We start from the raw sequence: 103,050 nt of genomic DNA, 5'->3' as shown, positions 1-103,050 counted from the left end.
TTTTTCATCTCTTGGCTTTTTCAACAAAAAAAGAAAACATTTGCAAAAAGGGCGGTATTCCGTCTGAAAGTTGTGGTGGCACCGCCCCCCACTGGTGGATTCAGGGAGGGGGCCACCGGGGCCATGGCCCCCCAAAAGCCTGAAAGGGGGGCCAACATATCTATTGGCCCCCCTCCCAAAACGCTTGAAGAAAAATTAATGTGAGAAGGTTGCGTAGTAGATACCTAAAAGTTAGAATCACCGGCGTGATTCAATAGCGTAGAGAAACTCAGGGGTGCGGGAACTACTTTCAGACTGGGGGGGGGGCACACCATAACAGAGATCAACCTAGGGTCCCCCCGAATCTAGTTTTCTCACCGGTTTTGGGCCACTTATTTTTCATCCCTTGGCTTTTTTCAACAAAAAAAGAAAACATTTGCAAAAAATGGGGTATTCCGTCTGAAAGTTGTGGGGGCACCGCCCCCACGGCCCCATAGTTGGGGGGTGGGCAAGCTGTCCCCACTGCCCCGGTTCCCGCGCCTATGGAGAAACTACCGGGTTTACTAGCTTCCTTCATAAAGTGTCGTCATGTCTCGTCGTCACCCGAGAAGGTCTTATTGCATACATATCGATTGAACTGTCAAGTTAACAAACTTGCTCTGGCAGCCTGACCTGACATGACCCGGCAATTTTTCATTCACGGAATATGCGCAATAATTTTTTTAGGAACACTCACTGAGTTGGCGTTGAAAAGCTTGTTTTGTTTGGTAATTGTACAAGAAGCATATCAGGGACCTTTTTGTCCCTTCCCGTGAAACGGTAAAAGACTTATTTCGGTCAGAGCTCAGGCCAATCTCTAAGGGGTCAGTCGGGTCACTTATTTCTTAAAAGGGTCCTTACGGCATCCAAGGACCAATTCCGGCTTTTGAGTGCACCACATCAGCATTTGATGCTGCGACAGATGGTGAAATATGAATATATGTTACAGGCCGTATGAAAATTGTCCGTTTGCAAACGGCCTGGCCCAGTCAGGGCATATGAAACAGCCTGAAAACACCGGCCGTTTGCAAACCATGACCTGAAATATCAGACCGTTTGAAAACGGCCTAGTTAGTTTCGGCCTAGCGGATCCAGGAGGGCCACGGGGTCATGCCCCCAAGCCTGAAAGGGGGCAACATGTATTTTGGCCCCCAAAAACACTTAAGAAATATGAATGTGAGAAAGTAGCGTAGTAGGTAGAAACTACCGTATCATTAAAAATATGTGAGCTTGAGTGTTGGTCTCGTCTTCACCCAAGAAGTTCTTATTGCATACTTTACCTCTCGATCGACGCGTGAAGTTATCGTGTAAGTTATCATGAATCCGATCGCGACGAAACTTTAGCACCCTCATGTTGACAAAGTGAAAATTTCATGACCCTGACCCAAGTGACCTTTGACCTGTGGCCTATTTCTCGAGACTATCCGTGCGTTCGGAGAGCATGGAATATTCACCGTCCCCTGGAATATTCCCCGTGCCGCGTTCGGAGGCGTATCTCTCTGAACGGCCAATCTCCGGGAATGTTCCGCGCGCATGGAGTATTCCACGGATTCCACGTGGAATGTGCCTCTCCGAACGCACCATATGTTTGGCCATGTTTGAGGCCATGTTTGGCCGGAATCGCGATTCCGCGTATGTCGGCTCACATTATCCGCTCGTTTACAGTCTTTTCGTGGTTTAAAACGCTCAAACATGTGAAATGATGTTGGTCCCAACCATTGTGGTAGGTGTCAATGTCACCTTAGGTTCAAGTCAGGTCATTGACCTTTGATGACCTCGGTGCACTTTTCCGAGTTTAACATGTATCTAGGATAGTTTCGTTTAGCTGATTTTGAATTTAGCATTTAGCAACCATTTGAACATTTACGAAGTAGTTTTGATGCCTTCGTATCATGTTACGTAGCTGCCAGTGGTAGTCGGACACCTGCTACACGGACGCCCATAAGTACTGGTTGACCTGGTTGACCTGACCTGGCCTGCCCCGACATGGCCTAAAGGCATGAAGACATCATCTATGATCCAAACTAACATGAAATTCGTGATCAGCACAAAAAAATCTATTACAGCCTTACTTTAGGAGGTTCTGACAGGCCCTGATTTTCCCGTCTTTTGGGTCTGTGACCTGACCTGGGTGGTGTTTCACGGCACGCTGCCAGCGCTGTTGGCACTTTTGGTTTCCATGGAGACATCAACTAGCCTATACCTACAACACTACCGAAGGTTGACCTTAGGTCGCGGAATGCGCTGGCAGCGGCTGGCAGCGCGACCGTGAAACACCGCCCTGGAAGGTCAACCAATGACCAAGGACCTTAAAATCGGGTATCATCGGCTTCCTCTCGTCACTCACAGGCAACACACTCGTTTTTACCGCGAGCTCTAGCTTGATCAGGGGCCGAACGGCAGAGAGGTTCAACCGACACCTCCCAGCCCGCGAAGGCTGCGCCAAGCACCGACCCGGAGCGGTGGTCGACAAAAGCAATTTGAAGTGTTTTCAAAGTAATATTAACCCGCGCGGGGCTGGGGGGGTAAATTTTACCCCCCCTCGCGAATTTTTGCGATATCTCAAAAACGGCGGCGCGCAGCGCCGCCAAATTTTCAGTACCTTTTTTTACATCAAAGTTTGACACGTTCCCTGAAAATTTGAGCGAAATCCGTCGGAAAATTTTTGAGAAATTGACGTTTTAGTGACGTCATGTTCGCCATTTTCGCCTAAAAAACGGCGAAAGTTCAAACGCCGCTAACATCTTCATTTGTAAAGGAATCAAGACGTAACAAAAAAGGTTATACGTAATTTTACTTTGTCTATCAAATGTCTATCTCGGTTTTTGAAAATTTTGGATTTTGGCCTAAATTTTTTCAAAAAACTGATTTTTTGGGGAAAATCATTATAAAATCCAAAATTTTGAGTCTATCGTAAAAACCGGAATATATGTCAGAGAAGTGGTCTATGTGCACCTACATACCAAATTTTAGAAGAATCGGTTCAAAAATGTGGGAGTTATTCAAAATTTTATGACGTCACGACACACAAAATTTTTGAAAAATGACTTTTTTGGAAGTTCTAGACCTCGTACGGAAACAAAAATAGCACCATTCGATTCGTCGTGAAAAACTGCATCAGATAGACACCTTTTTAGGCCTTAACAACCAACTTCAAAATTTGACCTCACTTGACCTGACCTTGACCTGACCTCGACCTGAAATTCATCCAGAGGTGGTCCATATCACTTATTGAGTGTGCCTATTGAATTCTATGAGTAAAATGACCCATAAAACATGTGTCGCACATGCCCTTTTCTATATTTTGTTTTTTGGTGACCTGACCTGACCTGACCTGACCTTGACCTTGACCTCTGAATGATATTGTATGCAACGAATATTGTCTTGGTAGCCTAAGAACACGTTTTGGGCGATCAGTCTCAGTCCATGACTCCATTCTTCGGCAACTACGGTGCAAGGCCGATACTGTAGAAACTTGCAATTTGTACCCTTGACCTGACCTTGACATTGACCTCAAACTTTAAATTAAGTACATGTTTTTAGTAGTTCGTGATGAGAGCTTTCGATTGGCGTTTGAATTTTCCAAATCGGACCATTAGTTCGGGAGATAACAGGGGGGTAAAATTTACCCCCCCCCCCCAGCCCCGCGCGTTCGGCTGGAGACCCCAGCCCCGCGCGGGTTAAGGCACGGGTTGAGTGGGCTACCATTTCTCTCTCTATTTTTTTTTTAGTTTAAAAAAAATTATCGTTTCAGGGCTGTGACGAAAAATAAGTGGCCTAAATCCGATGAGAAAACAGGATTTGGGGGTACCCTAGGTTTGGCTCCTTGCACGAGTTGGCCCCCCCCAAAACGCAAGTCTGGATCCGCCAGTGCCTATATCGGTGCGTGTATTTCAGCAACCATCTACCGATTCATGTGCTTCACCAGGAACATTCATACAGAAACATAATTAGATGTTGATTTTTTCAAGCAAACTTTGGACAATCATAAGAATTTACCAGAGAAATGGTGGGTATTTCGTAAACGATTCCTCCTCCTAACATGCCCATCATTGCTGGGACCCACATTTTATGCCTCTTATTTGCGGTTAAATTCCAGGATTTTGTAATCAGAGTCGGAGTCGTTCGGAGTCAACAGTTCTGACCCCAGTCAGAGTCGGAATCGGAATCGATTTTGGAATCCGGACCAAGACTCGTAGTCTGAGTCACCGAAAATCCATCGACTGCGTGGACTTGCCATGGCTGCGGAGTCAGAGTCCGAGTCGATCGTATAAGTCGACAGTTTTGCCCGGAGTCAGAGTTGAAATTGACTTTTGAAAGCCGTAGTCGGAGTTGGAGTAACTCCATCGACTTCACAGCCCTGGCCTGGTAAGCACATCACCTGTCGTAAGGTAGTTAGGTATCCTTACTTTTAGAGGCGGAACTATGCCATTATATGTCAGCAAGCATTTATAATGCATCGTAAAAGGTCTCACATAGGTTTAAGTGTCAATTTTGAAACCAGGGAACCATTTTCAACGGATCCGAGCAGCGCTGGGATTTAATTCGCGCTAAACTGGTGTTTGGCCACACTGTGCGTCGGTGCGAAGTTGGCGCAGACCCCCGTCGGTGCGCGGGTTAATCGGCACCTCAAGCGATCAGACGAACTCTTGAGGCACTTTTGACGCGCCCCTTCCTTTAAGGGCCGATTAAGGGGTAAGGGGTTAGTTGCACACATCTGGAACCCGGGGCTGCGGCTAGATATTGACCCGGGGAATCGATTGCGACCCTTATTTTAGCGATCAGACGAACTCTTGAGGCACTTTTGACGCGCCCCTTCCTTTAAGGGCCGATTAAGGGGTAAGGGGTAAGTTGCACACATCTGGAACCCGAGGCTGCGGCTAGATATTGACCCGGGGAATCGATTGCGACCCTTATTTTGGCGATCAGACGAACCCTTGTGGCACTTTTGATGCGCCCCTTCCTTTAAGGGCCGATTAAGGGGTAAGGGGTAAGTTGCACACATCTGGAACCCGAGACTGCGGCTAGATATTGACCCAAGGAATCAATTGCGACCTTTATTTTGGCGATCAGACGAACCCTTTAGGCACTTTTGACGCTCCCCTTCCTTTAAGGGCCGATTAAGGGGTAAGGGGTAAGTTGCACACATCTGGAACCCGAGGCTGCGGCTAGATATTGACCCGGGGAATCGATTGCGACCCTTATTTTCGCGATCAGACGAACCCTTGAGGCACTTTTGACACGCCCCTTTCTTTAAGGGCCGATTAAGGGGTAAGGGGTAAGTTGCACACATCTGGAACCCGAGGCTGCGGCTAGGTATTGACCCGGGGAATCGATTGCGACCCTTATTTTGGCGATCAGACGAACCCTTGAGGCACTTTTGACGCGCCCCTTCCTTTAAGGGACGATTAAGGGTAAGGGGTAAGTTGCACACATCTGGAACCCAAGGCTGCGGCTAGATATTGACCCGGGGAATCGATTGCAACCCTTATTTTGGCGATCAGACGAACCCTTGAGGCACTTTTGACGCGCCCCTTCCTTTAAGGGCCGATTAAGGGGTAAGGGGTAAGTTGCACACATCTGGAACCTGAGGCTGCGGCTAGATATTGACCCGAGGAATCGATTGCGACCCTTATTTTGGCGATCAGACGAACCCTTGAGGCACTTTTGACATGCCCCGTCCTTTAGGGGCCGATTAAGGGGTAAGGGGTAAGAGCTAGGGCCAAGTAAAGGTCATATTCTTGCTCCCCGTCCCCCAATTGACCTAATATGAGTTTTTTAAGCGATTCTGAATCCGACGCTGTATTCGTTGCTGTTGCTGACGGACATGCAGATACCTACAATTAACCCCGCTGTCAATTCAGCAGCAACGAATATCAGCCTCATAGCAGCATATTTCGGGATGTTTCAATTTGGCTCATTCTTAAAATTTATACATAGGGCCTCCTTGATGCGCTGATTGCGAAAATGTGCCTCTTTTGGGTGGTATTTGGCACCGTTAACGAGTTAACGACCAATTAACAATTTAACGGGAAACGGCGGGGTCTTTCGATTTGGCTGAAAATCGAAATACCGGAATACCAGAATGCGAAAATCGGGCCTCCTCGATGCGCTGATTCTGAAAATGTGCCTCTTTGTGGTGCTATTTTGCACCGTTAACGAATTAACGGCTAGTTAACATTTAATCGGAAACGGCGGGGTCGTTCGATTTGGCTGATAATCGGTTACAGGGCCTTATCGATACGCTGATTCCGAAAATGTGCCTCTTTGGGGTAATATTTTGCACCTTTAAAGGGACTATCCCACCTTTAACATGGGGTTGGAGTTGAGATAGCCAAGTTTGCGGCGAGGTTCAGAAACCACTATCTATCTAGGTTGCAACCCCCGCGGCCTCTTGGTGTTGAAGAAATTCGTTCCCTTCATTTGAAAATGGGCCTTGTACAAGGCCCTATCTTCAACATGGAGCGACCGTTAGTGTGACGTCACCTCGTTTAGTCATTCTGATTTAAATGGGTTTGTTCGTTGAAAAATCGCTTAAAACTTGGTCTGAACTTTGTTGTGGTGCCTACAGAGTAAAAAGAATCAGCTTTATGACAGTAATGTGGCCTGGGGAAGGAGGTAATTTTGGGCTGTGACGTCACATATTTGAAAGTTTGTGTTTGGAATATGGGAAGCCTAAGATGTTTAAAGAAAAATAAATGCCAGAACCGTGTTCCTGATCATCCAATCTATAAAGTCGGGCACAATTTAACTGGTTTTAACAACATTTTAGAAGGTGGGATAGTCCCTTTAACAAGTTAACGACCAATTAACATTTTAACGGGAAACCGCGGGGTCTTTGGATTTGGCTGAAAATCGGTGTACCTACCTACAGGGCCTCCTCGATAAGCTGATTATGAAAATGTACCTCTTTGGGGTGGTATTTTGCACCGTTAAAGGGACCCTCCCACCTTCAAAAAAGTTAATGAATTGGCATGAAAGTGATGTCCCTTGGTTCAGAAAGAGCGAAAACGAATATCTACCAAATTTCACCGAAAAATATTCACTGGTTTTCAAGATATTAGGCTTTTACTTTTGTTTACTTTTTGGGATCTCCCCTGTTACTAGCGACTTTATTTGGAAGCAATAATTTGGCAGCCTTAAAGTGCGGCAGACGTTGCGCGCAAAGCAGCGTATACCACCACGTGTTAACGATGGTTTTAGTCTAAGATTTAAAAATCGTTAGATCTCCGCTGACGTCACAAATTCTAAGGGGGCATTCCAATGCATTAGCCCCTTAGAATCCGAAAACTGCAAGTTTGAAATTCCATATCTTCGAATTAAAACATTTTTCGATGTTGTGAGTGCCCAAACCGGTATTTGCAGGCCATGGCCACCAATTTGGCTATCTCAACTCAAAACTAATGTTAAGGTGGGAGTGTCCCTTTAACGAATTAACGGCTAGTTAACATTTAACGGGAAACGGCGGGGTCGTTCGATTTGGCTGATAATCGGTATACAGGGCCTCCTCGATGCGCTGATTCCGAAAATGTAGGGGAAGCGGGGGTAACACCGCCACTGTGGGAAACACCGCCACCCCATCTGGCGGCGAAAGTATGAAATGTGAAGTGTAAAAATCCGTTATTTCCTATTGACCGCACGAAGGTAAGCGTCTTCTGATTTGTGTTCCGGTGTTTCAGTGTAATCGAAGCTCAATGTGGGCATTTAAAGAAAAATGCACATTCTCTTATACAAATTCAATGAGTTGGGAGAACTTTTGAATGTCTTTAAGTAGAGACTCATTTTGATTTACTTGATTACATCGAAAAATAACTGATCGGCTTTGTCCAGTAAGATAAGTTTGCTTGAACCGTGTAGTACATTCTTACCGCTGGCGATTTTTGCTTGTGATCACTTATTGGGGAACACCGCCACCCCGTGGCGGTGTTACCCCAATTGAGGTTGCGGTGTTTCCTGTTTGTAGCGTGATAAGTGATGAAACTCCAAAGACACGCTTTAATTATGTTCGTAGATGTTCCTAAGTCGGGAATAAGCAGCTTATTTGATTTTTTACTTTATATTTTTCATGCATCCCGACCAAGCACTTGCCAGCTGTATAAAACTGGCAAACAGCTGATGAACCTATACCTATTTAGGTGTCCATTACCTATTATTTGCGAAAATTACCACTTACCGACAGGAAACTCATCGCACACGATCTCTGAACAATTAAAAGCTTTCGTAGGAATGGGTTGGGTTAAAAGGGACCCTCCCACCTTCAAAAAAGTTTATGAATTGGCATGAAAGTGATGTCGTTCGGTTCAGAAAGAGCGAAAACGAATATCTACCAAATTTCACCGAAAAATATTCACCGGTTTTCAAGATATTAGGCTTTTACTTTTGTTTACTTTTTTGGGATCTCCGCTGTTTCTAGCGACTTTATTTTAGAAGTGCGGCGTTTGCGGCAGATGTTGCGCGCAAATAGCATATACCACCGCGTGCTACAAAACGTTTTAGTCAAACATTTAAAAATCGTTAGATATCTGCGCTGACGTCACACATTCAGAGGGGTAGGTATTCCTAAGCATTAGCCCCTCTGAATCAAAATGCTGCAATTTTGAAATTCAATATTTCCGATTTAAGGCATTTCTCGATGTTGTGAGTGCCGAAACCGGTAATTGTGAGCCAGGGACCCCATTTTGGCTATCTCAACTCAAATCTAATGTTAAGGTGGGAGGGTCCCTTTAACATCAACACCGGTGGCGGGGTTACCCACACAATTTGTAGGCAGCAAATATGCAAGGTATTTTTAAAAGTCGTGATACATGAAAACCTTTTAGGAGCATGCAAAATAAGTACCTAAAACAGGTGAGAAAATGTTTAAATATTGTAACCAAAACAATAGGTAACTACCAAGAGACTTCACACATATTCTCTCATTTTGGCGAAAAGCTTAGGGGGGCGGTGTTACCCCCGCTTCCCCTACCTCATTGGGGTGCTATTTTGCACCGTGAACGAGTTAACGACCCGTTAACATTTCAGCAGCATATATCGATTTCAGCGGCATATTTCGGCATAGGCGGCGGAACGGGGAGGGCACCGGGGCACCGTGCCCCCCTTTGATTTTGGCATTTCAGCATTAGCCCTATGGGCGTTGCATGGAAAGAATGGGACCAAAAGTCGGCAGTGCCCCCCAATAATTGAAGGTGTTCCGCCGCTACTGTATTTCGGGGTGTCTCAATTTAGTTGAAAGTTCGTATACAGGGCCTCCTCGATGCGCTGATTCCGAAAATGTGCCTCTTTGGGGTGGTATTTTGCACCGTTAACGAGTTGAAGGGACCCTCCCACCTTCAAAAAAGTTAATAAATTGGCATGAAAGTGATGTCGCTCGGTTCAGAAAGAGCAAAAACAAATATCTACCAAATTTCATCGAAAAATATTCACCGGTTTTCAAGATATTAGACTTTTACTTTTGCTTACTTTTTGGGATCTCCGCTGTTCCCAGCGACTTTATTTGAAAGTGCGGCATTTGTTGCGCGCAAAGCAGCATATACCAACGCGTGCTACAAAACGTTTTAGTCAAACATTTAAAAATCGTTAGATATCTGCGCTGACGTCACACATTCAGAGGGGTATTCCTATGCATTAGCCCCTCTGAATCAAAATGCTGCAATTTTGAAATTCAATATTTCCGATTTAAGGCATTTCTCGATGTTGTGAGTGCCGAAACCGGTAATTGTGAGCCAGGGGCCCCATTTTGGCTATCTCAACTCAAATCTAATGTTAAGGTGGGAGGGTCCCTTTAACGGCCAAATAACATTTAAACGGAAAACGGCGGGGACTTTCGATTTGGCTAAAAATCGATGTACGGGGCTAAAAATCGATGTACTCTTCGATGCACTGATTCCGAAAATGTACCTCTTTGGGGTCGTACTTTGCACCGTTCACGAGTTAACGGCTAATTAACATTTTAACGGGAAACGGCGGAGTCTTTCGATTTGGCTGAAAATCATTGTACAGGGCCTCCTCGATTCGCTGATTCCGAAAATGTACCTCTTGGCTCTTTGTTGTGATATTTTGCAAGGTTAACGAGTTAACGACAAATTAACATTTTTATGGGAAACGGCGGGGTCTTTCGATTTTGCTGATAATCGGTATACAGGGCCTCCTCGATGCGCTGATTCCGAAAGTGTACCTCTTTGGTGTGATATTTTGCAAGGTTAACCCTCGCCCTGGCAAGTGGCAGGGGGGTTGATGCAACCCGCCCCCCCCCCCCCTAAGGTTTTTTGAAGATAGCGTAAAAACGGCGGGCGGCGCCGCCAAATTTGGCACAGCCTATATGGGGCAACCCTTTTACATAATACCTGAAAATTTCAAGTCCGGGTGACCTTGGGTCAGGTCACCAGGTCAGAAAAACTGGTACAAGGTCATGGTCAAATTTCAATTTTCTTTAGTTTTGGACTGATTTCCTTCAAACTTTCAGGATATGCTAAGTTCACCGAGTTGTATAACATATTTCGGGTTTTTTGAGGTCACTGACCTGAGCTCAGTTAGAGGTCATTACGTCGTAATGTTAAGCCTATGGGAAAATACTAAATTCGGAGATGTCCGCTTCGTTTCATCATTTTTTGTGCTTTGAAACCATAGTACCGGGTGATTCAAAAAGTGTCCCACGTTTCATTTTCAAATTCAAAGCGCATGGTACGACAAAAACACGTTTTTTTTTTGCTGTGAAAGTAAGCACGTGCAATGTAAATTTAATTGAAGTAGGTGAGAACCGTGAGAACACTGTAAATCATGTCGCCTTTGAGTAAGGAACAAAAAGCAAAGGTCGTGCAGTTTTACTGGGAGACCAAATCAATCGTCTTAACGCAACGGAAATTTCGGGCCCATTTTCAAACAAGGAAAACTCCAGATAGAAAGACAATACTTCGACTCTGTGAACAGCTCCTGAGAGAGGGATCCGTCAGAAACCTAAACAAGGGTCGGAGTGGAAGAAAGTCTTCTGCTAGAACTTCAGAATTCATCGCAAAAGTCAAGGCGGCTATCAACGACGACCCCTCAAAATCACTGCGAAAGCTCGCACAAGAGGTCAACGGTAGCTACAGCTCTGTGTGGCGAATCGCTAGAAAGGACCTTGGACTTACGCCCTATGAAGTTACTATTCATCACAAGTTGACATCAAGCAATCAAGAGCAGCGGTCTAGCTTTGCCAGATGGTTTTCTGAAAAGTGCACATCCGATCCAGCCTTTCTGGAGAACATTTGGTTCAGTGATGAAGCGCACTTTCACCTTGATGGCTACGTGAACACCCAGAACTGCAGGATTTGGGCCGCTGAACGACCTGATATCGTGATGGAAAAGCCACTCCACAGCCAGAAGGTCACGGCGTGGTGCGCTTTCAGCGCCAAAGGCATCATCGGACCCATTTGGTTCCAGAACCAAGACGGATCGACAGCCACCATCACCAAAGAGCGGTACACAACAACGCTCAATCGCTTCTGGAAACGCTTACAAGCTCAACACCAGACACAGCTAAACTTCTTCTGGTTCCAGCAGGACGGTGCGACGCCTCACACCTTCAACATCGCCCTCGAGTGGCTGGAGACGCACTTCTGTGCCCGCGTGATCAGCCGGAAAACGGCGCACCCCTGGCCGGCGCACTCCCCGGATCTAACGCCGCTCGACTTCTACCTCTGGGGGTATCTGAAGAGCCGCGTCTACCAAGGCAGCCCCCAAACACTCTCAGATCTAAAGGCTGCCATCGGGCGTGAAGTCCGCAGGATTCCTCTTGCCACCTGCGCCCGAGTGGTAGCAGAAGTCAAGCACAGGGCTGATCTGTGCCTGTCGCGAAATGGACGCCATCTGGAGCACGTGCTCCACTGACTGCACCTGTCACGTTATGCCATGCTGGCTGCCTCCAAACAAATCTCCATGAAATGCTGCTTCTTTTGATGCAATAAACATGTGTCTGCGTTACCAAGTTTTTAAATAACTCAGAAAACAAATGTGAGACACTTTTCTGAATCACCCTGTACTTAACAGCAGGTCACGTGGTGCTTCTTTGTTTGGTGTACTTATCCATGGGTCAGGTCAAATGAGGTCAACTGAGGTCAACTGACGTTTTTGCCAATAACTTGGCACATAATGACGCTAGAGCTTAAAAATGGTATCATTGTGTTCCTGGTGATCAGCCGAATCGAATGATATGCGATATGATGAAATTTGGTTAACTTGAACTTAATAAGTTAATTAAAGTTTGCTTAAAAATTAAGAAAAAAAACTTTAAGTACACTTAAGCAAACAACAAAGTATATCATTCGACGCGCCTTGACGTGCTGCGTTCACTGGTGCTTTCATCTTTTCTCTATGGTAATTGGATCAAACGTTATAAGCGAAAAACTTTTGGCCTGTTTTTAGCAAAAGTTTTACATTTATGCCCCCCAAAACCCCCCTATATATTGACCTAGAGCAACCAAATTTGCACAGGGGCGAGAACTCCAGGGGGCCCACCTACCTACCAAATTTGGTGTTTCTAGGTGCCATAGGAGCCAATCGCGAGGGGGGGGTCGCATCAACCCCCCCCCCCCTGCCAGGCCGTGTTATGAAAAATACCCTGCCAGGGCGAGGGTTAAAGGGACCCTCCCACCTTCAAAAAAGTTTATGAATTTGCATGAAAGTGATGTTGCTCGGTTCAGAAAGAGCGAAAACGAATATCTACCAAATTTCACCGAAAAATATTCACCGGTTTTCAAGATATTAGACTTTTACTTTTGTTTACTTTTTGGGATCGCCGCTGTTCCTAGCGACTTTATTTGGAAGCAATAGTTTGGCAGCTGAAAGTGCGGCACTTGTTGCGCGCAAAGCAGCATATACCACCGGGTGCTACAAAACGTTTTAGTCAAACGCCGCCCCCCCCCCCCATAGGGGTTTTTCGGACACTGGCGATAGAGAGCTGAAACTTGGCATTGCTGACCTTTGGTTCAAGCCGGATCTTTTGACAGCAACCGCATTTTTGGGTCAGGTCAGGTCACTGACCTATGACGTCATAAGTGAACCTCTGCACGGTCTTCAGATGTCGCAACTTCGCAACGCCCTCACTGCCAGAGGAGATGTCACAGGGAAATGAAACTTGCAGGATCTAGTATCCATTATGAGTCTACCAACTTGTATATCTCGGATTTTTCCTAAAGGTCATATGAGGTCAGGTCATTTTCGTGACCTCACCATTATAAGTCAATGGGGAAAAATGAAAACTGCTATTCTGGCGCCGGGAACGATCTCCAACTATCTCAAGCACACAGAATCGTGATTTGATGCACTCCTTGCAAGGTTAGATGCGTCACTTTGAACCTGCTACCTTTCAAGGTCAGGTCACCAGGTCACTTTGAATGACCCAACCTCAAGTCACTTTTTTGCAACTTTGTCACCGTGCCAGAGCTACAGTAGATGTCGGAGGCCTTTGAAAGTCGCAGGATGTTATTAGGTCATTAGTAGCTACAATTTGTATATCTCGGAATTTTGATATCGGTGACCTAAGGTCAGGTCAATTTCGCGACCTCCCCATTATAAGTCAATGGGGGAAAAATCAACTCCCTGTTTTTACCACTAAAACGGGTCGGAATGGCCCCATATACCATACATGACTTCATATACGGTCAACCTTCACTACCTTGAGGTCTGTTTTGCTGTTGGGCAGCTGTGAGGTCATGTGACGTCATCAAATGTCACCAAAGGTTTTTGGCCAATAACTCCGTACAGGAACAAGATACAGACGCGTGGATGGTCTCATTGTGTTCAGCTCGTCAAGACGCATCGAATGATATACATGATGACCTCGAGGTCACGTGACCTGAGGTCAACCTTTGACCTTGACCTTTCGAGGTCAACATATATATCATTCGATGCGGATTGACGAGAGGATCACGATGATGCCCTTAGTTTGTTCCTATCTTGACTAATTCGAAAGTTATTCGAGAAAAACTCTCTCCATATTTAGCGCCGCCATTTTGACTTTTTCGACCCCTGTGACGTCATCTTTGACCTGACCTGAAAATGACCTTTGTAAAAATTGTAGATCTTGACCGTGCGTATCCGATGCCGTTTACCGCTTGTCGCTATCTTGCTTCGTTCTCGAGATCTCAGGGGGGGGCGGTCATCCGCCCCCCCCCCCCCCCGTCGGTACTAAGTTGGCGCAGACCCCCGTCGGTGCGCGGGTTAAAATTTGACATTTTTTACCTAAAAGTGGCCTGACCGGTTCACGGCTCCGGGGGCGGCGAAGCTGACCTGTCACGGCTCCGGGGGCGGCGGAGTCACTGTCCGGGCCCTGGAGTCCCGTCGAGTCGCTGCCCTGGCGCTGGAGTCCCGTCGAGTCGCTGCCCCGGCGCTGGAGCTCCGCCGAGTCGCCAACCGTCCGGCTGATACCGCGGCTCGAGACGGGGAGCAGGTGGCACCGAGCCCACGCACTCGGCACACGCGGCGATACGCGCGCGACACACACACACACACACACACACACACACACACACACACACACACACACACACACACACACACACACGCGCACGCACGCACGCACGATCTCTCTCTCTCTCTCTCTCTCTCTCTCTCTCTCTCTCCTCTCTCTCTCTCTCTCTCTCTCTCTCTCTCTCTCTCTCTCTCTCTCTCCTCTCTCTCTCTCTCTCTCTCTCTCTCTCTCTCTCTCTCTCTCTCTCTCTCTCTCTCTCTCTCTCTCTCTCTCTCTCAGTTTGTACTAGATAGGTACGCACCAGCCACGTGCACGGGCGGCTTCCACATCGGAACTGCACGGCTGCGGCCGGCGCGGATCCCACGTCAGCATGGTACTTACATACGTGCACCGTTGGGGAGAGGATTTATTTTCTACACGACGGTACCTCAATCGGCTGTGCCGTTCCAGTCGGAGGCCGGGCGACCGAGCAATACGCCGAGCAAGCGGCCCACACCGTCGGCGAGCTCTTCTTAACGCTCTTAGTCACAGAAATAGGTCTGTCGCTGAAACGAATTATTAACCCGCGAGTTGCTGGGGGGGGGGGGCGTTAAACGCCCCCACTTTTTTCGCCGGACCATAAATTTTGGGTACCTGTAGGGAATCGATTTAAGTTTATTGTGACAAAGTTTCAAAAAAATCGGTCGGAAAATTTTTGAGATATCGAGGTTTTAGTGACGTCATGATTTCCGAGCTTTCGACCAAAAACGGCATATGTTCAAAAAATCATATAAAATCACAGAATAGACATACAGACATGCCGTAAACGCCATTAGACTGTCAGTACCATGAGCAATCAAATGGCTATCTTCGATTATTGATTATCGTTCCGCATTTTCCATAATCTTGAACTGAATCTTGGCAATTTCTCGTGACTACTTCACGACCATGATACATGCATTTCTTAAATTGAACTTTTTGAGCCAAAGACGTACACATATGATAAAATGAATGTCACCATCGTGTTCCACGCCCCAAATTACCTATAAAACATGTGTCACAGGCTGCGAATATCAGTTTTGATTTTCGGGGATATGTGCCTACCCGCTTGACCTGACCTTGACCCTGACCTATGCTTGACTGACCCCTACATGGAGCTGACACTCTTGTAGGCCTTATATGATGAATTGTGAACCGTTTTGACAGAGTTTATGACGAGAGGCGCCCATTGCGAAGTCCTGAAGTCCATGCTACTGAAAGCCCGATTTCAGGTGTTTGACCTGAGCCTGACCTTGACCCGACCTGTGACCTCAAAATTCAATTTTAAAGTACTCATCTGAAGTGTCTCGTCGCGCTCTTTCGTTTGCCGCCTCGTGCGTTTCGCTGCGCCTATTGGTTCTCGAGTTATCGGCTGGGGGCGTTTAACGCCCCCCCCCCCCCCCCCAGCAAACGGTGGGTGGCGAAATACCCCAGCAACTGCCGGGTTAACTTCTCCCAATTGATGAAAAAGATTTACAGCTGCGGTGGCAGGTTTGCATGCGCCTGCGGCGCTGCAACTCCGACGGCACAGTGGCACAAGTGTACCTTTAGCAGTCTGATGCCGGCAATTTGTCAGCCGAGCCACTCGGAGCTGGCTGTCAGGGCGCTGATTGCCCCCTGGCTGCGGTCACGACACCTCGGCAGGGGACATGGGCTATAAAGTGGGCGGCCGGGCGTCCCTCCTCACCGCTCGGCCATGGCTGGTCTGCGCCGCGTGCTGCTGCTGTCGGTGCTCGCGGTAGCTGTCGAGGCTCGTCCCGGCCGGGCCGGGCAGCCCGAGCCGCCGCCCGTGCCGCCGTTCCGCCTGCTGCCGCCATTGAATGTCACTCTGCCCGACGGCACAGTTCGGGAGCTGTTCGAAGGAGACATCCTACTCTCCAAAGAGCAGCGCCTCAGCCGCAAGGGTCTCCTCAGCCAGACCTGGACGAACGGCGTCGTGCCGTTTGTTATCACATCGTCTTCGTCCAGCGAGAGCTCCGTCATCCTGGCGGCCATCGCCCACTGGGAGGCGGTGACGTGCATCACTTTCCAGCAGAAGTCGGAGAGCTACAGCGGCGGACCACACGTGCGCTTTATCAAGAGCGATGGGTGCTGGTCGGCCATGGGTATGACGAACTCGAGCAGCGGCCAGCTACTCAGCGTCGGCGACGGGTGCCAGTATCTGGGCGTGGTGGCGCACGAGATCGGCCACGCCATCGGCTTCTTCCACGAACAGTCCCGCGGTGACCGGGGCAACCACGTGACCGTGGTCTGGGACAACATCAAGAGCGAGATGGCCTTCAACTTCCGTATCGAGACGGCCGCGCAGTGGCTCGGCGTGCCGTACGACCTGGGATCGCTGATGCACTACGGTGGGTTCGGCTTCACAAGTAACGGGTTCCCAACCATCGTCACCAATGACATCCTGCAGTCGGGACTGATTGGGAATCTCGAGGGTCTCTCGCACCGCGACAAGCACCTGGCCAGCCTGATGTACCTCTGCGACGACAGCTGCTCGTCCCCGCCCACCTGCGCCAACGGCGGCTACGTGGACAGCAGCTGCACGTGCGTGTGTCCTCCGGGAACCAGCGGCACCACGTGCCAAACCGTCACGGGCACCTACTACGAGGCGCCGTGCGGCGACCAGGACATCACCACGGCCGGCACCATCACCTCGCCCGACTACCCCAACCTGTACCCTCCCGGACAGCACTGTGTCTGGATCGTCACCGCGCCCGCAGGCCAGCGGGTCCGCATTCAGTTCGGCACCTTCAAGATCCTCTACCGCTACGATGTCAAGTGTCCCTGGGACTGGGTGACCGTGCACACCGACAGTGACTCGATTCCAGACTACGTCAACTGCGGCACGGAGCTGCAGAATCAGGTGATCACGTCGTCCGGCGGTCGGCTGGCCCTGGAGTTTCACAGCTATGGTGGCGGCTCCTACCCAACTCTTCAGTCGGGCTTCACGGCGAGCGTCACGTTCGTCTGATAGACAGACCACGGCGAGCGTCACGTTCGTCTGATAGACAGACGACGCCGGCCAACAGCCTCCCAGTGGTAGACAGACGACGCCGGCCAACAGCCTCCCAGTGGCAGCCCCCGCCTGCGCTGCCAGCTGCCGTCTGCTCCACTTCTCTCTCACCTGGTAGTACCTATAGGAAAAAATTTAAATAGCAGTTGCCGGTCTATTTTCCGATTGTTTGGAACACGTTCATCGACGTATTCATTTTTGCTTGCAATTTCTGTTAATGTAAAAGAACATCGTTTTTGCTACCTGCGTTTTTTCACGTAACAATAAATTGTCCGTTTATTTCATGTGCACTTGTTTGCTAAGGTCTAGGGATATGAACATGTTAAGATAGGGGAAGGTGGGGGAACACCGCCCTTTGGGGAACACCGCCCACCCCGATATCAGAAATATAAAAAGGTCTAGGGCGACAGCTGACTGTCTTTTGGCAGCGTGACGACAACAGAAGTGCAGGTATGGGCAGTGCACCGCATTGGTTTTGGTGATTTGCGAGAAATTCCGAATTTTACGTTTCGACTTTCGTGAATACGTTTATACTTTTTTATATCATAATAAGCAGAAGAAAACTTATCTTATTTGACAGACATTAGTCCTGAAGTACCTAGTATTTTTTGCCATAATTAGGACTCATCCAAGCATTACGTGCTCCTGCTCGAGTAAAATTGTTGTGCTGCCATATTGAAGGATTTTTTGCACCGACGGGGGGGGCGGATATCCGCCCCCCTGAGGTTTTTCGCGAATAGCGGGAAAACCGCAGGGCGTAGCGCCGCGAAATTTGGTACGACTATTCTCTCATCAATTTTACACATGGTGTGCAAGTTTGAACCTCCTATCTTTTAAGGTCAGGTGACCAGGTCACTTTGAATGACCCAACCTCAAGTCACTTTTTTGCAACTTTGTCACCGTGCCAGAGCTACAGTAGATGTCGGAGGCCTTTGAAAGTCTCAGGATGTTATAAGGTCATTAGTAGCTACAATTTGTATATCTCAGAATTTGGATATCGGTGACCTAAGGTCAGGTCAATTTCTCGACCTCCCCATTATAAGTCAATGGGGGGAAAATCAACTCCCTGTTTTTACCACTAAAACGGGTCGGAATGGCCCCATAAACCATACATGACCTCATATACGATCAACCTTCACTACCTTGAGGTCTGTTTTGCTGTTGGGCAGCTGCAAGGTCGCGTGACGTCATCAAAGGTCACCAGCGGTTTTTTGACAATAACTCCGTACAGGAACAAGATACAGCCGCGCGGATGGTCTCATTGTGTTCAGCTCGTCAAGGCGCATCGAATGATATACATGATGACCTCGAGGTCACGTGACCTGAGGTCAACCTTTGACCTTGACCTTTCGAGGTCAACATATATATATATATATATATATATATATATATATATATATATATATATATATATATCATTCGATGTGGATTGACGAGAGGATCACGATGATACACTTAGTTTGTTCCTATATTGACTAGTTCGAAAGTTATTGGAGAAAAACTCTCCCTATACCTAGCGCCGCCATTTTGACTTTTTTGACCCCTGTGACGTCATCTTTGACCTGACCTGAAAATGACCTTTGTAAAAATGGTAGACCTTGTCCGTGCGTATCCCTTGCCGTTTACCGCTTGTCGCTATCTTGCTTCGTTCTCGAGATCTCAGGGGGGCGGTCATCCGTCCCCCCCCCCCGTCGGTACGAAGTTGGCGCAGACCCCCGTCGGTGCGCGGGTTAAGAAAAACACAGACAAATGGGTATTGGTAACACCGACCGCTTGGGACATTTGACATTTAATCTCACATTGTGACACCTAACCCAGGAGTGTCGCATTTCAAATAAAGAAAGAACGTTGTTGCTATGTTTTCTTTTTAGAGGATAATGAAAAAGTTCGAAAAAATGAAATTTTGGGAAGGTCGTCTATAGTTATATAAATGAGTAGGTACCTACTACTTACTACATTGTACCAGGGAAATCATAAAATCGTTTCCATTGTATTTTATAAATATAGGTACTAAAACGCTTCGAAATTTACGATCAGAAGAACAACTTACTCCAGAGTTGCTGGGGGGCGGGGCGTTAAACGCCCTCACTTTTTTCGCCGCGCTATAGCATAAAAATGGCGCACCTGCGGTGCACCAAAATTTGGGTACCTGTTGGGAATTGATTGATGTTTATTGCGACAAATTTTCAAAAAAAATCGGTCGGAAATTTTTTGAGATCTCGAGGTTTTAGTGACGTCATGATTTCTGAGCTTTCGACCAAAAACGGCATATGTTCAAAAAATCATATAAAATCACAAAATAGACATACAGAGATGCAGTAAACGCCATTAGACTGCCAATACCATAAACAATCAAATGGCTATCTTTGATTTTTGATTATCGTTCTGCATTTTCCAAAATCTTGAACTGAATCTTGGCAATTTCTCGTGACAACTTCACGACCATGATACATGCAGCATTTATTTCATTGAATTTTGTTAACCAAACACGTGGGGGAAAGTGGGGTAAGACGGTCAGGGCAGGTAAGACGGGCACCTCTTCTGCAGACCAAGCCAATAGCGCTACGAGCGAGAAAAATTAGGACCAGAATTGCCTTTCCCACTACACACCACCATTGAAGTCTGGGGAATTTATGTTCAGTCGATAATCTTTTATTTTGATTTCTTTAACCCGATTAGTGGCAGGCTCCTGGCTACCCCTATTAGTGGCAGGGGGGCTGTTTACGACCCCCCCTTGATATCTCGAGATCTAACGGGCCGATTTTCAAAATTCAAACGGCATTCGATTTCGCTCAACGTGATCTACATTAAAAAAAAAATTAAAAAATGTCAATAGGGGGGTTAGAGGGGGGTAAAAACGGGCAAATTGCAGATACATTTTAGACTGTTTATCACGGCCAGGTTTCTGAACCAATCTTAACGCAACTTTTGCCGATCGATAGAGAATGAACCAGGAATTCACATGGATCCTAAAAATATGCATTTTCAAAAATCATAGGCGGATACAGATCATTGAGATTGGGGGTACACAAAAAGTATAGTAAATAAGGTTTTTGTTGGTACTGTTTCTAAAGAGGGCTGGTAATGGTCTTGTTATGTTACAATTTCCTTATGAGAGAACGACTACAATTGTATTGGTCATGCATAGGCGGTGTCAGGGCACCTATGTTGGGAGGTAAAACATAACCCCCCTTTTTGGACGCCTGGATCCGCCTATTATAGCAAAAACGTGTCAAAAGAGGATGCACAATAACTGTATACCTATGTTATCACATGATACCTCCCATTCACTGTTCGTAGAACTGGTGCAGCATCGTGATCTTCGCCCAAATGACTCGCTTCACGAATAGGACCCCCCAATTGCCAGTGCTCTGGAGCCGCCCCTGGTAAAGTTATGAACTTGAAATTTGCAGGGAATGTGCCCAATTTAGTTTTAGGAAAAGTCAGAAAATTTCAGCATCGTAGCTTCAGCGGTTTCGGAGATATTCCCGAAAAACCTGAGGGGTGGATAAAAACAACCCCCCTGCCACTAATAGGGTTAACCCGCGCCCTGCTGGGGGTCCTGGATTTCCACGCTCTGCTGGGGGGTGTTTGAACACCCCCCCCCCCCTTGTAACTCGGCTCCTGGGCCACGTAGCGATACGCGGAAGGCGGCGTTCGAAAGAGCGTCAAAAATAATGACGAAATCACTTCGGTCAATTTTTTGGTCAGGTCAAAGGTCAGGTCACCAGAGGTCATTGAAGGCAAAATTTCGCCAATTTCCAGGTCGAATGTCGAAAATTTCCAAGAAGCCAACGCATAACTCGGGAACCAATAGAGCTACAGAGCCGCGGAAAAGCGCATTCGATAGCCCTATTAACGCCCTTTCTGAGTAATTCTCTCAGATTTGACCTAACGTCAACGGTTTTGCCTGCAGGGGGCAAAAACTACAAAAATAGCCGATTTTTTCGAAAACAGTTTTTCTGCAATAACTTTTGACCCAAGCCTTGTACAAGCTTACTTTTACCGGCATCGTGTTCCTCTCGTCAAGACGCATCGAATGAATTATAACTTGACCTTGAAAGGTCAACTTGAAAATTTGACCTTAGGTCAAGGTCATGACCTGACCGGAAAGGGTCATGTTGCATATCAGTCGATCCGTATCGTCGAGCTGAACACATCTAAGGCGTTTTCATCGCTCTAGCATGCCTCTATCAAAAGTTATTTGCGAAAAACTGTTAGATACCATTCGTGACCTAAGATGACCTCAGGGCATAAACAAGGGTCACGGACACCATTTTCAAGTTCAGTGTGTCTAAACCACTTGTAATTCGGTGTTTGGGAGTGTTTATAATGTCTTTCATCCAAAAGAGGCGCATTTCAATTTTCTCCCATTGACTTATAATGGGGAGGTCGCAAAATTGACCTGACCTTAGGTCATCGATATCAAAATTCTGAGATATACATTTTGTACATGCTATTGCCCTTAGCAATCGCTGAAAGTTTCAAAGCGATCGGTCACTCGGTGTAGCTATGACAGACATTGAAAGTTTTTATGAGGTGAGGTCACTTCAAGTGACCTGGTGACCTGACCTTGAATGACCTTGGTCTGAAATTTTCACAACATGTGTAGAACTGATGTATGATAAGGTGTACCAAAAATTGGTATACGGACATATTACATCCTCCTCATTACAAATATCATAAAAGTTAAGCTCGGCCCGCCATATTTTTCAAGTAACGGAGTCACAAAGTTACGGAATTTCAAGGTCATTCGGAGAGCCCCTCCGATTTTTGTCAAAATTTGTATGCGGACACATTACATGCTCCTCATTACGAATATCGTAAAAGCTAAGCTCGGCCCGCAATATTTCAAAAGTTACTGACGTTTGAAACTCACTGAAATTCAAACAGCTCTAACTTTTGATTTTATGATATTTGTAATGAGGAGGATGTAGGAATATGTCCGTATACCAATTTTGACGGAAATCGCAGGGGCTCACCCAAATCACCTTGAAATTCAAACCTCCGTAACTTCGTAAATATGGCGGGCCGAGCTTAAATTTTGTGATATTCGTAATGAGGAGCATCTAGAGTGTCCGTACACAAATTTTGACGGAAATCGCAGGGGCTCTCCCGAATGATCTTGAAATTCAAACATCCGTAACTTCGTAAATATGGCGGGCCGAGCTTAGATTTTGGGTGCATCGTAATCAGGACGTTACGTACTATCCACTGACCAAGTTTGGTCCAAATCGTAGGGGCTCACCTGATTCCGAATCTTAGATTATAGATTAGGATTCACTTACATCTAACTTGACGACCGTTAAAACCTGGTAGTGGCCGAGAGGCCGAGAAGAGGGGGGCGGGGAGAGGGGTGCCGCCTCCACATGTCTATTTGCTGCGAGAGCTGAAATTTTGCACACCTGACCTTTGATTCCATCCGAAATTGTATGACAGCAGCTGTATTTTAACCCTCGCTCATATTGGTGTTTTGCCAGCGTCTAGCGTAAAGGGGAGGGGGTCCGTTGGACCCCCTTGCCGTTCAGCCCCTGATCGAGCTAGAGCTTCACGGAAAAAGAGCGTGTTGCCCGTGACGAGAGGAGGCCGTTGATACCCAATTTTAAGGTCCTAGTGCAGGTGTGTAAGAGTGGCTATATGAATCCATTGTGGGGTCGCCCTTTCCAATAAGTGTCACGTAACAGCAATGGGACCAGGGGCTCTATATGAACTGGACCCAGGGTGCTCGCCAAGAAGACCAATGTCTCCATCCTATCATCCTTCCGGCTCTGAAATGGTCTTGTCAGACCGAAAGGGCATAACCCAACAAAACATACTAAATGCGATAACAGCTGGCTGCGTGGTGTAGTGGTTAGCGCACCAACCTCGCGCTCAGATGACACGGGGTTCGAATTCCATCGCCGGCTGATGCTTTTGGCGTGTTGTCCCAGTAATCATGCCGACGTCGGCGACTGGGGGGCTCGAATCCCGCCGCCGGTTGATATTTTTGGCGCGTTGTCCCAATAAACATGCCGACGTCGGCCCCGTCGGTCCAACGACAAATGATCGCGTCAACCTCGGCAAACGACCTCGGCCCGACGTCGGCTCGACGTCGGCTGGACTTCGGCTGGACGTCGGAACATGCGGGCATATCCGACGTCCAGCCGATGTCGGGCCGAGGTTGAACTGTCGTTGGGCCGACGTCGGGCCGAGACTCGGCCGTCGGCATGTTTACTGGGAGCTTATCGGTGTCGGGCGGCGTGTGGGGCGCCGCTTAGCCTATGGGGGTGCACTTTGTGATGGGGGTGCACTTTTAGGGGATGGGGGTGCACCTTCACCCCCATAATATAGAAAGTTACACCGCTGGGTATATGCCTATGCTGCTTTGAGCGCAACAAAGCCGCACTTTCAAGCAAAGTCGTAGGAACAGCGGGGATCCCAAAGAGTAAACAAAAGAAATTAGAAAAAAGTATAACATCTTTAAAACCGATGAATATTTTTCGATGAAATTTGGTAGACAATCGTTTTCACTCGTTCTGAACCGAGCGACATCACTTTCAAGTTTCATGCCAATATATTAACTTTTTTTGAAGGTGGGAGGGTCCTTGCATTATTTGTCATTTCTTAGTGTAATTAAAAAACATGTGCTGACAATGGCGCAGCTACTCGCCCACTGAACTCTATAATGTGGAATGCGCATCGGCCGCCAGATGGTGTCCAACGGTGCCGCCATGTTGCGCAGACCAGGAAGCGGCCGCCGCCTGTGTTGGGGAATGGGGATGTTCGCGCTAAGAGTTCCGAAAAGTCTCGCCAGGTGGCAGCACGGTATGCTTTGGACACAACGCGCCGGCCGGCAGGCCGGGCCGGGGATAACACTGCGGGCGGCGACGGCGGCCGACGCGCCGCGAACGGAAACTGCGTTTCATGCCTTTTTCAGGTTCATCATTTTGCTAAAATGAGTAGCTACAGTTGATTTCGATATTAGGAAGACAATGACGCGTGTGAAAGGCAAACTACTACATTGTCATTGAGCGGAAGGAAAGGGAGCTGGTCGAATGGTCACCAAAAGCTACAGAGTACGAAAGATACGATGTTATCACATATTTTAACTTACACAGTTGAAATTAAAAACCTTGTTACATTCAGACATATATTCACACGCATGAAACAATCGATTTACAACACACATTCCATGACAAGAACGCATACCTACGGTCTTAAGTTGACCTCTAGCGCTCGTCACTGTCAGATAAGTCAATCACATCCCTGTAGTTTGTACAGACTATTGACTTAACCCTTCATCCGGCATGCGTTCATTCTGTAATGATGGGCAACGAATGACATCAAAAAGTCATCTCCTCTTCCCAACAACATCGGCGTCTTCCAAGGTTCTGCTCTCGGCCCTCTGCTCTACTGCGTCTTCGCGAACGACTTATCCTTGTTCACCGGAGATGCAGTGGTAGCACAGTACGCCGATGACACACAAATTCTGGTCTCTGGCAAAAAATCTGACATGCAAAGCGTGGTCAGGAAGATGGAAGCAGTGCTGACTTCCATCGACCTTTGGTTCCAGGCCAACGGCCTCAAAGTTAACGCAGGAAAAACTCAGCTGATGTTGTTGGGAAGCTCTCAAAATCTGCGCAACGTTCCCGGCCTCTCTGTCAAATTCCGCGATCATGATTTACTCCCTGTCTCGGAAGTTAGAAATCTCGGTTTAACATTCGATAGCACGCTCAGCTGGACTAGTCACATTTCTTCTCTCACAAACCGCTGTTTCGGAACCCTTCATGGTCTATCACATCTAAGGAACCACCTCCCACCATCGTCTGTCACCGTCATCGTCCAAGCCCTCGTTCTCTCGCAGGTCCGATACTGCATCTCAGTATACGGCAACTGCACGCAGACAAACCTCTCTCGGCTCCAAAAAATAATTAACTATGCTGCAAAGGTGATTTTCGGCCGCAAAAAGTACGACCATGTATCGGACCTGCTGGATAACTTGGGCTGGCTCAGCGCTGAGCAGCTTGCTCAGTATCACTCTCTGTGCCTGCTGCACAAGGTGCGGCGATCAGGCGAGCCAGAAACCCTGGCTGCCCAGCTGGTGCAGGTATCGCAGACGCGGCAGCGATCCACCAGACAGGACCGCAATCTGTCAGTCCCACGATCGCGGACAGCGATGGGGCAGCGCCGGTTCTGCTGCCGGGCGCCCCTCGCCTACAACCAGCTCCCGTCAGAACTGACGCGTCTCCCGGCCCACCTATTTGGTCGGCACCTCCAATCCCACCTACGGGGAGGCGAGGTGACTTAGACAGCGGCCATGAGTCTGTATGAGTGCATGTGTATGTTTGTTTGTGTGTACGGGCTTTGAGCGTATTTATCACGTTATTTTATGTTATGTCTCCCATGCAGAGTTTTAGCCCTGTACGAGCGGCCGTAATAGCCACGAGTGTATCGTGGATGGCTTCAATACACGTCTATGTCTATGTCTATGACCGGCGATTTCTGCGTGGCTCTATATGACATCCTCGTCCGTTCCCCAGGTCAATTGGTTCGGTGACTTTCAAATTATAGCAGGCCCTTCCTCAATCTTCGGTCAGGCTTGATGGATCCACCGTCACTTTGCGCGGTACTTTTAAGACAGACTGTACCTTCTACCAACACCACTGACTGGTTACAATCTGATGCGAAAGGGACAATATCTCGTCGGTCTATCAGTTAAAGTTTAATATTCAGCGACACAAGTGTGAAGGCTGCCTGGAAAACTTGCAACAAACTAAGTAAAATAAGCTTGGCTTGTAATGGGCACAAACTTGTAATAAAGAGGTACTTAATTAACAAATCCACAATGTTCCGTTCAGGCAAGTAGCCTTCACATATGAAGCATTGCTATGACTACTCTTCTAGAGCTGATTGATAACTTTTGAAGGAAGGAGCCGAGTGGCTGAGCCCTACCATTCACCACTTATCACCTTCAACAATTGCTTAAGGCATGCAGTTCTCTATCACTAGAAAATGTCTGACAATTTGCTGGCTCTCATTTGTGTATGATGCAACACGCTTTGCATCAGTGATACTATGACACGAAATGTTGAACACTAGCATAGGTTGCAATGTAGATCCAAGGTGTCCCAGAAGCCAGAGCAAAAATTGACACCTTAATCAACTTCATGATTGTGGCAAAACTCCACTGCTTGACTACACAGAGCACCAACTGTTTGCTCCTCTAAACTTTCACCAAAGAAAGTGCTGCTGATGTCATTTGTAGCAGCAGTGACACTGGTAACTTCAAATCACAGGATCTGGTAGCATCCATGCTCTTGAATCTGGATCTTATCAATGCAGCATTGCACCTGTGAATAAATGAAAAATGGCATAAGACAGTAGGGAAAGATCTTGGCAAGTCATAATGAGATACATATGTTTAACATGCATGGATAAAAGGACATTATATACTGAAGCAATTAGCAAAACATTACAGTTTAAGCACAGTTGAAATCTGATATGATGAACTGGATACAGTGACATCATCAAGACCCATGAACTTTACACAAAGTATTTGCAATTTTGAAATGCACTTTTATTGCAGTTGCCTATACAAATATTCTAGGTGAAAATTTATTTTAAAAAACAACAAAAAACTTGCCCGTATTTAGTTGCTAAAAAGGCTGAGTGAATATTCTAAAATAGTGTTCACTTCAGTGTGAATCAAAACTTAGAGTAAACAATTATTTACCTGATGAAATGAAGATATTATATCAATAATGAGTAGCTTTGGGTGATGAGTTAAAAAAAAACATTTTGCAAGAAAGGCCATCAGTGCAGTGCACAAGCTGTTCACCAACTCCTACCTGGTCTTTCAGTGGGATCCCTCTGTATGCACCTCAGAACTTCATCCGCAGGGCTGGTTCCTTCATACGCAGGTCCTCTGCCTTCCTTGATTCCTCGGACTCCATCCTGACAACTCCGCACCAGAAGCATGATTGCACTGGGCACCTGTAACACCATGTAGGATGATCAATACTTGTAACAATTCATAAATAGTAGGTAGCTTAGTGTTCTATTACATATACCTCCTGGTTGCTGGTGTCAAAATAGATCCTATTTGTCTTTTTCTATCATAACCTTTATCTGCATGCAATATCTTTGGTACCAGACAAAGTAGAACACTGCTAAAATGCTTGCAATGAATCTGATAAAAATGCATTGAATTTATATATCATTCTCAGCAGCATGTATCATCTTTTAATGCCTTTCTCAAAGGGCAGGTCAATTTCCTATAGTGATATGCCCATAAACTTATACAGGTAAATTACCTCATATGGACAATACAAGATCCAGCTATGAGTTAAGTTAGACTATTTTGTACTCTTAGTTATGCTCGCCATAAAAAAAATGTCTGGAAACGTGCTACATCGATGGAATTACCGTTTGGGGTCGGTCTATCTTCGGCTACGTCAATTGAAGCCTTTCCAAGTCTCCTGTCCTTTGTAAACTTGCCTTTCCATGTTTGTGACACATGCTGAATATAAATTCACAACCCATCTGAGCAAAATTCAAATCAATTGCTATCAAATTCACCGAAATTCAGCCCCTCGGACCAACACTGCTGTCAATTTAGCAGCACTTTGATTATCCAACTACAGTTTGATATTCAGGTTGCGTCGATTTCGCCCAAACTTGCCCCAGGGACCAAGTCTGACACGTTGAGCACGAATCTGGTGTCAGAAATCCGCTATTCTCAACCGATCACCCAAATTTACCGTTGTTGAGTTCGTCCATCTACAGATTGACAAACTCCAGGGGCCATCGATTTCGCCCAAAAATGGGTCTAGGGGACCAAGTGTGACACGCTGAGCACGAATCTGGTGTCAGAAATCCGCTATTCTCAACCGATCACCCAAATTTACCGTTTTTGAGTTCGTCCATCTACAGATTGACAAACTCCAGGGGCCATCGATTTCGCCCAAAAATGGGTCTAGGGGACCAAGTGTGACACGCTTAGCACGAATCTGGTGTCAGAAATCCGCTATTCTCGACCGATCACCCAAAGTTACCGTTTTTGAGTTCGTCCATCTACAGATTGACAAACTCCAGGGGCCATCGATTTCGCCCAAAAATGGGTCTAGGGGACTAAGTGTGACACGCTGAGCACGAATCTGGTGTCAGAAATCCGCTATTCTCAACCGATCACCCAAAATTACCGTTTTTGAGTTCGTCCATCTACAGATTTACAAACTCCAGGGGCCATCGATTTCGCCCAAAAATGGGTCTAGGGGACGAAGTGTGACACGCTGAGCACGAATCTGGTGTCAGAAATCCGCTATTCTCAACCGATCACCCAAATTTACCGTTTTTGAGTTCGTCCATCTACAGATTGACAAACTCCAGGGGCCATCGATTTGGCCCAAAAATGGGTCTAGGGGACCAAGTGTGACACGCTGAGCACGAATCTGGTGTCAGAAATCCGCTATTCTCGACCGATCACCCAAATTTACCGTTTTTGAGTTCGTCCATCTACAGATTGACAAACTCCATGGGCCATCGATTTGGCCCAAAAATGGGTCTAGGGGACCAAGTGTGACACGCTGAGCACGAATCTGGTGTCAAAAATCCGCTATTCTCAACCGATCACCCAAATTTACCGTTTTTGAGTTCGTCCATCTACAGATTGACAAACTCCAGGGGCCATCGATTTGGCCCAAAAATGGGTCTAGGGGACCAAGTCTGACACGCTGAGCACGAATCTGGTGTCAGAAATCCGCTATTCTCAACCGATCACCCAAATTTACCGTTTTGGAGTTCGTCCATCTACAGCTATTGACAAACTCCAGGGGCCATCGATTTGGCCCAAAAATGGGTCTAGGGGACCAAGTCTGACACGCTAAGCACGAATCTGGTGTCAGAAATCCGCTATTCACAACTGATCACCCAAATTTACCGTTTTTGAGTTCGTCCATCTACAGATTGACAAACTCCAGGGGTCATCGATTTGGCCCAAAAATAGGTCTAGGGGACCAAGTGTGACACGCTGAGCACGAGTCTGGTGTCAGAAATCCGCTATTCTCAACCGATCACCCAAATTTACCGTTTTTGAGTTCGTCCATCTACAGATGACAAACTCCGGCCAGGGGCCATCGATCCAGGGGCCATCCAGGGGCCATAAATTTGGGTGATCGGTCGACAATAGCGGATTTCTGACACCAGATTCGTGCTCAGCGTGTCAGACTTGGTCCCCTAGACCCATTTTTGGGCCAAATCGATGGCCCCTGGAGTTTGTCAATCTGTAGATGGACGAACTCAAAAACGGTAAATTTGGGTGATCGGTTGAGAATAGCGGATTTCTGACACCAGATTCGTGCTCAGCGTGTCAGACTTGGTCCCCTAGACCCATTTTTGGGCCAAATCGATGGCCCCTGGAGTTTGTCAATCTGTAGATGGACGAACTCAAAAACGGTTAATTTTGGTGATCGGTTGAGAATAGCGGATTTCTGACACCAGATTCGTGCTCAGAGTGTCACACTTGGTCCCCTAGACCCATTTTTGGGCCAAATCGATGGCCCCTGGAGTTTGTCAATCTGTAGATGGACGAACTCAAAAACGGTAAATTTTGGTGATCGGTTGAGAATAGCGGATTTCTGACACCAGATTCGTGCTCAGAGTGTCACACTTGGTCCCCTAGACCCATTTTTGGGCCAAATCGATGGCCCCTGGAGTTTGTCAATCTGTAGATGGACGAACTCAAAAACGGTAAATTTGGGTGATCGGTTGAGAATAGCGGATTCCTGACACCAGATTCGTGCTCAGCGTGTCAGACTTGGTCCCCTAGACCCATTTTTGGGCCAAATCGATGGCCCCTGGAGTTTGTCAATCTGTAGATGGACGAACTCAAAAACGGTAAATTTGGGTGATCGGTTGAGAATAGCGGATTTCTGACACCAGATTCGTGCTCAGCGTGTCACACTTGGTCCCTTAGACCCATTTTTGGACGAAATCGATGGCCCCTGGAGTTTGTCAATCTGTAGATGGACGAACTCAAAAACGGTAAATTTGGGTGATCGGTTGAGAATAGCGGATTCCTGACACCAGATTCGTGCTCAGCGTGTCAGACTTGGTCCCCTAGACCCATTTTTGGGCCAAATCGATGGCCCCTGGAGTTTGTCAATCTGTAGATGGACGAACTCAAAAACGGTAAATTTGGGTGATCGGTTGAGAATAGCGGATTTCTGACACCAGATTCGTGCTCAGCGTGTCACACTTGGTCCCTTAGACCCATTTTTGGGCGAAATCGATGGCCCCTGGAGTTTGTCAATCTGTAGATGGACGAACTCAAAAAACGGTAAATTTGGGTGATCGGTTGAGAATAGCGGATTTCTGACACCAGATTCGTGCTCAGCGTGTCACACTTGGTCCCCTAGACCCATTTTTGGGCCAAATCGATGGCCCCTGGAGTTTGTCAATCTGTAGATGGACGAACCCAAAAACGATAAATTTGGGTGATCGGTTGAGAATAGCGGATTCCTGACACCAGATTCGTGCTCAGCGTGTCAGACTTGGTCCCCTAGACCCATTTTTGGGCCAAATCGATGGCCCCTGGAGTTTGTCAATCTGTAGATGGACGAACTCAAAAACGGTAAATTTGGGTGATCGGTTGAGAATAGCGGATTTCTGACACCAGATTCGTGCTAAGCGTGTCACACTTGATCCCTTAGACCCATTTTTGGGCGAAATCGATGGCCCCTGGAGTTTGTCAATCTGTAGATAGACGAACTAAAAAAAAACGGTAAATTTGGGCGATCGGTTGGGAATAGCGGATTTCTGACACCAGATTCGTGCTCAGCGTGTCACACTTGGTCCCCTAGACCCATTTTTGGGCCAAATCGATGGCCCCTGGAGTTTGTCAATCTGTAGATGGACGAACTCAAAAACGATAAATTTGGGTGATCGGTTGAGAAAAGCGGATTTCTGACACCAGATTCGTGCTCAGCGTGTCAGACTTGGTCCCCTGGACCCATTTTTGGGCCAAATCGATGGCCCCTGGAGTTTGTCAATCTGTAGATGGACGAACTCAAAAACGGTAAATTTGGGTGATCGGTTGAGAATAGCGGATTTCTGACACCAGATTCGTGCTCAGCGTGTCAGACTTGGTCCCTGGGGCAAGTTTGGGCGAAATCGACGCACCCTGAATATCAAACTGTAGTTGGATAATCAAATATCGGGGTTACATGAGCACAGTAAATACGTATTTAGCCGCTAATTCGAATTAGGAACGCATTACCGACTCATGTAGCCACCTGCTAGTACGAATCGGCGATCCGATCCGCGGTTACATGAGCAAAGCAAATACGTATCACGATCGGATTCACCGCTAATGCGAATCAGGAGCGTACTACCGACTCATGTATCCACCTGCTAATACGAATCGGTGGTCCAAACAAAATCCGCTGAGAAAGAGGCTTAGAAGCGAATAGGACCAAGATACGTATTACAGGAACTATTTCTTTCCAAAAAGAAACATTAAAATGCAGAATAATAGGTATTTTTTCATTTGCTTCTTTTGTAATAATAATTAAAAAAATATGTCGGTATTTTGTCAATAAATATAGTGAAAACCAAGAAGAAAATATCAAAGTACTTTCAGTTGAAACATTTTTCTGACAGCACTACAGACGAATCAAGAGAGGCAATTGCCCAATGAGTCAAAGCAAGACAACTTTATGTTCAACTTTTTTTTGTTAAGTTAATTGAGAATGTTTTGAGCAGATTAAATGCAAAAAAGACATAAGATATAAAGTTTTTAATTCAGTCACCTCTATTGCTACGGAAGTGCGCCACATTTGTATGCTATTCCGTTTGTAATGCGCATCGGGCCGAGAGCCAAACTAGATCCGTTTGACGTCACTGATACGAATTTGCTCATGTAGTCGGTGCACTGAATGCGTTCTTGGGGAGCTGATGCGGATTAGCGTAGTGCGTATTTGGAACGGATCGCTCATGTAACCGAAACGTCCGAGGCACACGATTCGGGCCGTATTTCACAAGGACTATTCTTTGCTGACTGGAAGCGTCAAAATGCAAAATACTAAGCATTTTTTTATTGGCTGCCTCGTAGAAAATAGCAAAAAAAAAATGTTGGTATTTTGGTTTAGTCTTTGCATGTGAAATAAAATGAATGAAATATTTTTATAGATGATTTTTTCTGACCACCCTGCTGTCGCTGCATGGCGAATCAGTGCCCACTGACTTAAAACAAGAAAACTTTGTTTTCATTTTTTGATTTCATGTTAATTTTAAATGTTTTTGAGCCTATCAAATGATATAAGTATTTAAAATTTAGCTCAGTCGTCCCGGTAAATGCCGCAACTGCGCCATGACTGTACGCTAATCCTATTCCGTTTGTGATACGAATTACCGGCCGTCGAGGAGTCAGCCCGGGTGAGCCAAACAAGATCCGTTTGACGTAGATAAAACGAATTAGTCTCATGTAACCGGTGCCGTAGATCCGTTTGTGGGGAGCTGATGCGCATTAGCGTAGTGCGTATTTGGAACGGATCGCTCATGTAACCCCGGTAAAAGTGCTGCTAAATTGACAGCAGTCGGACCAACACCGCACGGACTCCACACAGTGCAAAACATAGTGGCGCATTCGCCGCCACAGTTTCTGTGTCCAAAGAAGGCAGTGCTGCCACCTGGTGAGGAAATAAGCCGAACATCCCCATTGGGAATTCGGGACCTCGATTTACGTTTGCGGTCGCTGCATCCGTTACAATCAAGCTATGTGGACACGGAACCCGGCATCTTACGCAGAATTGAGTGGAGAATAAGATGAAATCCTAAAAACTTCTCAGATACAAGGAACTAATACGTTAAGCCCTTATAAGTCAATGGGGAAATATGAAAATTGCTATTTTGGCGCCGAGAATGATCTGAAACTATCTCAAGCATATAAAATCATGATTTCATGCACTCCTTGCAAGGTTCTATGCTTCATATATGCATTGTTGCCCTTGCGTGACGTCATTATCATCCGTCATATGTGACGTCACAAGGGTCACAGTTTTTCTTCAATAACTCCCGATCAAATTGAGCTAGCGAGTCGGGAAAGCCACCAATGGACTCAGGAAGACCTGCCGAATCGAATGATATGCGACATGACCTCTTTCGACCAACTTCGTGACCTGGGGGTGCTGACCTGACCTTGACCTGAGGTTAACACCCTAAGTTGACCTGACCCGAACAAAAAGTATATCACTCGATGCGCCTGAGCTAGCTGAACACGATGATGCCAAAATCGCGGCTCTACGGCCATTTTTGGCGAAGTTATTTACCAAAAACCGAACCCGTGCCTGAGATCACTTGACCTGACCTCAGAGGTCACCGGTTGACCCGGGACCTTTTCTAGTGGGTTCCTACCAGTCACTCTGCATTATCCTTTGTCGCAAACGACATATTTACCGCTTAATTCTAGTTTAATTAGCGGCGCATTAGCGAGGTGGGTTCAATCAACCCCCTCGGCCGGGGCAAATCTAGGTCCGGCGAGTGAATTTGAGGAATTCCGAAGATACGATCGTGTTCCCCACTCAATTCTGCGTAAGATGCCGGGTTTCGTATCTACGTAACTTGAACGTAACGGATGCGGCGGCCGCAAACGTAAATCGAGGTCCCGAATTCCCTATTCCTCAACACAGGCGGCAGCTGTTTCTTGGTCTGCGCAATATGGCCGCCACCGTTAGACACTACGGCCAATAGGGTTCAAGCGGCATTGCTCCCCTGTGTACTCGCCGCTTTGGCCTTGCTTTGTGCGCTTTTTGTGCGGCAAGTGGTGCGGCACGAGTGGTTACGAAGGGGGTTTAGATTTACCCTTCTCGAAATCTATATAATTTTGTGAGGTAAGTTGTTTTTAACCTAATTAAATCAGTTCATGTTGGTAACAATTACATTCGTATTTCAGTGCAATTTTTAAATGCCAATATGAAACCATTGGGACTTGGGCTGAGTCGCCGGCTGAAATCAAAATCAAAATTGAATTAATGCCAGGCAATGGCTTTTATTGATTTTAGCTAGTTTAAACTGGCATCAATTAATAAAAGCCGGTCTCTAACCAACATTGACAGTAAATTAAAGTTACGAGCCTAGGCAATTCCTGCCAAGCATCGTGGCGTTTCTTTTCAGACCAGACTGGAAAACATCTGGGCATTATGCCGAACGCCAGTTAGACCCACTTGCTCTAGAATTCAGTACAAGCGATTTCACGCTGAAATTTCTGCATGATTTGCACCAGCTATTTTTGGAGTTTTTGCCCTCTGCAGGCTCAACCCAGTAGGCGGAACTATGGTCATGAGTACCCAAATATAGGAACGTTCCCATTTTTGGGAACGGAGTTCCCAAATATGGGAACGGGCGTTCCCATTTATGAGAACGGAAGGCAATTTTTCGGCCGTTCGCCCACTAAAACTCAAAAGTGCATCACGTCTCAAAAAAGTGCACGCTGATTTAAGTATCTACTAAATATCCATAAAGTTATCTTTAATCTGACCGTGGAGCAAGGAAATTGACCGTGGAATGATATTTTTAATGATTTTTTTAAAATGACAGAATGGTGGAAATATGGGTTATATGACATTTAACATGCAATTTTAAGGAAAATGAAGCATTTTTTACATTTTGAGGTCAAGTATAATAATTTTCGCCTGGTTATGAAGTTTCATTCTAGCGACACCAGATGCTGACATATGCAAGCGAACACGCGGACAGTCCCGAGGTAATATTGTTGACTTTTGGTGTCGGGGCGATCGACCGCGTGGAACGTCAGTGATTTTACCGAACTACTGTTGTAAACTCAGTTTCAGTGGTTTGAAATCATTCAGCTGTATTTTATCAGCCCTGAAAGACATATTTTATTTGGATGCTAGCTGTTTAGCGTTGTTTTATAAGCAGAGTCATGAGCGTGGTTTTTGTCTTCGGCGTTTCTAAGCATGATCGTTTTGGGGGAATTTCTCTGATAGGTATAGGTTGCTCTGTGTGGCTTATTTATAATTTTTATGCTGATTTCGATCATTCCTCGTGCCCATCCTACCAGGCCTTTTGCCACTTACACTCATTAAGAAAGGAAAAAACTAGATTTTCATTGGTACTAGGTGTTTTGAGGGTGTAACATATTCAGCGTTCCCATTTTTGGATACTTCTTGTGCTCGTCAACTCTCGGTGATTAGCAGACAGGTGCTTGACATGTCTCCACCCTCGGCGCGGACGGTGGATATAGGTATGGAAGACCTTGTTGAACATCGCTGAGCGTTGTGGATTACGTAATCCTGCAGAGGGGGGGCGTGCCCGCTGCGAGATCGACGGGAATAAAAGCGCAGAAGACCGGGCGAAACATGCAACGGTCTTGCCGGAAAGGTCATCTGATGATTGTTGCGTTAACAATAATTTGCGGCGTTGGACGTGATGCTTGTTAATGAAAAGAGCCCCTGAAAGGCGTCGGTGAAATCGTTCCCAATTTTGGGTACGCCGTTCCCATAATAAGGAACGCTTGCAGCGCCAGTGTACGAGAGCGTTCCCAAATTTGGGCTCGCGGCCCGGGTGATGGACTGCTTTAGAAATAGGGGAACGATTTGAAACTACGATGGGCCTTACAATATCAAACTCTTTCCCAACAATATTGAGACAACTATCAGGCGGTTCACGATCGTTTTATATTTTTTGGACGTCATTTAACGGTTCTTTTTCTTGTTTTAAATAATGCCTACATGGCGTTCCCATATTTGGGTTTATCGTTCCCAAACATGGGAACGAAAATGCGTTCCCGAAAATGGGTACGCTTGACCATAGTTCCGCCTACTGAACCATTGACCTGAGGTCAATTTTGATGATGGCCTTATCAAAAGAAGAGTTCAAAAATCAAAAGCTATCTATTGCTTTTCCATGCCTTTTTCTAGCTATCATAGTTGCTGGGATAACAGCATGTTTTCTGAAAAATTTAATGACAATTGGCAAATTTTGACCTTAGCTGAGCTCTGGTGATCCCAATATTGCTCTAAGATGAAAAATGACTGAAATACTTTCAATCATACGCATTGAGTGCTATCAACTGCTTTTTACCGCGTCTTTCTAGCCCTCTTAGTTTTTGAGTTAGAGGTGGGTGGTAATGGTGGTAACACATGCCCCCCCCCCCCCCCACAGAAGTTGGCTGAGACTGCCACTGGGGCGCGGTTTAAACCAGCAAATGACAAGCTAGCTTTTGCCAGCAAAAATGCCATTACCGGGCTGTCACATGTCTGTCTCACCCGTCACCGGGTTGCTGTCACATGTCTGTCCCTTCCCAGAATGTCGGGCGACAGCAATGATGAGGGACACGTGATCCGACTGCGCGGCCTGCCCTGGGCAGCCACTGAGGAGGACATCATCCATTTCTTCGGAGGTACGACAATGACACAGCGCGCCACAAATCGGACACACGTACTGGGGAGCCCCCCACGTCCTCCGCCCTAATTGGCAGAGCCCACACGCTGCATCCATCTGACTTTTTCAAATGAACAGAAAAAGACTGGCCCGAGCCCTGGCTGGCCGCCATTCTCCGTCCCCCTGACTGACACTGACCGCCCTTCCCCTGACTGACACCGCCGTCCCCCTGACTGACACTGAGCACCGTCCCCCTGACTGACACTGACCTCCGTCCCCCTGACTGACACTGACCGCCCTCCCCGTCCCCTGCCTGACACTGACCGCCCTCCCCCTGACTGACACTTACCGCCGTCCCTGTCCCCTGACTGACACTGACCGCTGTCCCTCTGACTGACACCGACCGCCGTCCCCCTGACTGACACCGACCGCCGTCCCCCTGACTGACACTGACCTCCGTCCCCTCTGTCTGACCGCCCTCCCCGTCCCCCTGACTGACACTGGCCGCCCTCCTCCGTCCCCTCTATCTGACACTGAGCCCCGTCTTCCGTCCCCCTGACTGACACTGAGCACCGTCCCCCTGACTGACACTGACCGCCGTCCCCCTGACTGACACTGACCGCCGTCCCCGTCCCCCTGTCTGACACTGACCGCCCTCCCCCATCCCCCTGTCTGACACTGACCGCCGTCCCCCTGACTGACACTGACCTCCGTCCCCCTGACTGACACTGACCGCCGTCCCCCTGACTGACACTGACCGCCCTCCCCGTCCCTCTGTCTGACACTGACCGCCCTCCCCCGTCCCCCTGTCTGACACTGACCGCCGTCCCCCTGACTGACACTGACCGCCGTCCCCCTGACTGACACTGACCGCCGTCCCCCTGACTGACACTGACCGCCGTCCCCCTGACTGACACTGACCGTCATCCCCCTGACTGACACTGATCGCCCTCCCCGTCCCCCTGACTGACACTGACCGCCCTCCCCGTCCCTCTGTCTGATACTGACCGACCGCTGTTCCCGGCGCGGCGCAGATGGGGTGAACGTGAAGGGCGGCAAGGCGGGTGTGTTCTTGACGCTGTCACGCGAGGGACGGCCCAGCGGCGAGGCCTACGTCGAGCTCTGCTCCGAGGCAGACTTCGAGGCGGCCAAAAAGAAACACAACTGCACCATGGGACACCGCTACGTGGAGGGTGAGCTGGCGGCGCTGAGCCTGCTGTGAGCAGTCGATAGGGTGTATACTGTGAGCTGTGGACGGGGTGTTCTGTGAACAGTCGATAGGGTGTGTTCTGTGAGCTGTGGATGGGGTGTATATTGTGAGCTGTGGATGGGGTGTATATTGTGAGCTGTGGATGGGGTGTTCTGTGAGCTGTGGATGGAGTATATTGTGAGCAGTCGATGGGGTGTATACTGTGAGCTGTGGATGGGTTGTTCTGTGAGTTATCGATGGGTGTTCTGTGAGCTGTGGATGGGGTGTTCTGTGAGTTACCGATGTGTGTTCTGTGAGCTGTGGATGGGGTGTTCTGTGAGCTGTTGATGGGTTGTTTGGTGAGCTGTGGATGGGGTGTTCTGTGAGTTATCGATGGGGTGTTCTGTGAGCTGTGGATGGGGTGTATATTGTGAGCTGTGGATGGGACGTTCTGTGAGTTATCGACAGGGTGTTCTGTGAGCTGTGGATGGGGTGTTCTGTGACTCCCTCACCCCGGCCAGCTGTGATTAGACTCCCACTCGGTCAGCTGTGATTAGACTCTCCCACCCCGGTCAGTGTGATTAGACTCTCCAACTCGTTCAGCTGTGATTAGACTCCCTCACCACGGCCAGCTGTGATTAGACTCTCTCCCCGGCCAGCTGTGATTAGACTCTCTCACCCCGGCCAGCTGTGATTAGACTCCCACTCGGCCAGCTGTGGTTAGTCTCTCCCACTCGGTCAGCTGTGATTAGACTCTCTCTCGGTCAGCTGTGATTACTCCCACTCGGCCAGCTGTGATTAGACTCTCACTCGGCCAGCTGTGATTAGACTCTCACCCCGGCCAGCTGTGATTAGACTCCCACTCGTTCAGCTGTGATTAGACTCTCTCCCCGGCCAGCTGTGATTAGACTCTCTCCCCGGCCAGCTGTGATTACTCCCACTCGGCCAGCTGTGATTAGACTCTCTCACGCCGGACCCGGTCGAGGCGCGGCGGCGGCGGCGCGCTGCGATTGTCGCCGCGCTGCGATGGTCGCCGCGCCGCCGCCGCCGCCTCTCCCGCCTGACGGACGGATAATCTTCTCTCTGAGCGGCTCGCGGCTGCCGGCGGCGCTGGGCGGTACGCGGCGGGCTCTGACACCCCTCCCCCCGGCCCGGCTCCGGCGCAGTGTTCCGCTCCAAACGGTCCGAGATGGAGTGGGTGATGAAGCGCTCCGGGGTGGCGGCCGCCGCCGGCTCGCCGCTGGACGAGGGATGCCTGCGCCTGCGCGGCCTGCCCTACAGCTGCAGCAAGGAGGAGATCGCCAACTTCTTCTCCGGTCAGTGGCCGCCGGCCGGCGGAGGGACGGGGCGGCCGGCCGGGGGACGGGCGGGAGGCGGCTCACAGGGAAACCTTGTCTGCGCTGCTTTTTTGTAACTTAAAGGAGACTAAGTTTTGCGTAGGAACTGTGTGTCATATACTATGATTATTCATTACAGTATTGTTGACGATGCTGGGGCCATAGGCCTGGCGTGCGTCGTTACCAGCGCTGTGGTTTGTGTCTTGGCGATGTGTGCGGCTGTGTGCCGAGCTGCCGTGTCTCTCTGACCTCATACCTGTGACCGTGTGTTGTCCCTCTAACGCGGCGGACCGTCCGCCCCCCCCCCCCCAGACTGCGTGGGCCCCATCCCGGTGGTCCCCTGAGACCCCGCGGTACCCCTGAGACGGCCGGTCCCCTGAGACCCCCCTGAGACCCCGTGGTACCCCTGGTGACGCGCCCGCCGGGTTCCGCAGGGCTGGAGGTGGTCCCCAATGGCATTACCATCCCCCTGGACGGTCAGGGACGCTCCTCGGGCGAGGCCTATGTCCAGTTTGTGAACAGAGAGGTCGCCGAGCGGGCCATGGCCAAAAATAAGGAGAAAATCGGCCACAGGTGGGGCGCCCTGCTGTGGGGCCGGGGCAGAGGGCGGGGTGTGCGGGCCGGAGTCGGAGGCGGGGTAGTGTTGGGGTAGTGGGAGGGGATGGGTAGTAGCGGGGTATGGCCGAGTGGTGGGTGGAGCAGGGGTGAGTCAGGGCAGTCGGTGCGGTGATGGAGGGTAGAGACGGGTATTGGCCAGGGTAGGGTCGGCACTGGACTGGTGAGGGGTGTTGGCGGAGTCAGGGAGGGCGCGGTGGCGGGGAGTCAGGGAGGGCGGGGCCGGGAGGGCGCGGTGGCGGGGCCGGGAGGGTGTCTGGACTGCTGAAGTCATCGAGGTCGCATGAGCTCTTCGGGAGGACATGGAGGACATCGGGCGGTCACCTGCGGTCAGCCCATCCTGGGAGCTCACCTCAGGTCATCATGAGGTCACCTGAGGTCAGTGGAACGGGAGGCCATCTGAGGTCATCAGGTCACCCGAGGTCAGTGTAACGGGAGGTCACCTGGAGTCATCGGGAGGTCACCTGAGGTCAGTCTACTGGGAGCTCACCTGGAGTCATCGGGAGGTCACCTGAGGTCAGTCTACTGGGAGCTCACCGAGGGTTATTGGGAGGTCACCTGAGGTCGTCGGGAGGTCACCTCAGCCCATCGGGAGGAAATTGCTGGTTCACCGAAGGTCAGTCGTGCGGGAGGAGATACGGAGGTCACTCTGTGATCGGTGTCCGGGGTACTGCACCACTGATTTAGTGAGTTCTGATGCTGATTTGTGGCGGTTTTGCGTCCTCGTCTGTGTTCTAGGTTCTATGGAACTAACATTACTGTTACCTTCTTGTGTGTTTTGGCAGTGTCAGTCTCATTGGCAGAAACGAAGCACCGAGGGCTTGTGTTAAAGGGACTATCCCACCTTTAACATGGGGTTTGAGTTGAGATAGCCAAGTTTGCGGCGAGGTTCAGAAACCACTATCTATCTAGGTTGCAACCCCCGCGGCCTCTTGGTGTTGAAGAAATTCGTTCCCTTCATTTGAAAATGGGCCTTGTACAAGGCCCTATCTTCAACATGGAGCGACCGTTAGTGTGACGTCACCTAGCTTAGTCATTCTGATTTAAATGGGTTTGTTCGTTGAAAAATCGCTTAAAACTTGGTCTGAACTTTGTTGTGGTGCCTACAGAGTAAAAAGAATCAGCTTTATGACAGTAATGTGGCCTGGGGAAGGAGGTAATTTTGGGCTGTGACCAGGGTTGGCAGGGGTGGCAAAAACTGGTTTTTGCCAGTGGTTTTAACCGGTTTAAACCGGCTGGCAGAAACCCCGGTGGCAAAAACTGGCAAAAACTGGATAAAACTCAGGTGGCCCAAACCACAACTTTTCTAGTTAGGAATGGATCTGAAATGTATGTACAAATGCATTTCTGGATGTTATAGAGATGCACCAAACATTCTGAAGTTTGCCTCATTACTTATCCCTGCTTAAAATGTCTATGCATGTCGGTAGACATCCACCACAGAATGTATTTCCATGTAGGGGAGAGTGGGGCAAAGCTGCCACGGTAGGGTGCCGTGCGCATATCAGTGGCAGATACCCCCTCGCACTTCTGATTGTGCAGGACTCACTCTTGCACTGGCTCATTTGCCAACACCAAAAGGTGTCTTACTGGTTCCTTATGGAAAGCCCATGGATTTTTTTTTTTGAGTTATAGAACACTTCAACGGTCAATGACACTTCTGCTTGAAAGCATAAAGCTTTCACCGAATTCTCCTCAAAATGTTTCATCTTTAAATCCATGTCTATGCATATCATTGTGATGGTTTTTAGTTTTTGCCAGTTTTTGCCACTTTTTGCCGGTTAAAACCGGTTTAAACCGGCAAATGGCATAAACTAGTTTTTGCCGGCAAAAATGCCAACCCTGGCTGTGACGTCACATATTTGAAAGTTTGTGTTTGGAATATGGGAAGCCTAAGATGTTTAATGAAAAATAAATGCCAGAACCGTGTTCCTGGTCATCCAATGTATAAAGTCGGGCACAATTTAACTGGTTTTAACAACATTTTAGAAGGTGGGATAGTCCCTTTAAGTGGTGTTAATTCTTGCCTTTATTGGAGGCAACACTTGCTGTGCTAATGCTCGCCTGGTGTGCCCACCGTCGTTGGACTTGCTTCCTCCGCGTCTCAGTATTCCTCAGCAGGTCGTATGGTTGTTCTGTTCTGGCTGGCGTAGTCTGATTTTAAAGTTGTATCGTTCTGGTTTCGTTTTGCCCTTCGAAACCCTAAACACCTCCTATTCCCGCGTCCTCGGTCCAGGCCTGAAGTGTCTTGGGGCTCTTGAACATTGCTGCTACCTAAATTGTTTATCGGATCCTCTTCTCCTTTACTCATTTTCTGGTCCTCTTTTCTTTTCCTCTCCAACAGCTCCCTGGTTGGCACTTTTCTTTAATCGTTGTGTTCTTCGGACTCGTCCTTCCCTTATCCTTCTCCACTCTCAGCTGTTAGCGCATAGTGGCCTATCTGTTGATGCGCCCCTGAACCCCAGCGACTGGGTCCGCCCGACACCCGCCCACTCCGCCCGCCAGGCCGCCGCTAACCGCTGACCGCCGGCCGCTCCCCCGCAGGTACATTGAGATATTCCGCAGCAGTCTGAGCGAGGTGCGCTCGGCCCAGGGCTCGGGCAAGGTGCGGCCGCTGATGCTGGCGCGGCCCACGCCCTACGACCGCGGCGACCGCGGCGGCGCCGGTCTGGGCCCCGCGGGCGCCGGCTGGGGCGCCGCCGGGGGCGCCGGACTGGCCGGCGGCCCGGGCGCGCGCTTCGGCGGCCCGCCGGCCGGCCGCGGCGGACGCAGGGGTGAGTGGCCGGGACTGTCCGCCAGTGACTGCTAACCGGGACAGGGGACGGGGAGGTGGGCACTGGACTGTCCGCCACTGCTAACCGGGACAGGGAGGTGGGCACTGGACTGTCCGCCAGTGACTGCTAACCGGGACAGGGGACGGGGAGGTGGGCACTGGACTGTCCGCCACTGCTAACCGGGACAGGGGACAGGGAGGTGGGCACTGGACTGTCCGCCAGTGACTGCTAACCGGGACAGGGGACAGGGAGGTGGGCACTGGACTGTCTCCAGTGACTGCTAACCGGGACAGGGGACAGGGAGGTGGGCACTGGACTGTCCGCCACTGCTAACCGGGACAGGGGACGGGGAGGTGGGCACTGGACTGTCCGCCAGTGACTGCTAACCGGGACAGGGGACGGGGAGGTGGGCACTGGACTGTCCGCCACTGCTAACCGGGACAGGGAGGTGGGCACTGGACTGTCCGCCAGTGACTGCTAACCGGGACAGGGGACAGGGAGGTGGGCACTGGACTGTCCGCCAGTGACTGCTAACCGGGACAGGGGACGGGGAGGTGGGCACTAGACAGGGGTGGGCACTAGACAGGGGTGATCACTGGACTGTTCGGCACTGACAGCCCGGGTCTGGGGTTAGCGACTGGCTGACAGCAGCGCCGACGGGATCACGGGTGGGATGGCTCACGCCGCAGGGACATGTGTCTGGTACGAGCCGGCTAGTAACTGAAATGGCCGTTCCGCGCAGTGGCTGTTTCGGTCCGGATACTGCCGCGGCTCTGCGCTACTGACCGATCCCTGTTCGGCAGGCTTCCAGTCGGAGTACGACGACTTCTACGACGGAGGAGGCGGCGGCGGCGGCTGGGGCGGCAACGGAATGGGCGGCGGAATGAACAGCGGAATGGGCGGCGGAATGGGAGGCGGAATGGGTGGAGGAATGAATAGCGGGATGGGAGGTGGAATGGGCGGTGGAATGGGAGGAGGAATGGGAGGAGGAATGAACAGCGGAATGGGCGGCGGAATGAACAGCGGAATGGGCGGCGGAATGAACAGCGGAATGGGTGGTGGCGGCGGCGGAATGAAGGGAATGGGCGGCGGCGGCGGCGGCGGTGGCTGGAAATCTCTCTCCGGACACACGGTCCACATGCGAGGCCTGCCCTACAGAAGCACAGAGTCCGACATTATCGAGGTGAGCGAGCGTTAGGAAGGGGGAGGGGAGACCATCGCTCAGGAGCGAGCGGCTCCAAGTCGGAGGACTTGGAGCCGTGGAATGCGCTCGTTTTATGGTACTGATTTTTCCACTTAAAGCGTTTCTGCTATCTGGTCAGTGCTACTTATTGTGATATTCATAGATAATGTAGAAATTTATCGGGTTTTAGTTGGAAATTGGTCGGTATCGGTCGCAGTTTTAACGACGTCCGTGTTGCCGGTTCACTGTCGGTACGTTGGTACTGCAGCGCTGTAAGGTGTCGTATATCCGCTCTTTTACTCTCCACTGGTGCAGCTGTTCAGTCTTGAACCGCCTCTCTGGCCGCCCCGTTCAGCGGTCCGCGCTGGGTATTGTATTGCATTGTCGCACGAGTGTCCGTCTGACGCTGTGTGTCTGTGTTCTCCGCCCAGTTTTTCCGCCCGCTGGTGCCGCTCCCCGTTATCTGACGATGTGTGTCTGTGTTTTCCGCCCAGTTTTTCCGCCCGCTGGTGCCGCTCCCCGTTATCTGACGCTGTGTGTCTGTGTTCTCCGCTCAGTTTTTCCGCCCGCCGGTGCCGTTCCCCGTTATCTGACGCTGTGTGTCTGTATTTTCCCGCTGTTTTTCCGCCCGCTGGTGCCGCTCCCGCCTCCCCGTTATCTGACGCTGTGTGTCTGTGTTCTCCGCCCAGTTTTTCCGCCCGCTGGTGCCGCTCCCCGTTATCTGACGATGTGTGTCTGTGTTTTCCGCCCAGTTTTTCCGCCCGCTGGTGCCGCTCCCCGTTATCTGACGCTGTGTGTCTGTGTTCTCCGCTCAGTTTTTCCGCCCGCCGGTGCCGTTCCCCGTTATCTGACGCTGTGTGTCTGTGTTCTCCGCCCAGTTTTTCCGTCCGCTGGTGCCGTTCCACGTCCACATGTTGTTCGACGACCTGGGCCGTCCTTCGGGACAGGCCAACGTGGACTTCTCCAGCCACGAGGAGGCCGTCAAGGCCATGGCCAAGGTACCGTACACTGCAGCCGGCCAAGGTACCGTACACTGCCGGCCGGCCAAGGTACCGTCTGCTGTCGGCCGGCTGAGCGGCGCTGGGCAGCTGGCGCTTCTTAAATATTGTGAATATGTTAGTCTTAGTGCCTAGTGGAGCCAATTGCACCATCGCCTTGTTTTAATGAAATCTTGCAAAATGCATTATGTAGTTATACTGTTGACATATCCTGTCATCGCTATGCCCTTCTCCCTTCTGTCCCTTCTATTTCTTTCGCGCTCCCCCCCCCCCCGAACTGAAACAAGGCGATGTCAACCTTCTGCTGTCATTCGTCTTCTCCTTCCCGGCCGCGTCTCCCTCTTGCCCTGAGCACCCCTTCCCCTCCGGGGCCCCTCCCTCGCGCTCTGAGACCCCCCACCTCCGGTCCCTCCCTGTCACAGGACAAGTCTCACATGGCGCACCGCTACATCGAGCTGTTCCTGAACAGCACGCCGGCCGGCAACTACGGCAACATGGCCGGCTACGGCGGCGGCTTCGGCGGGCACGGCATGGGAGGCGGCGGACCCGGCATGGGAGGCGGCGGGCCCGGCATGGGCGGCGGCGGGCCCGGCATGGGCGGCGGCGGGCCCGGCATGGGCGGAGGCGGCCCAGGGATGGGCGGCGGCGGCGGCGGCGGCCCCGGCCCGGGCCGCGGCGGATTTGGAGGTGAGCACTCCGCGGGGGGGGGGGGGGTCCTGCGTGTGATCCGTGGTCAGTGTATTGGCAGTCCGGAGAACTTGGGAGCAGGATGATGGGCCGATTGAGTTATCGCCGGTGTTCACCCACAAACTGCCCGACGTAGCGTCCCGGGACACAGTGGCCACCTGTGGGCTGCGGCAGCGTCTGGTTTGTTTTCGTGATTCAGTACGTGGTCGCGTCAGTGCTAATGTGTATTCACGATTCGCGTGGCTGCAAAGCAAGTTGAGGATGGATAATGTTTTATAGGATGGACTCTCCAATGGAATAAAGTCGCCTTTTATGACACCTCCCGCTGCCCTCTTACCCTGAGATCTGAACGCTTCCTCCCCCCCTCTGACAGGCTTTGGCGGCGGCGGCGGGGGCGGCGGCATGGGCGGCTTCAACGGCAACAGCTCGCAGATGGGCGGCAACAGCTACAACAGCTTCATGTAGAGGGGGATTCAGCAGCTTCATATAGTCCCCGGAGCCGGGGCCGGTGACCTGACCTGACTGGTGACGTCAGGCAGTGCTGTGGCGCCGCCCTGTTCTGGGGCGTGACCGGAGTTTAAATGTGGCCGACTGGGCGGTGAGGTGCTTTGGCCACCAGGCCTGTTTCACTGCACGCAGTACGATGTAGCCCATTACGTCAGCAGCCCGGGCGGTCCCATGGTCCCATTGGCCGCCCAGCACTGGCCAGTCGGTAGCTGGGACGCGGCTGGGGCCAGTTGGTTGCCAGTGAGTTATCCGGCTCGCCGGACCCCGTGTGTCAGCGCGCCGCCGGCCGGACGGGACAGGACGGGACAGCGGATTGGGGACGGAGCTGACAATACTGTAGCGGCCGGTTTGACAGGAGTGTACGGAACGGCGGACCGGGCACGGGGATATTACAATAGTGTAGCGGCCGGCTGGAGGCTCGAAATCATGGCGCTGTGTGTCATTGACACGTGCTGAACCCAATGTTCAGGCTCTGATTTGGAGTAGGACGCATACGACGCATCATCCGTGTGATTTAGAGATCAACAAAGTAGGGTGTGGAGGGTATGTCGGTTTCGGGATCATTGGAGAGTATATACTCAGTGACGGGAACTGGGCCCTTCCCACGGAGAGCCGCGCCGCGCGCCTGTGCCCCGCAGCGTCCATTGCCGCGGTCCGGGCGGCCCGCTGCCGATTCCCGCTGTCTCACGGCCGGCGTAGTCACACGGTCTCTCAGACTGTGCAAGTGTGTGTGTGAGTGCGTGTGCTAGTTCGGTTTAGTGTGCTAGCGTCACTTTCATTGGTTTCGTTCATAATTCGCTGTGTGTGCTGGGTGGACCGTCTTCGTGGAGCTTGGAATACAGTACTGGAGACGTTTCCGCCCGCATTGTGCGATTGTGGGAAACTGAAGTCGGGGACGCGGTCAGTTCCCTAGAGACTGGAGGTGTAAACCGGCCATGAATGAAATTAGACCGCATCTCTGATAGACCATGTTCACTGCCTACGTTCAGAATTGACGTGCGTTTATTGGTGGTCTCTGGTCAAACGGCAGCTCGTATATCGATATAATTTATTGAGAAATGACAAACACGTGCTGTGGGCCCGTCTGGCGGGGCCCGTCGATCCCAGTCTGGCGGGCGGTGAGCCGGCGGCACTGGCACGGGGCGCTCAGAGACCTGGCGCGGCGCGCTGACCCGCGACCCGGTCCGGACAGCTGACCTGAGACCCGGCGCGGCGCGCTGACCCGCAGCCCGGCGCGGCGCGCTGACCCGGCTGACCCGCAGCCCGGCGCGGCGCGCTGACCCGCTGACCCGCGGCCCGGCGCGGCGCGCTGACCCGCTGACCCGCGACCCGGTCCGGACCGCTGACCCGCTGACCCGGCGCGGCGCGCTGACCCGCTGACCTGAGACCCGGCGCGGCGCGCTGACCCGCGGCCCGGCGCGGCGCGCTGACCCGCTGACCTGAGACCCGGCGCGGCGCGCTGACCCGCGGCCCGGCGCGGCGCGCTGACCCGCGACCCGGCCCGGTCCGGTACCGGTACCGCCCGGCGCCGAGTCGTACCGCCGTCCGGCCGCTGTGCGCCTGTGGCCGGTCCTCCAAACTCGGGTCTCTAGTCGGCCGGCGTGACCCGCTGGCTCGCCCCACTGTGGTTCAATCACAAATTCGATCTATCTCGGGTTATCACCGAGCAGCGGCCTTCCTGCATATACCGTGTACTATGCACGCGCGTATGTTGGTATTGTGTACGCACGGGGTACACAGACTCCAGTGACTGTGTGGCCTATCTTATCCCTGCCGGCCGCGGGTGTGTCTCCGTCCGCCCTGTACACGCAGTGCGGACGGCGCGGTCTTTGGACACGGTCCGCCGTCCCTGGCAGCCCTCCCTCACTCCTCCACAGCCTGGCCTACTGACTGTAGGTGAAGCGCCGCCGGCCGGCCGGCTACATTTTGGGCAGCTGGCAGATCTCGCAGGTGCCGTTCTCGGCCCGGTTCAGGAACGTACAATGCTGGCACGCCCAGGCGTCGGCCGCCGCCACCGGCGACATCTGCAGGCACACCCGCGCAAACACTGGTCAGGGGCGGGCGGGCGGAGGGTAGCGGGGGACACTGACACTGAGGATTGGTCTGGCCAGGGACGGGCGGGCGGCGGGTAGCGGGGGACACTGACACTGAGGATTGGGCTGGCCAGGGGCGGGCGGGCGGCGGGTAGCGGGGGACACTGACACTGAGGATTGGGCTGGCCAGGGGCGGGCGGGCGGCGGGTAGCGGGGGACACTGACACTGAGGATTGGGCTGGCCAGGGACGGCACATAGAGTTGTGACGACACTGACGAGTTGTTGTGGATGCACAACCAGGCAATTGTTTCCAAGCATCAGATAACACACAAACAACCCGTGCACCGTCTCCGGTCCCTATTCTGCCGTGCGCAAAAACTTCCATGTTGGGTCAGGTCATGTTGGGTCAAAGGCTGGGTCTTTGCCTTTGTGTGGCCATGTTGACCCCTGTGTTTGACCTGTACCCCTGTATGACTGACCTGCGCCGTGGTCCCTGTACCCGGCTCTGTAACTGACCTGGGCGCCCGGTCCGCCGGCGCCGGCCGCGCCGGCCGCGTCCATAAGCTGCAGCACCGTCTGCCACTCGGTGCTGTGGTAGAACTCGTGCGCCAGCAGCTGGTCCTGCTGCCGCACCGCCGACAGCAGCGGCGGCAGCACGTCCTACGGCAGGGCAGGGCGGGGGGGGGGGGGCAGCAGGTCAGGTCAGCAGTGGCGGTAGCACGTCCTACGGCAGGGCGTGGGGGGGAGGGGGGAGCAGGTCAGGTTAGGTCAGCACCTCCTATCGCAGATCGGGGCGAAGCAGATTAGCATTGCCTACGGCCAGACCCCGGTCGGTCCGGGACCGGTCACTGGAGCCGGACATGGGGACTTCACTCAGATACTGAACACGACCGTCCAGGACTGGTCACAGGGCCTGAACAGCGCCGTCCGGGGCCGCCGACTGGGGCGTGTGGCGGCAGCGGTACCTGACCACCCCCCATCTCCACCCGCCACCCGCCACGGACCGTTCGACGTACCTTGATGTGCACGGTATCCATGGTGGCCAGGTAGTAGAGCACGTGGAAGTCGCTGACGGCCGCCAGAAACTCGTCCTCGGTCACCCGGTGCAGGTAGGCAGACAGCGCCGAAAAGTCCTGCACCTGACCGTCCAGCAGCCTGCGGGGGGATGGGCAGGGGGTCAGAGGGAGGAAACGCCGAAAAGTCCTGCACGTGGCCGTCCAGCAGCCTGCCGGAGGGGAGGGGCAGGGGGTCAGAGGGAGGAAACGCCGAAAAGTCCTGCACGTGGCCGTCCAGTAGCCTGCGGGGGGAAATGGGCAGGGAGTTGTAATAGGTGACTAAGTGATATCGATATGCTTAAGTACAAATGTAACAACTTTGAACTCGCAACAAGGCCACACATGAAATTGAATCGCAAATGGAAAGGCAGCCATGCAAAGACAATATGATGTATCCAGTAGGGACGCTGAGTACGATTCCTCAAAAGGTACAGCCCTCTGCAAACTGCGTGGTAGGTATTCTTTTTCCGACAAAACCGAGAATAACGCGAATACTATGCTATCGGTCACCCGAAAATCGTAACAGCAAGACGCGCGAGATACCGCACCTTAGATTGGCATTATCATCTTATTCATTTTCCATCCAGTTTGGCAACAAAACTCAAAAGTTTATAGGTATTTGCCCCCAAAACAAACTTATGCATTTTGTTGCCACACAAGCCGTATACTTTGTTTAGTGATAGACCCAATCGAAGGAGCGGAGCATGGCGCATCAATTTGAAGTGAGTTCCGACCTACTGTTGACATAGCCTTTGAGTAATTATCGGTTTTGTCGAAAAAAGAATACCTACCACGCAGTCTGCTGAGGGCAGTACACAAATCGCCCATTCCGAATCGCACAAACATATTACAGCTGCACAAAGCGCATTCCAACAGCCCCGTCGCTCTCCAGCCTCACTATCCCCAACATTTCACTGTCAAGCCCTCTTGGTTCGAGGGCTGCCGAACACGGAGCGGCCAGCTGCTGCGGGGAGCCGGGGAGACGCCTCCCCTCCCCGCGGCGTGCGGGGAGCCGGGGAGACGCCTCCCGGCCTCCCGCGGCGCGGTCGCCGCTCACCTGTTCTCCACGGGAAATGGTGCGCGCGGCGGCGCCGGCACCGGGAACGTGTAGAGCGGCTCGCGCGGAGTGGAGGCCGGCACGTCTACCAGAAGGTAGGCGATGGGCAGCGGCCGCGCCAGTTTCGTCACCTCGTTACCGTACTTGTCCTTCTCCTGCGCGGGGGGGGGGGGGCAGGGGGTGAGAGCAGATCACCTACTGAGCAGTGAGACCCCGACCAGCTGGATCTGGCCAGGTAAACCGAGCAACATCCACATAGTCTGGTAATGAATCAACAACATTCGTCACAAAACTATACACGCCAATCAGCGATAGACGCCACATACCCTTACCACTCTCACACCCCTGTTCGTTGATGTTATCTGCAGCCTCGTCTATGTCCTCCCCTCCCTCCATCTCCCCTCCCTCCCTCCCTCCCTCCGGCCTCTCTCCCTCCCTTCACCTTATCCTCCCTCTCTCCCTCCATTCGTGCTGTCCACGCACCTTGTAGAAGACGTCCGGCACATACTGTTTGTTGCTCGACTCGCGGATCCAGGCCAGCTCGGGCGCGTCCTTGGTGGGTACGTAGCAGCCGTCTCTGACCAGCGCCACCGCCTGGTCGCTCACCTGGTACCCCTCCATGTGCACCTGGTTCTCCCGGTCCCCTGTACAGACAGACAGACGGTTCGTCACCCCTCCATGTGCACCTGGTTCTCCCGGTCCCCTGTACACACAGACAGACAGACAGACGGTTCGTCACCCCTCCATGTGCACCTGGTTCTCCCGGTCCCCTGTACACACAGACAGACAGACGGTTCGTCACCCCTCCATGTGCACCTGGTTCTCCCGGTCCCCTGTACACACAGACAGACGGTTCGTCACCCCTCCATGTGCACCTGGTTCTCCCGGTCCCCTGTACACACACAGACACACAGACGGTTCGTCACCCCTCCATGTGCACCTGGTTCTCCCGGTCCCCTGTACACACAGACAGACGGTCCGTCACCCCTCCATGTGCACCTGGTTCTCCCGGTTCCCTGTACACACAGACAGACAGACAGACGGCTCGTCACCCCTCCATGTGCACCTGGTTCTCCCGGTCCCCTGTACACACAGACAGACAGACGGTCCGTCACCCCTGCATGTGCACCTGGTTCTCCCGGTCCCCTGTACACACAGACACACAGACGGTTCGTCACCCCTCCATGTGCACCTGGTTCTCCCGGTCCCCTGTACAGAGACAGACAGACGGTCCGTCACCCCTCCATGTGCACCTGGTTCTCCCGGTCCCCTGTACACACACACAGACGGTTCGTCACCCCTCCATGTGCACCTGGTTCTCCCGGTCCCCTGTACACACGGACAGACAGACGGACGGTTCGTCACCCCTCCATGTGCACCTGGTTCTCCCGGTCCCCTGTACACACACACAGACGGTTCGTCACCCCTCCATGTGCACCTGGTTCTCCCGGTCCCCTGTACACACAGACAGACAGACGGACGGTTCGTCACCCCTCCATGTGCACCTGGTTCTCCCGGTCTCCTGTACACACAGACAGACAGACAGACAGACGGTTCGTCACCCCTCCATGTGCACCTGGTTCTCCCGGTCCCCTGTACACACAGACAGACGGTTCGTCACCCCTCCATGTGCACCTGGTTCTCCCGGTCCCTTCGAATATACGCGGACCGCGTTACACATATCGAAACAGACGCTGCGGCGTCCCGGACTGAACTGTGTATTCTAGGCGTGCACACCCCAGCCTGGGCTCCACCGCCCGAGCTGGCGAGGTCAGGCCACGCTGGCCCACAGTGGCGGGCGCAGGCCCACAGTGGCCGGCGCAGCGCACGGGGGCGGGGCCAGGGTCCAGTCTAACTATACAGAGCTCGGTCTGCCCCCCCCCCCCTGAGGCAGATCTGCAGCCAAGTCAGCTACAGCCCGGTCAGAGCTTGAGCAAAGGCAAAGGTTTGGCTACTTAAACATTAAGAAATTGGCGGCCGGATAATTATTTGTAGCTGAAATCAGACATCGACATTTTCAGCATACTAGTCTAACTATTAATTCGTTCTTATTGGACCGAGAGGCAAAGCCATTTTGCTTCAAATACTACTACCAGGTTCTCATACAGAGAAATTCGCGAGAGAGCATACATTACAGTTACACAGAGAATAAGGAAGTCCCAAACAGGGCGTATCGTCGGTGGCCCAGGGAGTCCGCGGCGCTCCGACTGACCGGATACCACGACGGTGGCGAACTTGGATCCGTAGTATCCGGAGGGCGCCAGCCGGCAGGGGTTGGGGTGTCGCGCCTGCAGCTGACCCGCCAGCATACACTCCTGCGCCGACAGGAACCACGTCTCCATGCCACGCAGGTGCTTCACCTGACGGAGGACCGGGCGGGCCGGGGCGCGTTAGCGCGGCGCGGGGGAGACGTACGCTGGAGCGGGGTAATGTTTACTCTTGTTGGGTTACACGGTCTCGGACCCAGCGGGACAATATCAGGGCCGCCGAATATGAGGAATTAGAGGGGGGGGGGGGAGACATTGGTCTATGCGGCCACCCTGGTGACTCGTCGCAGCAGCTGAGCCCGTCTCGATGGACAGGCCACCCAGCCCGCTGACCGTCAACCGTCACCGCACCACGGCGCAGGAGCCTGCCTCTGAGAAGCTACTCACGTCGGATGAAGGTGACCAGCCCGGATCACGGCTTTGGGTGCTGAGGGGAAGGATATGTGCACATTGAGGATTGAGGATAGGTCAGAGGAATCGGAGGGAGGAAGATGGGCTTTGGTTGTGAGCGATACAACCGGTGTGCTAAGTGATATTTTTCTTCTTTTACGCACTAATTCTGCGCTTGATAGAAAAAGCAAGAGTCATTGCATGACAGCCAAAATGACAAGTCATGACAAGTGTATTTGAGCAGTGCAGTACAAACGCTTCTTAAACTTTAACGAAGTGACTGTAAAGTGATGGCGATAGTCAGTAAACCAGTGACCAGTGATTTATGTCGTTGCCTCCTAGCCATCCCCGTCCCCACCGACTGTCCTATGTTCCCCCTGTCCCACTGACCGTCCAGCTGTCCCACTGACCGTCCCCGGCCTAACTGAGTCCCCCATCCGTCTCCACTGACCGTCCGTGACCGTCCGGCTGTCCCCACCGACTGTCCTCCGTTCCCCCTGTCCCCACTGACCGTTCCCCAGCTGTCCCCTATCTATCCCCCAGCTGTCCCCTATCTGTCCCCACTGACCGTGCCCCTGGCCACGTCGTCTGCGATCAGGTCGGTGAAGATCCAGCCGACGCGGCTGAGCCCGAGCGCGGCGGCCAGCTCGTCGACCAGTGCCGAGCGCGGGTCGTCCAGCAGCCGGATGTGGTCCTTGGAGCTCTCCTGGCAGGGGGCGGGGCGGGTCACAGGTCAGAGGTCACAGCCGGACAGACCCCGGTACTGACAGGGCAGGGCGGGTCACAGGTCAGGGAGGTCACAGCCGGACAGACCCCGGTGCTGACAGGGGCCAGGGCAGGTCACAGGTCAGGGAGGTCACAGCCGGACAGACCCCGGTGCTGACAGGGGCCAGGGCAGGTCACAGGTCAGAGAGGTCACACCCGGACAGACCCCGGTACTGACAGGGCCAGGGCAGGTCACAGGTCAGGGGTCACCGCCGGGCACACTCCGATAGTGGCAGAGGGCCAGGACGGGTCACAGGTCAGAGAGGTCACACCCGGACAGACCCCGGTACTGACAGGGCAGGGCAGGTCACAGGTCAGAGAGGTCACACCCGGACAGACCCAGATACTGGCAGGAGACAGGCCTGTCACAGGTCAGAGAGGTCACAGACTGACAGACCCCCGGTGCTGACAGGGGCCAGGACCGGTCACAGGTCAGAGAGGTCACAGCCGAACGGACTCCGATAGTGGAGCTATATGGGACCCGGGCGGGTCACAGCGGTCAGCAGCAGCGGGACAGACTCGTGCAGTGGCGCTAAACAGGACCCGGGTAGGCCACAGAGGTCAGACGCACCAAGGACTCCGATAGTGGAGTTAAATTTGGATCATGGGCAAGTCAGGTGTTTGAAATATTGCTGTTATGCATAGTGAGTGTGCCTAAATAGTCGTCTTGAAACACGTTACATCAGAGTTGTAAAGAGAAACAGACATGTAACAACATAATCGTCGCCATGTGAATTGATTTAAGAAGCGGTTTTTCAAGTTCAGATACAGATTGACCCTGGCTCCGACCAGATCGCCATGAGGCTAGGTAACCGTCCCTGTCAGCAGCTTTTGTTTGCAGCACGCTGACATTTTGGAGCTGTATAACTGTTAGCGCGTTCTTGGGATATGAATACAGTGTACCTGTACCGGCTCAGGGCGTGCCGCTGTACTGGCTCGCCCCCCCCCCCGTTCCGTACCTGCGGCGGCTCGTAGATGGCGCCCCCTCTGTACCGGTACCAGCTGCTCGCCCCCCGTTCCGTACCTGCGGCGGCTCATAGATGGCGGCCACGGTGGCCTTGACGCCCAGCGGTACGTCCTTGTGTACCTCGTGCCGGCCCAGCAGGAGGCCCAGCCGCTGGTGGCCCGTGCCGCGCCAGTAGTTCAGGAACCGCTCCACCAGCGCTGGGTTCTCAAACATCACGTTATCCACGTGACGGTACGGCTGCCAATGGGGGGGGGGGATGTACACCGTGACGGTACGGCTAGTGTAATGGGAGATTACATATTCACATAACAGACACATTACACCAGACAAGTATCAGTAACAGTATACATTTAATTCAATGTCTGATAAAAGTTTCAAGGCATGCATATTGTCAGGCGTCCCACAGTAAGCCCCATTCCCATCCATTTCCCTTGCAGCTCCCGTTCCCCTTTTTATGCCCCGCCCCACCCCTCTGTAAGCCCCGCCCCACCCCTCTGTAAGCCCCGCCCACCCCTGTGTAAGCCCCCTCTGTAAGCCCCGCCGGCGCCCACCTGTCGGTTGAGTGTGACGGCGCTGGGCTGGCACTTGGAGCAGATGCCCTTCGGCCACGGCGGGTGGTCCGTGCAGCCGGGCTTTATCTTACAGCTGAGGTCCTCCAGCGCGGCGAACTTGCCCCTGCAGGCGGGCACAGGTCACGGGTCAGAAGTCAGAGGTCACGGGTCACCAGTCAGGTGTCACAGGTCGTCATGGGTCGGAGGTCCCAGCTCACCAGTCAACAGTCAGGTGACACAGGTCATGGGTCGGAGGTCAGACAGTACAGTACACGGGATCACATACTGTCTGGGGCGACCGTTCCGCATCAATCAGTACAACACTGCAGCTGTACGAGCGCCACGCGCCCTAGGACATTCAGCGAACCGGCCTCAGCGGGGAGCGGGCGGCACTGGCTGCCACGGCCAGTGTCCGTCTGGCGAGGCTCAGACTGACACTGGACATCAGCCATTAGTTTGCACCCTGGCTTTAAGTTTTGTAATCTTACAGTGAAAACGTAGGCCAGCTAACAAACAAGCAGGCATTCCGCCCTGTATTAGGAAGAGTGTGAGCTAGACCTCAGCAAAAGACCCGACCGTCCTGTTTTTGTTTCTAACGAGGTAGCAAAGTTCGGGATCCCCCCGTCCAGTCACCGCGCTCTGCCGGCGCCGCTCTCTCCGCTCTCTCCGCTCTCCCTCTCTGCGCTCTCTCTGCTCTGTCCTCACTTGTCGACGCCGTGCGTGAGTTTGCGCAGGTAGCTCTGGAAGCTCATGTGTTTGATGTTGTTCTCCTTGAGGTAGGTGGGGTCGTACGGCTCCAGCGGGCTGCAGTGGATGCACCGGCCGTTGGCGCCGTGGCGACACCTGGCGGACGGAGAGGGTCACGTCAGCGCACCGTCCCAGACGGGCCGGCGGGGAACCTCCCCGGACGGAGCGGGGCACGTCAGCGCACCGTCCCAGACGGGCCAGCGCCGGAGCGGGGGGCACGTCAGCGCACCGTCCCAGACGGGCCGGCGCCGGACGGAGAGGGACACGTCAGCGCCGTCCGAGACGGGCCAGCGCCGGGCGGAGCGGGACACGTCAGCGCACTCTCCGATACAGGCCGGCGGGGAATATCGCTGGACGGAGCGGGAAACAGCGCTGTCACTTCCGAGACATGACGGCGCGGAGTGCAGCCACACGTAAATACAAATACAAGTAGTCAATGACACTGCTTTTTATGGGTAGAATGAGCTATCAGAGCGAGCCCCAGACATTCATATTCAAAGCAGATTCTCGTACATTAATGACACAATAGTGCTACATTTGATATTCCAAACTGATCCCTCTTATTGTGTGGCATCTGACATGTAACAGTACTATATGACCGCCGACATTACAGCGATGGGCCGGTGCCGCGGCCGGCCGCCCGGACTCACAGTCGTTCGTCTCGTTTCCGGGGTATTTTGCCGTCCTCCTTCCAGAGCAGCTGGTCGACCAGGTCCTCCTCGACCCCGCTCCTGGAGACCAGCGCCGTCTGCGAGCGGCTCTCGCGCACCGACGCTGGAACGCCGCGGAGCGAGCGTCAGCAGACGGACCGGGGCCGGTGGCGGCAGCCCGAGGACCCACAGCCGCCGAGCGGTGGAGACACGGGTCCACAGCCGACAAAAGGTGGAGACACGGGTCCACAGCCGCCGAGCGGTGGAGACACGGGTCCACAGCCGCCGAGCGGTGGAGACACGGGTCCACAGCCGCCGAGCGGTGGAGACACGGGTCCACAGCCGCCGAGCGGTGGAGACACGGGTCCACAGCCGACAAAAGGTGGAGACACGGGTCCACAGCCGCCGAGCGGTGGAGACACGGGTCCACAGCCGACGAGCGGTGGAGACACGGGCCCACAGCCGCCGAGCGGTGGAGACACGGGTCCACAGCCGCCGAGCGGTGGAAACACGGGTCCACAGCCGCCGAGCGGTGGAGACACGGGTACACAGCCGCCGAACGGTGGAGACACGGGTCCACAGCCGCCGAGCGGTGGAGACACGGGTACACAGCCGCCGAGCGGTGGAGACACGGGTCCACAGCCGCCGAGCGGTGGAGACACGGGTACACAGCCGCCGAACGGTGGAGACACGGGTCCACAGCCGCCGAGCGGTGGAGACACGGGTCCACAGCCGCCGCGAGCCCCTCAGACTCAACGCCAAACACAATGAACAATAACACGGCCGAAAATCAAAACACCTACACAACAGCTTCACACGACCTGCAATTATGACACTCGCACTTCATGCGGCTAAAGAACACGCATTTTGTGTATCGCAGAGCCTTGCGGAAGGACCACCCGCAGAGTATCGCGAAGGCTCGCAGTCTCTGTGAGTCTCTGCATCTGCGAGTTTTTGTATCTGCGAGGCTCGCAATCTTTCTGCGAGTCTCTGCGGGGTTCTGCAAGTCGCACGGAGTCTCTGCAAGTCTCTCTGAGTGTGCCGTACCTGGCCCGGCCGCGGAGGACGCCCTGCTCTCAGTGTCTCTGGGTGTCTCTCAGTGTCTCAGTGTCTCTCAGTATCTCTCAGTATCTCTGAGTGTCTCTCCCAGTGTCTGAGTGTCTCTCAGTGTCTCTCCCAGTCTCCGAGAGTGCCGTACCTGTCCCGGCCGCGGAGGATGCCCGGCTCTCTGGCTCGCTCTGTGTCTCCATGGCCTCGGCGCCAGCGGCGGCCGGCGCCGCGGACGTCGAGGGGAACAGGTCGCCGGAGAGCGGCACCATGTACAGCATGTCGCCGTGCTGCAGCCTGAGCGACTCCACCTGGCGGCGGCGGACCGCGGTTCGAATCCCAGCCGGGACAGCCACTATCGCGGTACAACATAACATGGAACGGTACGCATGTAGATATACGGCTGTTAACCACTACTTCTACAAAGGCTTCGAAGATACATAGAAGTATGCAAAAATTCATTTAAACAAAGATAGAACATCAAGAAGGGCAGTATTACTACTGTTGAATGGATAAAACAAATAGAATAGTTATATAAGCGAAAGCAATGTCACCAATGCAGAACGCACACAGTTTGTAGTCTAATGAATGGGTGAATATGTCGACCGATCATACCTTTTTCGACTTGCTGGAGAGGATCTCATCCTTCTGACCGCGGGACCTGTAGATGGCGAATGCGTAGCTGTCCAGCTCGAACGCCTCCTTCACCTGTCACGCGGGGGTTCAGTAGCCGTCAGTACCCGCGCAGTGGCGGCGGGCAGGCGGCGGGAGGCCACTCCCCTCAAACACAGCACCTATCCAGTATCCAGCCAGGGCTATATGAGACAGGCGCCTGGTTTTGGGTCACACAACAGGAGGTTACCGGCTACATGCCGCCCGGCACAGACAGGGTTGGCAGGGGGTGGCAAAAACTGGTTTTTGCCAGTGGGTTTAACCGGTTTAAACCGGCTGGCAGAAACCCCGGTGGCAAAAACTGGCAAAAACTGGATAAAACTCAGGTGGGCCAAACAACAACTTTTCTAGTTAGGAATGGATCTGAAATGTACAAATGCATTTCTTGATGTTATAGAGATGCACCAAACATTCTGAAGTTTGCCTCATCCCTGCTTAAAATGTCTATGCATGTCAGTAGGCATCCACCACAGAATGTATTTCCATGTAGGGGAGTGGGGCAAGGCTGCCACGGTAGGGTGCAGTGCGCATATCAGTGGCAGATACCCCTTCGCACTTCTGATTGTGCAGGACTCACTCTTGCACTGGCTCATTTGTCACCCCCAAAAGGCGCCTTATGGAAAGTAGCACATAGGTACTAACATAGGTACCGCACATCCTGAAAGTGCGGCAGATGTAACGCACAAAACAGTATATACTAGGTACCTATACGAGTATACCTACCCGTTTTATCGATGGTTTTAGCAAAAGCTGTAAGTCGACAGTCGTCGGCAAGTCAATAGACTAAGGTTTTTTCTATTGGGACTCTCGAAGGGTTCGGACGTGCGCGCAGATGCCCCGCTTTCTAGTTTGCCGTAACGTAATTACTTATTTTCTACGCCGTGTGATGTATATAAAAATGTTCCTATTCTAACGTAGAATATTTTGGTCACATTTTCATAGTTTTTTAGTCATCGTTTTACACAGTATAAACGCCTAAATATTGTCAATTTTTGACCTAATTTCTAAAAAAAACCCATCGGGTCTGGAAAGGTTTTGCCCTTTGATTTTTCCATTTGTGTCTCGTGTCAACTATCAAAAGAAGATCCCGCTTTGGGAAAAGATAAGATGCATAAATGGATACTGATGATTCTGATTCACCAATCGAGGGCTTTGACCCCAGAGACGGAAATTGGGTCACCGCGTCGAGAAAGAAAAAGCCCAAGAGAAGAAAGGATCAAGCAACTAACGAAAATGCTCATCAACGACAAACAGCAATCGGACGCAGCCGCCCACCGGCCACCACCCAGCTAACTGCCTCGCTCAGCTGCCAGGCATGCAGAAGCCGGAGTTCAAGGAAGGCCGCAATCACCTGCAGCCTCTGCGGCCAGCGCTGGCACCAGGGGGAGGCACTCGCCTTGGCCGTATATGGGCCAGAATGTCTAACGATTTCCGCCATGTTGTGTATACCAAAGTCTTGAAAAGTTGATCACTGCAATCAAACTGCAAGCATGAAGCAGCAGCACTTTTGAGTAGTGTACCTCTCACTAAACTGCACCTCTGCTACCGTACATGCAATTTATATTTCTGGTATACACAACATGGCGGAAATCGATAGACAAAAACAAGTCACCAATGCTCCTTCCAGTATATATTAGAGTTCAGTGGCTGGCACACGTCCTGCGCTAAGCTGACCATCCAACAGGCGCGAGCTCTCTCCGTGTGGCATTGTCAGCAGTGCCTTGGCCGCCCGGCTGCCACTTTGGAACCGCCCACCCAGACGTCAGAAGCCCCACTCTGCGGGATCGCGGCAGGCTTGTCGAAACTCCGCGCCAGCACGAAGGTTATCGCCCGGATTCCGAAAGCTGCGCGGTCTTTAGTCGCCGATTCCCTGTCAGAAGTGGTGAATGAGGCAGTCAACAGTCCAACCTCATCATCATCGTGGTGGAAGTTTCTGTCGTTTGCCTTTGTTGCTCTACGCACACCCGACTCGACCAATAGCGGGGAACGGGGCCCAACACTGGCGTCACACATACGACGTCAGGTGGCCGGGCTAGACTCCGCCGCTCCGCCCTCGCGGACGGTGGAGAGGCGCGCCCCTACTCCACGGACAACGACTCCTGACTCTCTTGCTCGCCGAGTTCGTGCTAAGTGCGCCGACGGGGATATCCGGGCCGGTCTCCGTCTCCTGACCTCCAGCGACACCTTCGTCGACCCTAGTGCCGAGGTCATCGCCGCGCTCCGACTAAAACACCCGCTCGCACCACTCGACCAGAGCCTACCGCCACCTCCCGCGGCCTCCGACCCTCCCCCGCTCACTGTCACGGAGGAGCAGGTGCGGGCCGCCATCTTCAGCATGCCACCAGGATCGTCTGCTGGTCTCGACGGCATCCGGCCATTACACCTACGACAGCTGCTCTCCCGAGAGACTGCCGAGTCCGGCCGGCGCCTCCTCTCCTCCCTGACGGCCCTCACCAACCTGGTTCTGCGCGGCCTCGTGCCAGAGTGTGGTCGCGACGCTCTATTCGGAGCATCACTCTGCGCTCTGAGAAAGAAGGACGGTGGTCTGCGCCCGATAGCCGTTGGAAGCGTGTTCCGCCGCCTGCCAGGACGCATCGCCGCGAGACACATCGCTGACATTATCGGTCCGGAGCTACGCCCCACCCAGCTCGGGGTCGGCACCCCGCTGGGATGCGAGGCCGCAGTGCACGCAGTGCGGGAATTCATCAACTCCGACTCCACCAGCTCAGACACGCCGCGAGTCATGGTCAAAATCGACGTGCGTAACGCTTTTAACACCATCCGACGGGACGTCATCTTGGCCAGGATTCACGAGCGCTGCCCGGAGGTCTACCCGCTGGCCTATCAAGCCTACCACCTCCCAACACCGCTGCACATCGGGGACCAGACGGTACTGTCAGCGACCGGAGTCCAGCAGGGGGATCCTCTTGGACCTGCCGCCTTCGCACTGGGAGTCGACGCATGCGCCCGAGCCATAAGATCGCCTTTGAACGTGTGGTATTTGGACGACGCCACGATCGCCGGCCCGGCTGATGTCGTCCAGTCTGACCTCCACTCACTCGCCAAGGCTCTGACAGAACTCGGTCTGCAGCTGAACCCGGCGAAGTGCGAGGTAGCCATCATCGACGCGGCGCCCCAGCTAGCTCAAAACGCAGCGGTCGACAGCATTCGCAGTGTCCTGCCGGAGATAACAGAAATCCCTCTCCACAGCGTCACTCTGCTGGGCGCACCACTGCAGGACGCCAGCCTCACCGCAGCTGCCAATGGTGCCGCCGAACTCATCGGACGCCTATGCACCCGACTGACGCACCTGGACCGACACACTGGACTTTTCTTTCTCGTCCACTACGCGTCAGCGCCTCGCCTCCAGTACCTGCTGCGCTCAGCGCCCCTGTACAAGGTGGTGCCCGCGCTCAAGCTGGTGGACGAGCTGGTGCGAGAAACTCTGGTCGATATCACAAACGTAAATATCAATGACCAGCTGTGGGAGCAGGCAAAACTGCCATTCAGACTGGGAGGTCTCGGAGTTCGCTCTGTCGAGGACCTGGCACTGCCGTGCTACATATCTTCTCTGCACGCTGCTCTGCCACTCCTCCGCAGCATCTCTCCGGGGCTGCTTCCGGCCAGCGGTGTGCCACCAACCCTGCAGACAGCAATTCACCGGTTTTCTGAGGTGACAGGGACCGAACAACTGCCGCCCGCCTCAGCTGTCAGCAGCCAGCGGGCCTGGGACACCCTGTCAGCCACTGCGATTCGCGATAAGATGGTCAACTCCGCCAACCAGCTGCACCGGGCACGCCTGGTCGCCGCCAGTCAGCCACACACGGCCGCCTGGCTGCAGGCTGTGCCGGTGCCGAGTCTCGGCCTACACCTGGACGAGGAGTCGGTGCGGGTGGCAGTGGCTCTCCGCCTCGGAGCCACAGTCTGCGAGCAGCACCGGTGCCGTCTGTGCGGACGTCAAGTGGATCAGCTCGGCCACCACGGGCTCTCCTGCGTGAAGAGCGCCGGTCGTCTCCCACGTCACGCCCAACTGAATGACGTGGTGAGGCGCGGACTGGCAAGCGCAGGCATCCCCTCCATATTGGAGCCAGTCGGCCTCGACCGGGGTGATGGCAAGCGACCTGATGGCCTAACGCTGTTTCCGTACAGCGGAGGCATGTGTTTGACATGGGATGCCACATGCGCAGACACATTTGCCGACACTGTGCTGATTCAGACCGCCCTAGAGCCTGGTGCCGCCGCTCGGGCCGCAGAAGACAGAAAACGGCGCCACTACTCATAAATCAGCTCCCGCTTCAAGTTCGTGCCCATCGCAGTGGAGACCTCCGGGGTACTCGGCCCCGCCACCTCAAAATTCATCCGCGAGCTGGGCCAGCTCATCACCACCCGTACCGGCGAACGACGCGAGACCGAATGGCTATTACAGCGTCTCTCGATCGCTGTTGTGCGAGGCAACGCCGCCGCGGTTCTCGCCACACCCGCCACAGACCGGGCGAGGGCAGACCGCCGACAGCAGCCACCATCAGACGTGACAGGGGAGCGCACCCGGCCTTCGCCTCCTCCGTCTGTGACGACCGGCCGAGCCTCAGCTAAACAGACAGCAAGGCAGGCCTCACCCGAGTTCTTAGCTGACGAGCCGCTGGCACTCCCGTCGGAGGAGGCCTCTGCACCGCCCAACACCAGACTGTCTCACCACTCACTGCCCGGCAACCCCAGCGAAGACGGCGGCGGGACTGGCAGTGAATCTGACGGCAGACCGCTCGGTCTCACCGGCCTCAGGAACACGGGCAACACCTGCTTCCTGAACACAGTCGTCCAGTGCCTGAGCAACACACGCGCTCTCCACGATTACATCCTGCGCGATGGACGCTCCTCAGATGCCAGCATGCCTGCCGCCGCTACGAAGGGGTCCCTCATGAACACATTCAGCGCCCTGATACGCGACATGTGGACATCCTCGGACGAAACGGAGCGGGTGCTCACCACCGCACCACTCAAGTCGATGATCCAACGGCTCGCGCCACGCTTCATGGGCTCTCAGCAGCAGGACGCGCAGGAATTCCTCAGATATCTGCTGCAGGGACTTCACGAGGACGTGAACCGGGTGACGAGCCGGCCAAAGCCGATCACGACCGACATCGACGACTCACTGAGCGCCAGTCAAAAGTCAATGGAGGCCTGGAAACGTTTCTTGCGCCTGGAAAACTCCAAGTTTGTTGACCTGTTCGTGGGCCAGCTCAAGGCTACCCTGCGGTGCACGGTATGTGGCCACGCATCGGTTACCTTCGACCCGTTCTGGGATCTGAGTCTGCCAATCCCGTCACGAAGTGGCCAGGTGCGCCTACAGGCCTGTTTTGACCTGTTCACCAAAGAGGAGGTGCTCGATGGCGACGAAAAACCGACCTGCTCAAAGTGCCAGAAGCGCCAAAAGTGCACCAGGAGCCTCTCGATCCAGAAGTTCCCTCGTATCTTGGTGGTCCACCTGAAGCGGTTCTCGCCGCAGGAGAGGTTCCGCGGGAAGCTGAACACCACTGTCGACTTTTCGGTGAACGGCCTGGACCTATCGCCCTACTCGGCCGGACAGACGCCCTGCTGGTACAGCCTATACGGCGTGGCGAACCACTCTGGCACGCTGCTCTCAGGACATTACACCGCTCACTGCCGACACCCGTACACGGCAGAGTGGTACGAGTACAACGACTCGCGGGTCCACGTGATGGACCAGAGAAACGTCAACAGCGGAAAGGCTTACGTGCTGTTCTTTGAGCTGGCCGGCTCGAAACACCGCTCCGGCTCGACCCACGTCTAGTCATCCAGTCACGGGAGAGGAGCCTGCGATCGTCACCCGCTCGGGCCCTGTGTAGTCACACCGACCGGCGCACATTCTGCTCGGACAACTCTAGCCAGCGGCCTATTGTGATTTGTGATATTGCGTGTAAGGTGTTGTGAAAAACCAGAACAGCCTTTGGATCTCACTGAAAACATTGGCAATACATTGAACCCATGAAAATGTTTTTGAGTTATAGAACACTTCAACGGTCAATGTCACTTCTGGTTGAAAGCATAAAGCTTTCACCGAATTCTCCTAAAAATGTTTCATCTTTAAATCCATGTCTAGGCATATCATTGTGCTGGTTTTTAGTTTTTACCAGTTTTTGCCACTTTTTGCCGGTTAAAACCGGTTTAAACCGGCAAATGGCATAAACTAGTTTTTGCCGGCAAAAATGCCAACCCTGGGCACAGACCGTTCCCCGTCGCCGGCCGCCGGGCGGGGACGTACCTTTTCGAACAGCCGGCTGGTGGTGGCTCCACTCCTCAGCTCCACGCGCTTGGTGCCCTCCGGCGACTGGATCCGCAGCAGCTGCGGGGGAGGGGGGCGGGGGCGGGTCAGTCACGTGCTACAGCAGCTGCGGGGGAGGAGGCGGGTCAGTCACGTGCTACAGCAGGTGGGGGGGGGGGGCGGGTCAGTCACGTGCTACAGCAGCTACAACCGCTGCGTGTACACCGCATAGTGTACAAGGCTCGCCTCCCTGGGTGGTAGGCATTCCTGTTCCGACAAGACCAGCTAGACTATAGACAGGACCTACCTTGACTATAGACAAGACCTAAATAAGACCTAGACTGAAGTTGAAAAAATGCATCACATCTGCCACGCAAATTCTGCACTTAATCCCCTCTCACTTATGGGGGAGTCGGGTGGGACCCCCTCGGCTTTTTCGCAAATAATTCGCGAAAAAAGCGGCCAATTGTGATAAAACTTTCAGTGCTCTCAAGTAAATCAATTTTACACCTACCTTGGAAAATTCATGATCCTGACCCAAATCAGTGCTTTGACCTCAGACATTTTCTCGAGACCAGGTTTGGACAGAATCGCGGACCCACGTACAGTCCACAGCAGAAGTAATGTGCGGTTTCAGTCATGGGGGTACGTTCTGCTTCTGAAGCTTAGGAACGATTAGTCAGACTACAATGAAACTTTGAATGTAGCTTACATGTATCGTCACCCTTGCAGCTGCAACTTTATCTATCGACGTATTCTTTTCGATCACTCCGCATTAAAAAATCGCCAGTCAAAGCCAACCGTTGAGATTGGTGAAACCGCACATTACTTTAGCGGTGGGCTGTACCTATGCCGGCGCACATTATTCGTGCGTTTTCAAACATTTTGAGAATAAAAACGTGCAAACATGTGAAATGATGCTTGTCCCATGCATCATGGCAGGTGCAAAGGTCGTATGAAGCCATGTCAGGTGAAGGTCCATGATCTTTGGTACCTCGGGTGACATTTTCGAGTTTCACAACTTTTTTGGTTAGTTTTGGAGCTGATGTCGAATTTGGCTCTCTGTTCAACATTAAAAAAATAAGTTTTGATGCTTTTGTCACATGTGATGAAGCTGTCAGTGGCGGTTTACACCTACTATGGAGAGCTGTTGGGATTTCTTATGGTTGACCTGACCTGACTCGACCTACCCCAAATGCATTTATACATCATCTTTGATCCAAACAAATACCAAATTTGAAATCAGCTCCTCATAAAACCCCTGAAAAACCTCCCTTTCAGTTGTTCTAACGGGTCACAATTTCCCGACTTTTGGATCAGTGACCTGACCTGAGCCAGTGACCTGACTCAGAGGCCAAAAGGCTGAGGGGGCAAGGTCCAACGGACCCCTTCCTTGTACGTTAGTGGCTGGCAAACCACCAACATGGACAAGGGTTAGTTCGTGTTAATTAGAAGTTTGGTACTCTCTTAGCAGACGTTGCCCTTGCTGCCACATCTTGTACTTGTTGTTGTTGGGTTAGGGCGCATAGCCTCGTTGGGCTCAAGCGTCCGTAGTTGTTGTCATCAGTGCGCCATTCTTGTCTCGATCGAGTCTGATGTTGCAGTCGGTTGCAGCCAGATGGTTCAGAGCGTTCAGAGGGAAACTAAGCAGATGAAGGAAAATGATAGATTTAGCATGGGGATATACCTACGCGGGCTTTGGATAATGTCCAGGCAGGAAATGTCCGGTGGAGTATAATTAGTAAAAGTTAGTATCTAACATATACCTGGTTAAAAACTTAAAAATAAGAAATAAAAAGGTAGTTTCTGGTTCTTGAGTCATTCAATCAATAACGTTCTTGACACCACATCTGTCCAGCTCCAGTGAGCTATTCCAGTTCGAAAAGATCTTCCGGCAACGTCTGCTCCTGGTACCTTACTCAGTTATCGACATGCGTTGGAGGGTTCATGATCATACCGAACCGCTACTTCGGAACTATGTGACTACTTCTACAAAAAGGAGCCAGATTGAACAAAAGAGTTAAGAAGGTATACATCCAAGAGAAATCGAGAAAAAAAACTACAGTAGCAAACCAGTACAGGCTGCTCTTCATTCATCCACTGACTGCATCCATCTCTCACACCGATGTATCTCCACTCACGCATCCTTCTCATTCAACATTCAATATCCATTCACTCATCCCCAAACAATGCACGACTGTTTACACACATGAGGACGTCCATAAGACCAGCCACAGCACAGAACACAAAACACCAGAGAGACGACAATAAAGTGAACAATCACCGCAAATTACAACAGTAGGAGATCACGTCAATGTGCCAGATCGACGGCAATGCCCTCCGCATCAGTCGCGACAGGGGTTCGCCAATCGGCGGCCAAACTCAACATAAACCAATAATTACACATTTAAATAACTTAAAACACCAAAATCACAACTAGTTCAGCGCATATCATTGCAGTCACAGCTTTTTGAAGAGGTTGATAGCTCGTAGAAACCTGAAAACCTCGTCGATGATGTCCGGGTGATGATCACCCAGAAGAGTTTTAAGGGTAAGTGGAACATTCAATTGGAGGCACTTCCGTACAATCAATTGTCGATGGGTGGCATGCGTTGGGCACTCAACAAGTAAATGTTTGACTGACTGGGGACACATACATCGGTCACATTCAGGTCTGGGCTCTCTATCTATTATATGCCCGTGCGTATACCGTGTATGCCCTATTCGCATGCGACATAACAAAATTTCTTCCCTCCGACTGGTCCGTCTACAAGATGACCATGAACCGACTTCATCCTTGATCAGCTTCAAGTTGGTGTTGGGGTTATACGGCTGCCAGCACTGATTGAACAGGCGACGGACAGACAACCCTATATCGGGATAGTACTCCTTGGGACCCATTTCAGGGACTGTTATTTGTTCCATCGAGATAGCCTCCCTTGCCAGACGATCGGCTAACTCATTCCCAGTGATGCTGCAGTGACCAGGGATCCACAAGATGACAAGTTCACGAGCAGACAAAGTAAGTAATCGATGGCAGGCCTCTAAAATCATGATGATTGTAGGATGGGAAGTGACCGGGCCACGAAGAGCAGTCAGCACAGACAAGGAGTCCGTGCAAATGACGCATCTCATGACACCACTTTCCTGCACATACAGAAGTGCCCGTAGTATCGCGAATGCTTCCGCGGTGAATACAGAGCAGTTGCTTGGCAGCTTAAACCTTGCACGTCTGTCCCCAAGTACATAAGCACATCCAACTCCGTCATGATTCTTTGCTGCCACATCTACGTCTCACGTGCGCCACAATTGTCTTCCCACAGTTAAATATACGACAAAACATAATCTAACCTGACCTAACCCTACCTACAACCTACAACATACCAACCTACAACCTACCTAACTAGATATGGCAGCTCGGGCAACATCTGCTAAGAGAATACCAGAAGTTCTTCCCATTGTTGCTATACTGAATGGAGAATTAAGCCAATGCTGAACTCAATCTGAAGTGTGCTGCATCTTTGTGAAATGATTTCCAACGGGATGAAAATATAGCCTGTGAGCTGTTCTACCGCAGGTATACCGAAAAACTTCTTTTTATCATCGATCAAATAAAAACTCACCATGATGGCAAGGCACGGGATGCCTTCAAAATGCAATTTCCAATGACCCTTGAATTGATATGAGTGGTATTACCTCTTGAAATACCAATGCAGCATTCTGTTATCTGAAAAGGAGAAATCTGTCAGATGAGAACCAAACAACACCAATGATGAAAGTGATTTGCTGTTGATGCCAGAGGATGACAATCAGTAATTTGGGCAGAGGGGGGCCAGCAACAATGAGGGCCAACAACAACACATGCTATCCATGACTCATGAGTGATGATGAGTGAGTGAGCTAGGTGCTGGTAAGGCCTGTTTCTGTCTGTTTCAAGGTATATAAGCTGAATGGCTACTCAGAGATAGCAGATCCAGCTGAACCCCATTTCAACCTGAACAAAGGGAATTATCGGCACATGAATGCTCAACTGTCATCAACTAACTGGACACGTACTGCAGAACTCGAGACTGAAGCCATGTACAGTGTTATCAAGGACACTCTCCTGTCTCTGGCATCGACCTGCATACCCCTCGCCAAGCCAAGGTCAACAAACAGGAGTCTGTATATCAACCGGGAGGCCCTGCGGCTCAAGAAGCTCAAACGCTCTATGTGGTTCCAGTATGTACGCACAAGAGACCCGCTGGACTATGCGCGCTTCACTCGCGCTCGGAATAAGCTCCGTACTCTTACCCGTAATCTCAGAGCAGGTTTTGAGAAGAGGCTAGTCGCAGATATCCGAGAAAACCCCACAAGATTCTGGCGTTACGCTGGCTCACGATTGCGCACCAAAATAAGATTCGAGGACCTCAAAGACGAAGATGGGACGATGGCACGGCAAGACAGTGAGAAAGCAAGCCTGCTTAATCGTTGTTTCCGGAGGGTCTTCAATACTGAATCAGCTGTCTTGCCTTCGCTAACTTCTTCCTGCCTGGGCCCCCGTCTAGAGAACGTGGACATCAGCGCTGCAGCGGTGAAAGGGAAGCTTCTCAAGCTCAATGCGGACGGTGCACCAGGGCCGGACGGACTTCACCCCAGAGTTCTTCGCGAGACGGCAGAAGCGATGGCGGAGACATGGACACGGCTGTTCCGTTCCTCTGTGGACTCTGGCATCCTCCCAGGGGACTGGTGCGTTGATGAAATCGTACCAATCTTCAAAAAGGGCCTCAGGACGTCTCCTCTCAACTACAGACCGGTCACTCTCACAGCAGTCCCCTGTAAAGTGCTAGAATCGTTGATTCGCGACTAGCTGATGGAACATCTTACCCGGACGGGGCAGTTGAGTGACGCGCAGCACGGAATCAGGCCGAGGAAATCCTGTTGTACTCAACTACTCGAGACTGTTGAAGAGTGGACCAGGGGGCTAGAAAAGGGCGACACAATTGATGCTGTTTACCTTGATTTCAGCAAAGCATTCAACTCTGTCCCACACTAGCGCCTGCTTCTGAAGCTGCGGGCCTGCGGCGTTAATGGCAAGCTCCTGAAGTGGGTGCAGGCGTTCCTCACGGGAAGACAACAGAGGGTTCGTGCGAACGGCGCAAGGTCGGAGTGGGCCGAGGTGACCAGCGGGGTACCTAAGGAAACTGGCTTGGGTCCGCTGTTGTTTGTTATCTATGTCAACGACCTGCCCGGCGAAGTCTCATCCTCTATCAAGATGTTGGCAGATGACAAAAAATTTAAAGGAGTGTCAGCCGGGCATCAGACGTTCTCAGCCTTCAAGCCGACCTAGATACGCTTGTTGAATGGTCGGAGCGTTGGCAGCTGCCCTTCAACAGAGCAAAATACAAATCACTGCATCTGGGCCCCTGCAATGGAAGCCACATCTACTGTATGGGTGACACACAGGCCACAGCTGGACCAGACCTCGCTGGAGAAGGACCTCGGGATCTACATCGACCATCAACTCAAGTTCCGTGACCAGGCAGACACAGCGATTTGGAAGGCTTCACGCATCCTGTCTGTGATCCGCCGAAGCTTCGCCCTTCTAGATCAGAACACTCTGCCTCTGCTGTTCCGAACGATGGTGTGGCCTCACCTTGAATACGCCAACTCCATCTAGGGACCCTTCAATCGGGAGGGCCAGAGGGGCGTAGAAAAGGTCCAGGGGAGGGCCACAAAGCCGGTCGCCACCATCCAAAACCAGACATACGAGGAGATGCTCCGGATTCTCGACATGCTGTCTCTCTACCTGTACCACCGCTGTCGCATGGTGACATGATAACTGTCTACCAGGTGCTGAGAAAGGGGGTCGACCTTGAGGTGGAGAGGTTCTTTGTGGCGGCAGTGGCAGGCAACACCCGCGGACACCGATGGAGGCTGTCAATTTCAACAGTGTCGAAACCGAGGGCCGGCTCCCGAGCGCATTGAAATGTCTCCTCCGTCCGCGTCATCAACGATTTGGATTGGAATGCACTACCGCCATCAGTTGATGACGCTCCCAACCTAAACGCATTCAAAGCCAGACTGGACAAACACCGAGCACATTCGAAATGCACAACTCATCTTAACGACTGAGTCAGGGCATTGCAACTGCAAGGAGCTGGATAGGACAGGATCCTTGCGGCCAAGTGGCCTTTCAAAATTCCACACTTCATAAGTATAAGTAAGTATGAGTACCGTATAAGTATATAAAACACCGACAACATTACATTTTACATCAACAACAACCAGTCCACAGTGTTTTTGTGTACAAGCAGGCATTTTGCAGAGTCACTGAACTACGTGTTCTATATAATACCTCATTAGGAACAAGGTCAGTACCAGCAGAAAAATAATCCAATTGACGGTGTTGTTTTGTGCTCATATCACTCAAAGTGTGAACGTAAGCTACTATGACTCAATTCTGAACACTTTTGTATGCGCCACAAACGAACTATTTGTCTTCCTTTTTAGAAGCATTTTCCATTACAAAGTTGAGAATTGATGACGTCCATAATAATTTTAGCAAATGTTCATTGTGCACTGTGCAGCTCACTCAAAATTCAAACCACGTACTTGCAAAATGAATGTTTTAATGTTTTGTTGTTTAACACCCTGAATCATTCTTCGTTCAATCGTAGAGATTCTTTGTATAAGATATACGTCATTTTACTTCATTAAAAAGCTATCATATCACACATATTTACACTTCCTATTTACATCATCCTTGAAAATCGCGGAATGCAACAGTTTCCGCTTCGCGTCGGAACTGGAAGTAGGTTGACGTGGGCGACGAGGGGGATTCCATAGGAATAAATGCGGGGATGCGGATAAGTGCGTGTATGGATATGGGGCAAAAGTGGAAAACGTTCTTTGATAAGCATTGTTCAGTGGCTTAACAAGATCCTCAAACATTTGACAAGCGGATCAAGTTACGCTTGTGACTCAGACTGCGGTGACGTCGCGGCTCTCAAGGCTCAGGCTGAAGCGGCGGACGGTCACGGTACCTTACCACTGCAGTTGTGGTTGTTAGCATTTCAGACCCGTAACTCGTGATTCTAATGCGGTGCACGAATAATGATTATGACCTAACGGCTCTCACAGTGTGAAGTGAGATGTTCTCTTTGTTTTCATTTGTTTGATTGAGCAGTTGTGTGCTGGCTGGCTGCTTTATATTACATAATTACAGTGATGTCGTGATATGAGTGCTCCAGTGGTCTGTTGGAAGTGGTGATAAATTCAGCCAATTTGGCTGCTCCAGTCAGAAGTTTGTGGATCAGAGCTGATCAGAATGTGACCCGGTTTGGCAGTGCATACCTTTGAAGCGAAATGTTTCAGTGGAAGTCGGCATGCCTTGCATGCCTACTAGGTGTTGCGGCAGGCCTTCCCTTGCACTATGGTAAGTTGAAGTTGAGTCATGATGATTTCTTGGAGGAAATAAGCCTGTCTTGTGTGGATTGACTTTTGCTAATGTGATGAACCTGGCCCAGTGCTATTGGATTTAATTGTTTTACACTGTTGTATGCTCAGCTGATACCAATAAGTGACACATGATGTATGTGTTTCAGGCTCTTTGCCAGTTCAGGCAGGCACTGATGTCTGGCCGCTGCCCCTGCTGCTCGGATTGGGCCTTCTGGCAGCAGCAGTGTCAGTCATTGTTGGCTGCGTATGCTGCCATCGGTTCGGAAAGGTGGGTCAACGGTTTGACGCTTGATTCAACTTTGTACCAGATCACACCCCATGCTCTCGTCACCCCCCCCCCCCCACACACACACACACACATACTGTATGGAGTGCCATTGGGATGGTCTGTGTCTTATGAGGCCGAGTTTTTGGTGGTCGGTCTCATGTAGTGGCCGGCGTTAATTCACACACTATCACCGAGGAGCGGGCGGCAGCAGTACGATGATTGAATGGGCTGTGAATTGTGACGGCTGGCGGCCCCGGCTGGACGGGGCCACGTCCCGGGCCCTGTTTCACCGGTGATAGCAGCACGCTACTATCAAATTGCGCGAGCTGACGTAATGTGATGAGGTCACTCTAATGACGTTTCGTGTAATCCGTGAGCTGCGTTTGGAACGGAGTTGCCGTCTCGGTGAATTGCGTTTGATACATTTGTTTGATCGCACGGCCGTGAAGATGTTAGCAGCAATATTTGATGACATCACACAGATTGACGGTGTCATGGTTTGTTGATGTTTCCATGGAAACCCAATTTGACACGTGTGATAGCAGCGTGCTGCTATCACCGGTGAAATAGGGCCCCGCCGGCTGGCCCCGGCTCCCGGACCAGCCGGTTCGGGGCAGCGGTGGACCGCCGCGCCGGCGGGGCGGCCTGTGCCCGCAGACAGCCGCCGGCGGGGCAGTCTGTGCCCGCAGGCAGCCGCCGGTGGGGCGGCCTGTGCCCGCAGACAGCCCCCGGTGGGGCGATCTGTGCCCGCAGACAGCCGACGGCGTGACTCCAGCAGCGCTGGATCGAGCCATTTAAATTGAACGTCATATCGAACTGGGTTTTGCAAACTCCCGTTAACTTGACTTCCGTACCCATCACATGCTCTAGTCAGTAGTCAGCTGGTCAATGGTCAGCTATGGCGAGTGACATCAGCGACCCGAACTGCATTCAACGGTGCCTGCTCCTAGCTGATACATTTCCTCATGATATATATCGTTATCCGCGGACGGATTATGCACGAATCCGTGACCTTACGATTTTCTCAGCATCTGGCATGGGTTAATGGAAAATTTCCTGCACGAAATGTATCGGCACTGAACTTATGACCAATATTGTCTTGTCAATATTGTCTATTAAGCTGCACCTCCGCGGATTTATGAATGGTATCTCGCGTCCTGTCTTGTCGCAACTATTACCCGTCGCACTATTCTCACTTCCTCTGGCTGCCTTCACGCTGGGCCTGCACCCTGTCCTGTCGACCCCCCCGCACCCTGTCCCTGTCCCGCTGAGCAGACCCCTCCCCTGTCCCGCTGAGCAGACCCCTCCCCCTGACCCGCTGACCCTACCCTGCCCCTGTCCCGCTGACCCGCTGGCCCTCCCCTCCCCCTGTCCCGCTGAGCAGACCCCTCCCCTGTCCCGCTGAGCAGGCCCCTGCGCCCTGTCCGGCTGACCGTCCCCGTTCGCTGATCATGGTGTCCAATTGAAGTGGTGCATTCCGGCCTGCCGCGTCGCCGGGACCCGGGTAATGAACGGACGCCAGGGCCGGCAGAGAGCAGTAGCCACTTCCTGCCAGGACGGCCCGGCGACTGAGTCACGGCGTCTGAGTCTGAGTCTAAGTCACACGGCTGTGGTCCCGGCGTCTGAGTCTGAGTCTGAGTCTGAGTCATGGCTGGTCCCGGAGTCTCAGTCTGAGTCACACGGCTGGTCCCGGCGTCTGAGTCTGAGTCGGAGTCACACGTCTGTGGTCCCGGCGTCTGACGGTCTGAGTCACACGGCTGGGGTCCCGGCGTCTGAGTCACACGGCTGTGGTCCCGGCGTCTGAGTCTGAGTCACACGTCTGTGGTCCCGGCGTCTGAGTCCGAGTCACACGGCTGTGGTCCCGGCGTCTGAGTCTGAGTCACGGCTGTGGTCCCGGCGTCTGAGTCTGAGTCACACGGCTGTGGTCCCGGCGTCTGAGTCTGAGTCTGAGTCACACGGCTGTGGTCCCGGCGTCTGAGTCACGGCTGTGGTCCCGGCGTCTGAGTCTGAGTCACACGGCTGTGGTCCCGGCGACTGAGTCTGAGTCACACGGCTATGGTCCCGGCGTCTGAGTCACACGGCTGTGCCCCGGCGTCTGAGTCTGAGTCACACGGCTGTGGTCCCGGCGGCGTATTCGCCAATTGTATTACACGAATCGGCCCATCAACTAGCGACATCTCTAGTGCGACGTCATAGCCATCGGCCACGACAATGCATGCATTGAGGTTAGATTTGAGTTGAGACTTTTTTCAAATTGTATATGGCTATCAAACATGTATGTGTCGCAGTAGCCGAGTGGTTAGAGTCTCGGTGTGGTGGACGAAAGGTCGGCGGATCGATTCTTGCTTTAGCGATTCTTTTCTCTTAAAAAGAAGTCGGTCGTAGACGCGCATTTTTGGCCCCTACGTTCGCACGCCAATATCGTACGCCCAATAAATCTCTGACAAGTATTCATCTGATTAAGGAATAAGTTGCAAAAGAACTGCAGTTGCAGTCTATACCTGAACTACCAATTTTGTTACGGCACTGTCGATATTCGTCAAAGTCGGAAGAGCTATTAATTATGAAACACACTCGAATGACAACGGATTCCTGTATTATTTCATCGATCAGATAAGACATGTATAGAGATAAATTGATAACAGCCCGCCGTGAGCATGCAACTTAACAACCAGTCCCAAGTTATCTTCATAAAGGTCTAATATACCTAAATTTTTTGACTTTAACTAGATTCCAACTTCCAAGTAAGGGGACTTAGGAATCCCCCTGGCGGCTGAAATGTAAGAGTTATAGTTAGGGCATAGCTCCTATAGATGACGCTCTGACGGCTGGAAACTGATAATCTCGTCCCGTGATTACGCTAACAGCTATGCCGAACTTTTTTGTGCATGGTGATTCTTACACGAAAAGCTATGCTTACCAGCGTGCGATTTTTACTTTTCATCTTAGTTTTCGCTACTTTTAGGTACTTTACCTTGCCAAGTGCCCACCTACTTTCAAAAGGTCAGCGCCGCCCCTGTCAATGCTGCGTGCTATCACCCATTAGCAGCGAGAAATATTGATAAATGAATGGCCATTGCCCAGCACCATTTGTCTTTCCATTGGCTACGTTCGCATAGTATGCAGTATGCACTATGCATTAGTGATGTCAATCACAGAAAATCAGAACACCGCTACCAAACCAAATACAAACAAAGACCATTGGAAAATACCGAAACCGAACCAATCGGTTGGACTGCAAATATCTATCTTATGCAACATATTCATTAGAAGAATGCCTACGTCTGATTTCTTACGTGCACGCCGTTGCAAATGTATAAAAAACGCACAATGACAGATGACACGAAAATCGAAGTCGCCGAGTGGATTCGAACCACCTACCTCTGGATGACCAGTCCGATACTCTAACCACTTCGCCACGGCGTCAGTATGTTCCAAATAGCTTAAATGTCATTAAATTAAAACCTAGCTTCAATAGACGCCACCAAGGGCGAGGACCGAAAGTATGACGCCACGCTGACGTCACTCAGGAGGCACGCTATTGGTCGGCCGATTCGTGTAATACAATTGGTGAATACGCGTCCCGGCGTCTGACGGTCTGAGTCACACGGCTGTGGCTGGTCCCGGGCCCGGCGTCTGAGCCTGAGTCAGAGTCACACGGCTGTGGCCCCGGTGTCGGGGCTAGGAGCGGGTCAGACAGACACCTACCAATGGTAGGCTGCAGGGCAGCCTGTCCGACGTGCTCCTGAGCTGACGCTGGTCGGGAGGTGGCTCTGACCGGCACTGGCTCTGCCCGCGGCCGTGCCGGCGTTTTTCCTCATTGAGGCTGGCCCACGGTAATGGTCGGATCCAAACGGGCGCCGATTTTCTCAGGACTGGGGAAGTCGGAACCTGCCCGCAAGCTATTCAGCCATGGCCGGCTGGGGTGACTGTCAACATGTTTGAGGATTAGGCTTAGCTCGACTCGACGGCTTAGTCAGCTGGATGGAATTCCAATGGAATGTTTAAGTAGTGAAACATTGAAGGAGCTAGGTGTTGTTTGGAACATGCTTGACCGGGACGAAAATTCGCAGGAGGCGGAACAAGTATAGGATGTGTCTGGTGGAGCCTGCCGGGAGGAGGCGGATCATTGAGAATCCCCTGTCGTTCCCTGACCAATGACCATCTCTGGCGCCTGTCGTGGCTCGGACAGATCACTGAGAATCCCCTGCCGTTCCTAGTCCATCGCTGCTCGCTCCGGTCTCGTTTGTAGTGACTAGTGAATGTCGATAAATGCGCCATCTGTCAGAGCCGCCGCCGTCATAGACGGTAAATATACACAGGATGACGGCGTCGGCGGTCGGTGTGACGTCACTGGACAAAAACGGTGAATGACGTCAGAGCGGCGGGAAGACGTGACGCGATTTTGTGACCCGCCCGCTCATTACAAATGGTCGTGGCTAGGGAAAGGTTGAAGGCTCAAATACCTGCCGAGAGTGTGTGCCCACCCGCGCCGTGCTGGCCGGCTGAACTGCTGCATTGGCAGTCGATGGTCGATGGTCGATAGGTATCCCACTGACACTACCATGCCGTCTGCGGCGCGATAGGGCGGTCTGTGCCGCCGCCGCCGCTGGCTCACACGACTACAGGGCCCACACATACTGGGCACGAAACTGTCGCGAAACAGTCCTCACATACTGGAGTCAACTGTGTGCTAACGACACTGCCCCGTGGCAGCCCACGCATACTGCTCTGTGTGCTAACGACACTGGCACGTGGAAGCCCACACATACTCCACTGTGTGCTAGCGACACTGGCACGTGATAGCCCACGTACGGGTCGTGAGTCGGACTGTCTCCCCGCCCCGCCCCTCCCCGCAGGACGGGTGGTTACCGTCCGGCTCGCCCCCCCCCCCCCCCCCATGACGTTACCCGGGGCGCCACAGAAGCCCTCATCCCTCGGGAGTCGGGGTTCACCGATAGTCAGTAGCCAATCTCTGGCCACTCTGCTTCCGACGCGCCCCTGCACCGGGACAGGCCGGTGGTGACCAGTGCCTGTGGTTGCCGCCGGGACAGGCCGGTGGTAACCAGTGTCTGTGGTTATGGTTACCGCCGCGACAGGCCGGTGGTAACCAGTGTCTGTGTCTGTGTCTGTGTCTGTGTCTGTGTCTGTGTGTCTGTGTGTCTGATTGTGCCTGATCGGATGGTTCTGTGTCGGCAGGGCCCCCCTGCGGCCATCCAGGGCTTCAATAACGCCACGTACGACCCGACGCCGGCCGGCGAGCTCACTCTGTTCCCGCCCGTGTCGGTGGTGTCGGCGGCGCCCACACCGGGCCGGCCGCAGTTCGAGCCGCTGCCAGAGCTGACGGCAGCCGCGGCGGCGGCGGCGGCGGCAGCCCACCCACGGCCGGCCATCTACAACCTCTCCGTCTCCAGGGGGTTCTCCGCCAAAGACTGGTTCGGTGAGTACCTACCTACCCGCGCGGAGTACACACGGCGGAGCCCGCAGTGGTACCCGCAGCGAGTATGTACCTATGGAGTACACGTACACGCGGCGGAGCCCGCAGTGGTACCCGCAGCGAGTACCTACGGAGTACACGTACACGCGGCGGAGCCCGCAGTGGTACCCGCAGCGAGTACCTACTGAGTACACGTACACGCGGCGGAGCCCGCAGTGGTACCCGCAGCGAGTACCCACGGAGTACACGTACACGCGGGGCAGATCCCGCAGTGGTACCCGCAGCGAGTACCTACTGAGTACACGTACACGCGGCAGAGCCCGCAGTGGTACCGGCAGCGAGTACCCACGGAGTACACGTACACGCGGCAGATCTTGAGCAGGTGGCTGGTGGTATGGACTGCCGAGTCATGGACTGATTGTATGTGTCGTGGGAGAGACCTGGACATAGACGAACAGTGCGGAGCTCAGTGTGTAAAAGATCGATGATGTTTTACTAGCTTAATCGACCGCCGTTTGTCTGCTGACCGCTTGTCGCTGAAGCCGAGTTAGAGGAGGATTTGGGCGGGCAGGTCTGCTCTATAAGGCCGTCGGTGCTCCGGTATTGGTCCGGCCGTGGTCCGGTACTGCTCCGGTAGGTATTGGTCAGTGCTCTGATATTGGTCCGGCCGTGGTCCGGTACTGCTCCGGTATTGGTCAGTGCTCTGGTGTTGGTCCGGCCGTGGTCCGGTACTGCTCCGGTATTGGTCCGGCCGTGGTCCGGTACTGCTCCGGTATTGGTCAGTGCTCTGATATTGGTCCGGCCGTGGTCCGGTACTGCTCCTGTAGGTATTGGTCAGTGCTCTGGTATTGGTCCGGCCGTGGTCCGGTACTGCTCCGGTATTGCCTCCGTTGTGCTCTAGTGTTGGTCCGGTTGGTACTTCGCGGTGTCTATACCGAGTGCCGGGGACCCCGCGGCTCTCCGACGCCGGGCACTTTGTCCCCGTCCGGTGCTCCGTGAGCGGGTCCAATGCTCCGTGAGCGGGTCCAGTGCTCTGGGAGCGGGTCCAGTGATCTGGAAGCGGATCCAGTGCTCTGGGAGTGGGTTCCCTCGTCCAGTGCTCTGTGGGAGCGGGGCGCTGCCCGGCTCCCAGCGCCGGCCGGTCGGTCGGCTGAGGCCGCCACGGCTCTCCCGCCGACCTTGGACACGGACTGTGCGCACCGTGAGAGGGTGGACGGGGCACCGTAAGAGGGTGGACGGGACGGGACACCGTGAGAGGGTGGTCGGGCGGGGCACCGTGAGAGGATGGTCGGGGCACGGATACAGCCACTCGTCAGTGTTTGGACACTTTATACCTCGCTACACTGTAAGTGTTGGAAGGAACCACTGGTGTGTTTAGTTAGCTGTTGGTGCTGCAGTTGGTTAGAGGAAGTGTTTCCCATTTCCGGCTTGTGAGCATAGGTGGGCACGATCCGTTCCTCCGTTCCTCCGTTCCGGAACGCCGTTACAATTTTTAGGAACGGAGGAACGGACTCGTTACATATTAAAAAGGGTAACGGACCAAGTAACTTCCGTTACATTGGTTGTTCGTTCCTCCGTTACACTTTACAGTTTGGTCCGTTCATTCGTTCCTCCGTTACTTTTCGTTGTCCGAGCGGGTTGATCTTTCAGCTAACCCACAGACGTCAGACATTAATGCAGCAGCGGAATAGTGGATTATTGAGCAGCCCTGACTTGAAGAAGGAAGATGCCCTTAGTATACTGGCCTTCCGAAATGAGCCGGCGTTGCAGTATGTGTTCGTACAGTTCAACACGGGCGTCCCTTCAAGCGCCTCAGTAGAGCGCGTGTTCTCAATGGGAAAAGATGTGCGCTACATGCAAAAAGGGCTACCCTCTCAAAAAGTGGCAGCAGAACATCTTCAATTAAGGGGGGAGGCACTGCCGACTTTTGGTCCCATTCTTTCTATGCAACGCACATAGGGCTTATGTTAAAATGTCAAAATCAAAGGGGGCACGGTGCGCCGGTGCCCCTCCCCCGTTCCGCCGCCTATGCTCTCAGATGCCAAACCTGGAACGTCTAGTGTTCGTGAAGGGCAACCGGCATCTGGTCGGGGACAAGTGATGCGCACCAGTACCTACCACCAGACGTTCCAAGGTTTAGTGTCCAACCAGTGCCCGCTGTCTTGGTAGATTTGGTGGGCATTCCCCTTTCTCGGTAGATTTGGTTTGTATCAGAATAGTCTCTAAAATGTGTGAAATACACAACATTTTAACGTTTTTTTTTTATTTTGCTGTAACGGAGTAACGGACTAAAGAACTTCCGTTACATTATATGCAGAGGAACGGAGGAACGAGTAACGGAAGTCACGTTTTGAGGGAACGGAGGAACGAGTAACGAAGTTACAATTTTGGGGAACGATGCCCACCTATGCTTGTGAGTTATCAAAGTCACTGTGTGGACTCACGCAGTCGTTCCGTGAGCTCCCACAGTAGTTCTGTGGACTCGCGCAGTCGTTCCGTGAGCTCCCACAGTAGTTCTGTGGACTCACGCAGTCGTTCCGTGAGCTCCCACAGCAGTTCTGTGGACTCACGCAGTAGTTCTGTGGACTCCCACAGAAGTTCTGTGGACTCTCACACTCCCACAGTCGTTTTGTGAGTTCCAACAGTTCTGTGAATTATCACACTCGTTGTGAGTTCCCCCGCCGACCTGTGAGCTCCCACAGCCGAGCCGGCAGGGCTCTGTGCCTCGGTGTACCGATGATCGGTTGAAGGGGGGGGGGGGGTGCACAGTGGATCTGTCGTTGGAGCCGGCAGATCCGCGCACCTGCCCATGAGCCGCGACCCGGGCCCGACACTTGTGCCGATGGCCTTCTGAGTTCTAGGTCGGTGCATTCTATGTATGGAGCGTCCCAGTGCGGGGAAGGAGACTTCAATTTTCAGAAGTAGGTAATCGGCAGCTTATTAATCTGTCGTCTGTCAACATGAAGATAATAAACATCTAGGTATGTGATACTTTACAATACTATGCCACACGACGATACGATTATCGGCTCAGAATGACACTAAATGTGCGTGCACTGTGCGTACGCCACGGAATGGGAGCTGTGCGGCGATGTAGCTCCAGTGACCCACTCCACCCAAACCCCTCGGCTCCTCGCACCTCGGCGTGTGCTTGCCTTCCGACGTCGGCTCCAGCTAGCGGGCAGTTTTCTATTGCTAACGGGCCCGCAGTCGGTTGAACTGTGCCAGCAGTTGTTTCTGGACACATTTTCAGTAATTTCCAGCACTGTGCGGCAGCAAGGTGCTGTGTGTCTGCCAATATGTGGCTGGTTAGCGCCCCCCCCCCCCATCCGTGCAACCTGGCTGGCGCCGGAACCCCGGCTCTCCACCGGCGGGCTGCGCTTGACCGTCAACTATTTCATGTAACGGAAGTTGGCACAGATTCAGCACAGATTCAGCACAGCACAGATTCGGTAGGGGGAAAAAAGGCCCCGGTAGAGGGAACCCTTTATGACCCGTTTTCCCCTAGAAATGACGTCACAAAGAGGTAAAAATGGGTATCAATCGAAAGCTCTCGTTTACCCAGACACAGTCCTACAGGAAAATTTCACTTTTTCCCCATAGGAAAGTTTGTACGGGAAAATCAAAATTTTGGGTCAATGGGGGGTCCCCCCCGATTTCGTTCAAAATCGGCACACAGGTGCCCCACCACCAGCCGAGAAACTTTCCCCAAAACGGTCCCCGTTGCATTGACGTTTAAGGCCCGTAAAGCCCCCTAGACTCGTAAAATATCCGTAAAATCGCCTTTGTACGGACAAAAAAGTGGTGCTATGGTAAAAATGGGTATCAATCGAAAGCTCTCGTTTACCCAGACACAGTCCTGCAGGAAAATTCCACTTTTTCCCCATAGGAAAGTTTTTACGGGAAAATCAAAATTTTGGGTCAATGGGGGGTCCCCCCCGATTTCGTTCAAAATCGGCACACAGGTGCCCCACCACCAGCCGAGAAACTTTCCCCAAAACGGTCCCCGTTGCATTGACGTTTAAGGCCCGTAAAGCCCCCTAGACTCGTAAAATATCCGTAAAATCGCCTTTGTACGGACAAAAAAGTGGTGCTATGGTAAAAATGGGTATCAATCGAAAGCTCTCGTTTACCCAGACACAGTCCTGCAGGAAAATTCCACTTTTTCCCATAGGAAAGTTTTTACGGGAAAATCAAAATTTTGGGTCAATGGGGGGTCCCCCCCGATTTCGTTCAAAATCGGCACACAGGTGCCCCACCACCAGCGGAGAAACTTTCCCCAAAACGGTCCCCGTTGCATTGACGTTTAAGGCCCGTAAAGCCCCCTAGACTCGTAAAATATCCGTAAAATCGCCTTTGTACGGACAAAAAAGTGGTGCTATGGTAAAAATGGGTATCAATCGAAAGCTCTCGTTTACCCAGACACAGTCCTGCAGGAAAATTCCACTTTTTCCCCATAGGAAAGTTTTTACGGGAAAATCAAAATTTTGGGTCAATGGGGGGTCCCCCCCGATTTCGTTCAAAATCGGCACACAGGTGCCTCACCACCAGCCGAGAAACTTTCCCCAAAACGGTCCCCGTTGCATTGACGTTTAAGGCCCGTAAAGCCCCCTAGACTCGTAAAATATCCGTAAAATCGCCTTTGTACGGACAAAAAAGTGGTGCTATGGTAAAAATGGGTATCAATCGAAAGCTCTCGTTTACCCAGACACAGTCCTGCAGGAAAATTCCACTTTTTCCCCATAGGAAAGTTTTTACGGGAAAATCAAAATTTTGGGTCAATTGGGGGTCCCCCCCGATTTCGTTCAAAATCGGCACACAGGTGCCCCACCACCAGCCGAGAAACTTTCCCCAAAACGGTCCCCGTTGCATTGACGTTTAAGGCCCGTAAAGCCCCCTAGACTCGTAAAATATCCGTAAAATCGCCTTTGTACGGACATAAAAGTGGTGCTATGGTAAAAATGGGTATCAATCGAAAGCTCTCGTTTACCCAGACACAGTCCTGCAGGAAAATTCCACTTTTTCCCCATAGGAAAGTTTTTACGGGAAAATCAAAATTTTGGGTCAATGGGGGTCCCCCCCGATTTCGTTCAAAATCGGCACACAGGTGCCCCACCACCAGCCGAGAAACTTTCCCCAAAACGGTCCCCGTTGCATTGACGTTTAAGGCCCGTAAAGCCCCCTAGACTCGTAAAATATCCGTAAAATCGCCTTTGTACGGACAAAAAAGTGGTGCTATGGTAAAAATGGGTATCAATCGAAAGCTCTCGTTTACCCAGACACAGTCCTGCAGGAAAATTCCACTTTTTCCCCATAGGAAAGTTTTTACGGGAAAATCAAAATTTTGGGTCAAAGGGGGGTCCCCCCCGATTTCGTTCAAAATCGGCGCACAGGTGCCCCACCACCAGCCGAGAAACTTTCCCCAAAACGGTCCCCGTTGCATTGACGTTTAAGGCCCGTAAAGCCCCCTAGACTCGTAAAATATCCGTAAAATCGCCTTTGTACGGACAAAAAAGTGGTGCTATGGTAAAAATGGGTATCAATCGAAAGCTCTCGTTTACCCAGACACAGTCCTGCAGGAAAATTCCACTTTTTCCCCATAGGAAAGTTTTTACGGGAAAATCAAAATTTTGGGTCAATGGGGGGTCCCCCCCGATTTCGTTCAAAATCGTCACACAGGTGCCCCACCACCAGCCGAGAAACTTTCCCCAAAACGGTCCCCGTTGCATTGACGTTTAAGGCCCGTAAAGCCCCCTAGACTCGTAAAATATCCGTAAAATCGCCTTTGTACGGACAAAAAAGTGGTGCTATGGTAAAAATGGGTATCAATCGAAAGCTCTCGTTTACCCAGACACAGTCCTGCAGGAAAATTTCACTTTTCCCCATAGGAAAGTTTGTACGGGAAAATCAAAATTTTGGGTCAATGGGGGGTCCCCCCCCCGATTTCGTTCAAAATCGGCACACAGGTGCCCCACCACCAGCCGAGAAACTTTCCCCAAAACGGTCCCCGTTGCATTGACGTTTAAGGCCCGTAAAGCCCCCTAGACTCGTAAAATATCCGTAAAATCGCCTTTGTACGGACAAAAAAGTGGTGCTATGGTAAAAATGGGTATCAATCGAAAGCTCTCGTTTACCCAGACACAGTCCTGCAGGAAAATTTCACTTTTTCCCCATAGGAAAGTTTGTACGGGAAAATCAAAATTTTGGGTCAATGGGGGGTCCCCCCCGATTTCGTTCAAAATCGGCACACAGGTGCCCCACCACCAGCCGAGAAACTTTCCCCAAAACGGTCCCCGTTGCATTGACGTTTAAGGCCCGTAAAGCCCCCTAGACTCGTAAAATATCCGTAAAATCGCCTTTGTACGGACGAAAAAGTGGTGCTATGGTAAAAATGGGTATCAATCGAAAGCTCTCGTTTACCCAGACACAGTCCTGCAGGAAAATTCCACTTTTTCCCCATAGGAAAGTTTTTACGGGAAAATCAAAATTTTGGGTCAATGGGGGGTCCCCCCCGATTTCGTTCAAAATCGGCACACAGGTGCCCCACCACCAGCCGAGAAACTTTCCTTAAAACGGTCCCCGTTGCATTGACGTTTAAGGCCCGTAAAGCCCCCTAGACTCGTAAAATATCCGTAAAATCGCCTTTGTACGGACAAAAAAGTGGTGCTATGGTAAAAATGGGTATCAATCGAAAGCTCTCGTTTACCCAGACACAGTCCTGCAGGAAAATTCCACTTTTTCCCCATAGGAAAGTTTTTACGGGAAAATCAAAAATTTGGGTCAATGGGGGGTCCCCCCGATTTCGTTCAAAATCAGCACACAGGTGCCGATATTTTACGGATTTATTTTAAGGATTTTAGGAATATTTTACGAGTCTAGGGGGCTTTACGGTCCTTAAACGTCAATGCAACGGGGACCGTTTTGGGGAAAGTTTCTCGGCTTGTGGTGGGGCACCTGTGTGCCGATTTTGAACGAAATCGGGGGGGGGGGGACCCCCCATTGACCCAAAATTTTGATTTTCCCGTACAAACTTTCCTATGGGGGAAAAATGGAATTTTCCTGCAGGACTGTGTCTGGGTAAACGAGAGCTTTCGATTGATACCCATTTTTACCATAGCACCACTTTTTTGTCCGTACAAAGGCGATTTTACGGATATTTTACGAGTCTAGGGGGCTTTACGGGCCTTAAACGTCAATGCAACGGGGACCGTTTTGGGGAAAGTTTCTCGGCTGGTGGTGGGGCACTTCTGTGCCGATTTTGAACGAAATCGGGGGGACCCCCCATTGACCCAAAATTTTGATTTTCCCGTACAAACTTTCCTATGGGGAAAAAGTGAAATTTTCCTGCAGAACTGTGTCTGGGTAAACGAGAGCTTTCGATTGATACCCATTTTTACCATAGCACCACTTTTTTGTCCGTACAAAGGCGATTTTACGGATATTTTACGAGTCTAGGGGGCTTTACGGGCCTTAAACGTCAATGCAACGGGGACCGTTTTGGGGAAAGTTTCTCGGCTGGTGGTGGGGCACCTCTGTGCCGATTTTGAACGAAATCGGGGGGGACCCCCCATTGACCCAAAATTTTGATTTTCCCGTACAAACTTTCCTATGGGGAAAAAGTGAAATTTTCCCGCAGGACTGTGTCTGGGTAAACGAGAGCTTTCGATTGATACCCATTTTTACCATAGCACCACTTTTTTGTCCGTACAAAGGCGATTTTACGGATATTTTACGAGTCTAGGGGGCTTTACGGGCCCTAAACGTCAATGCAACGGGGACCGTTTTGGGGAAAGTTTCTCGGCTGGTGGTGGGGCACCTCTGTGCCGATTTTGAACGAAATCGGGGGGACCCCCCATTGACCCAAAATTTTGATTTTCCCGTACAAACTTTCCTATGGGGAAAAAGTGAAATTTTCCTGCAGGACTGTGTCTGAGTAAACGAGAGCTTTCGATTGATTACCATTTTTACCATAGCACCACTTTTTTGTCCGTACAAAGGCGTTTTTACGGATATTTTACGAGTCTAGGGGGCTTTACGGGCCTTAAACGTCAATGCAACGGGGACCGTTTTGGGGAAAGTTTCTCGGCTGGTGGTGGGGCACCTCTGTGCCGATTTTAAACGAAATCGGGGGGATCCCCCATTGACCCAAAATTTTGATTTTCCCGTAAAAACTTTCCTATGGGGAAAAAGTGAATTTTTCCTGCAGGACTGTGTCTGGGTAAACGAGAGCTTTCGATTGATACCCATTTTTACCATAGCACCACTTTTTTGTCCGTACAAAGGCGATTTTACGGATATTTTACGAGTCTAGGGGGCTTTACGGGCCTTAAACGTCAATGCAACGGGGACCGTTTTGGGGAAAGTTTCTCGGCTGGTGGTGGGGCACCTCTGTGCCGATTTTGAACGAAATCGGGGGGGACCCCCCATTGACCCAAAATTTTGATTTTCCCGTACAAACTTTCCTATGGGGAAAAAGTGAAATTTTCCTGCAGGACTGTGTCTGGGTAAACGAGAGCTTTCGATTGATACCCATTTTTACCATAGCACCACTTTTTTGTCCGTACAAAGGCGATTTTACGGATATTTTACGAGTCTAGGGGGCTTTACGGGCCTTAAACGTCAATGCAACGGGGACCGTTTTGGGGAAAGTTTCTCGGCTGGTGGTGGGGCACCTCTGTGCCGATTTTGAACGAAATCGGGGGGGACCCCCTCATTGACCCAAAATTTTGATTTTTCCGTACAAACTTTCCTATGGGGAAAAAGTGAAATTTTCCTGCAGGACTGTGTCTGGGTAAACGAGAGCTTTCGATTGATACCCATTTTTACCATAGCACCACTTTTTTGTCCGTACAAAGGCGATTTTACGGATATTTTACGAGTCTAGGGGGCTTTACGGGCCTTAAACGTCAATGCAACGGGGACCGTTTTGGGGAAAGTTTCTCGGCTGGTGGTGGGGCACCTCTGTGCCGATTTTAAACGAAATCGGGGGGGACCCCCCATTGACCCAAAATTTTGATTTTCCCGTACAAACTTTCCTATGGGGAAAAAGTGAATTTTTCCTGCAGGACTGTGTCTGGGTAAACGAGAGCTTTCGATTGATACCCATTTTTGCCATAGCACCACTTTTTTGTCCGTACAAAGGCGATTTTACGGATATTTTACGAGTCTAGGGGGCTTTACGGGCCTTAAACGTCAATGCAACGGGGACCGTTTTGGGGAAAGTTTCTCGGCTGGTGGTGGGGCACCTGTGTGCCGATTTTGAACGAAATCGGGGGGGACCCCCCATTGACCCAAAATTTTGATTTTCCCGTACAAACTTTCCTATGGGGAAAAAGTGAAATTTTCCTGCAGGACTGTGTCTGGGTAAACGAGAGCTTTCGATTGATACCCATTTTTACCATAGCACCACTTTTTTGTCCGTACAAAGGCGATTTTACGGATATTTTACGAGTCTAGGGGGCTTTACGGGCCTTAAACGTCAATGCAACGGGGACCGTTTTGGGGAAAGTTTCTCGGCTGGTGGTGGGGCACCTGTGTGCCGATTTTGAACGAAATCGGGGGGGGACCCCCTTTGACCCAAAATTTTGATTTTCCCGTAAAAACTTTCCTATGGGGAAAAGGGGAATTTTCCTGCAGGACTGTGTCTGGGTAAACGAGAGCTTTCGATTGATACCCATTTTTACCATAGCACCACTTTTTTGTCCGTACAAAGGCGATTTTACGGATATTTTACGAGTCTAGGGGGCTTTACGGGCCTTAAACGTCAATGCAACGGGGACCGTTTTGGGGAAAGTTTCTCGGCTGGTGGTGGGGCACCTCTGTGCCGATTTTGAACGAAATCGGGGGGGACCCCCCATTGACCCAAAATTTTGATTTTCCCGTACAAACTTTCCTATGGGGGAAAAAGTGAATTTTTCCTGCAGGACTGTGTCTGGGTAAACGAGAACTTTCCATTGATACCCATTTTTACCATAGCACCACTTTTTTGTCCGTACAAAGGCGATTTTACGGATATTTTACGAGTCTAGGGGGCTTTACGGGCCTTAAACGTCAATGCAACGGGGACCGTTTTGGGGAAAGTTTCTCGGCTGGTGGTGGGGCACCTCTGTGCCGATTTTGAACGAAATCGGGGGGGACCCCCCATTGACCCAAAATTTTGATTTTCCCGTACAAACTTTCCTATGGGGAAAAAGTGAAATTTTCCTGCAGGACTGTGTCTGGGTAAACGAGAGCTTTCGATTGATACCCATTTTTACTTCTTTGTGACGTCATTTCTAGGGGAAAACGGGTCATAAAGGTTTCCCTCTACCGGGGCCTTTTTTCCCCCTACTGAATCTGTGCTGTGCTGAATCTGTGCTGAATCTGTGCCAACTTCCGTTACATAACTATTTCATCGATTATCGACTGCGCCGCCTCCGCCGCCGTCTGCTGCCCACAGCAATAGCGATGACGTCACGTGGAAACGGTGACGTCATATGGAAACGGTGGTGTCACGTTAGATGATAGAGATGGCGGTAACACCATCCGGAATAGTGTCCCTTTAAAGCGCTGTGCAGTAAATGCGTTCTTTTTGTAGGAAGTGCGCCTATATCGCTTGTGTATTTGTGACGACCACCACCTGTGTCCGTTTCTATATCTCGCTCAGTTCGGCGTCCGGACACGACCGGCGGGCCCCATCTCTCATCCCCGGATCCACACACAGCTCATCTCTCGCTCCTGGCCTCGCGGTAACGTCTCCCGGCTCTGGCCGCGCGGTAACATCTCCCGCCCTCGGCCGCGCGGTAACCAGGAGCCGGGACGAGTTCAGAGGCCGCCGGCGGCGCCTTGATGTCGCCGCCCGTGGCCGTGCCGGTGGACGGTGCCAGAGGCGCTGCCAGGCGGTCAGCTGACTGACCTGTGCCGCCGGCTCGTTTGGACACAGAGCACCACCGAGTCGGCTGGGGTGGGCGGTGGTAGATGGTCCGTGGACAGCGGGCAGTGGGCGGCGGGCGGTGGGGCGTCGTCTGTTCCACGGTCGCCTTCCGTTCTGCAGCCGCCGTGTAATCGGTCACCACACGCGGCGCCCGTACCCGCTTATGTTGAGTGGGGAGCAGGTCAGAGTCGTGACTGGAATCGGACCTAACCTCCGAATGGCTGATGAGGGCACAGCCACACAGCGGCAGCCAAACCGCTGCGGGACCAGCGCTCTGCTGCGCTGGAGCAGCCGGTCTGCCGATCTGCCGTCCGGCTGTCCATCCGGCCGCCCGCCGCGGCCGACTCTGCTGATGAGCGGATACCAATGGTTGTCGGCGCCGTCGTGTGGTTCGACGGCGCTCAGCTCCGTCCGGGCGCTCCTCGGCGCCCCACTTAGTCTGAGGCCGCCGCTCGGTACGGCGAGCTGAGAGCTTCGGCGCTCGGCGGGCCGCCCACTGCCTCCCGGCGCTCTGCTGAGCGGGTGGCCGCCGCTCGACGCTCGTTAGGGGGTTCACCGGGGCGTGTGCCTCACTGCCCCGGGCGGCCATTGAAACGGCCGAGTGCCAGCAGGTGGAATAGTCGGCGCAACGGTTGGCATTGGTCGCCGGGTGGAAGGTCGAGGGGCTCTCCCGGCTGGGGAGGGGCTCTGCTGGCTGCTGGGGGGGGGGGGGGGTCTCTACCGTCCGCTGACATTTACTCGATTCGGGCCGTTCTCCCGGACTTTTCCGGAGCATTTCTGCTGCGTTTCTGCTGATTGGCGTGCGGCCGTCGCCGGGCGCCGGGCCGGTGTCAAGATCAGCGGCAGTTCGCTGTCCGGGCTCAGCGGCAGTTCACTGTCCGGGCAGTTCACTGTCCGGGCTCAGCGGCAGTTCCCTGTCCGGGCTCAGCGCAGAGCGGGCGCCGGATGGAATGGGACGCTGATGTGACTCAGGCGATCAAAGCTGGCGGCGCGGGTCATCCATCTGGCCCGGATCAGAGGGCTCGGGACGGGGGAGGTGTAGGGGAGGTGGGGGAGGTGGGGGTTGCCGGGCAGGGGAGGGGACGACTGATGAAGAACTGCCGGCCGGCGGCGGCTCCGGGGCCACGGACAGCTGCACGAATCCCGCTGTGAGAAAACAGAGCTCTTGCTTATTTATTTCAAAACGATCGGTATTTGAAAGGCGATACTGACCTTTGAAGCGAGGCAGCTGTGTTTTCTGCTGTCTCCGAGACCTTTGAATTGCTGAGATTTGGCGACTGAAGTTAATGAAGCCTGCATTATGCAGTATAATGCACCCTTTGTTACTTCTCTGCTGACCCTTCATACAGCTTGTCATTTTCACTCGCTGACCATTGCCTTTTTCGCAATGGTCAGCGGGGAAACGGTTTAGGGGATCCTGCTGGAGCTGGGATCCGGCCGGAGCCGGACCCTACCGACCGGAGCCGGGATCTGGCCGGAGCCGGGATCCATCCGGAGCCGGGAGCCGTCCGGAGCCGGACCCTACCGACCAGAGCCGGGATCCGGCCGGAGCCGGACCCTACCGACCAGAGCCGGGATCCGGCCGGAGCCGGACCCTACCGACCGGAGCCGGGATCCGGCCGGAGCACGCCGGCGGTATGACGGCACAAGGCGGATCGGCTGCTCCGTCACACATAAGTCTCATCCACCGGACGGTGGCGTCGGGAGGAGAATTTGTACCCTGGAGGCTGCGCCCAGCCCAGCGCTGGTGATGTCATTTGGCTGGGGCGGGATGATAGCTCGCTGCATTTGGAGAGGGAGGGAGCTGAGAGATACAGAGGGGGAGGGGAAGGAGCGCTGGTTCAGGGTGTGGTTTAATGTGTCGAGACTTTAAAACCGAAGGGGGGCACGATTTATGTCCCGCTCATGACAGGTGAAGTCAAAAGAACAAAATGACATCTGGAAAATAATATAGACTACGTTTCTAGCCCCCGCTCAGCGCACCGTCCACGTACATACGAGATATTTTGACAGCACACGCCGCCCTGCTGGTCCGGGAGCCTCAGCCAGGTGCTCTGCCGCTATCAGCACGGTTCCGAACTGGTGATCGCTGAGCGCCCGTCACAAACTCCTGAGCGGCACGGAGCGATGCCCGGATCTGATCTCTTTCTCCGGTGCTTAACTGGGATGGACCTCAGTCGGATGGACTAACTAGTTTGGGAACCGGACGTCCCATCGACAACGGCTCGGCGATCGTCCCCCGGGCCCGGACCCGGACCCGGGAGCAGTCCGGATCCGGAGCTGCAGTCAATTTAGTCAGTCAGCTCCGCCGGTCCATAGCGACCTGGGTGATTCAATCGTGGCAGTCCATTCAGTGTAACTGCACTGCCCGGTGCTCCATGGCCATTCAGTGAAGATGGGTGGCCGGTGCCCCATGTCCATTTGATGGTGATTGAAGTGCCGTCTCTGGGGTGAAATGTGTCATTAGGAGTCCCATGGACCTTTTCTGAATGTAGAAGGCTGCTCGATTGCCTGATATAAATGGGACCTGTTGGCATATTGTAGGTGACTATTATAGCATCCGGTTCAGCTTGTATAGCATGCGTGATAGGCCGTTAGTGTTTGCGGATTTGTTATGTCGGGCCGGTGGCTGGCGCTCACTCTGTCGGCAGTCCGTGGTCCCGGTCCGGTCGGCAGTCCATGGTCCCGGTCCGGTCGGCGGTCCCGGTCCGGTCGGCAGTTCATGGTCCCGGTCTGTTCGGAGGTCCGTGGTCCCGGTCTGTTCGGAGGTCCGTGGTCCTGGTCCGGTCGGCAGTCCATGGTCCCGGTCTGGTCGGCGGTCCATGGCCCCGGTCTGGTCGGAGGTCCATGGTCCCGGTCTGGTCGGCAGTCCATGGTCCCGGTCTGGTCGGAGGTCCATGGTCCTGGTCTGGTCGGCCGTCCATGGTCCCGGTCCGGTCGGCAGTCCATGGTCCCGGTCTGGTCGGAGGTCCATGGTCCTGGTCTGGTCGGCCGTCCATGGTCCCGGTCCGGTCGGCAGTCCATGGTCCCGGTGTGGTGGGTGGCTGGCGGTCACTCCGGGGGCGGTCTATGGTCCCGGTCTGGTCGGCAGTCCGTGGTCCTAGTCTGGTCGGCGGTCTGTGGTCACGGTGTTCCATGATGCCGGTCAGGGCACTGGTTAGCGGTCACTCCGCGGTGCGGCCCGCCGCCGACGCTCGGATGTTGGCGTGTTTTCGTTGGCGCGCCGACACAGTCTGTGTTCGAGACCCCTGAGTCATGAGGCGACCCCCGCGCGCAGGGAACCGCGCGTCCGGGCCGACCGCGCCCGCTGTCTTTGGACGCTGCGAGCGCTGGATGCTGTGATGTTTGGATGTTATGAGTCATGGTCGGTATGAGTCGCGGCTAATTGTGCAGATCGTGGAGACGCGCTCGGAAGGGCTACATTGAGTTGAGGTGGAGTGTTTGATAAGATTACGGAAACGGGGCTGAAGGGGAAGAAACCAGCCGTGACTGAAGTTGGCGATGGACGTTGAAGCCTGCTCCGAGTGGTTAGGAAAGCAGCTGAGTGGGTCCAGTTTTCCTGCCACTGTCTTTGGAGTTTATTTCCAACAGGGAGCAGCGTCATGTGTTTCGGTCCTCTCCATCAGCGCCGCTGGGATACGGCTCAGGTCTCGGAGCTCGAGCACTGCTCCGTGAGAGGTGATGGGATTGGGTACTCACTAGTCACTACTCGGCATTGCTCCGTGAGAAGTGATGGGCACTCACTACTCGGCGTTGCTCCGTGAGAAGTGATGGGTACTCACTACTCGGCATTGCTCCTTGAGAGGTGATGGGCACTCACTACTCGGCATTGCTCCGTGAGAGGTGATGGGCACTCACTACTCGGCGTTGCTCCGTGAGAAGTGATGGGTACTCACTACTCGGCATTGCTCCGTGAGAGGTGATGGGCACTCACTACTCGGCATTGCTCCGTGGGAGGTGATGGGTACTCACTACTCGGCATTGCTCCGTGAGAAGTGATGGGTACTCACTACTCGGCATTGCTCCGTGGGAGGTGATGGGTACTCACTACTCGGCATTGCTCCGTCCCCGGACACTCGGGCTGCTCGGGTCCTTCGGATTAGCGCGCTGTCCTGTCCACTCTCCCTTCTGTCCGTGGTGTTCGCCACTGTCCGCGACCCGTCCTGAGCCGCCGCTGTCCCTGTTCACTGTCCCTGCTGTCCGCCGCTGTCCCTGTTCACTGTCCCTGCTGTCCGCCGCTGTCCCTGTCCACTGTCCCTGCTGCCCGCCGCTGTCCGCGGTGTCCGCGATCCGTCTTGAGCCGCCGCCGTCCCTGTCCGCTGTCCGTGTGTCCGCCGCTGTCCCTGTCCACTGTCCCTGCTGTCCGCCGCTGTCCGTGTGTCCGCCGCTGTCCCTGTCCGCTGCCCCTACTGTCCGCCGCTGTCCCTGTCCACTGCCTCTGTACTGTCCGCCGCTGTCCGTGTCCGCTGCCCCTGTACTGTCCGCCGCTGTCCCTGGCCACTGCCCCTACTGTCCGCCGCTGTCCGTGTGTCCGCCGCTGTCCCTGTCAACTGCCCCTGGCCTGTACTGTCCGCCGCTGTCCGTGTGTCCGCGATCCGTCCTGAGCCGCCGCCGCGCCGATCGCTCACCGGTCTGTGGCGGGGGTGCCTGATCGGTCCCCGTCCCCCTGTCCTATAGACTGTGACTGTGTGGTAGGCGGGATCATCACTCGGATTGTAAGTTACTAGAGCGGGGACGCGCCGTACCACTGTCCGACCCAGTCCCTGCGGTGGACGGCGGACGATGGACGGTGGACGGCGGACAGTGGACGGCGAACGGCGGACGGTGAACGGCGGGCTATGGATGGCGGGCGGCGGGCGATGGATGGTGAACGGTGGGCTATGGATGGTGGTGTGTGGACGGTGGAGTGTGGACGATGGACGATGGACGGCGTATGGCGGACGATGGGCGGTGGACGGCGGACGGCGGGCGATGGGCGGCGGACGGCGGACGGCGTATAAGGCAGCCGATAAATAGGTCAATATGTTACTTACCTACGCCGCGACGCCGGTCAATAACTTAGGGCCCACTTCGGTGATGTCTGGGACATTTTGTTGCTCAGGTCACGCTGAATAAATCACGTGGGCCGCCGATGGCATTCGCAGTCTGGACGTCCCAGCGGCACTAAACCATTAACCATCCAATCAACCATGTCTTCGAGTCTGTCCGGTCGATCCATGTCTGGATATGAATGCCAAAACAACATAGTGTCAGCGAGTCACTACCCTCGCCCGCACATGGGGGGGTGGTTGCCACCCCCCCCCCCCCCCAGGTAGTCTTTCTGCTCTGCACTCAACATTTTTAGAGCTAGAAGGCTGATTTTTCGTATAGCTGCTCCTCTATCCTTTCTTGAGGTCCACTGAAAATTTCAAGTTTCTGTGATTTTTGGTTTCGGAGATATGACCTTGTTTTTCAGGTCATGTCATGACCCAAATGGCCAATTCTCAACATCTTGCGCCTGCCATGGGCCTTGTGAGCTTTTGACACCCTGATTTCGGCCTTTTTTGCAAGTCTTACCTCCCACCTATCATGGAACATGTTGTTCGACGATGTACAGGGGTCAAGGTCAGGGTCAAGGTCAACCTAGGTCATCTAAGATAATTGCGTTTTAGGCAAGCTGAATTTACTTTTTGTGAAGTTTTTTGACTGCATTTTTGGTAAAAGCTTCTCAGATCATGATTTCATGTAATATGGACCCAAAACAATCGGTGCACACATCAGTATACACACAGACACACACAGACATACAAACACATATAATTGACCTTGACCTAACTTGACCTGAAATGACCTCAGCAGCAAAATTCTGGTCGGGTAGTGTGACAAAGAGGTTCTAGCTGGCTTGGCACCAGAAAACAGCATCGTCATCGGTATTTGATAAGCAGCGCACTTGATATCCAACGGTGACCCAAAACAGCAACATTTTTTAGTTTGACCTGACCTGGAAGGTCAATGACTGACCTGAGAAGGTAAAACTGGGTATCATTGGATTCGTCTCTTCCCAAAGAATCTTTTTGGTCTTTACCGCTAAGCTCTATCTCCAACAGGAACGAAATGGCGCGGGGGGGTGGCAACCACCCCCCCCCCCCCCCATGTGCGTTCTAGGATGGGAAAATGGCATGTGCGGGCGAGGGTTAATGTGTGCACTTTTTAGCACTGACGTGTTTTCGTTACAATTTTTCACAAGCTGAAATCGTAATCACATGACCGCATGATGATCACATATGGCTTTCGTAGCCAGAATTCGTCTTGAAACGGTATGCCATACGTGGGGTGATATTATGAAGTGATTAACTTTCGACAAAGTCCGTTAAATAATACGTGAAGAATCATTGACCTTTTCCTCGAAAATGTAAAAACAATGCCAAAAGTTATATTTATATATCGCTTCGCTATGTTCCTCGCTAGAGCACTTCACACCATTAATTTCATCGAGCCATGAAGTCTGTTAAAGTTTATTTCACCGCTGCAAGTGAAGAGGTAGGAGATTCATTCCACCCAGCTTTCACAAATATTTTTTGTCTCGAAAAGCAGTGTTGAGTGCAGGGTGCATACCTAATGACCTCATGTGACCTGCCTTTTTCGTCCTTATCTATCCTCGGCAAACACTTACAGAAGTGCCTCATTCACCAATCACAATGCTTCCAGTAGGTAGGTACCATGGCTGGCATCATTCGGAGATGGCCCGGCATACGTGTGACCGCTGGTATACCAGTTACTGAGTCATCACCATATCCACATCCTACCCGTCACTGTCCGGCCGCATACGATGTATACCTTCCGACCGGTCACTGCCCGGCCGCATACGATGTATACCGACCGCTCGCTGCCCTGCCGCATATGATGTATACTAGAGTTGCAAAGTTTCCCCCAAAGGCTGCTACCGGCACCGCCCCGCCCCACAAATTTTTTGGGGGATACCGGCATGCTACCACGCCCAAAGCAAAAACACCACCAAATTACCGGCATACTAAAAAACCTGCATTGTTGATTCCAGTTTACCCCTACAAGAGATGCCACATTTTCCTCTTAGTGTCCAAAGTTTGAATCATATGCTAATAATTTTTTTTTGTGCAAAACCAAAAATACCGGCATGCTACCGGCAAGACATGCCAGATACCACAAAAAAACCTGCGGTAGTGAAAAATTACCGGCATGCCGGTAATGCGGTAGGGAAACTTTGCAACTCTAATGTATACCTTCCGACCGGTCACTGTCCCGCCGCGACACTGGGACCCGGCTCAGTCAGTGGCCTCTGCCAGGACCGAGAAGAGCCGCGCTGCCCTGAACCGGGCCGCCGCTGCCTCATAGCTCATACTGCACAGTGCTCAGTGCATATTGCCTATTGCACGTTGCACGGTGCACTCTGTGCTCCGGGCACGTCTGACGGCGGCTGGGGCGATGGCGGCGGCGATAGCCGGGCGGGCGCCATTTGGGGAGCCGAGCGCGGCGCGCAGACGGTGTCTATGACACTGTCCGGCGGTGCCTGTGTCCGGTCTGCTGTCTACTGTCCAGCTCTGCTGTCCTGTCCAGCCTGCTGTCCGCTCTGCTGTCCTGTCGTCTCTGCTGTCCTGTCGTCTCTGCTGTCCTGTCGTCTCTGCTGTCCTGTCGTCTCTGCTGTCCTGTCGTCTCTGCTGTCCTGTCCGGTCTGCTGTTCTGTCCGCCGTCCTATCGGCTCTGCTGTCCTCTCGGCTCTGCTGTCCGGCGGCGGCGGTGGCAGCGGCCCGCTGACCAACAGAGGCCGGTGCCGGGCCGGCCGGCGGCCGTGTGTGGCTTCCCGACACGGCTCCTCCGCCGCGACCGCCACCCTGGCGGCGGCAGCTCGGCGCCTCATGTGTATTGAAATGACTGGTTCGTGGGAAACTCGAAAGGGAAGTGTTAGAGCGACGAAGGCCGAGGCTTGAATGCCGCCAGGGGCAAGAAGGAGGATGTCTTTTCAATAGTCTCGGACCGTAGTGACTAGTTGCACTGAACCAGGGGACCGAGGTGTTGGTAGCACAGGTCTCGGAGACAGTTCTTATGGCACGGAGCCCGTGGGTCCAGGCCGTTGAGCACTGGTGCGGGGCCCGGAGTCGATAGCACGCAGTCCGGAGGCCGAGGTCTGTGGAAGCGCTGCACAGTGGCCAGATCTGTTTCGAACTGTAGCCATTATTTCAGTGGTAGTTTTATCATAATGTCTATCGCGGGCTGAAGGTTCTGTGTGCTAGTTATTTGCCTGGACAGGAGCTGTCCTGTTCGCCTGCTGTGTAGTGGAATGTCGTGAGGCCGGCCGGTCACCCCGGCTCACTGTGCCGCGGTCTTCACTGCTGAAGGTCACGCTGAACCCGCCCTCACCCGTGCCCAGCGGTGCGCGTTTTCACTGCTGAAGGTCACGGTGAGCGCTGCCCCGGGCTCACTGTGGCGCGTCTTCATCGATTGGGGCTAATGGCCTCGGCAAGGCCGCCCCCCCCCCCCTCCCGCGGCCGGAGGTATGCGATGAGTCAGCTGATGGGAGGGGAGGGGGGCGGTGTGCGCAGTTTGGTGAGCGGCCCGCTGCCGCTGGTGGAGCTATCGCCATCGCCTGGCTCCGAGCGACGGAACCCGGGCTGTCGGCGCTCTGCAGTTCATTGTCCATGGTCCATGATGTCCTGCTGCTCTGCAGAGCCAGACCGCTGGACCAATCAGAGTCAACTGGGGGAGCCTAGGGAGTGATCAGCGACGCAACCCACATTGAGCAGTCCTCAGGAGTCGACCTTCGGCGACCCGTATAGGTGCCGTGCAGGCCTTGCATGGCACCTTTCTTGCCCGGTTGACCTTCATTTCGGAAGCAGTGAGCAGCGAGCAGCAGGACACACTTCGCCCACGCAACAAGCTCCTCTTAGCTTGGGCTCCGGCTCTGTCAATTCGTCCATTCAAACATTCGAGCTACTTTTTTAAATGTCGCTCTAAGCCGTCGCCCAGCGCGCGGCGAACCTCCTCTGGTCGGTCCCACACGGCGCGGCGCCCGGATTCATGGCGGGATCCTCTGCCCATTATGGGGCCACGCCGCGGCGGTCGCAGTGGAGGCCTGCGCAGCGCGGCCATTGTGAGCGGGGTGCCCAGATGTCTATCGGTGGGCCGGGGCGGCTAAACCGGAGCGGAGTGAGCTCCATCGGGACCCCTGACCTGACCCCTGACACGGGGGAGAGTGGCTGGCGGCCCGGCCACGGCTCGGCCCACCGGTACCACCGCCGAGAGGAGCATAGTTCGGTGAGAGACGATCAGGTCTGAGAGGGGTGCGCCGGGCGCTCCCGTGTACGGCTGTGGTTGAGGTGTTCCCGGTATTATGCTCCAAGCTGTCCGGTAGAGGTAAACTGTCGCCCTCCGCCGAGCAGGGTGCTCCTCAGCGCGTCAGTATCGTCTAGTAACCGGCGCCCGGTGATGGTTCGGACGGGCCGGCTAAAGCTGTGCCTCCGTCGGCATTCGTAACAGTCAGGCTACCTGGGCCTGAGACCAGTATCAGAGGCAGCAGTGAGCGGGCCGGGAGTTGGCTGTCGTGCGGCCGGGGGTTCATTGAGCCGGCGCCGGGCACGACTTCGGGCTGCCAGTCTAGCAAGCCTTGGTTTGATGAGTAGAAGAGTGTATTTACAAATTTCAGATTTTACTAATGTACAGCACACACGGACGTTAGACGGTATACTAAAACTACGCGCATGCGCTAGACGGTCTATCTAGCAACGTGAGACATGCGCAGCGTGTGTGCGCGGATATACGAGTATACATAAGCAATGTCGCACCGACACATGCGCAGCAGGTGTGCGCGGCTGTAGGGAACTCCTACACTACCCCCTCCCTAGACGGGTCGCGAACGTGACGCGTCGAGATCGCTGTGGGGATCGAACGTCGTGATCGGTGCGAGAGCGCAAGATAGATCGCGGTGGAGCTGGTCCCGGTGCTGCTGCTCTTGGAGATGGTTGTTCTGCAGGCGGCGTGTCTTGTGGCAGCATCAGCTCCAGGCCGTCCGACCGGGCAGCTGATGGTGGCAGAGTCGCAGAGGCAGGAGACTGCTGCGCAGGTAGGTGTGGCGTCTCTTCCGGAGACGCAGGCTCGCAGTGGTCGATGTTGCTGGTTGGTGCGCTGGCGGCCACCGGCTGCTTGTTGGGTGGAGCTGGCGTCGGCGTCGGTCGCTTCGGTAGGTTGCCGCGAGGAGATGCGCTGAGTGAGGCGTCAGCGTCGATCCGTTGCTGTTTGGCAGTCTTCGTGTTCCGCACGAAGAGAAGTGTTGCGGCAGATGCTTTCGACCGACTGCACGGAGGCTCGCAGCGGCGGGCCTTGTTGCCGAAACGCTGGTGGTACCAGCAGACAGAGCTGTCTGGGTACGTCGGCGTCGGAGGGCGTGATGGGCGAGGCGTATGACGGATGCGATGTCGACCTTTGTTGCGGTGGGAGAAACTGCACGGCGCTTTGCAGCGACGCGCTCTGGCACCGAAGCGCTGGTGGTACCAGCAGATCTCGTAGGTTGATGGATGCGCTGGCTTTAGAGGGCGGTTTTCATGGCGTCGTTGATGCTGGCTTCGGCCAAGTTGCGATGCTGCGCCTTTGAGTCGACGCTGGGTGGCCTCCATTTGCTGTACTCGGACGATGAGGGTCGCGATGGTGGCTAGCAGGGCTGTGAGCCGACCTGCTGCCTCGGGTTCGGGTGCCGGCGAGCTGAAGCTGGTTGCAGGAGGAGCGGTGTGCTGCCGGGTGGCTTCGCTCGACTCCATGGTGTGGTCCACGAGTAGCCCGGATCACGTCGGGGTCACCAGTGTAAACTTAAAGGGGGAGACGGTCGTCCCGGTTTACAGTCATCCGATCATGGTGATCGGGAAACGTGTTCCTTTCCGAGCACTCGGTGAGCCCCCAGGGCTCTTCATGTCGCCCTCGCTTCCTCGTCTTCCGTCTTCCTCCAAAGCCTTGGTTTGATGAGTAGAAGAGTGTATTTACAAATTTCAGATTTTACTAATGTACAGCACACACGGACGTTAGACGGTATACTAAAACTACGCGCATGCGCTAGACGGTCTATCTAGCAACGTGAGACATGCGCAGCGTGTGTGCGCGGATATACGAGTATACATAAGCAATGTCGCACCGACACATGCGCAGCAGGTGTGCGCGGCTGTAGGGAACTCCTACACCAGTACAGACTCGCCTGCAGCCGAGAATACCTCGCGGCACTCCTGATAGATGCCTCGTCACGGGCAGCGTCATCCAGAGAATGATATCGGAAGGCTCCTTGGCCTTACAGCGCCGACCTTTTGCTCCCGGCTGTCTTATGTACTCGGGAGGAAGACTGATGGATTCGATAGTCGGCAGCGAGAGGCCGCTCAGAACTCGTTAGCAGAGTGGATGAAAGAAGGGGCTTTCGTGACAAGATAGATAGATAGATAGATAATGTATTAGGATCCTCCACAAAGTGGATTTTATGGTATCCACGTCAATACATAAATGCAAAACACTTTTGACAGACATTGCACAGACAAACCAACGCCAGACACCTATCTATCAAACATATAATGTTAAAATTGCACAGTAGTGCTAAACTGTAACTACTCTAAAAATGAACACCCTATAAAAATGGAAATATAGAAGGCACTGAAAAAGGTGCATGACATCAGCATACAAGCAGGGGCGTCGACGCGTAAGGAAAACTGGTCCGACTTTTTCTCGGGGGCCCCCACCGGTGGGGGGCCCCCGCGAAGGGCCCCGCGAAGGCGCAGCAGGGCCCCCGCGAGCCGCAGCGGGGGGCCCCCGTTGCCGCAGCAGGGGCCCCGTGGCCGCAGCAGGGCCCCCCGAGAGCCCCAACAGGGGCCCCCCGCGGCCGCAGAAGAGGGCCCCGCGGTGTCTAGCAGGGCCCCAGAGGCGCAGCAGGGCCCCCGCGGTCTCTAGCAGGGCCCCCCCCCCCGAGCCGCAGTAGGGCCCCCGCGGTCTGCAGCAGGGGCCCCCGCGAGCCACAGCAGGGCACCGCCTAGTCGAAAAAGTGGTCCGACTAGTCGGAAAAGTCGGACCGGTGTCGACGCCCCTGCATACAAGCTTATGGTAAAATATATAAATGGCTACAAAATAGATAGAAATCCTTAAAGAAAATAAGAACCACTAAAATGCATACATGTAGGCAGATACTATCTACTATTATAAATCTTAAAAAGTCCGCCGCCGTCGGGGTTACGCAGCCGGCGTTACTCCCAAAAACGCCTATTGCAGAGCCGTCGATTGACGCACGAGGGTGAAATTTTCACGACTCGTGGGTCACGTAATTCAACAGGTCGTATTAAATTTTGGGCACGATTCGGCCGGGGGTGCACCCGTGGCGCGTGCTCATGTGCGCCATAGGGATAGCATTAGAATCGCGACCGGCGCCGAGCAGAGGGCACGTGCTTTAGGCTCAGTTGTTCGCTTAAAAAACTGAGTGAAAAGCATCAGAGCCGGCAGGTCATTGACCTTTGACAACGAAGGCCGACACAGGGCACCGCTCGCCAAGGGGATTCGCCAGTAAATACAATTAATTTGTTTTTGCAATATCTCAGCCGTTTCTGGGCCGATTTAGCTGAAACTTGGACTGTCGGTGGTGGTGTAGTGTAGGGTAGGGTAGGGTAGGGTAGTGTAGGGTAGGGTAGGGTAGGGTAGGGTAGGGTAGGGTAGGGTAGGGTAGGGTAGGGTAGGGTAGGGTAGGGTAGGGTAGGGGATTGTAGGGTAGGGTAGGGTAGGGTAGTTTAGGGGTAGGGTAGGGTAGGGTAGGGTAGGGTAGGGTATAGGATAGTGTAGGGGTAGGGTAGGTTATGGTAGGGTAGGGTAGGGTAGGGTAGGGTAGGGTAGGGTAGGGTAGGGTAGGGTAGGGTAAGGTAGGGTAAGGTAGGGTAGGGTAGTAGGGTAGGGTAGGGTAGGGGGTAGGGTAGGATAGGGTAGGGACTAGGGTAGGGTAGGATAGGGTAGGGACGGGTAGGGTAGGGTAGGGTAGGGTAGTGTAGGGGTAGGGTAGGGTAGGGGTAGGATATGGTAGGGGTAGGGTAGGGTAGGATAGGGGTAGGGTAGGGTAGGGTAGTGTAGGGGTAGGGTAGGGTAGGGTAGAGTAGGGTAGGGTAGGGTAGGGTTGGGTAGTGTAAGGGTAGGGTAGGGTAGGGTAGGGGTAGGGGTAGGGTAGGTTAGTGTAGGAGTAGGGTAGGGTAGGGTAGGGTAGGGTAGGGTAGGGTAGTATAGGAGTAGGGTAGGGTAGGGTAGGGTAGGGTAGGGTAGGGTAGTGTAGGAGTAGGTAGGGTAGGGTAGGGTAGGGTAGAGTAGGGTAGGGTAGTGTAGGGGTAGGGTAGGGTAGGGTAGGGTTGCATTGAGTAACATCCTAACTTACAAAGGGCTCGAACAACTCGCATGCATCACCATCATACTTTACAGTTCAATTAAAAGCAGTTACCAAGTTCTACACAAATAATACCAATAAAAATGCAACTTTCTTACACCCAAACTAATGCATCCGTTAATCATACATATCAAAACATACAGTTATCGCGTGAAACCTGTACCTCTAGTCTACTATTATAAATCTTAAAAAGTCCGCCCACGCCGCCCACGCCGCCGTCGGGGTTACGCAGGCCGGCGTTACTCCCAAAAACGCCTATTGCGGCGCCGTCGATTGACGCAGGAGGATGAAATTTTTACCACTCGTGGGTCACGTCATTCAACAGGTCGTATTAAATTTTGGGCACGATTCGGCCGGGGGTGCGCCCGTGGCGCGTGCTCATGTGCGCCATAGGGTTAGCACTAGAATCGCGACCGGCGCCGAGCAGAGGGCACGTGCTTTAGGCTCAGTTGTTCGCTTAAAAAACTGAGTGGAAAGCATCAGAGCCGGCAGTCATTGACCTTTGACAACAAAGGCCGACACAAGGCACCGCTCGCCAAGGGGATTCGCCAGTAAATACAATTAATTTGTTTTGCAATATCTCAGCCGCCGTTTCTGGGCCGATTTAGCTGAAACTTGGACTGTCGGTGGTAGTGCATGGTAGGGTAGGGTAGGGTATGATGTGGTAGGGTAGTGTAGGGGTAGGGTAGGGTAGGTAGTGCATGGTAGTAGGGTAGGGTAGGGTATGATGGGTAGGTAGTGTAGGGGCAGGTAGGGTAGGGTAGGGGGTAGGGGTAGGGTAGGGTTAGGGAAGTAGGGTAGTGTAGGGTAGGGTAGGGTAGGGTAGGGTAGGGGTAGGGTGGGGTAGGGTAGGTTGGGGTAGTTTAGGGTGGGGTAGGGTAGGGGTAGGGGGTAGGGTAGGGGGGGTCGGGGAACTAGGGTCGGGTAGGGTAGGGTTGGGTAGGGTAGGTAGGGTTAGG

At 52.9% G+C, this 103,050-nt stretch overlaps 4 protein-coding genes and 1 long non-coding RNA gene across 6 annotated transcripts; 3 read left to right on the top strand and 2 right to left on the bottom strand.

Annotated features, from left to right (window-relative positions):
• Window positions 1-16,186: 16,186 nt before the first annotated feature.
• Window positions 16,187-17,524, top strand: LOC122369797 (blastula protease 10-like). Its single transcript, XM_043344805.1, has one exon. The coding sequence runs from the start codon at window positions 16,584-16,586 to the stop codon at window positions 17,451-17,453; it is 870 nt and encodes a 289-aa protein (XP_043200740.1). The 5' UTR covers window positions 16,187-16,583; the 3' UTR covers window positions 17,454-17,524.
• Window positions 17,525-24,616: 7,092 nt separating this feature from the next.
• On the bottom strand, window positions 24,617-28,162 carry LOC122369792. The gene is made up of 3 exons (XR_006254476.1): window positions 27,900-28,162; window positions 27,323-27,467; window positions 24,617-26,824 (listed from the first exon to the last, which is right to left on the bottom strand). It is a non-coding gene; the product is annotated as an uncharacterized LOC122369792 (long non-coding RNA).
• Window positions 28,163-34,262: 6,100 nt separating this feature from the next.
• LOC122369795 (heterogeneous nuclear ribonucleoprotein H-like) lies at window positions 34,263-47,017 on the top strand. Its single transcript, XM_043344803.1, has 11 exons — window positions 34,263-34,360; window positions 36,797-36,891; window positions 37,907-38,065; window positions 39,228-39,377; window positions 39,833-39,971; window positions 42,558-42,787; window positions 43,183-43,235; window positions 43,530-43,970; window positions 44,849-44,968; window positions 45,391-45,655; window positions 46,029-47,017. The coding sequence occupies exons 2-11, from the start codon at window positions 36,798-36,800 to the stop codon at window positions 46,118-46,120; spliced, it is 1,743 nt and encodes a 580-aa protein (XP_043200738.1). The 5' UTR covers window positions 34,263-34,360; window position 36,797; the 3' UTR covers window positions 46,121-47,017.
• Window positions 47,018-47,198: 181 nt separating this feature from the next.
• LOC122369791 (nuclear protein localization protein 4 homolog) lies at window positions 47,199-70,919 on the bottom strand. Of its 2 annotated transcripts, none has more exons than XM_043344796.1 (16): window positions 70,893-70,919; window positions 68,268-68,371; window positions 64,645-64,725; window positions 58,308-58,400; window positions 57,844-58,003; window positions 56,646-56,769; window positions 55,954-56,091; window positions 55,249-55,372; window positions 54,755-54,934; window positions 53,534-53,671; window positions 52,521-52,668; window positions 50,792-50,952; window positions 50,309-50,463; window positions 49,213-49,351; window positions 48,713-48,856; window positions 47,199-48,186 (listed from the first exon to the last, which is right to left on the bottom strand). In XM_043344796.1, exons 2-16 carry the CDS (start codon window positions 68,268-68,270, stop codon window positions 48,082-48,084), a joined length of 1,893 nt encoding a protein of 630 aa, XP_043200731.1. In that variant the 5' UTR covers window positions 68,271-68,371; window positions 70,893-70,919; the 3' UTR covers window positions 47,199-48,081. The 2 variants fall into 2 exon arrangements, with proteins under 2 accessions (XP_043200731.1, XP_043200732.1); XM_043344797.1 differs by lacking the exon at window positions 70,893-70,919 and adding an exon at window positions 70,861-70,892.
• A 505-nt stretch (window positions 70,920-71,424) lies between these two features.
• Window positions 71,425-77,792, top strand: LOC122369790 (the record flags this gene model as incomplete). Its single annotated transcript, XM_043344795.1, has 3 exons — window positions 71,425-72,061; window positions 72,231-72,352; window positions 77,552-77,792. Coding segments are annotated over exons 1-3 (433 nt in total), but the record flags the coding sequence as incomplete, so codon positions are not given.
• Between the last annotated feature and the right edge of the window lie 25,258 nt (window positions 77,793-103,050).

The sequence above is a fragment of the Amphibalanus amphitrite genome, unplaced genomic scaffold (assembly GCF_019059575.1).
Source record: "Amphibalanus amphitrite isolate SeventyFive unplaced genomic scaffold, NRLGWU_Aamphi_draft 001073F_arrow, whole genome shotgun sequence".
NCBI lineage: Eukaryota > Metazoa > Arthropoda > Thecostraca > Balanomorpha > Balanidae > Amphibalanus > Amphibalanus amphitrite.
This window is presented reverse-complemented; position numbering and strand designations above follow the sequence as displayed.

Excerpts from the sequence above, each read along its gene's own strand:
- LOC122369797 (XM_043344805.1), top strand. The coding sequence starts at position 16,584 with ATGGGTATGACGAACTCGAGCAGCGGCCAGCTACTCAGCGTCGGCGAC.
- LOC122369795 (XM_043344803.1), top strand. The coding sequence starts at position 36,798 with ATGTCGGGCGACAGCAATGATGAGGGACACGTGATCCGACTGCGCGGC. Across the intron at positions 42,788-43,182 it reads CGGCCGCGGCGGACGCAGGG|GGGACGGGGAGGTGGGCACT; the intron begins GTGAGTGGCCGG and ends TAACCGGGACAG. Across the intron at positions 44,969-45,390 it reads CCGTCAAGGCCATGGCCAAG|GACAAGTCTCACATGGCGCA; the intron begins GTACCGTACACT and ends TCCCTGTCACAG.
- LOC122369791 (XM_043344796.1), bottom strand. Across the intron at positions 53,672-54,754 it reads CCATCTATGAGCCGCCGCAG|GAGAGCTCCAAGGACCACAT; the intron begins GTACGGAACGGG and ends GCCCCCTGCCAG. Across the intron at positions 52,669-53,533 it reads ACGACGTGGCCAGGGGCACG|GTGAAGCACCTGCGTGGCAT; the intron begins GTCAGTGGGGAC and ends GTCCTCCGTCAG.